At 44.6% G+C, this 144,179-nt stretch overlaps 2 protein-coding genes across 4 annotated transcripts; one reads left to right on the top strand and one right to left on the bottom strand.

Annotated features, from left to right (window-relative positions):
- The first annotated feature begins 14,126 nt into the window (after positions 1-14,126).
- LOC136631994 (uncharacterized) lies at positions 14,127-17,895 on the top strand. 2 transcript variants are annotated; one of them, XR_010793125.1, is made up of 3 exons: positions 14,127-14,202; positions 15,209-15,496; positions 17,829-17,895. XR_010793125.1 is itself a non-coding variant. In XM_066606521.1 (2 exons), the coding sequence occupies exon 1, from the start codon at positions 14,571-14,573 to the stop codon at positions 15,474-15,476; it is 906 nt and encodes a 301-aa protein (XP_066462618.1). In that variant the 5' UTR covers positions 14,210-14,570; the 3' UTR covers positions 15,477-15,496; positions 17,829-17,895. The 2 variants fall into 2 exon arrangements, 1 of the variants encoding a protein (XP_066462618.1); XM_066606521.1 differs by lacking the exon at positions 14,127-14,202 and having other exon boundaries at positions 14,210-15,496.
- Positions 17,896-25,501: 7,606 nt separating this feature from the next.
- On the bottom strand, positions 25,502-92,638 carry MAG (myelin associated glycoprotein). 2 transcript variants are annotated; one of them, XM_066606519.1, is made up of 12 exons: positions 91,476-92,638; positions 87,554-87,608; positions 58,924-59,000; positions 57,141-57,509; positions 56,573-56,869; positions 55,139-55,396; positions 48,852-49,112; positions 46,364-46,651; positions 46,072-46,168; positions 33,746-33,839; positions 32,713-32,753; positions 30,768-30,905 (listed from the first exon to the last, which is right to left on the bottom strand). In XM_066606519.1, exons 3-11 carry the CDS (start codon positions 58,970-58,972, stop codon positions 32,721-32,723), a joined length of 1,746 nt encoding a protein of 581 aa, XP_066462616.1. In that variant the 5' UTR covers positions 58,973-59,000; positions 87,554-87,608; positions 91,476-92,638; the 3' UTR covers positions 30,768-30,905; positions 32,713-32,720. The 2 variants fall into 2 exon arrangements, with proteins under 2 accessions (XP_066462617.1, XP_066462616.1); XM_066606520.1 differs by lacking the exon at positions 32,713-32,753 and having other exon boundaries at positions 25,502-30,905.
- Between the last annotated feature and the right edge of the window lie 51,541 nt (positions 92,639-144,179).

Here is a 144,179-nt window from a genome sequence, read left to right as displayed (position 1 = left end):
CCTCAACCAAAAAAGGTGCAGTGATAGGCAGTCTAATAAGAAACGCACTAAGTACCTTCTCCTGGGAACCCTGAAGGTTCTTACGAACCTGGGCCCGAACTGTGCACAGTTCATCAATAGCGGTATCAGCGGATGGAGTGTTCGAAACAGGAGGAGTAGAGAGTGCAAATCGAGGATGGAAACCATAATTACAGAGAAACGGCGAAACTTGAGAAGACGAATTGACATGATTATTGAATGCAAATTCGGCAGATTCTGCAGGTTCCGGGGTACCAAAACTCCTAGACAAGGCATCTGCTCTAACATTCTTTGACCCGGTTCTGTAAGTCACTACAAAATTGAACCGTGAAAAGAACAGGGCCCAGCAAGCTTGTCGAGCATTCAACCTCTTGGCGGAGTCTAGATACATGAGGCTTTTGTGGTCTGTAAGTACAGTGATTTGATGGAGGGCACCTTGCAGGCAGTGCTTCCACTCCTCAAATGCCCATTTAATAGCTAGTAACTCCCGGTTACCTATGTCGTAATTTCGTTTGGTGGAGGAGAAGAATTTTCTGGAAAAGTAGGCACAAGGCCTAAGTTTTGTGAGTGTGGAGGTACCTTGGGACAGTACCGCTCCAACTCCAAACTCGGAGGCGTCTACCTCCACCACGAATGGACTGGATAGATCAGGTTGGATGAGGATGGACGCTGAAGAGAGAGCATCCTTCAGGGTAGTGAAGGCCGCAAGCGCATCTGGCGACCAATTACTCACATCCGCCCCCTTTCCAGTGAGATCCGTTAAAGGCTTAGCCACCACGGAGAAGTTCTTAATGAACTTACGATAATACTCAGCAAACCCCAGGAAGCGCTGCAGGGCTTTTAGGGTAACTGGCTGAGCCCATTCCATGATTGCCTTCACCTAAACGAGATCCATCTGAATATCACATGGTGTAGTGATATATCCCTTGGTCAAACTGTCCTGAATATAGTCCTTCATGGACTCCCTCTCAGGAACAGTTACATTGTAGATCCGACCCTTTGGGATTTTAACACCTGGGATCAGATCAGTTTTACAATCAAATTCTCTATAAGGAGGCAATCCTTCAGAGAGTTGCTTGGAGAAAACATCATAAAACTCATCAATATAGTCTGGTACCTTGACCCTCTCCAAAACAGAAGTATCCAGATCCACTGGATTCATGTGATTGGTACAGTGGGACCCCCACTTGACCAGCTCCAGCGTGTTCCAATTAATAATGGAATTGTGTTTCCTTAACCAAGGGAGCCCTAAGACTATGTGCACCGACAAGTCTTTCATAACGAGGAAGGTGCAAGTCTCCGTATGCTGGGTTCCTATGGTGAATGTCAACTCTGGGGTAACAAGATTGACGAGGCCGGCATGCAAGGGAGTGGAGTCTACCCCTTTAACCTGAATAGGAGGATCTAAACGTAGCAAGGAACCAAAAATCTGAGCCACAAAATCAAAATTCACAAAATTTGCTGCTGCCCCAGAATCAACAAAAGCTTGTCCTGCACGAGAGAAGGAACGGAACTCCAAAGTGCAGGGCAAGAACATTTTAGACACAACAGGGGGTACCTGAGCCCCTAGACAGTCCTCCTGACAACTGCCTAGGAGTGGAAGTTTCTCCTGCTGAGGTTTTTTCCCACAGGTAGCGTTGCGATGACCAGACTCTCCACAATAGAAACAAAGGTTCTTCTTTAACCAATATTCCCTTCGCTGCTTAGGTGACATCGTCCAAAGTTCCAGGGGTTCAGCGGGGGGAGGTGAGGTTGTCTGTCTTACCGCGGAAGTGGCCGGGGAGGCCGGATGGACCAGACTGGGCCGAGCAGATCGTCTGGCCCTCAGGCGCCGGTCAGCTCGGATGGCTAACGACATTGCTTGTTCCAGGGTACCAGGCTCCATCTGGGCCACCAGCACATCCTTTAGGTCTTCAGATAGACCGGTCAAGAACAAGTCCTTGAGGGCTGAGTCGTTCCACCCCGACTCAGTGCAGTGCTGTCTGAATTGGGAACAATAATCTTCTGCCACCTTCTTACCCTGGCGCAAGGACAACAGTTGGGCAACAGCGTAGGCAGCATGGTCGGGTTCGTCATAGATCTGACCCAGCGCAGAGAAAAAACGTGTCTACAGACTGTCGTGAGGGAGAGTCAGGGGGTAAGGAGAATGCCCAGTTTTGAGGTTCTCCTCTCAGTCGGGAAATCACGATGCCCACCCTCTGGTACTCAGTGCCAGACGAGTGGGGTCGCAAATCAAAAAATAGTTTACAGCCTTCCTGGAACGAGAAGAACTGCTTCCGTTCCCCAGAAAAGAAATCAGGTAGCGTGGCCTGAGGCTCAGAGATAGTCGCCAGCACTGAGGAAGGTTGAACCTGAGCTTTAGCCAACACCTGTTCCTGGTGCTCCAAGTCACGTCCTGTGTCAGGTTAGTCAGGGCCTGGACTTGGTTTGCCCAGGTCGACACGGCCTCCATAGGAGCGGTGAACGTAGCAGGTCGGAGGAAAAAAGTCTGACCCTGTTGGGACAGTGTATCTGTCAGGGTACTGGGGTTCGGGTACTGGAAGTCCCTAAAAGCTACTCGCAACCACTGTCCTTCCTACTTGCCCCCCTGGGCTAGGCCCCAGGGCAACAACTGGGTGACGGTCCCTATACTCACTAGGGAAGCGGGGCAGGGAGTCAGACTTACAAACAAATACAGAGACAAGTTAGGAAGTCCGGGTTGGCAACAGGAGAATACGTGGTACCAGGGATCAGGCAAGGTCAAAGTCAGGTCCAAAAGCAGAGGGTCACAACTGGAAATCAGATGAGAATAATGCGGGTGTAGCATGGAGACAAACATACACTGGCAATGCTGGAGAGAAACAGGCACGTTTAAATGCTGTCAGAACTCCTGCCCCAGCAGATGATTGGGGCGGGGAGCCTGCCAGCAGCCAGAACCAGACATAAGGCAGCGAGTGCAGATCCCAGACATCCAGCAGCAAGTGCAGATGCTGCTAGTCAGGATGTCATGGCAACATGGACTGCATCGTCGCATCTCCAGCAACTGACCACCCAGGCGCCGCTCCCTGAGCCAAGGAGCACGCGTCCAGAGCCAGTGTCCGGGACCCCGATGGCCCGGGGAGGTCACCAAGACCGGAGCTCCCTAGCGCCGCACCCGATCAGCTCGGGTGATAGGACCGGTGGTGCGGACGCGGAGACCCCGAGAGCTGCCGGTCCTAACAGGTGTCTTCCATACAGATATATGAATTGCCTAAATTTATTGCAGAGTTCTCTGATGTCTTTGCTCAGGAGGGGGCAGACAAATTATCGTCTCACAGAGGAGATTGTTCTATTAAATTTATCCCAGACTGCAAGCTGCCAAAAAGCCATATGTACAATTTGACTACTCTTGAGAGACTGTGTCTTAAAGATGTATATCCAGAACAGTTTGAAAAAGGGGCACACACGTCACTCAAAATCTCTACTTGCCGCCGTTTTGTTTTGTTTTTTGGCAGAAAAAGAATGGGGGTTTGCAGCCCTGTCTCGATTTCAGAGAGCTAAATAAAATCACCAAGCGTAATCCTTATCCATTGCCACTCATCCTGGACCTGTTGTGTCAGTTAAATGGTGCCAACTGGTTCGCCAAGTGGGATTTACGAGGGGCATGTAATTTGACTCAGATTAAGGAGGAGGCTAAATGGAAAACTGCCTTTAACATGCTCGAAGGGTATTATGAGAACCTGGTGATGCCTTTTGGCCTAACAAATGTTCCTGCAGTTTTCCAGTCCTTTATTAATGAAGTTCTCTATAAATCTATTGGCCACTTTGTACTGGTATATCTTGACGATATATCTCTGGGCCAGATTTTGATTCACACATTTCTTATGTTCGTCAGGTTTTTCAAGCATTACACAATAATAATGTTTTTACTATAAAGGAAAAATGTGTTTTTTTCTGTGCAAGAAATCCCATTTCTGGGACACATTATTACCCCAATGGGTTTCAAGATGGATCCGGAGAAGGTCTGTGCTGTGCGACACTGGGTGCTACCAGAAAATGTAAAAAAAAAGCTCTTTAAAGATTTCTGGGTTCGCTAATTACTACTGAGTTTGTTCGAGGATTTTCCATGGTGGTTAAGCCCCTGACTGATATGACAAAGAAAAGGTGTTTCGCTTCTAGATGGTCCCCTTCGGCATTACAATCTTTTCATTTCTTGAAGAGATGTTTTGCGACGGTTCCTGTTTTAGTGCAGCTGGTCACTTCCAAACTTTTCATGGTAAAGGTTGACACCTCGGAGATACTGACCACAAAAACCTGATCTTCTTAGAGTGAGCTAAAAGACTTAATCCGAGACAGGTACAGTGGTCACAATTTTTCTTTCGCTTCAACTTTGGAGCTACATGTCGTCCTGGCAGTAGGAATGTAAAAGTCGATGCTCTCTTTAGGAGTTTTGTCCCAGTTGCTTCAGGTGAAATTTCAGCACTATTCTTTCTGAAGGGGTTGTGATGTGAGCAGTTTGATTGAATTTGAAGGAACCGGTCCGTAAAGTGCATGTTGCTACGGTTCTGGGATCGCTGCCTAGCTGATAGTCTGGTGCAGGCTTTGTGGTTGTTTTTCCACCTTCTAGCTCTGGTGGATGTGGTATTAGGTGACACGTGCATAGTCTCACCTGTGGGTATTTGTCAGAGTTATTTAGCCTGGCCTGATGCTGATCTGATTTGCTGTTTATCTTCAGTCTCTCTCTGACTGTGTATCTGGATCTCCCATTTACCTGTTGCATCTCAAAGCTAAGTACTGCGCTGGTTTTCATTTCTGTATTGTTTCCTATATTATTCCCCTGTCACTCGTAGGGTCAACTAGTGGCCGAGGTACAGGGTCAGGTTCGTCCTGGTCAGGATGGGTTGGCTTCATTTAGGCAGGCCCCTGCGTTAGTTTATATATAGACAGTGTTTCCTGTGTTTTGGGTTATCTCTATTGTTTTGACACTGTTTGTGTGAGATCTACTGATGACGGATCCAGCGCGCTCTTGTAGGATGTGACAGCGAAGGATTTAGCTTCATCGAGTCATACTGAGGGAAAGCTTTTTGCTTCTGTGCATTTTTTTAAAATAATCTCTTTTTATTGAAAAAACAACTGAGACAGTAGGGAGGGTAACCCCCATCCTGGGAGGCCATCTACATAAGTGTTGTCAGATATGGGGTTACCATTGGGGGCGTCAGTGTCTGGTTGGTGTGGGCTGCTCATCCTGGCACTGCAGGGGCCCTGACTGAAAGCTGTGTCCGGGGTTCTCCCACTCTGGTGGTTGGTCGCGGTGGCCGGTGACACCCTCTGCATCGTGCACGGGCGCCCAAGTCCGCTGGTCGGCCGCGCAGTACTCGACTCGGACCGATGCGCGCTGCCAGGGGAAGGCAGCTTTATGATTTTTCCCCTGACCGCCATGTGACTTTTCCTCGCCCCTCTGGGCAGGGAGTTCTGAATTTATATCTGGCTGGTCCAGAATCTAATTGCCAGTGTTTGGTTGAAGACTTGTCTGCCTACACCCGCAATACTTGACCTGACTGTTTTGTGTTTGACTTCGGCCTTTAGTTTGACTCTGCCTCTGGTTTGCGCTCCGGTACTCCACACGTGACTTTCGGTTTGACCCTGCTTGTTTACGATTAGTCTCTTATCTGCTGCCTTTTTGGCTTCCTGTCAGTTACACGGTGCTCACCTGCCGGTCTCCCTGTCCCTCCTTCCTCGGGGTCCCTGTCACTTGTGCAGCAGAGGGACCATCACCCAGTTGTCGCCCTGGAGCCTAGCCCAGGGGGGCAAGTAGGTAGGGACATGGGAGAGTGTTGGCATAGGGATCCCCTGTCCATCTGCCCTGGCCAGCCCTTACAGAAAAACTGGCCAATATTGCTGCTGGCACCCATTGCGACCTGCCTGCTTAACCCCTGACATGGAGGCTGTTGCGGTGCTCGCCAATCAGGTGCAAGTCTTGACAGGTATGGTGCAAGACCTGTCCACTCGGCTCCAGCAACAGGAACAGACCGCTACTAGTACTCCAGTCACCACTGCTGCTGTGCCGGGGTCGGGTGTCGAGCCTAAGATCGCTCTACCTGACTTTTTTTCTGGTGACCATAGGACGTTTTTCTCTTTCCGGGAGGCATGCAGGTTGTATTTCGATTTACGTCCCCAGTCGTCGGGTTCTGAATAACAAAGTGGGAGCGTTGGCATTTCACGTTTGAGGGGCGACCCTTAAAACTGGGCATTCTCGCTACCTCCCGACTCACGGTCCCACCAATCGGTAGATGTCTTTTTTACGGCCCTTGGGCAGATTTATGGGACGAAGAAGGGGGACGAAGGGTTGATTCCTGGTCGCAGGAGGCTGTTAAGGCCTTTACACTTCTCAAGAGGGCTTTCTCCACAGCACCGGTTTTGGCTCAGCTGGATCTGGATCGCCCGTTTGTAAGTAGATGCCTCGGAGCACGGCATCGGGGCAGTTCTCTCACAGAAATCTCACGGCTGACCTGGTTTCCAACCCTGTGCATTCTTTTCTAGAAAGTTTAATCAGGCAGAACGCAACGATGATATTGGCAACAGGGAATTACTGGCCATAAAATGGGCATTTGATGAATGGAGATATTTCTTAGAGGGCGCTCATCATACTATTACAGTCCTCATGGACCATAAGATTTTGGTTTATCTAGAGTCTGCCAAGTGCTTGAACGCTCATCAGGCAAAATGGGCATTGTGTTTTTTGCGCTTCAATTTTGTAGTCACATATGTGCCTGGGTCAAAGAATGTCAAAGCTGAGGCTTTGTCACGCTGCTTTGGGGTCCCTGAGGTAGAGGAGTCTCAGCCAGAGGTGGTGGTAGCTGCGCTTACATCCGACACCTCTGCTTTACTCCTGGCAGCTCAGCAGTCCATTCCCGAAGGTCTCCCTGAGGGGAGGTTGGTTGTTCCCAAGGCTTCTCATACTAAAGGCAGTTTATTCGTCGGTCTTAGTAGGTCATCCATAAGTCCGAAGCACCCTGGAGCTGTGTAGCCATTTGTATTGGTGGCCACAAATGTCTCAGGACTTCAAAGCATTTGTCAAGTCCTGCCCTATTTGTGTCCGAGGGAAGAGTATACGGAGACAGCCTGAAGGTCCACTTCTTCCTCTTCCCGTTCCTGAGAGACCATGGACCCATCTGTTGATGGATTTTATTGCCGAATTGCCCGAGTTCCAGGGGTACTCGGTCATCTTGGTGGTCGTCGACAGATTTTCCAAGATGGCACATTTCTCTGCTCTTAGGAAGCTTCTGTCTGGCCTTGAGTTAGCCACCATATTTATCAAGGAGATTGTGCATCTGCATGGGGTCCCCAAGGATATTGTTTGTGACCGGGGAGTCCAATTTGTTTCCCAGTTTTGGAGGGCCTTTTCTAAGAGTATCGGTATTGGGTTGTCGTTTTCCTCTGCCTTCCATCCAGAGTCTAATGGGCAGACAGAACGTATGAACTTGGAACTGGTTCAGTACCTCAGAATGTACTTTAGTGATTGTCAGAGTCTTTGGGTTAATTATTTAGCGTTGGCCGAATTTGCTATCAATAACCATACACATTCCGTGTCTGGCATTTCTCCCTTCTTCTGTAACTTTGGTTTCAATCCCAATTTTGCGGTGTCTTTCCTCTCTTCCTCTAACAATCCTTCTGCAAACACTCGGCTTCAAAATCTGCAGGAGGTATGGGAGAAGGTGCGTGGCAACTTAGAGCAGTCCAGAGGAGCAGAGGTACACGTACCATTTCTGAACCTTTTTCTGTGGGCCACCTGGTATACTTGTCTTCCAGGAATCTGAAGTTAAAAGTGCCTTTTTTGACGCTGGCCCCTTGATTTGTGGGCCCTTTTCCAGTCACCAGAGTTATTAATCCTATGTTGTACGAGCTGGCACTGCTAGATACGTGGAGAAACCATAGGGTTTTCCACAAGTCACTCCTCAAGAGGTACATCCCTCCATCTACCCTGGCCAGCTCTAACAAGTGTACACGCAGGTCCTTGCAACTTAATTGCAGCACATGAATAACAAAAGGAAAAGATACCCTTGTGTTCAGTTAGAGAAATTATTGCATAAACTGTTTGCCATACCTAAGATAAAATTAAAATTTTGGCTGCATACCTACTGCAACCTAGCACCCTTGAAATAGAAAGCAACTCAAAGAGATGGGAGGAAGTATGGATGTAAGGTATTGGTTTATTGGGGATGAGGAAGGGAGTGAGTATTTTTAGCCAAACTGAAGTGTACATTACTAAAAGAGACAAGAATTGTACGTATACATATTAGATATTATGATCCGCATTTGGGTTTGTTTTGTCTTCAATATAACCAACCCATGGCATCCAAATTGACTGGAATTTGTCCCTTGAGACTGTTTCCCGAACTGCTGTGATTTATTCAAAGCGGAAAATCTGAGAGACATTTTCTCTCCACTGTGCTACTATAGGGGTCTCTTTCATTTTCCAGTAAAGGGGGATGAGTAGTTTTGCGGCTGATAAGAGAGTGGTAGCCAAGGACTTATTTGATGGTCTAAATTGTTTAGAAGGTTTCCATAGTAGGACCTGCTCGAGTGGTACGGTCTTAGGTGTTCCACATATTTTATTAATCTTTTCAAGAATTAGCTGCCAAAATATTTTGGTCATCGGGCAATGCCACCATATGTGAAGGAGTGTTCCCTTATATCCAACTTCCCACGGTCTACTTTTGCCATGGAAACTGCTATTCTATGCCATCTAGTGATGACTGTGCATGAAATTTCCCTAATGTGCATACATTTAGAGAAACCATGGGAATTTCTTGGCAGTTTCTTCTTTGTTAAAGGTAGTTCCCAAGTCCCTTTCCCATTCCTTGAGAAACCAAGGCCTATCCGAGGAGGATTGTAAAAGCAAGCTTCTGTATAAATGTGTTACTAGTCTTTATGACTGTGTGGGGAGAGCTAGATATGTTTCGGACCACAGGGGATCTCTGAGTTTATTGTGGTAGGTCTTCCGAAATCTACGCAAGGAGCTACAGAGAAGGTCTTGCTTTAGGGCCTACTATACTCAATGGCCTATTGGCCAGAATGGAAGGAATCAATGGTGCAGGGGTGATTGGTGGCAATGACGATTGGGTTGATGACTCTTGGCATAGCGTCCTCAACATTTTAATAGGGCCTTTTGTAACGGGGCTCAATGTCATAGACTTTCTTGGGTAGAACTCATTTGACACAAGAAGTATTTGTTTGTCCTGCCCAAGTAGGGCTTTTTCTAGGTTGATATCTGGCGAATCCAGTTTAGGATCCACCAAAGAGATCCATCTTGCCATATGAATCGCCTTATAATATAAGAGTAGATTTGATAAGCCCCTCCCTCCTTGTTGTTTTCTTTGTGTTAGGTATGGGAATACCAGACGTGGTTTGTACCTGTCCCAGATAAACTTCCTGAAGAGTTGATGCATCTGGGAGAAGAAAATACCAGGCACATCTATTGGGACTCTTTGTTCCTGTGCATTTGAGACTACAGACGCTATGTAGCAGTTTCAGGCACTAGGGTGGAGCCTCAGGTGTACTAGCCGCAGGTTTGGAGTGTCGTAAGTGAAGAGCCAAAAGTCAGCAATGGCAGATTTCATTTCGCAGTACAGATGGAGGAGGTGGGTAGCCACTGTCTGGAGTGCAAGAGGTCCTGCGTTCGAGTCCTGACACCAGTCCCTTGCTTCCAAGATGGTCACTGGACATCCCAGGAGCCAGCTTGCCCAGGTATCTAAGATGAAATTCCCTCATCAGCTGAAGGGCATGAATATTGGAGGCCAGCTCCCAGGAATTCTCTGGGTCATATCCCTTCCACTTGACCAGGTACTGCAGCATCCTTCTATGTTTTCAGAAGTCCAGGATCTGGTCCACCAGGAACTCCTCTTCACCCTGGACCATCACTGGTGGAGGAGATGGTTGGTTTCTTCCAGGGAAAGTGTTCTCCTTGAATGGCTTGATTAGTGACACATAGAACACTGGATGTATCCTAAGTCTGCCAGGGAGTTTTAGGTGGAAGGCGACTTGGCCCATCTTTGCGGAAACCTGTAAAGGCCCGATACATTTTTACCCCAATTCATGTTCTTGATTGACAATCATACCTTATCACCAACCTGAAAGATAGGGGCCGCTTGGCAGTATCTGTCCGCTACTCTTCTGTAGGCATCGTGGGCTTCTTGCAAAGTCTACTTCAATTATCTCTGGGTTCCAGATAACGCCGTCAGTCTGTGATCGATCCTTGGGACAGGAGTGCTGATAGGAAGGCTCAGAATAAAGACAGGATGTATCCTGTAGTTAGCATAGAATGGGTGGTTGAGCTGTGTTAGGCATTGTTGTAGGTGAACTCCGTTGTCAATAAATAATCCACCCAATCGTCCTGTAGATGGGAGATTAAGGAGAAGAGATACTGCTCCAGAATCTGGTTTGTTCTCTCTGTCTGGCTGTTAGACTGAGGATGAAAGGCAGAGGAGAGATTCACGGTAGTTCCCAGGCCCATGTAGAAGTGTTTCCAGAACATTGAAATAAATTCAACTCCTCTGTCCGGGACCACATTATCAGGTATTCCGTGTAGTCAGAAAACTTCCTGGATCATCAACTCTGCAGTGTGCATGGGGGTTGGAATCGTTTTTAAGGGGATAAAGTGAGCCATCTCCATGAGTCGAGCCATGATAACAAGAATGGTAGTCATTCCTTTCGAGGGGAGCAGGTCACTAAAAAGTCTATAGATATAGATCTTCATGGCCTGAATGGGATTGGAAGAGGTTGTAGGCAACCCAGAGGACGGGTTTGTGGCATCTTGTTCCAAGCACATATTTCGCAAGAGGTGACATACCTCTTTACGTCCCTCCTGCAGTCGGGCCACCGAGGTGACTGGCAAGCTTGGAATCATGGTCTAGTTTAAGGACTTTGAGTCGACCAGCCTTGGGAACATATAGTTCGTGTTCTCGCCTCCAAAGTCCATCTGTGAAAGAAAGCTTCACCTCCTGAGAAAGATGATTCACAAACGGATATTTTTTGTGTCCTCCTTTAAACTTTGTTAGAAGGTCTTCAGAGTATAGGATAATCCCAAAATTTTGGGGGGACAGAATTGTGTAGTCTTTGTTTGACCCCTTTTCACACTCTGAAAATATCCTGGACAATGTACCCGCCTTGCCGTTTCTGGAATCGGGGGGGGGGGGGGGTAGGGGACACGTTAAAATTTAAAATTGAACTGGAAGAAAAACAGCGCCCATGGTGCTTGCCTCACCAATAACCTCTTGGCAGTATGGAAAAATTGTAAGTTCTTATGGTCAGTAAAAAACGTTACTGGATGGTGGGCTCCTTCCAAAAGGTACCTCCATTCGGTGAAAGTCACCTTGATTGCCAGAAGCTCCTAGTTCCCGATGTCACAGTTTTTCTTTCTGCGGGTGATAAATTGTTGGATAAAAAATGCACAAGGGTGCAGTTGCATCTTATCACTGACTCGTTGTGACAGGATAGCTCCCACTGTGAAGTCGGAGGTGACCAACTCAAAAACAAAAGGCAATTCCAGTTTTGGGTGGATCAGTACAGAGTCTTTAGTTTTTCAAAAGTGATTAGTGCCTCCGAGGACCAGGAAAATATGTTTTTCCTGTGAGGAAGATGATGGGAGAGATGACCTTTGAGAAGTCCTAAATAAATCTTTTGTATAAGTACGCAAAACCAATCAGGCACTATACTTCAGATTTTTTGGAATGGGACACTCCAAGATGGCTTTAATTTTGCTGTGGTCCATACTTAGGCCATCTGCGGAGATAATGTATCCCAGGAATTGCATTTGGGTCTGTTCAAACTCACACTTCTCTAGTTTGATGTAGAGATTCTTCTTTTGGAGTCATTCCAAAACCACCCGAACATGCTTGCGATATTCCATTAAATTATCATAGAAGTTAAGGATATCGTCGAGATACACGACTACGAATTGGTCCAACAGGTTTCAAAATATGTCATTGATAAAGTGCTGGAAGGTGGCGGGAGCATTGCAAAGGCCGAACGGCATCACTAGGTTTTCGAAATGATCATATCTTGTTCAAAAAGCAGTCTTCCATTCGTACCCTGGGTGAATCCATATAAAGATAGAGCTCCCTCTTAGATCTATCTTAGTGAAGATCTTGGCAGAGCAAAATCTCTCTAAAAATTCTGGTATCAGGGAAAGAGTGTAGCGATTCTTGTCTGCAATTTTTTTTAACTCCCTATAATAGATACATGGTTGCAGGATTGAGTTACTCTTTTCCACAAAAAATATGTGCGCCCCCACTGGTTCTAAAAGGTTATAGATCCACCTGAATGGAATATAAGCACCTGGGAGCAACTCCACTGTGCAATCATAAGGTCAATGAGGTAGCAGCTTTTCAACTTTCTTCTTGCTGCAGAAATCACTGAACATCTGATATTGAACTAGTAACTTCTCAAGGTCCTGCTAACCATTCTCGGGGTCTTGCACTGGTTATGGGGTGGATGCTGCTATTTTGCAGTGCTCTTTACAGTACTGTGAAGGGAAGGCAATGGTCCTTGATTCCCAGTTGATAGAGGGATTATGGGTAGAGAACCAGGGGATCCCGAGAATCACCGGAAATTTAGGGGACGAGATGAGCTGGACACTCTAGTTCAATTGTCTCCTGTGTGACTGTTCCCGAGGATAAGGGTGACCCATCCATGGTTTCCATATCAATCAGTATGGGCTTATGTCTGGTTGCAATGTTTTTGTTGAGAGCGAATCTAAGTCCACGAAGTTTCCTCCCACTCCTGAATCCAACATTACTGAGCACTGCATCCTCTGATTTCCTGTTAAGATCTCTATTGGTAGGACAAAATGGTGGAGCAGGTAAGGGTTTTCACACCATCTTGAACTACAGGTACAAAGGTGTGTTTGGTGACATCCGCTTGTTTCGTGACCCCTGGATTGGTCATGGTCTTGATGTTGGCTAGGGCGAGAGTCCTTTGGAATTTATTTGGGCAGTTTAAGGCATAATGTCCTGAGTTTCCATAATAAAGGCACAGATTTTCAGCATGGTACCTTTCCTTTTCAGTGGAGGAAAGGGGTTTGTGGATGACCTCGACCTGCATTAGTTCTGGCATAACTGGGGACTCAACATGGATTGACTGGAGAAGTAAGGGGTGTTGGTTCCCAAACCCAGCAGTTTCTCTTTTTGCTACTCAGAAAGTCTCTGGTCAATTTGGATACACAACTGAATGAACTCCAACAGGCTACCAGGGGTCTCTACTCAAGCAAATTCATCCTTTACCCACTCAGATAATCCCCAGCAGTCGTGAAGGCATCGAGGCTATAAAGAAGATTACTGTTGTTCTCTACATATGGTGAGGCCCAGGCAAGCGCCTCATCAGTGAAGAGATTGATGATAAAGAATATATTTTTCTAGTGGTAAATAAGGTTGTCTGCATCTGAAAATAGATTCAGCATTGATTTAGGAAACCTCGGTATTGGCGACGATCTTCTGAAAATTTAGCTGGCAGTGGTGCGCGGACATCCGAGCCTGTATGATGCAAATCTAATGCTTGTTTCTGTATAGTAACTATCTCCTTCTGTTGATCCAGCACCACAGTTTGTAATTCAGACAACTTCTTTTAGTAGGAGGCAAAGAATTCTTGGAGCTCTGTCACTTGATTCCGCAGGGTGCTCACAATGGACTTCATTTTTGGTGTAATTATTTTGCAGTGGTTTCAGGCACTAAGGTAGAGCTTCAGTTGCAGTACCCACAGTTCTAGAGAGTAGTCAGGGAAGAGCCAGGACTCAGTAATTGGAGGCCTCAGTTCGCAGTACAGAGAGAGGAGGTGGGTAGTGTAGTCACAAGGAAAGCCAGGGGTCAGCAACACCTCCTCCCATGACATCACAGCAGCATTCTTCCAGAATACCACCAACTGTCTGTCTGCTGTCTATAACACTATATACTCTCACTTCCTAAAATTGAACTTCTCAAAAACTGACCTACTGGTGCTTCCGCCCTCTACTAACTGACCTCATCCTGACATCTCCATCTCAGTGTGTGGCACCACCATAACTCCCAGACAGCACGTCCGCTGTCTTCTGGTTATATTCGACCCTGATCTCTCATTTACCCCCTATGTCCAATCTCTCACTCAAAAATGTCAGCTGTACACATGACTGCAATGGCGTGCGCCAGCTATGTATTCTATGGGCTGTGAAGTTCACCATGGGAATCCAGCTCTGAGGTAAGAAACACACCTGTTCCACTTTATCTTTTTAATGATTATTATGTGATTGGTGAAGGGGCGTATAAGAGCATAGGTTGTGTTAACGTGTAACTAGCTTGACAAAGACTCATGCTTTAGAGTCGAAACGTCGCCATCTTGTGTGTTGAGGAGGCATTACTATCTGTGTATTCTCATGAATGCATAAAATACAACCGCACCAAACCTGCTGCCTGACGTCTTTCTTATTATATGTATATCTTTGGGAATTTGGACTCTTTCCCGGTCTGGGCGTGCAGACAAGGCTGAAGGATACAGCTTAGGATTTTTTCCCCCCCGAACTGGTAGTGGTGAGTGCTGCTGCTCAACTTTGTTTACTGCAAATTGCTATGGATCCATCACAGCGTGCACCCCCAGGGGGACAAGCCTCATTATTTGCGGGCCTGGCTGATGGTGCACCAGGAGCCTCCTCTCCATTTATGTTTTCAGAAGCAGATGCAACAAAAATTCTGTCTGAAGTGTCTGTTGATACCTCATTCCTGTGTACTCCTTCTGCGGCTGTCTTACAGAAACAGTTTGAATCAGAACGAAAGCACATGATATCTTACAATCTCCACCTGGCCACCTTACACGAGTATTACCAGGCAAGGAGGATCCCACGAGGTTTGCGCTCGAGTATGAGACCCACATTACTTGCGGACAACTCGAGCTTCTGTGCTAAGTTTGAGGGTATTTTAAATAAATGCTCATTCGATCTGATGTTACTTAACATTGAATATTTATGTTCAGAAGTTAAAAGGAGTCGAGAGATTATTGGAGATATCGAATCCCAATTAAAACAACAGATGGGTGAAACCGACTGGCTACCCTACTCAACAAAGATGGATGCTCTACTGAGAAAATATCAGGAGGACATAGAGTCAACTAAAAGGATGAAGTGGTACCGCGACGCGGAGGATTACAAAAATAACAAGGTTTATAAATGGCAATATTCACGTGGGCATTTTTCTTCCAATCCCAATCCTAGGAGAAACCAACGTCGTGGACGGATGGGTGGACAAAAACGTAAAGGCGAATTCGGGTTCACATCTGTTGGATCCGACTCAACTGACGATTCATCAAGACCTGTTACGGAGAGAAATCCGAATACCGCACGTTTTTTAGGTCATCGCCCGCCGTCGAAATCACGAATAAATCTACACAACAGGGTGGAATCCGGAGAGGAGGGCGCAAGCACAACAGAGCGAGGAAAAGAGACTATGCAGACCCGAGCAACCACCAGGAGACTCCCGTAACTGGTGAACAATCGTTAGTGGTAAATATTTCTTCTATTACACTAACTGAATTGGAGATTTCAGTACTCTCCAAGGGCCTGGCGTTCTGCCCGAAACCAACGGTAGATTGGTTCCAATTAGATGTAGACTTGGACGCCTTTATGAGGCGATTAAAACTTAAGACATTTTTTTCCACTGTACCATCCAATAGTGAGGTTGGCAGCACTCAGACTAATCCCCGTGAGGTGTTTTCCTCGAGGGAAATTGGTCTTCGTCCTGCAAGTCGTTTCGTACCGCTTTCCAATGACCATGTAGTTGAAACTTTTTCTAAATTTGTAAAGCAGGATGTTCATCACTTGAGATCTCATAGATTATGTAAACCTTGCCGCACGAATATGCGCAAGGATGAATGGCTGGCGGTCAAAAATTTAAGTAAGAATCAATCAGTAATTATTAAACCAGCGGATAAGGGTGGGGCCGTAGTAGTGATGGATAGGTTCAAATATCTGAATGAAATTCGCCGCCAATTGAATGATGTCTCGACTTATGAGAAACTAAGACAAGATCCAACATTACGCTTTCAGATGCAATTACGGGTTCTGATTAACGAGGCGATCAATCAAGCTATCATTGATCGACAACTTGCGGATTATTTACTCATTGCATACCCTATTACACCCACTATCTACGTCCTACCAAAGATCCACAAGGATCTTGCAAACCCACCGGGTAGACCGATCATATCCGGTAGGGAGTCTCTATTCAGTAACATCTCCCGTTTTTTAGATAGAGTTTTAAGACCCTTTGCCATAAGAGGCCTATCTTATATACGTGATACCAGCGACTTCTTAAACAAAATCAAGGAAGTTAGAGTGAGTGAACACTCCTTACTAGTTTCATTAGATGTGGTCTCACTCTATACTATAATAGCACATGACAAGGGTCTAGATGCAGTACGTGATTCCCTATTAAGCTCTGATTGGAATAATGGCACTATTCAATTTATTTTGACCCTACTTGAATTTATTTTGACCAACAACTATTTCATCTTTGAGAATGCCTTTTATCGGCAATGCTGTGGGACCGCAATGGGGTCGAATGTGGCCCCGACGTATGCGGTTATTTTTATGAATTATGTTGAGACAACATGGATCTATACCTCCCCATCCTGGCAATATGTACGTGGATGGTGGAGGTATATTGATGATGTCTTCCTGATTTGGGAAGGCACTGAAATAAAATTGACATCTTTCTTTGACGAATTAAATAATATACTCCCAGAACTCAGGTTTACCATGTCGACATCTACTACTGAACTCCAGTTCTTGGATGTACTTGTCATTAAAAAAGAAGGCCATTTGGAGACTGACCTCTTTACCAAGGTCACTGATAGGAACAACCTATTAGTCTTTGATAGTTTCCACCCAAGAAAGACAATAGAGTCCTTACCTTGGAGTCAGCTCCTTCGGGTGAGGCGGATCGTAAGCAATGAGAAAGTGAATGATCGTCTTGAGCAAATGTACTCCAAATTTAGAACGCGGGGTTATCCAGCGAATATGTTAGGCCCTTTAATGGAAAAAGCTCGACAATTTCCACGAGATCAGCTTCTCTCCCCGAAACATCGAGATACTGAATTGTCTCGTATTCCTTTTGTATCCACCTATAGCCCGGCCAGTGATCAAATTATGAGAATTATCAGACGACACTGGTTATTACTCTCCAAGGGCTGTGGTAATGTCCCCGAATTTCGGTCCTTTCCGATTATGGCTTATCGACGAGGACGTAACTTGAAAGATCGATTAGTACGTTCCTATCTGTCAGATATTGGCCCCCCAAAACAAAGGGTCTTATACCCAGTGAAGACTGGGAATTTTCCATGTCTGAGCTGCACATGCTGCAGCAATATGAGTCGTGGCAACACGTTCAATCATCCAAGGACTGGGAAAAAGTTTTATATCCGACAGAGATATACTTGCAAGTCATCATATGTTGTTTACCTTATATCATGTCCCTGCGGCCTCCTGTACGTGGGCGAAACTATTCAAGAGATTCGCTCACGTATCACCAAACATAAGAGCACGATCAGGAATGAAAACATTGAACTGCCCATCCCCAAACATTTTGCTAGTGCTAGACACAGCATCAGTCAACTCAAATTTAGAGTTATAGATGATGTCCCTGAAAACATCCGAGGGGGGGATCGGGTAAAATTACTTAAAAGGAAAGAGGCCAGTTGGATCTTCAATCTGGACACCCTGACCCCATTGGGACTTAACCTTGATTACAATACCTTTGCATTTCAGTGATGTATTTGTTTGTTGTCTGCTTTCTTTATCCTAGACCTGTTTTTAATATTTCTTTTTTTGATTACAGATTTTCATATCTGGGTGGATCCTCCTCGGACGCTGGAACTATTTCCCATGACACTGAGCCCCTGGGTTTTTTTTTTTTTTTTTTTTTTTTTTGATATTTATTGAAATTTCTTGTGTTTTTTTTTGCACTAATACAGTGTACATGTAATATTTAGTAGCATATTAATAGATTTCTGGGCATCAATAAAAAAGCTATACTCCTTGGCAGCCATTTCAGTGTATGTGTGATACCCCGTTTTTCTACCTCTCATTATCATCGTATATGCTTGGGTATACCTATCAGGATCTACCTCGGCCGCATGCTTAATCATGCCTTCGGGTATTAGTATTGGCATGATACTTTGAATGAATAGGACACGTAGTATGATCACCCTTTAGGATTTCTGTTCTTGGAATAATTAGGTTCCTTCTCTGGTGTTATAATTGTTCCTCTCAGTGCTTGCTTTCATGCTAATTAATACATAGTACTGACATTGCTCCATGGTAAAAAATCCCTTTGTGTATTAATTAAATCTACTTATTTAACTAGACATCTGGTTCTTGTAACCCTATGAATGTGGGTTAAATCCTCTTGCCAGTCCGGAAAGTATACAATACTATGTGACCTTTCTCCGTTTTATAAGTGAACTATGAACGTGGTGATATAACTACTTATGGGGAATATCTCACACGCCCTTATTATATGATTTATATTCCTCCATCGTGTTTGGATTGTTTATGGAAGTAATGTGCACATTAGTAATAAGAAGGATAGATATGTCGGCACTAGGACCCTGTGATGACCAGATCTGGTGCTTTGAGAACACGTCATACCATTCAAGCAGATCTAACACTCCATAGGAAGGCAGAGGCTTCGGTTACCATAGTGATGGACTTTGCTTATGTGCAGAGTGGAGCGTGACTCATAGCAAGCACGGAGCTGGGACACAGCTATCGCGAGAACTCGCAGCTGTGCTCTGCTCTATCCTCAGGGGGAATGATTAATGATTACTGGTTATTGTGGCAACGGAGGATGACCTGTCATGGGCTCTCCCAGCAATCTGAGGTTAGGCACTTCCGGGTTACACACATGACTGCAATGGCGTGCGCCAGCTATGTATTCTATGGGCTGTGAAGTTCACCATGGGAATCCAGCTCTGAGGTAAGAAACACACCTGTTCCACTTTATCTTTTTAATGATTATTATGTGATTGGTGAAGGGGCGTATAAGAGCATAGGTTGTGTTAACGTGTAACTAGCTTGACAAAGACTCATGCTTTAGAGTCGAAACGTCGCCATCTTGTGTGTTGAGGAGGCATTACTATCTGTGTATTCTCATGAATGCATAAAATACAACCGCACCAAACCTGCTGCCTGACGTCTTTCTTATTAGCTGTACCCCAAGAACATCGCAAGAATCCGCCCCTTTCTCACTGTGGACACGCTAAAAATGCTCACTGTTGCCCTCGCCCACTCTCAGCTCAATTTTTGCAACTCATTGCTGATCGGCCTACCCTGCTCCAGACTCTCCCCCCTCTAATCCATCCTGAATGCAGCAGCCCGGCTCATCTTCCTGTCCAGCCACTACTCAGACACCTCTGCCTTGTGCCAGTCACGGCACTGTCTGTCCATCAAATATAGAATTCCATTCAAACTCACTACCTTAATCCATAAAGCTTTCTATTGCACCGCGCTGCCCTACATTGCCTCCCCCATCTCAATCCACCACCTAGCCCGTGCCCTCCGCTAATGAAATCAGATTACATTCCCCTTTTAATTTGAACCTCTCTCTCCCGCCTACAAGACTTCTCCAGAGCAGCACCAGTCCTCTAGAATGCGCTACCCAAAACTATCCAAGCAATCCCCGATACACAAAACTTCAGGCGTGCTCTAAAAACTCACCTCTTCGGGAAGGCATACCACATCCCTTAAACCCCTCTTTACTCCGCCTGATAACATGCTCCCTGTGCTACAGACTGCAATTCCCTGCTAGCCGCAATCAACCACCCCCTGTAGTCATACTGATTCAGCCACTACATGGCTTAAGTCTGACATTCTCTATAAGTATAGCATCCCTCACTCTCCACCTCGCCATACCGTGCAGATCTCTAGCCCCTTTACCTTCTGTATTACCCCATTATTTGTAGTATGTAAGCTTGTTGGAGCAGGCTCCTTACTTCTACTGTTTCCTCAATGGATTACTACATGTAACAGTGGTTTTTGTATCTTTGTTTTTTGTATCTGTTCTCCCCTGTTTTGTAGGCGCTGTGGAATATGTTGGCGCTATATAAATAAAGATTATTATTATTACTGCTCCTATATACAAGAATATAACTACTATAATACTTATCCTATATACTGGACTATAACTACTAAAATACAGCCCGCTATATACAAGAGTATAACTACTATAATACTGTCCCCTATATACAAGGTAATAACTACTATAATATTGCCCCTATGTAAAAGAATTTAACTACTATAATAATGCTCCCCTATGTCCAACAATATAAATACTATTATATTGCCTCCCATGTACAAGAATATAACTGTTTTGGGCTGAAAGTGTGGACCCACTGTGCTAACCAACCAGACTGGCTTTTGGACCAGACCTGGTGTGGTTGGCAGCTGAACCCAGTAGTGATAGATATTGTACAAGGTAATATCAGGTGGAAAGTCTACATTTTAGCTGATCAGGAAGATGGGAAGACCCCTGCCTCCAAGCAGGGCTATCGTCCTGATAAGAACGGCCCCGCATTGGAACGTTGGTACTGACTATCCCTGACAGGACACAGGGACGATGTACTGAACACAAAGGACATCTAATATAGGACCGGACTAACTTCCAAAGAGACAGGAATGAGACAAAGACAGAAAGGCTAATGGACAAACACACACAGGCAAAAGCGCAAGGCAAAGAACCTACAGAATAAACAGATACAGGATCAAACAGACAACACAGACCTGAGACACAATGACCTAGAAATGCTGAGTGTCAAGACAAACACACTTCAATTCTCAGGCAAGGAGGAACTGCATCAGCCCAGCTTAAATAGGAAAGTAATGCCTATTAACCCCACAGCTGGGATAAGAGCCAGAGAACTGGTTAACTACTTCAGTACTGGAAGAAAACAGACATATAGAATCCTTATACACAGGAGGAGCAGAGCAATGCTCACGTCTACCCAAAACCGCCAGGGGGCAGCAGACATAGGTAGCAGACATAACAGTACTTTCCCCCTTATGCCCCCTCCTTCTCCTGAATCTGTCAGCTCTGGATTAATCCCCTACAGTTATGATTTTACTAGAATCATCAGAGATAGTGTATTATGGGTATGAAGTATGATCTTGAAGAAACACAATGCTACCACTCTCCATAGTAGGACTATCCTGGAGAGAGTCCACGGCTTGTTGCTGAGGAGTCAAGTAGCTTGTTTCACTATGTTCACCTGAAAACAGGGAACCCAATTCAGAGCTGAACCATGCATGGCTCCGTTCTCATCGTCTCTTACAGACAGGAGGACAGAAGCAATTATTTGGTTGCTGGTACGGGGTGACATGGTCACGAAGTAGCTTCCTTTTAGGTGAGTGGAGAATAGACAGAGTAGTATCGTGATTGGCCTCTGGCAGGTCATGAAGCTTCTGGGATACCAAGAGGAGATGAACAGGCTGAACTGAGTGCAGACACTTACAGTAACAGGATAACCCCCAACCTGACACTCTCCCAGACTTCCAATCCAGGATGGGATTATGCAGATGAAGCCAAAACAGGCCTAGCAAAAGGGAACTGGTGGACCTTGGGAGAACCAGAAGGAAAGTTTCTCTGAGTGGAGAGCGCCTTCCCGCAGATCCAGTGGTTCAGTGACAAACCGAATGGTCTTGGGAAGAGTACTTCCATCCACAGTAGTCACTCTCAGAGGTCTCTCCAGGCGCTGAGTAGGAATCTCGTAGCAGTCCACAAAGGCCCAATGCAAGAAATTCCCTGCTGAACCAGAATCCAAACAGGCTGACACAGGGAATTGCTTACCGGAGACCGAAAAAGTCACCAGTAAATTCAGTCTTGACGAAGACTGATTTATACCTAGGATAGTCAATCCTACTGACCGTAGGCTCAAGAGTGTTTCCGATTTACGAGGACCGCTATGGATATTATACCCCTGGGCCCCACAGTATATACACAGGTTATTGGCGCATTTGTGTATGCACTCCTCCTCTGCTAATTTAGGCCTATCAATCTGCATGGGCTCTGGGTCACTAGCTGAAGGGGTAGTCGGGGAAGGAGAAAGTGGTATTTCAAATCTGGGTGCCAGTCGGTATGATCTCTTTTCCTGGGCCACCTCTTGGCTCCTTTCCTGAAAATGTAGATCTATTCTTGTATTCAGAGAGATCATGGCATCCAGGGAAAACAGAATTTCATGCCCTGCCAACTTGTCCTTAATGCAACTTTACATTCCCAAAACACCACTACCAGAGCCTCATCGTTCCAGCCCAACTCGGAGGCCAAGGTTCGGAATTGAATGGCATACTGTCCCACAGTGAGACTACCCTGGCATAGACATAACATGGAAGAGGTATCCAAAGTGGTACGACCAGGTTCATCGAATGCCCTCCAGAATGTCTCCAGAAAAATACTAAGATCTCTTCTTCTAGGCCACTTCTTGGCTCCTTTCCTGAAAACGTAGATCTATTCTTGTATTCAGAGAGATGATGGCATCCAGGGAAAATGGAATTTCGCGCTCTACCAACTCGTCCACAATGCGACTTGCCAGACACTCCTAAAACACCGTTACCAGAGCCTCAATGTTTCCAGTCCAATTCCAAGGCTGAGGTTCGGAATTCAATGGCGTACTTCCCCATGGTGAGGTTACCCTGGTGATGACATAACAGGGAGGAGGCAGCCGAAGTGGTACAACCAAACTCATCAAATACCCTCTGGAACGTCTTCACAAATATATTTAGGTCATTGACCACAGGATCATCTCAATTTCAGAGAGAGTTTAACCAGGCCAATGCCTGTCCAAGTAGGTGAAACATAATAAAAGCCATTTTGGCGCGGTCAGTAGGGATCTGATGAGACAACAGCTCAAAGTGTAGCAAGAACTGATTAATAAACCCACAGCATAGTCCAGGATATCTGTCGTAACATGGAGGGGCAGATAATTGTGGTTCTCTAAAACATTTCCCATATTCTGAGCATGAAAATGGCCTCTCCACTTGTGAGCTGCACCAGATCCACCCACAGAGACTGACTGTGAGGACGAAGCTGGGGTTGTGTCTGCTAAGGAAGACTGCGATACCACTACGTCAGTAGGTACAGAGCTCAGGAAAGCATTCAGATTGTATAAATACAGCAAGATCTGCTTTTGGTAAAAACACTGTTGAACCAATTCTGGATGCAGCTTTGAAACTCCCCAATCAGAGGGATCAACGGGATCCATAGCCTGAGAATACTGTTACCGACTGAGAGTGTGGACCCACTGTGCTAACCAACCAGACCTGGTGTAGTTGGCAGTTGAACGCAGTAGTGAAAGGCAATATCGGATGGAAAGTCAAGCCCTTAACTGATCAGTAGATGGGAAGACCCCTGCCTGCAAGCAGGCCTATTGTCTTCACATGGATGGCCCAGCGCTGGAACCTCAGGGCTAACTATCCCTAGCAGGACACAGGGACAATGTACTGAACACAAGGGACATCTAGTATAGGACAGGACTAACTTCCACAGAGACAGGAATGAGACAAAGACTGAAATTAAAATGAACAAATGCATACAGTCAAAAGCACAAGGCAAAGAACCTGCAAAACAAACAGATACAGGATCAAACAGACAACACAGACCTAAGACAGGGGACCTAGAGATGCTGAGTGTCAGAAACAAACACACATCAATTCTCAGGCAAGGAGGAAATGCCTCAATCCAACTTAAATAGGAAAGTAATGCTTATTAACCCCATAGCTAGGCTGAGAGCAAGAGAACTGGTTAACTCCTTCAGTACACGAAGAAAACAGACACATAGAGTCCATTCTCACAGGAAGAGCAGAGCAATGCTCACATCTGCCCAAAACCGCAAGAGGGCGTCAGACACAAGTAGCAGACCTAGCAATAACTATTATAATGCTGCCCCTTATGCACAAGAATATAAACTATAATTGTGCTCCTAAGTGCAAGAATATAATTACTATAATACTGCCCCCTATGTACAAGATTATAACTGCTATAATACTGCTTCTGTGTACAAGAATATAACTACTATAATACTGCCTCATATGTACAAGAATATAACTACTATAATACTGCCCATATGTACAAGAATATAACTACTATAATACTGCCCCCTATGTACAAGAATATAACTACTATAATACTGCCCCTATGTACAAGAATATAACTACTATAATACTGCTCTCTATGTATAGAATATAACTACTACAATACTGCCTCCTATGTACAAGAATATAACTACTATAATACTGCCCCCTATGTACAAGAATATAATTACTATAATACTGCTCCTATATACAAGAATATAACTACTATAATACTGCCCCCATGTACAAGAATATAACTACTGTAATACTGCCCCCTATGTACAAGACTATAACTACTATAATACTGCCTCCTATGTACAAGAATATAACTACTATAATGCTGCCCATTTATGTACAAGAATATACCTACTATAGTATTGTCCCATATGTACAAGAATATAACTACTATAATGCTGCCCATTTATGTACAAGAATATAACTACTATAATACTGCCCCCTATGTACAAGAATATAACTACTATAATACTGCCCCCTATGTACAAGAATATAACTACTATAATACTGCCCATTTATGTACAAGAATATAACTACTATAATACTGCCCCTATGTACAAGAATATAACTACTATAATACTGCCCCTTAGGTACAAGAATATACCTACTATAGTATTGTCCCATATGTACAAGAATATAACTACTATAATGCTGCCCATTTATGTACAAGAATATAGCTACTATAATACTGCCCCCTATGTACAAGAATATAACTACTATAATGCTGCCCATTTATGTACAAGAATATAACTACTATAATACTGCCCCCTATGTACAAGAATATAACTACTATAATACTGCCCCCTATGTACAAGAATATAACTACTATAATGCTACCCATTTATGTACAAGAATATAACTACTATAATACTGCCCCCTATGTACAAGAGTATAACTACTATAATACTGCCCCCTATGTACAAGAATATAACTACTATAATACTGCCCCCTATGTACAAGAATATAACTACTATAATACTGCCCCCTATGTACAAGAATATAACTACTATAATACTGCCCCTATGTACAAGAATATAACTACTACACTACTGCATCCTATGTACAAGAATAGAACTACTATAATACTGCCTCCTATGTACAAGAATATGACTACTATAATACTGCCTCCTATGTACAAGAATATAACTACTATAATACTGCCCCCTATGTACAAGAATATAACTACTACAATACTGCCTCCTATGTACAAGAATATAACTACTATAATACTGCCTCCTATGTACAAGAATATGACTACTATAATACTGCATCCTATGTACAAGAATAGAACTTGTATAATGGTTGTTTCTTATGAATGAAATGAACATCATCACACAATTCACCAGTTTCTGTAACTTTATTTATTTGCACCGGGGTCACCTACATGAAGAGTTGCTTTGATATTATATACATTGTATTATCCTGTATGCACATTTGGATTCTATATAACCTGATGACACAATATGATAGTTATGTTACGTAATATACAGGACTATACATCAGACAATAGGTTACGGACTCTGTAGGGTTGGGGAGGGGAGCAGAGTGTAGAACTGATTACTGTGCACAGACACAAACCGTATACTTTACACAATTGGTTAATATGGCATTGTGTCCGATCGGTAAGACTTCGATGTTCACTGTGACACACACAGGAGATTGCCAGCAGATACATCACGTCTTCTACTAAAGTCACAGCCAGAGCTGCATTCCGAATTTAGCGGTTTACTCCCAGACAGCAAATCCTCTCATTTCACTGCCAGTATAGTGTGTGAACACAACCTGCTCTGCTGTGCTGCATTGTAGGATATGTAGTGTTAACATCAGTGACTTTAACATGCTGCACGATTTCATGTAGGATTATATCAGACACGATAATGGAAACTTAACGGACCCCATTATAATAAAAGTGGTCCATTCGGTGCCATTCGATCCCATTATAAGACAGATGTGTTCGACCAGGGAAGTCTCCCAAGAGCAGGTAGAGCGGATACCAGAATGCTGATGTGAATAAGCCATAATAGAGCTGCTACTAGAAGTCCTGCACATGTATAGATGATATAAACGTTGGATGTAGGTGTCTACAAACTGGTGGAGTCTACCGAACAAATTAAAAGTGAAGATCTCTAGTAATGTTGACTTTTCCCTAAACGCTTCATCCAGTCACCGATGATAACACAGAATGGTCTGCGGCCAGTAGAGCCTTAACTTTTCACCCTTGAATACGATTTTGTGCTTTTCTTTCCTCTTTATATTGCTCTGAGCTTTGCTTTCCTAATACAGAGCTCCAAAATCCCCTTCGTAGACAAAGAGATATGTGGTAAGATTTTGTCTGCCTGCAGCCACCACTAGGGGGAACTCAGGAGATGACTGCATACAGTGTTATTATTGAGTTGTAAATATAAGTTGTATACAGTCAGCTCCCCCTAGGGGTGACTGCAGGCAGACAGAATTGTATCACTTAGCTTTATGCCTTTACAGATGAGCTATAGCTCTGAATCATAAAAGCCAGAAAAACGAAGCTCAGACTCCTGTAGAAAAAGTTTTGGAGAACTGCTTTAATTTCTCAGCATATAATTATTGATTACCTATCCTCAGGTCAGATCTTCAACTGCTGATTGGCAGGGGTCTGCCGCTCAGGATCTATGCCTAACAGCTGATCCCCTGACTTCCTATCAATGTGAACACTGCTGGAAGCAGATAGCACTGTCAACATTGAAGCGACCCAGTTTGGTACTGCAGGCACAGCTCCCTCTGAATTCAATGGGAGCTGTGCCTGCAATACCAAACTGGGCCACAGTAATATGGACAGGACTAGTTGCTTACTGTACTGACAGTGGTGTTGAGAATCAGCTGATTGGCAGTGATCCAAAGCGGTGAACCCCCGACGATCAACTATTGATGACCTAGCCTGAGGATAGTTAAAGTTCTGGAGAACCCTTTTAATCAGAGCAGAATATAGGTCTCAAAAACAAGAAGAAGTGAAGCTTCACTGTAAAGCATGTATCAGATAGTATTTTCCAGAAGGGAAATGTTCCCTACAACATTTAACTATCAGCATCTCGCTATGTCGGAAAAGCCAATCCTCCTGATCTTTTTGTTGTCGTCTGTAAATCTTCTCAAATCACTCTTTTAGCTTCTGATGTTTCCCTACTTCCTGAGCGTTCTCCTTAGATCAATTCTCCAGCTTTGGAGCTAAATTCTTTACCCGGTACGGAAGGGGGTATATTACCTGCAGTTGTTATTCTCTGCCGTTCCTCTGATTTGCCAGGTCCCATTTTTGTCTGTCCAGAATTGCTGCTGAAATTTTCTAATTTACTGATGTGCAATGTGCACTGCTCTCTGATTGGCAAGCGCTGATCATGTGAGCATCCCTGGCCAATCAGAGAGAAGGAATAGTGCATTGGTAATCCAAAACTACCAATGCACTGTGAGGATTAGGTAGTCTGAAGATTGCATCAGCCATCTTGATCTGCTGAAAATGGGACTCAGAACTCGAAGGGCTGGCAGAGAAGAACTGCAGATAATGTACACCCTCTTTTCGGGTACCAGGAGAGGATTTTGTCCCAAAACCCAAGGGTAGCTATAGTATACAGCACCTACATTGGTTACTTGAACTCCCAGCCACCAACACTATAACTGTATCAGGACCTCATCTACCACATGCCAATTATTTTACTGGGTCTTCTTATGTGGCAAAGGGGCATTTGGCCACCTTCAATCAACAGGGCCATGGTGTGTCTGCTACATCTATGCCCCCTATAGCTACATACCTGGTGGCACATGTGGAATCTCATAGGTTGCCTGTGAGAAACAAGGAAATGTCGTAAAAGGATTGATGCAGGCTGTAGGTGGAAGACCAGGAGGATCTACCAGCGCCATCTCAATAACACGGTTTAAGAAGTTAATGGGGTTACTACTCATCACAAATTCTGCCGACATGCTCTTTCATGAAAAAGGGGCCCTGATCAGAACCCCTCTATTATTGTGGCGTGCCACTTGCAGTTGGTGAAATGCCATTGATGGTCCCAAAGCTGGTGAGGTTACATCTGCCACAGACCACATCCCCAGTAAGTGGTCTACAGGTAAGTTGATATTTTCAGACCCAATCTCCTAAATGTGTGTTATGTCTTTACCAGTAAGGAGTTAAAGGAATACCCCAGGCAAATGTGATCCTATCAAAAGGCCTAAGGGGTGGGGCATGACACATGGAGTCTTTTGGGGGCATTATTAGAATCCCTGAGTCACTTCCCACTAGACATAATTCAGGGTTTCAGTTTGCCGGGATCATTTCCTTGGCTTAGTGCGGTAGTAAGATAATAAAGATCCCATAAAAGTCAATAACGAGGTATAATCGGGGTATCTGCAACACATCCCTGTAATGATACATGTGAGCCATGTAAGTACAGAGTCAGCACAGAAATGTTGTATGGTGTCAGGGTATAATTAAAACAATGCCTGACAGTAAATGGCATTAAATTGCATTTGAAGGAGTGTTGACATCTATGTCCTAAAAGGAAGTATTTTGTGCAGCTCTCATTGCTGACTAAGTTATGGGGTATGACTATTTTGTGATATGATTCAGATCAGAGTTATTGTATGTCAAAGATGTATGTTGTACAAGCCTGCTGAGTGGCGCTGTTGCATTGATGTCTATGGAAAACAGCTGTCTTCGTCACAGTGGTAGAAAAGGGTACTGCAACAAATATAATGTAAATTTCCCCCAAAAATGTGGCCATGATAAAATTCTAATTTTTGTCTGCAAGAACAGCACTAGGGCAATAGACATTGCAAAGGTTTCGAATGGACACTTTTATTGAAGGTTTATGACCCTGTGTTACATACTGAGGTGCTTTTATAAAAAGTGACGCTGTCAAGGGTGAAGGTACAAGGAATGAAGATCATTTTGACAAGTTCCTGTTACTGTATATTTTACAATTATTAGAATACTTAACTCAACCACTGAAACGCAGCAATGTTTAAAGATTTAGTAACTGGAAAGATTGGAAAATCAAGTTTCTCTTCACTTATATTTCTGCAACGACACGCAGAGAACGGCGTTTACAGCAAATTAATCGGAGATCCAGGGAACGGCCATCTCTGAACTATTAGAAGGTAAAGCTTAATATAGAACAGGCAAGAGAACGTCGCACCCTAAATTGTTAGACTGAATAATATGGGTGGGAGTGGGGGGGGGGGGTATGGAGAATGTTCTAGATCTAGTAGAAAACCTCTGGCATAGATTGCACGGTACACATGTAGCGAGTCCGCCTACGTACACAGGCTTCTGATGCTTGATGGAACATAGCCATGCGTAATAATTCCCCAGAGTTTGGACTCATCAGGTTTATCTGATCCAGCAACTAAATTTGACAAAGACGCACACGGGAACACGTCAGCTTCTGCTTTTCTGACTAACAGCACAAAGGATTGTGGGTAGGAAGATGAAATCATAAAACTTAAGTCAACAGCTTGATGCTCGCCCACTCCCTCTGACACAACTGGCGCCATTGCCTGGAGCCGTTCCATCCAAGAGCCAAATAATCAAAGAATATGGGAAGGGGATGTAATATCTCTAGAGTTATTGCTACAGTCGCCACCATGGCCAGTGCATGGACGGCCCTTTGGAGGTCACTTAAGCATGATATTCAATGTAAGAAGTCTAAATTAGGAATTTAATGCTGCCCCTCTTTGTCTAATTGCCAAAATCTTACGGTAATGGTTCCTCCCAATGCTAGAGATGTGATAGGGGAAAGGGAAGTCTAAAGAGGTGGGGATAAGGTTGCCCCTCTATTCCTTATGCTATGGTATCCCCTCCTTTTCATCTTCTAGCAGTAGCTCATGTGGTGGAACAGGAGATTTGAGGTTTGGGTTGTTCCTTTTCTCTCTACAGAGACCAGACAAGCCCGCCAATTTTAGGTAAGCTCCACCCTCAACTGAAACTATCCTTAGAGCTGACCACAGCAACCAATAAACTACTTACGTCTGTTTGAGCAGGGCATGTTAGAACTTAGGCTAACGCATGGCTGGTGGTGTTCATAAATTATGTAAATTAAAGTGTACCTATTGTTACAAAAAGCCCATCCTGCAGACTTTGGGACTTGTTTTTTTCTCTCTGCTGGTTATTAAGTCCATATGCACTCTTTCTGCCTCCCAAATGGGTGGGCACTTCCTGCTGTCATTTCACTTCAGTTTGCTGTGTTCTCTGAGCCAATTAAGTGTCTCCCTTGACCAATTTCTTCTGACACTGTTTGACTATAGCACAGAGTGAGGACCTGCAGCTGCATCCCCCTCCTCTCCTTCCTCCTTGTCTACTATTTATTATTTTACACTAGATTGATTTTTCTGATGACTGAGAAGGTTTCTGGACACTTACAGAGATCCTGCAGGCAAGAAGATGAGGACAACTGGTGGAAGATCTTATTCTCCCATCCCCCTCCCTTCCCTTCCTCCCAATAAGATATATAATGCTAACAATAAGTACACTTTAAGTCATTTTGCAGCAGGAAAATTTGAGTATTTTTTTTAATCCAATGAAACATGGTCTTGAGGTTTTCCATGATGGTGGCCAGGCATTGGGTCAGTTGTGTTTGTGCTGTTAGATAAGTGGCCGTCATTTTGCCCGGATTTCTGCATATTCAGTAAGCTCCTCGGGGTTGGTGTAGATGTCCTTTACACTCTTCTTTGTAAAGTCAATATTTGCATACTCGGAGTCCACAGTTGGGGTTTGCTTCCTCTTACTCAATAGGAGTCTTTCCGAAATACTGAGAAATTGGCTCTAGAAAGAAAATAAAGAGATCAGATTGAACATGTATCAGTGAGAGTAATGAGAAGTGAATATGCTACAAGAAGACAAGACAAGCCTCGGCAAATGGAGTCACGCTCTATGAATAGTGGCTGAGTCCACCATAAATTAAACATAGTGGCCATCTTCATTGAGAAGAACGCTCCACCTAGAAGACCATCCTCCTGAAAGACTACTTCAAATCATTTCTCAAGCTATTAGATTAATTGATAGGGAGCAGGCCCCCTTCTCTTAAGTCTATGGGAGTTACAGAAAGAATCGTGAGATGACTGTTCAACTCTTTCTATAATTCCCTTGGTCTTTAATTGGATGAGCACCCATACTACCGGTATGTATAGGCTGCAAATGTTTGTGATGGGAATACCCTACACAGAGCACATATTATAAATATCTTATAGAACATGATTCTTGATTGATTTAGTTTTTACAGAAAAACACTTAAGACGGCAGTAGAATAGCAGATTATGAAATAACTTTAACAATTATCACAGAAATTAAACATCAGGCGACTATAAGACATTATCAGACCCACAGTGTTTAGAAACCAAAACCCGCAAGACAATTTATTTCAGTGGCTGTGGACAAACACTAAGAATGCCAGAAGCAATCAGAAGCAGAATTAGAAAATTCTCTACTGTAATCAACTGTAGAAAGAAGTTTTTGGTCCACAATACCAGCTAATTGTTGGGTTTACACTGAAACTGCAGCCAAGAGTGTGTGGGGACTTGAAGCAGCAAAAATAACATTTAAGTAGTCCAAATTGTTTTAGAATCTGACAATTTAGTGCTTTTAAATGGGTCTGACCAAAATGATTTATCACCTGTCTATCGCATAGGTAAATGTTAGACTAGTGAGGGTCCAACTGCTGGAGCCCCTACACACACACTAGTATAGAGGACCCTGGTCTTCTGCCCTTAGGCTGCCTGGTATTGTGCTGAACAGTTTACATCAGACACATAGATTTTGGATGGAGTGTAGACTTCTCTTTAATAAATTCTTGTGGTCAAGTGGGGGGGGGGCTTCTGAACTCTCCATTAAAAACTTGAAAATAGTATGATTTATAGAAGCAGTCATACCATCTATGTGGGAATAGAAGGGCAAACATGCCATAGCAGTAGTCCATGTACTGTATATTGGCCTGTAAAGAGGGGCAGCCCAACTCAGGTTGTCCCCATATATCCTCCATAAAGGGAGTGAGAACCTGACTAGGGCTTAGAATACTTTTAGACACAGTAATTTGCTCCGGTAGGCAAGCACCGATCAACAAGATTGATGTGCGTCTATCCGACCTATACATGGGTCAGTTCAGACTCTCTTTGGAACAAGCGACCATTCTTACAATTGTTTGTCCCCAAGGAGCTGTCGTTGGTCAGCTGCACATCCCTGGTTTACACGAAGAAATGTGCAGCTGAGCTGTAAGAATTTTTATGCTTACATAAGAGAAAAAATTAAGAGACAACTGGGTTTTTGCTCATTCATTGGCCAATTATTTGTCCTTTCACATGGCTCAATGGTGAGGGAAACAAATGTTCTTGCCCAATACTCAGGATGCGTGAAAGGCCTTTTATTCTGTGAATACTATAAACAAAGAATCAGGAGCTGCCTATTCTTCTACAAGGAATGACTTGGTGGAGCCAACAATGGATAGATGGTGGGGAGCTTTAGCTGCTACCATGCTTCATCTCCTCTATATACATCCCCGATTGTTCATTCACTTGTCTATTTCCATTTCGGATTTCTTCATCGTTAACACATAAAACATGTACAATAAAGTACGTACCTTTAGGATCATTTTACCTCCACCGCACAGATCTCTCCTGACTGTTGGAGAAGGTAGATTAGTGAATGTTACATGGAGATTCATATCATGATATTAGTGCATTATACATGGTGGCTCGGAATATTAGTCAATGGTTTATGATTTATCAGAACTTCAACAGTACAGGATAGAGCCAAAAATATTCAAAAAGTTGTGCCAATGTCAAGTGACTATTAGAGTATAGATATACTATTAGATATTCATCGGACCTGGCATATTCTTGTGGGTTACACAGAAATAGGTATTGAAAAAGTTCAAAAAGTTAGAAATAGAGCAGAAATATATATAAATAGAAAATGGCGAGGAAACAGCTTGTATTCATCAGGGATAAATAAAGGAATATGTCCCTCTGTATTAACATCTATTGGTGCTTTTACAACAGTATTGTCTATTATATTTCTATTTTCCTTGCTTGCTGATTTGTTGTTTAGATACAGTCGATGAGGATCTGAGCACTGTGATTCTAATGTCCCAATGAAGACTCTTCAGCTCAGATGGGTGCGTGTATTCCGCATTTCTATTAGTCTTTCCCTTACCTAAATTTTAAAAAAGGAGCAAATCAGAGCCTATATGTGTCCAGCCATGACACCAGCACAGGGATCCTGTCATCCAGGTCATCAGTGAGGGTCGAGAGTTTCTGGACTTGTTAAAAATTAGCATTGACTAGAGCTGAATGCCTTCACCCAGAAAGTATCCAAGTTTTGCCTTCCCCTTTAACTGGCCCTGCAGGTATGTATGCCATTGAGGGTCCCAGGTCATGGAATTGGTGAGGGTCTCAGCTCTAAAATCTCATATCGATGTTATTTCTATCTCTACTTAAGGGGAACCACTGGAGAATACGTTATTCAAAATGGCAACCAGCTTAGAAAGCAATAGAGAAGAGTCATGGGTATTGTTGTGCCCCCAATGTCTACTAAATGGTAATTAGCAAAAATCTGTTTCATTGTATAATAAAAAAATAGGAAACGAGAAGCAAATATTCCATTTTTATTACCTCTATTTTTCCTAAATTTTTTTTGGCGGTGTCTCCGCTATACGACGGTGAGGTCTCCGTCTGGATAAAGCTGGAACTTTCTGTTACGTTCTTCCTATGACACAACGCCAAATACGGAAAATCAATATTAAATATTTAGTTGAAGATCAGCAAATTCAGAACAGAATGTCATGGAGCCAGAGGAGCACGGTGTTCCGGGGAGTGCGGTATTCAGGAAAGAATGGTGTACAGGGTAGCGTAGTGTGTAGAGAAATGCTGTGTTCATAGAACTGTGATGTTCAGAGGAGCACGGTGTTCAGGTGAACGCAGTGTTCAGTGGAGCGCAATGTTCAGGGGAGCGAGGTGTTAAGGGGAGGGAGGTGTTAAGGGGAGGGCAGTGTTCAGAGGAGGGCAGTGTTCACTGGAGTGGAGTATTCAGAGGAGCATGGTGTTCAAAAGACTGTGGTGTTAAGAGGAGGGCAGTGTTCACAGGAGCTTCGTATTCAGAGGAGCGCTGTATTCATAAGACTGTAGTGTCCAGAGGAGCGCAGTGTTCAGAGGAGCGCAGTGTTCAGAGGAGCACAGTGTTCAGAGGAGAGCGGTGTTCAGAGGAGCGTGGTGTTCAGAGGAGCGTGGTGTTCAGGGGAAGTGCGGTGTTCAGGGGAGCACAGTAATCAAGGGAGAGCAGTGTTCAGAGGAGCGCGGTGTTCAGAGCAGTGCAGTGTTCAGGGGAGCGTGGTGGTCAGAACAGCGCAGTGTTCAAGGGAGCACCGTGTTCAAAGCAGCACAGTGTGCAGGGGAGCGCGGTGTTCAGAGCAGCACAGTGTTTAGGGGAGCGTGGTGTTCAGGGGAGTGCTGTGTTTTAATGGAGCGCTGTGTTCAGAAGAGCACAGTGTTTAGGGAAGCACGGTGCTCAGGGGAGCGCAGTATTCAAGGGAGTGATGTGTTCAGAGCACTGTGGTATTTGCATTATTGCAGTGTTCAGAGGAGTGCAGTATTAGGGGGAGCATGCTGTTCAGAACTGTGGTGTTCAGAGGAGGGCAGTGTTTACAGGAGCACAGTGTTCAGAGGAGCGCAGTGTTCAGAGGAGTGCGGTGTTGAGTAGAGCTCGGTATTCAAAAGACTGTGGTGTTCAGAGTGGGGCAGTGTTCACAGGAGAGTAGTATTCAAAGGAGCACGGTGTACAGAGGAGTGCGGTGTTCAGAGGAGCGCAGTGTTCAGGGGAGCGCGGTGATCAGGGGAGCGCGGTGATCAGGGGAGCGCGGTGTTCAGGGGAGCGCGGTGTTCAAGGGAGCACGGTGTTCAAGGGAGCACGGTGTTAGGGGGGAGCGGTGTTCAGGGCAGCACAGTGTTAGGGGGGAGCGGTGTTCAGGGGAGCGCAGTGTTTAGAGAAGCGTGGTGTTCAGGGGAGTGCACTGTTCAGAGGAGCACAGTTATTAAGGGAGAGCGGTGTTCAGAGGACTGTGGTATTCACAGAAGTGCGATGTTCAGATGAGCTCAGGGGGAGCCTGGTGTTCAGAGCAGCACAGTGTTCAGGGGAGCACGGTGCTCAGTGGAGAGCTTTGTTTGAGTGGAGTGCTGTGTTCAGAGGAGCACGGTGTTAAGAGCAGTGCAGTGTTCAGGGGAGCGCAGTGTTCAGAGCACGCAGTGTTCAGGAGAGCGCGGTGTTCAGGGGAGCACAGTGTTAGAGGAGCATGGTGTTCAGAGGAGCGCATTGTTCAGGGGAGCGTGGTGGTCAGAGCAGTGCAGTGTTCAGGGGAGCATGGTGGTCAGAACAGCGCAGTGTTCAGGGGAGCACGGTGTTCATAGCAGCACAGTGTGCAGGGGAGCGCGGTGTTCAGAGCAGCACAGTGTTTAGGGGAGTGTGGTGTTCAGGGGAGTGCTGTGTTTTAATGGAGCGCTGTGTTCAGAAGAGCACAGTGTTTAGAGAAGCATGGTGCTCAGGGAAGCGCAGTATTCAAGGGAGTGATGTGTTCAGAGCACTGTCGTATTTGCATTATCGCAGTGTTCAGAGAAGTGCAGTATTAGGGGGAGCATGCTGTTCAGAACAGCGCAGTGTTCAGGGGAGCGTGGTGTTCAGAGCAGCAGGGTGTGCAGGGGAGTGCAGTTATCAGGGAAGAGCGGTGTTCAGAGGAGTGTAGTATTCATAGGAGTACTGTGTTCAGAAGAGCGGGGCATTAAGAGCAGCGCAGTGTTCAGGGCAGTGCAGTGTTCAGGGAAGCATGGTGTTCAGAGGAGGGTGGTGCTTAGAGGAGCACAGTATTAAGAAGAGTGTGGTGTTCAAAGCAGCGCAGTGTTTAGGGGAGTGGAGTGTTTTGGGGAGCATGATGTTCAGAACAGCACAGTGTCCAGGGAGCGCAGTGTTCAGAACAATACAGTGTTCAGGGGAGCACGGTGTTCAGAGCAGTACAGTGTTCAGAGGAGTACCGTGTTCAGAACAGCACAGTGTTCAGGAGAACGTGATGTTAAGAGGAGCAGAGTATTCGGGGGAGCATGATATTCAGAACAACATGGTGTTCAGAGGAGCGCAGTTTTCAGACAAGAGCTGTGCTCAGAGGAGTTCAGTGTCCAGTGGAGCACGGCATTCAGAAGAGCACCATAACCACTCCATTCTTGAGATTGCAGGAGGTCTCCATTTATAGAGCCCCACCAATAAGAATGTAAAATATATGACAGATTTTAAAAAAACGTTACAAAAGCAGCAGAAGGAGTTGATGTCAATTGTCTTCTAGCACTCAGCATCTTCCTTCTATGCTGAGATATTATCATTTGAGATTACAGACCCAAAGTCTTAGGCTGCCCTACTGAGAGCTTCTAGAGACAACGTTACATTTGTTCACACATATTTGCTGTTATTAAAGCCAGTTAAAGTGTAGACATTGATGTAGATGGTGACAGAGCTGTAACTTGAACCTTTCTGGTGCCAACACAAAATCTGTAATGGGGCCTATACATAATATGTGCCATTTATGATATTGGTGTCTTCTTATGTGACCCATACCTCCTCGATCACCATGGTCAACTGCTAACACTACACTCTCTATACTTATGACCTGGCTGCTAGCTCTACACCCTCTATAGTTTCACACTTGACTGCTAGTTTTGAACCTACTAGAGCTACACCTCTGACTGCTAACTCTGCAGTCCTTTTTGTCTACGCCACTGACTGATACTTCTGCACCCCCTATAGCTACACCCCTAACTACTACCTCGGTACCCATATAGTTACACCCCTGACTGCTCCATCTGCCCCTCCTATAGCCTAATCATTGAATGAGTTCTCTACACCCCTGTAGCTACACCACTTACTACTACATCTGTACCTGCTATAGCTAAACCCTAAGTGCTAGCTCTGCACCCACTGTCTTTACATCCCTGGCTAATGCCTCTACACCTGCTAGAACTCCCCCCCTGGCCACTATCTCTGCATCCTCTATAGCTACACACCTGACTGCTACCTCTGCACCTGGAATAGCTACACCCTGCACTGATTACTAAGGGCTCATGTCCACGGGCAAAATGAGATTTAAAATCCGCAGCGGATCTCCCGCGCGCGGATCCGCACCCCATAGGGATGCATTGACCACCCGCGGGTAGATAAATACCCGCGGATCGTCAATAAAAGTGATTTTAAAAAAAATGGAGCATGAAAAAATCTGGACCATGCTCCATTTTCATGCGGGTCTCCCGCGGGGACGGCTCCCGCGGGCTTCTATTAAAGCCTATGGAAGCCGTCCGGATCCGCGGGAGACCTAAAATAGGAATTTAAAGCATTTACTCACCCGCAGCGGGCCGCGAAGCGCTGCTCTTCCTCACGGCCGCATCTCCCTTGCTTCGGCTCGGCGGATGTGCCCGGCGCATGCGCGCGGCACATCGACGACGTGCCGGCGACGTGCCGCCGGCGTCAGGAATTCATCCGCCGGCCGAAAATGAAGATCCGGCCGTGAGGAAGAGCAGAGCTTCGCCGCCCGCTACGGATAGGTAAATGCTTTTAAATTGCTATTTTCAGCGCCCATGTCCGCGGGGCAGGAGGGACCCGCTGCAGATTCTACATGTAGAATCTGCAGCGGATCTGATTTTCCCCGTGGACATGAGGCCTTAAAAATATGTCTGATTGTATCTAAGTTACAATTATACACAAACACTATGTAACTAATAACACAGTTGTACAGTTCATCATTCACAGTGCATCAAGAAAAAGTAAGTGAACACCTGTGTTAATGACTTCTTCAAGAGCCAATTCACAAAAATGTTTGTGAATGAAATAAATGAGATTGGTGGTGCTTTTCCTAATAAATAAAGACACAGAAAGCCTGGTTACTGACAGATCTGTTCTTCTCCATGACTGGTTAGTGTGACCAACACTTCAATGAAAGTAACTGTCGGAAGACGTCATAAAATGGGTCATAGAGATGCTGGAAAAAGGACGCGAATATGAAAATCTGAGTGTACATCAATTGATGGTCATTATCTTCAGATGGAGAACATTCAGGACTGTTCTGCTGTTCTTAGGAGTGGGCCTACTGTTATAGCTCTCCAAGAGCATAATGGGTAATCCTGATAGAGGTGAGAAAAAACCCAAGAGGAACAGCAAAAGACCTCTGTAGACTCTACAAGCTGCATATACCTCAATTCATGTGTCTACTATTAGAAAATCGTTGACCAAGAATGGTGTTGATGGAAGGACACGACAAAGAAAGCTGCTGCTATAAAAAAAAATTGTGGCCCATCTCAAGCTTACTGAGACTGCTTGGATGAAACAAATGTGGAATTTTTAAAAACAAATGCAAAGCTCTATAGTTAGAGGAGGAACACTGCAAACCAACAACAAATCCTCATCCAACTATGAAGATGGTGGAGGGGACAACATGGTTTGGGGGCTATGGTGGAGTAGAGCATCATAATTTTGGACTGCTTAGCTCTTCATAGTCTGGATGCCTTGCAATCATTGAAGGAAAAATGAATTCTAAGATCGATCAGAACATCTAACAGGGGACTGTAAGGCTGCCCGCAGACGGGCGGGTCGGATCCGGCGGCGAGAATTTTCGCCGCGGGACCCGACCCCAGCGCCTGCAGGGAGGAGCGTGTACTCAGCCGTGCCTGGTGGCCCCGGCTCTTTCATGTGCCGGCTGCCGGGCAGCCAAGGCATGCGCAGACCGGAGCCGGCGGCCCGGTGAGTGACGTTTCTGTGCGAGGCTCTGCGAGCCCCGCACAGAAACAGGACATGCCGTGGTTTGTTTGCCGCGCGACATTTCGCGCGGCCAAACTGCGGCCGTCTGCATAGGAGTGCGTATTGTAATGCACTCCTATGCAGGCTTTTAGTGGCGGAAATCCCGCGGATAATCCCGCCGCGGGATTTCCGCCCGTGTGCAGGCGGCCTAAGGCAGCCACCAATGACCTTGAGCTGAAGAGACATTGGTTGATGTAACAAGGCAGTGACCCAAAGTAATCAACTGAAGGCTGGTAGAATAAGAATATTAGTGTTGTGTAATGGCCAAGTCAGAGTACTGAGCTTCAATTTATGAGATGCTGTTATGATCAGCACTAGTTATTCTGTATTGTCATCTCCTGCATTATAGTTTGTTGTTGGGGCAGTTGCTATGTACCTATTCCACATCTGATCAATTAAGGTGTACCCCAGTGTTATAGTAATAATATATGTATTCTATGGCGTATATATGTTTCTTACATCAGTCTAGGCAAACACGTGTGTGTGTACGTATGTATATATATATATATATATATTACATATTCGTATATCTACCTTCTTAGTGAATAACTAATATCTAAATGGTTAATTCGTTCATGTTGTACACTGGTATGTAGATGCAGGCTGATGCTCCCCCATATCTTTTCCTGGCTTAGTAATGTCCTGAGATAGCGGGTTCTGACCCCCTCCCTTCGCCGAGGACCTGTTAGTACAAATACAGAATGAGCTTATTCTCCTTCTTAAGTTTCTGTTTCCTAGGAATTATGTATTTAGTAGTAACACACCTCAAGGCGTTAACATATGTTAAACCATTAGCACTTAGAGCCAATCATGAGTCCTTATGATTACAAGGGGGCTTGTATGTCTGATGATACATAATTTTGGGTATATTTGTACTGTGAGGATGTTAATAAAGACAGAAGAGGATCATTGTCAGATGATAATGGCTGTGTCATGTGTCAGTGATTTGTGTACACAACTTCTCATATAATGCGGACCAGACAATGAAACATGCTAAGAAATCTCTGATGATTTCCCTAACACCAGCCTTGTTTGGAGAGGAGTTCCTGGTTGGTTAGCTATTTTTAAAAAATATCTCCAGCTTCTGCAGTGTGTTACTAGTTATAGCATACACTATGTACATTCTAATCAGAAATCCTTGTATGCTTCTAGTATCTTGTTCCTTGTGTAGCTTGCTTTTTGTCAGTGTAGTCTTGTTACTGTGGTTATTTTCAGTCCAGTCTTAGCTTCTTAACCTTGTAGTGTTTTGTTTACACTTTGCCTGTTTGTTTCTGTCTTCTCTTGTTTCTTAGTTTTGCTCAGTTGGTTTGCTTGTCAGCAAGTTTCAGTGTCCTCTCATTGTTTGTCAAGGACAGGGTTTCAGATATGGTTTCCATTTAGGATATATTTAGGGAAACTCTGGGACAGTGGTGTTTGGTGTTAGGGTCAGCATCAGAGATAGATTCGGAAATGACTTAGAGAAAGCTAGAGTTAGGGTCAGTTATTTTTAGGTTGTTATTATCTGTTCACTATCAGCCATCTAGACCTGTTAGAGACCGCTAGTGTAGACCTACAAGTTTTGGCGTAGAACCGATCCAGGTGAGGTTAGCAGCTGATCCATGGCAATTAGAGGTTTCGGAACCAGGCGATGAGAAACAGACCAGTGAGGTGCAATAGACAGAAAACCTTGCCCTTTGCTAGTAAGGATGATGAGAGCAACCCTGCCTAGAAGCGGGGTAGGCGCCCTGATAAGAACGGCCCAGTGTCCTTCCTCTCAGCCCTGACTAACCCTGATGGGACACTGAACACACCATAAGCCACAGAACAGGACTGGGAATAGTTCAGAGATGGAAAGGCAAAAGGAGATGCGTACACGGACAAGGCAGAGGAACAGGCCACTGGATACAAGACAGGAGGCGTACAGAGACTGGAGAGCAGTAAACAAACAAACACTGATAAAGTATAGGATAAGCACAGACTAGAAGACAGAGACAAGACCTATGCTGGGTGTCAGATGCATACATACAACAACACTGAGGCCAAGAGAAAGGGTTCCCAGCTAAGCTAAATAGGAAGGCAATTACCAATGTCCTACAACTGAGCTAGGAGCACTGGAGCAGGTAAGCACTGAAGCGCCGGAGAAAAGTATGCAGCAGTTCAAGTTACAGGGAAAGCAGGACGATGCTCATGTCTGCCAGAACACAGCAGGAGACAGACAAGTCTGAGCTGCAGATCTAATAGTACCTCCCCCATTACGACCTTTCCTCCTCCTGCCAGTGATCTGCAAAAATCTCTGAAATAGAAGAAGGGCATTGATGTTCTCTGAGGGTTCCCACAACCTCTCCTCCGGAATGTTACCCCTCCAGTCCACTAAGAAGAAAGTCTTGTTCCTACCTCTTTTCATATCCAGCATATTTTTTACCTCGTAGATGTTCACTGAGTTGATCTGAGTAGTATCAGGTCTGGAATCTATTGAAACCTATTCAGAACAAGCAGTTTAAGCACTGAAACAAGAAAAGTGTTCGGGATATGCAGGGAGGTTGGAAGGCGTAGCTTGTAACACACGAAATTCACTCTCTTAGAAACCTTGAATGAACCCTAGAATCGTGGGGCAAGCTTGTAAGACGGCACCTTTACCTGATATGCTTGGAGGAGAGCCATACTTTGTCCCCTGGAGAAAATTGTGGAGGAGGTTGATACCTGTGATTGGTGAACCTCTTCATTAAGGTGCTAGCTCTCTACAAAGTTGCCCTAGTCTCCCACCAGATCCTGGAAGAATTCTCCACTGAAGAAACTGTTGCCAGAACCTCAGAAGTGGTGAAAATAGGCAGGGGAAATCTGGGTTGCTGACCATATACAATGGTAAAAAGAGAACACTTTGTGGAGTCACTGGCATGTTGATTATGCGAGAATATCACCCAGGACAGCAGACTGACCCAATCGTCCTGATGGGTGTTAGTAAAATGGCAGAGATAGTTTGTCAGGAACTGGTTCGTATGCTTCACCTGTTCAGTAACCTCCGGTTGGTGCAGCATGATCGCTGATGGGAAGGCTAGTTTCATGGCTTGGAAAGCGTATTCAGCCTCTGAAGTCAACTGCTTGACATCCGCTCCCTTATCGGTAAGGGCAGAGATAGGCGACATTAAAGTTGAAAAGTGGGGCATGAATTGCCGGTAGTTAACGAGGCCCTAAAAATCGCTGAATAGCACGAAGCCCTGATGGACAGGGCCAATTCCGCACAGCAGAGACTTTATCAGGATCCATTTGCAAACTTTGCTTTGACACACTATATCCTAAAAAAAGAAGAGATTAACACTCGAAAATGCATTTTTCAAACTTGGCAAAAAAGCAGTGCCCACCTAACCGCTGGAGTATAGTATGGACATGCCTGCAGTGTGAATGAATATCAGGTGAGAAGATAAGGATTTCATCAAGATACACAACAATACATTTGTGGAGAAGATCCTTGAAGATGTCATTCACGAATTCTTGGAAGATGGCTGGGGCATTGACTAGACCGAAAGGCATTACTAAGTATTCATAGTGCCCATCTAGCATTTCGTCTCCTTCAGAGGTGCGGATTAGGTTATCAGCTCCTTGCAGATCAAGCTTGGTGAATTTCTGAGCGCAGTGCAGATAGTCAAACAGCTCTGGGATCAAGGGCAATGGGTATTTTTTCATAATCGTCATCATGTTCTAACCCCAATAGTCGATGCAGGGATGAAGCAACCCATCCTTTTTAACAAAGAAGAATCCGGCTCTAGCAGGAAAGGATGATCTGCGGATGAACTCTTTGGCTAGGTTGCCTTTGACATATTCAGCCGTGGCTTAAGCCTCAGGAATCGACAGGGGGTATACCCTGCCTTGAGGAGGTACGGAATCTGGTACAAGCTCAATAGGTCAGTCATAGGGACAATGTGGTGGCAAACACTCTGCCTCCTTCTTGTAAAAGAACATCAGTAAAGCTGTAGCAGGCCTCCAGCAGACCCTGGAGGTTCTGGGGAGCAGTAGAAGGTAGAAGAGACTGAACGGGAGCAGACACTTGGTATAGCAGGATGTTCCTCAACTTAACACCTCCATAGTACTCCAATCCAGGGTAGGGTTATATAATCGGAGCCATAGCAGACCCAGTAATAAGGGACTGGTCGCCCTAGGAAGCACCAACAGAGAAATTTTCTCAGAGTGAAGGACACCTATTTTCAACTCCAACTGCTCCATGACAAATTGAATGGTTTTGAGAAGGATGCTTCCATTGACTGTGGACACCACCAGAGGTCTCTCAAAGCAAAGGACAGGAATTTGGTAGCGGTAGAGCATGTCTAGCTGTAAGAAGTTTCCGTCCAACCTGAATCTAGAAATGCCGCTACCGTGATCTTGCCACCAGTGAGGGACAACGTCAAGGGTAGATTCAATCTTGGAGAGGAGCAATCCTCACCTAGGGTAGCCTCTCCAACTGACCCTAGGCTGAAGATTTTCCCAGTTTGAGAGGACTGGTGAGGACAAAATGGCCCGGCGCTCGACAATACATGCACAGATTTTTTGAGCATCTGAGTATGCGCTCCTCCTCTGTTAGTCTGAGCTGATCAACCTGCATGGGATCAGGGTCACTAGACAAGATGGTAGTAGTCAGAGCAGAAATCAGTCTCTGGAACCTCCTTAGACCTCTCCTGGAACTGACCCATTCTTGTGGCCAGAGAGATCAGGGCATCCAGTAGTGTCGGTACCTCGCGACCAGCCAACTTGTCCTTGATGCGCCCCACCAAACCCTCCCAGAATGTTGCTACCAGGGCCTCATTGTTCCAACCCAGCCCCAAAACCGGGGTTCAAAACTGAATAGCGAATTGACCCACAGTGAGATTATTCTGACGAAGGTGTAGTAGGGCAGAGGCAGCTGAAGTAGTGTGACCGGGCTCATCAAAGACCCTCTGAAAGGTCTCTACAAATGCACCTAGGTCATTAAGCAAGGGATCATTTCTCTCCCAGAGAGGATTGATCCAGGCCAATGCCTGTTTGAAGAGATGAGGCATCACAAATGCAACTTTGCCGTGGTCCGTGGGAAACAGGTGCGACAGAAGCTCAAAGTGAAGGGTACATTGATTAATGAAACCATGGCATTGTTTGGGATCGGCCTCATAGCATGGCAGAGCAGACAGATGGGGTCCAGATCCAGAAGCAGAAACTGCTTGTGGGTGCAGTGCCGCAGTTGCAACTGCTACGGAAGGCTGTGGTACCGCTGCAGTGGAAGAAATATTGCTTAAACGAGTACTCACATTATGTAGGTATGCCAGGACTTTCTCCTGACATTCCTGGTATTGCGCCATCTCCTGGAACAACTCCATAAGTCCCCTGTGGGAAGGATCAGCAGGATCTATGGTCTCAGTGTACTGTTATGGACCGACTGGGCCAACCTACAAGATTTGGCGTAGAACCAATCCACGCTGGGTATCAGATGCATACACAACAACACTAAGGCAAAGAGGGATTGTTCCCAGTTCAGCTAAATAGGAAGACAATTACAAATGCCCTATAGCTGATCTAGGAGCATTGGAGCAGGTAACCACTGAAGCACTGGAGAAAAGTATGCAGCAGTTCAAGTTACAGGAAAAGCAGGATGACGCCCTTGTCTGCCAGAAATAGCAGGAGACAGACAAGTCTGAGCTGCAGACCTAATAGCACCATTATCTTATACCATTATCAACCGATTACCGTCACCATTCTGTTCCTATCATCTATAAGTGAATTTTTTTATTCTTGCCTCTTTGTTATTTACTAGTGTTGCCACATGGTTCATATATTTATTCATTTGACTTGCCAGTTGTTACACAATTCAACTCTACCATGAATCCTCAGAGTATTTGAGTACAGGAAAACCCCATTAGTACCTGGGAAAGGCAGCTGCTATAGATGAAGTCAAGTTCTGTAATGTATTGTCCAGCTAGCGTTGTTACAGATACTGTGGCAGGCCTGAAGAAGATAGCGTACACAAGGCATTCCAGAAATACTGATGAACTGAAACACATTTCCATGGAGGAAGGGTCCAAAATTGTGAAAATCTTATTTACAGCTACTGGAAATGTTTGGTGAAGGGAACTGCTGCTAAAGGGGATCTGAAGGTTATTATATTCGAGGGTTCACTTAGTTTTTCTCCCTGTACTGTGGATGATTACAATAAGAGACATGATCGGTACAGCTGTTTTGTATTGTAAGTTACATTGTGTTTTTCTATAGTCGTGATAGAGATACAAGCAGAATACATTATATTAAGACATACTTACATGGGCAAGTGCTATATCGGTCCGAGAAACTCAGATCGATGTCGCACTCCTGTAATTTTACCGCGCATGAAAATCGCATGTTGTTTCAATAGAAAAAATTGAAAAATCGCATCGCACTTGCGTGCACATCGCATGGCGTGGAAGTGCGATGTGATTTTTATTACACTCTCATTGAAAATAATGGGTGATATCGCCAAAAAATAGGACATACTCTGATTTTTCAAACTTAGAGGGAAAATAATGGGCTGTGTTTACGTGTGAGTTCTGTTTATATTGCAATTGGACAGAACTTGCACGAGGAAATCTCCCATATAAATACGGACTAAGTAATAAGTGTGAAAATACAGGGAATTCAAAAGGGTTCACTTAATTTTTCTCTCTGCATTGTGGATGATGAACAGTATAACGATCTGTGTGTTATTAGTTACACTTTGTTTGTGTATAATTGTGACTTAAAATGGTTGTCTAGGGTTAGAAAAACATGGCTGCTTTCTTCCAAACACAGCGCCCCCCTTGTCCATAGGGTTGTGTGTGGTATTGCGGCTCAGCTCCATTGAAGTGAATGGGAATTGAGCTGCAATACCAGACACAACCCACTGACAAAAGTGGTGCTTGTGTTTGGAAGAAAGCAGCCATGTTTTTCTAATCCTAGACAACCCCTTTATATACAATCAATGCAGAAATGCAGGGTTCACTTACTTTTTTCTTGCTATTGTAGATTCTATATTATAGTATGGATCCTATATTCGCTATTATGATATTAGGAAACCTAAATTCATCCTACAAGCCCTGAGCTATTGAGTAAGTACAAGGAGTGCTATATTTTTGGAACATCTGGTTTCCGGATTAGAAATATTCCTTACTTTTCTCTGGTTTTAATCATGTAGCCACCGACCGCTACAAGAATGACGAAAACCACCACCGCTCCCACGGGTCCAATCTTGGCCCAAATTAAGTTGTCTATGAGGAAAGATGAAAAAGACATAGATGAGTCGTCTATGAAAAACACAAAGTATGTGGCTGCTCTCCTCGATCCTACAGACCAGGGAAAGGGTGAAGAGCATTTCCCTCTTGCAGCTGAAAAGACCCAATTACAAAAACATTCATAAAAAATGTTCCAGCGATTTAAGTGTTACATCTACGTCTGGGACTTACTTGTGTCCTGGAAGTGAAGCTCATGAATCTTCTTGCCGTACAGGTTGCTCACAGAGCACAGGACGACTTCGGGAAGCTTGGTCTCTTTCTGCAGTGTCAGGATGCTGCTGACCATGTAGCCGTTCCTCTGAGAGTGCACATACTCCGCATTAAGCTCACTGACCGTAAAGTTCTTCTCCGGGATCTCAAACATGATGTACGGATCTGGATTGGACTTTACCGTGCACATACACTGGACGTTGTCCTTCGTCACCGTGCACTTGGACTCAGGCAGAACTAATGGTGCAACTGGAAAGATGAAAACGTGATGGGGTTACTAGAGCAAATATCTGCAAGTCCGCCATGGACTGAGTCTTATGGTGGTCCGCCAGTCTAAACATCCAGAGCGGCGGTGGAAAACACCAAGGTAGGAATGAGAAGCTGAATAAAGGAGTTGTGTTATCAGACGCAAACTCTTTCAGATTGTGGTTACTGGGTTGACTGCCCCGGGTCCCGCTCCCAATGTTTTTGTAGGGGGCAAGTCGAACCCAGAGATGTACATATTTTCCTTGCAGGGGCCACTTTAAATGAAATGTAGTATTACATAACAGTCATTCAGATGAATAAGGGCAGATCCACTAGAACAGGAGCCACTCTTATGTACAGGGGGGTCAATATAAGGCATATGAATTGGGGTTGTAAGGCTACAAAAGCCGCTATCATGATAAGTCCAATCACAGACAGATAAGTGCAATCACAGTTGTTAACCCTTTAAATACCATTATCAATTCTGACAGTGCATCTAAATGTGCCGATTGGGACTGAGATGTTCCAAACAGCCCTCTTCACAGACCCCACTGGATATCTGGACCCTAAGGTATATCATTGTTCAAGAGAAGTTCGCAAGCTCTTGCACTTTATGGCGGTGGCGGTACTAAAGGCTATCCTACAGATGTGAATACAGCCAACAGGCCCGCCATTTAAACTGTTCCTGGACAACTTAGCGTTGTTCCAATTGGACTAGGCTGAGAGATCGCTTTTCAGGGAAAAAATGGTGCAGTCGTTTTATGAGACCTGGGGGAGTTTTGTCCGACTGCTGCCGCAGAGAGGAAGAGGAAAGCTGAGACATTGTTTTCGCCATACTTGCTGGTTCCAGGAACAAGTGGCATTGGGGGACTTCCCTGTCTAGGGTGTTTTACTGGTCGTGCCGTTGCCGTGGTGGCCTCTATATTCTTTGGCAAGTCTCCATTACCTAGGCTAAGAGTCTGTTTTAGACAAATAGACGCAATGATAATAGTTTTTGCAAACAGTCTCGTTTTGCTAGTAAAACAAGGAAAAGAGACGATGTATAAATCTGGGATGCTGGCAGCATAGGGAGTATATCACGGAATTCTGCCACAGCTGTGGGGACTGCGGGGATGAAGGAATCCTCTGCTACAGCTGTCATAGCTGTGGCAGAAGTCCAGAATGCCATACCATTGCTTTCAATGGGGTCAGTACTACTGCTGCCGGCCCCATTGAAAGCAGTGGGTTGTAGGCAACCCCCGCAGCATGATTTTCGGGCTTGAAATATAAGCCCTTCCCTGAAAACCATCCCTAGCTGGTGAAAAAAAAAATATTTACTCACCTCTCCGCCGCTCAGGTGCATCCTCCAGCTGGCTTCCCTGTAGTCAAGCTCTTTCAGCAGGTGGGGATCTAAAAATCCCCGCCTCCTGAAATGGCTGTGCTGATTGGTTGAATAGCTAAGCACTGCCTGTAATTGACTGAGCTCTCAGCCAATCAGCACAGCCCTTTCATGAGGCGGGGATTTTGAAATCCCCGCTTGCTGAAAGAGCTTGACAGCAGTGCAGGGAAGCCAGCTAGAGATGATTTTCAGGGAAGGGCTTATATTTCAAGCCCTTTCTCAAAAATCATGATGCGGGGGTTGCCTACTACCCCCGCAGCGCTGACCTCATTGAAAGCAAAGGGATAACATTCTGGACTTCTGCCACAGCTGTGGCAGATGATTCCTTAATCCCCGCGGTCCCCACGGGGATGAAGGAAACTACTGCCACATCAGTCACAGCTGTCATAGCTGTTGCAGAGGTCCGGATATACTCCCTATGTCTTCAATTTGGCTGGCGGGTAGGAAAAATGAAAATGAAAAAAATTAAAAAGGCTGCAGCTGAAAGGGGTTAAGCCTTTGAGAAGACAGGAGGTGTATTTCAGACTACCACATTCCCCAATAGAGAATGCAGGCAGGTTGGAGTCACTGCTATACACTAATGGAGCAAAAATAAAGTGGTAATAACTTAGATAGAAGACCATAACTTATATAGGAAGCCAAAGCTTATATAGGAGATGATGACAAGTAAGCCCTGGTCTTCTATATAAGTTATGGGCTCCTACAAAAGCCATGGTCTCATCTAGAAAACCATCACTTATATAGAATCCTATGTCTTATATGGAAGACCACAACTTATATAAAAGACATTAACATCCTTATACGTAACACGGTAGTGACACTTACATACAACCGTGAGGTTGAAGGAGCTGTTGCTGTGTCCATACTGGTTTTCGGCCAGACACCAGTACTCCCCATCGTGTTCATGAGTCACAGATGGAATTTCTAGCACCAGTTCATTCTGGAAAATGACCGAGTTAAGAACCTGTTTGTCTTTCACGATGGTCAGGATGGGATCTGGGTTTCCCTGCGTGTTACACCAAAGAGTAACCGGTTCTCCTTCTATCGCCACCAGGGAGGCGTTCACTGAGGGTTTCCATGGAGGATCTGGAAGAGGTCGGAAATGTCTTGTTATTTAAGTCTCAGACAACCTTTGGAAATATTTAGCTTTTAGCATCTCAAGATATCACTCAAGCAATGCTAACATCACTTTACATTTAGTGCTGAGTACCTAGAAGTACTTCACTGTACTTGTCTTCTACTGATCTTTAGCTACTTGAGCAACATCCAGAACTGCACTCAATCATCACCATTATCAGTATTATACGGTAATTTCACAGTTACAGTTAGAAGTGACTTTTTTTTGCACAACGCTCTGTGATCCACTACTGCCACCTAATGGTCTTTACAGTAATAGCACTCCTCATAAGTACGAGTTAGGCCTCCTTCCCACGAGCGTGACGGGCTCCGCAGCGTAATATTACGCAGTGAAGCCCGTCACGGCGCCCCCCAGAGCCCCTATACTTACCTGCGGGACATAGCGTGAAATCGCTTCCCCGCCCACCGCCGCCGCGTCACCGCTCGTCACCGCCCACCGCCGCGCGTCACCAGCCGTGTCACGTGCACGGCCGGCCGTGTCACGTGACGCGGCCGGACGGCGTCATTTGGCGTCATATGACGCTCGGCGGTGGGCGGGAAAGCGTTTTTTCACGCTATCTCCCGCTGGTTACAGCGGGAGATAGCGTGAATGGACGGCTTCCATTGACTGCAATGGAAGCCGTCAGTGCGTACAGCCCGTCCTCACCCGCAGAAAATAGAGCATGCTGCGGGTGAGGACGGGAGAAATCGCGGTGCGTAATTCCGCGGTGGAATTACGCATCGTGAGCATTGAGCTATTAGGTTCAATAGAACCTAATAGCTGCGTGCAACGCAGCGGATTTTCGCCGCGAATTACGCGGCGGAAATCCGTTCGTGGGAAGGAGGCCTTAATTACACTCTGTTAAAAAAATCTAGTACCTAGAAGAAGTTGTTTTGCTGCAAAACTCGGCATGCAGTTCTAGGCAGATATACAAATGATGAGAGTTGTGGTGTGGTTAGATGAATAGTCTTGTCACCTGAAGACCTAAACGTGGTTCCCCCCTTGGCCTAAATAAAGGCTCCCGGAGGCTCCTTGTGTGTAGTGACCTCTTCTTTCGCTTGTGTAGCGCTTGTTGGTCACTAGACGCTTGTATGATGCAGAGAAGAGATTTCACCCCGTTACCAGAGGGGGCGCATTATTGGGATGTGAGAAGCTGGATGGTCGTATCAAAGAATAGCCCACCATAATTGCTGTTCTGACCAGGCTGTTAGGAGGTGTTGGGACCAGTGGATGTGTGAGGGCACACAAGGTGACCGGGCTCAGGACGCCCCCTACAGACCACCAGTAAGGGGGAGCGTCTGACCAGACTGTTAGGAGGTGGTGGGACCAGTGGATGTGTGAGGGCACACAAGGTGACCGGGCTTAGGATGCCCCCGAAAGACCACCAGTAGAGAGGAGCATCTGACCAGACTGTTAGGAGGTGTTGGCACCAGTGGATGTGTGAGGGCACACAAGGTGACTGGGCTCAGGCCCCCCCGACAGACCACCAGTTGGGAGGAGCGTCTGACCAGATTGTTAGGACGTGGTGGTACCAGTGGATGCGTGAGGGCACACAGGTTGACCAGGCTCAGGACGCCCGACAGACCACCAGTAGAGAGGAGCGTCTGACCAGACTGTTAGGAGGTGTTGTGACCAGTGGATGTGTGAGGGCACACAAGGTGACCGGGCTCAGGACACCCCCAACAGACCACCAGTAGAAAGGAGCGTCTGACCAGACTGTTAGGGGGTGTTGTGACCAGTGGATGCATCCAGAGACAGGTGGCGCCATCGTTACGCTGTGTCTGTCAGAAACATTTCCAGGCGCTTGGCTGAAGGACATTTGTTCTCACAGCTCCCATTATGTGTACGGCCTTTGACAACCACCCAACATCGCCTCTGTTTGCAGTGATGTCATGAACGATAAAACTGGACGCTGCGGAGGGAAACCGGGTTGTCTTCAGCAACAAATCCAGGTTTAGTTTGGGCACAGACGATAGCTATGTTTGTGTCTAGAGACCTCAGGTTTAGCGACTCAATCCTGCCTTTGCTGTGGAGTGGCACACTGCCCCCTGCTGGAGAGATGGTCTGGGAGGTCATCGCATACAACGGTCGGTCACCCCTAGTAGTGGTACGAGGGACAATAACAGCTTAGCGATATGTTCAGGACATCCTGCAGCCACTTGTGTTCCTCTCCTGGCGGCTTCCAAGAGGCAGCAGGATAATGCTCGTCCGCACACACAATGGGGTCACAGGAGCCCCCATAACATTGTCACACTTTTGTGGCTGCACGGTTGCTAGATTTATTGTCTAGAGCCTGCCTAAACGTGTTCTGCAACAAATGATCCTTTTGCTCTGATATTGTAGTCACTTCCTTATATCAACGTTACAGTCACACGTAGAAAGTTTCATTCCATTCCGACAACTTCTAGGGGAGGGATTGGTTTTTCACATTGAGGGTATAAAGTAGAAGTTTGTGAAAATTGGTCAATTTATTTAGACTGTGGACAACATCTTCAAACCTTCTAAAATACTCCTAAAGTTGTCTGTCATTCTGCTTCTCACTGGTGACCCGAATTTCTTGCCCCAAGGAAACCCAACTGATTACAGAACAAAGGGGCTAACGGGGCTACGGCTAAAAGTACAGACAAGCCTATGCGCCGGGAGACATATAAAGGGGGCTGAGGTCTATTCTGGACTGCCGCAGGTCCCAACTGATCAGTTATTGATGGCATGTTCTGAGAAGAGGATATTGATGTTTTCATCCCAGGAAACCACTGTAGGCCATGTCTACACAGGGCAGATTTGCTGTGGATTTTCCATGCAGAAAGAGCTTACAATAGCAGCGAAGTGCATGAGGTTATCAAAATCTCATCCATACACTATGGGAAAAATCCACATGAAATCCACATGTGTATTAATGTGCGGTGCAGATTCTGAATTCTCAGCATACCAATTTACCAAATGATGGAGTGAAATCCACATCAAAGCCTACATGTTACATGCGGGTTTTGATGCAAATCTGCATCAAAATCTGTACTGGGTTTTCAAAATCCACTATATGTGAACATAGCCTTACAGCATACTTATCATTTTAGGTGAATTTTCAGAATACACTACCTTGTGTACATGAAGAATAATACTATATCTGACCATTATATGACTTGTATCTTCTATTTATGACCAGTTCTTCCCTCTGCAGGCTCCATCTCTAATGCTGAGTTCACACAGTACTGGTGGGAGGAGTATATATGTTATGATCAGGGGCGTACCTAAAGGCTAAGGGGCCCGGGTGCAAAAGTTCAGCTGGGCCCCCCCCCCCCCCTCCATCTGTACCCGTACCTATACCTAAACCGTGCTCATTTACAACCATGATGTAGCCCCTTGGAGTAAGCCTTCTCATTATGACTGCTTTCCTTGACTACGTAAAAACCTGTTGGTAATGTCTTAGGCTGCTTTCACACGGCCGCAAAAATTACGCGAGATTTGTGCGTTGCAAGACATACAAATCGCACATGAATATGAACCCCATTGTTTTGAATGCGATCATACACAGGAGCGATTTTTTTTTCTTTTCTCTGCATCGCACGAGAATATGATGATGTGATGGGAGATGGTTTTAACACAACAACCGCTCACATCCGTGGGCACAGCACACGTTGGCGAGTGTGATATGGGGCATAGCTTCACATCCCAATATCAGACTCACTCGTGTGAAATTAGACCGGCTGCACACGGCTGGATTTGCATTGCGGAATATGGAGGTTTCTGATGTGTTTTTCAGTTGTGTGTAAAGTATTCACATATACAGTATATACGCAGGTTATACCAGCTATACATATATAATTATATACAGGAGGGGTATAACGTATACTAGCTGTACATGTATAATTATATACAGTATATACCCAGGTTATACCAGCTGTACATCTATAGCTATATACAGGAGAGGTATAACTTATACGAGCTGTACATATATAATTATATACAGGAGATACCGAGGTTATACCAGCTGTACATATAACTATATACAGGAGAGGTATAACTTATACCAGCTGTACATGTATAATTATATACAGGAGATACCGAGGTTATACCAGCTGTACATATATAATTATATACAGGAGTGGTATAACCTATACCAGCTGTACATATATAATTATATATAGTATATACCCAGGTTATACCAGCTATACATATATAATTACATACAGGAGAGGTATAACCTATACCAGCTATACATATATAATTATATACAGTATATATCCAGGCAATAGCAGCATGGTCCATAGCACTATATACATGCTCCATATCACTATATACAGGAGATGTATAACTTATACCAGCTGTACATATAATTATATACAGTATATATCCAGGCTATACCAGCTGTACATGTATAATTATATACAGGAGAGGTATAACCTATACCAGTTGTACATATACAAATATATACAGTATATTGCCAGGTTATACCAGCTGTACATATATAATTATATACAGTATATACCCAGGTTATACCAGCTGTACATATATAATTATATACAGTATATACCCAGGTTATACCAGCTGTACATATATAATTACATAGTGTATATACCCAGGTTATACCAGCTGTACATATATAATTATATATAGTATATACCCAGGCTATACCAGCTGTACATATATAATTATATACAGAATATAGCCAGGTTATACCAGCTGTACATATATAAATACATACAGGAGAGGTATAACCTATACCAGCTGTACATATATAATTATACACAGGATAGGTATAACCTATACCAGCTGTACATATATAATTATATACAGGAGATCTCCAGGTTACACCAGCATGGTACATATCACTATATACAGGATGTATATCCCCCTATATCCCTGTATATAGTGGTATGTCCCATGCTGGTGTAACCTGTGTATCTCTTGTATATAATTATATATATATATGTATATATATATATATATATATATATATATATATATATATATATATACAGCTGGTATAACTTATACCAGCTGCACATATATAATTATATACAGGAGATACACAGGTTACACCAGCATGGTATATATCACTATATACAGGATGTATATTCCCCTGTATATAGTGGTATGTCCCATGCTGGTGTAACCTGTGTATCTCCTGTATATAATTATATATATACAGCTGGTATAACTTATGCCAGCTATACATATATAATAGCAATTCCTCCTCTACTCACCTCTGCAGCAGTCTCTGGGCAGCCTGTAATGGAAAGTCCCCCGTCCTTTGATCACATGACCAGAGCCTGGTCATGTGATCTGCAGCCACAGGTCCTCCTGCAGGTCCTGTGCATCCAGCGCTTCGGAGGTGAGTAGAGCCGCACTAGCCCCTCCCCCTGGTAATCGCTGGTCGGCAGAGACTGATAGACTGCAGATGTGAACAATCACACAATCACAGCTGCAGCCTATCAGTGGGAGGGCCACGCCGTGGGAGTCTGCAGCCTGTAATTGGCTGCTGACTCCAGTTGTAACAGCCCTCCCCTCTGCTCTTGCCGACCTGCGGCGCTGCCTCCCGTCTCTCTCCTCTCCCTCCTCCCCTCTCCCTTCTCAGCCATCATGCGGCCGACATCGCCGTTCCCCCTCAGCTCAAGGGCCGGGTTGCCATTGCGACCCCTGCTTCCCCTCACCGTACGCCAGTGGTTATGATGTCTTCTGTACATTGCACACATAGAAGAGGAGATCCTGCTTCCGTATGTCTATGTCTCCCATACACAACAAATGTAGAGGAGAGGAGATTCTGCTCCCCTATCACTATCTATCCCATAAGAATGACCCCGATTTGGGGTTCACAGAAGTTAATGTTTCAGGCCTTTTATGAATAGAGCTTCTCAGCCTGTGACTCCATGATAGCGCTTCTTGCCTCAGTGCTCCTGTAGACTAATGTGGTAATCAGGCCACTACTAATAGAGGAATATTTTACAACAAGAAATATGTTTTCAATAATAAAAAATAGACTGAAGGGGAAACTTACACATGACGGCCAATCCAATGGATTTATTGATGCGTCCGTACTCGTTCTCCGCTGCACACACATATATGCCATCATGGTTGTAAGTGACATACTCGAGCTCCAGTGTAAGGTTCCCAGTGTAATCTTCTTTTAAAAGTGAGTCATCTTTAAACCACATGACGCGTGAGATGGGGTTACTATCAATCGCACACAAAAACACTATCTGAGTGCCCTCTGTTGTCTCTGTGGAGGAGTTAATATCTACAATTCGAGGAGCATCTGGAATAGACAGAAATGGTCAATTGTTATATATTTGCCTGCAAGCTTAATAGAATTATAATTAAAAACAACTTAAAAGCTTAACCATTTATAACATAAAAAAATATAAGTAATACACAGTCTAAACCATGGACCATCCCCCAAAAATGGAGTAACAAAGTTGTGAGGTGAAAGAGGCCAACCACTCAAAACGGCCTGTTCTTGGTGGTGGGAGTATGAACATGTAACAAGAAATATTATCAAACCAGTTGTCACTTCCCCACCCCACTCCTCTTGGTGTTTCTGACAAATTCCATCACTCATGGCAACTGTCACGTATGATTAAATTAGATGGAGCAAGTGAAGTTGAATTATTCTGGAACTAAGCACAGTGTAAAATTGTAAGATTAATGTGATTTCTTGCGTCAAAAGTAGGTCACTGGAATAAACAAGTACTAGGAATGGTGATATTTGTGACAGAGTATCGCCTGAACCACCCAAACTGGATGGGCCACTAAAGTGGAGCATCCGCACTGCAAAGGGCAACCCCACTGTGGGAGAGAAACCAAGACCTTCTTCTAGATGAACAAGCTGAACCACCCATGAACACCAAACCACAGAGTATTGGATGCTAAATTTCTACAAACTGAAATGAAGACCACAGAACCTTTGAGTAGAGTTCCACTGGACTTAGAACCAGTAAGCACAATACACTGGCCAGAACACAAAGATTATAACCAGCATCCTTCACACAAAGAAGCCAGTTTTAATACCCTCACAGACAAACTGATAGGCTGACTGGGCTGAAAGACAGCATATACAGCCTATCAGCTCTGGAACCGAAGTGAGATGTTTATCCCACGGTGTGCAGCACTAAATCAGACTGTACATGCGCTACCTGACACATCATATAATCCAAAACTGATGTTGTGATGTCACCCTTGACCAGCGCCAGGAAGTTACAGCGCAACAGCAACAATGAGTAGAAGCGACAGCTTCTGCTAGTATGAAGAATATATCAAAACATTGCTGCATCCTGAGTTGAATGGGAGAGACTTACGGAATATGGAAATTCTTTTTGTAAATTTTTGAAAGTTTTCTATAAAAATTATATATATATATATTGCCTTATATATGTGCCTTTATCAATACAGCTGTCTGGAATTGCTCATTAGTAACCATTCATGGGTAACTTACATCTCACATCCATTGTGGCAAAACCTTTATATTCCAGTTCTGAGTCTGGAAATGTGACTTTACAGCCCAACCGTTGGCCATGGTTTTTATGAGTCGGAAGAAACCTCAGGGTAGATATCTGCTTCCAAGCACCATTGTTTTCTTCAAGCCGGGCATATACATTATGATGTTCAAGTCCTTCTATGTCCATCCAGGTCACACTAGGCTTCATGTCGGGACAATTATCATCTACTAAGCAGGTGATTTCAGCTTCGGTGCCTGATACAATTTCTTGTGGCTGAACCACAAACGGTTCATCTATGAGGAAAACAATACCAACATGTTACCAACGTAATGTATATTTTAACAATGTTCTTCCGAGGCATCTAATGGTTAAAACAGAATGAGCTGAAATAACGAAGAGGAATAATAGGCCACCCAAGAACATTTCGCTAATCTAAATTCCACTAGGGCTCCCTTTTCTCAAGTTCTCCAGAGAATCTATAACTGGCTGAGGAACATTTAGCCAAAAATTACACCCCCTCCCCCCACTGAAACTTTGATGACCCCAAAAACAAACAAAAATTACCTAATATATAGAGATTGGCATGTTCTGAGTAGGTATATTGATTGTAGCCTCCCAAATCGGCCCGGAAGTAGTATTTTCCCTGAAGTTCACTTGTGACTTTGTCAATTTGTATTGAGCAGTTTGACATTTGTAGGTCTCCAGTGATCTTTGTACGACCCAGATAGATTTCATGCGCTGAGTTGGTTTTTGAATTTAGAACCACAGGAGGAAAGTTCCTAGGATACGGACTATTATAGTACCAGATACCATGTATAGCTGACGGTCGAATGTCTTCAGGGTAGTCAAAGCGGCATGGGATGGCCACGCAAGTCTCCTTAAAAGCCGAGATGGATGGGGGCATCCAAGCTGACCAGTGTCTACTCAACACACCTTGAATGGAGTGAATCATACAGAGGAATCAATCATATTGAAAGGAATCACCAAATTAATCTGTGTCTCTAAAGATGAATGAAATACCCCAAACTGCCCTTATTTGATAAACATGACCAATACAATCAGTAGGTTCAGAAGGTCTCCTCTTTATAGGCCACATGGACAGGTTATTTTTTAACTTGTTTTCTTATAATTATGCTATTTATGTAATTATTTGAAATTAAATGGATTTGGCTCCTTTTTTCACAATGCCCGCCAAAACACCGGGACCTAGCCAATTTGAATCACAGCCATTGTCCTTGGTGTTGATCCAGAATGCGTGGGTTCACATTACCACCTCAATCTGCCTGGGATTTGGTGTCTTATCAATCATTTACTTCTAAGAAAGTGGATGGGGAAAAAAAGCACAGAGAATGAGGAAACTGAACAAGAATGGATGTGGGTACATAAACTGCTCCCTCCCCCTTTCCAAAAAAATCTCTAAATGCAAGCATAATGTAGAGAAAAGATGTTTTGAAGACCATTCTGAAGAACTCTTTTAGTATTGGACTTTAGTATTTTTGGGGTCAGCTGTATGTAACTTATGTGGTCCTAAAGATCGGTCTCTATATTTGACTATTATATGGTTCTGAAAAGGGGTTGTGGCATCTGCCCATTGCAGGGGACATGTAATACACATAGGGGGAAATTTACAAAGCCCAGCATTTCTGATGCTGGGAATAGAAAGATTTTCTCCAGAACTCGGTGTATTGAATACATAAAGAGGCGCAGATCCAATAACGGTCAATGAAGACCATAGATGACCATGGGATCTCCAATGAAGCCATTCTGTAAAGCAACCCAATATGTTACTCAGCTGTCTATAAGTGATAAGATAAAGATCCCCTTTATGTCTTTTTGAGTTTTCAAAGTTACATACATGAGGGGACAATACAAGGATCTCTCCCATGATCTGTTTACACCCAGGACTACGACGGTAACAAGAGGGCATCCGTTATGTTTGGAGGAAAGCAAGTTTCATCACCAACATAGAAAGGGGTTCTTTACTGTTAGAGCAGTTAGACTGTGGAACTCTCTGCCTGAGGATGTGGTGATGGCAAAATCCATAGAGGAATTTAAAAGGGGACTTGATGTCTTTCTGGAGCAGAAGGATATTATAGGTTATAAATCTTAGGTTAATTGTTAATCCAGGTTTACAGGCAGGTAGGAACTATTAGGGGTTGATCGAGGGATTAGTCTGATTGCCATTAGGGAGTCGGGAAGGAATTTTTTCCCCAAAAGGGCTAATTGGCTTCTGCTTTTGGGGTTTTTTGCCTTCCTCTGGATCAACACAGGAGGATAGACAGGCTGGACTAGATGGACATTCTCTTCATTCGGCCTTACATACTATGTTACTATGTAACACTCTTACCTTCCACAAGAAGTAATATTAAAGGAAGAGATTTCCACCGCTGTTCCATCTTTTTCTAAACCCAGTAGGTAGTTTTACTGCAAAAAAAAAACAGATTTAATGACATAGACAAAAAGGCAAAGTTACTCAAGTATATCCTAGGATCTGTGTGGGCCCAGAGAAATGTGTCAGCATAAATAAACACTAATAGGACTGGTTGGTTCTCACATGTATTTGTTGTTTGGTTTGCATCATTACCAGTATGGTGTAATATGGTGATTATTTATTGCATGTGACCCTTTGGTTGACTACCGTAGGTATTTGCATGGATTTTCCCCAAACTGATCGGTAAACAATTGCATATTTTATTCCATTTATAGTTATCCTGTTAGGGCATAATAGGTACAAAACGTGAGTTTCCTGATGGGATCGCCCTTATCAGGGCGGCTATTCCAATGCTTTCTAGGTAGGACTGTCAGTTGTAGGGATTTATTAGTATGAGGTCATCAGTCCCATTTTTATAGAGCATTATATCATTTTGTTCATACATTTATCATTTATTATTAGTGTGGTTGTTATTTTAGCTATAGATGATGGATAAAGGTTACATTTTATTGGTTGTCCTCGTGTGAATTCCTTGAAGCAATTGTGACTTCCATATATGATTCGGAAATTGCAAATTGGTCACTCTGTGGAATAAATGTCCAAGTCCAAGTGCAAACACAAGCCATAAGAGTCATTATCATAGGTAAGCCCTTGGAAGTCACAACTGCCCTTCCACAGAAGAGGAGATCATCACTACAGTGGTCCAGTGGTGGGACCATGTATAGTTTCTCCCATGGTAAAAAAAAAGCTTCACACACCACACGTCCAATTCTGGGCCAACAAATATCAAGTGGGTTCAAAACCAGGGTTAGAGGAATCCGTTTCTGCTCCACCTACAGGTTGGCGGTTAACATGCTAATTACTTGGGCACTGATGTCACTAGACCCATCACATGAGCTGCGGACAATCTCATGTCACTCTTGGATCTAGGAGGACTCTAAATCCATCATAAGGCAAACAATCTTGTACGGCAGTAACAATTGTCACTAATAATACATCTAAAATAGATATGTGTCATTGTTTGAGATCCCGCATGTGTGATGACGTCTCGGAGCTCTACGATATGTGTGGGAGGAAAGTGAAATCTATTATGAATTAAAAAACATAAAGCTCAAGTTGTAGCAGACTCATTCTATGAGTAGGAAGACTGCACAGCATCCTTCACACATATGACATGATGGAAATGACAGCTTTCTGGCTGGGATAAATGCACACATTGCATATGTACAATTGTAATAAAAATGATTCAGCCCCCATTGCAAATTAGGTTTATTTGCCAATTTTACAAACTTTCAGCTGTTTGCAAAAACAATCAACCAAGAACAATTTCAATAGCTCAACACAACTAACAAGCAGTTTCTCCGAATTCAAAGCAAAATGCCAATTTTAAAGTTTACTGCAGTCCCAGGCCTCAGTCACACGGGCGTTTTTTCCCGCGATTTGCGGATCGCATGACGGATGCGCATCCGCAAATCGCGTGACTGGGGCCGAAAAATCGCCCGAAAAAACTGCTCCTAGAAACGGGCCGGAGCTGTCCAGCTCATTGAATTCAATGGAGCCGGCAATACAGCCGGCTCCATTGAAAGCAGTGGGCTGCGGGCGATCTCACGATGAATTTTCGGGAAGGGCTTAAATATATAAGCCCTTCCCTGAAATTCATCCAGAAATGTGTAAAAACAAAAAAAAATTATATACTCAACTGGTCCCGGCAGACAGAGTTCAGCGCGGCCGGCCGGCAGTTCTCCTGAACTGCTCTGAGTAGTATTCAGCAGCCAGGGATTTAAAATCCCCGCCTGCTGAATGAGCTGCCTCTGATTGGTCACAGCCTCACCAATCAGAGGCAGCTCTCACTTACCCATTCAGCTGTATTGCCGGCTCCATTGAATTCAATGGGCAAACATCATTCTTCTCAGTCACAGCTGTTACAGCTGTGCAGAGAAGAATGATTTGTCTTCTATATGTTCTCAATGGGGTCGGCGCTGCTGCCGCCGGCCCCATTGAGCGCATATAGAGAAGAGAACAGGAATCGCAGATCGCAGATAGGTGCGATCTGCGATTTCTGTTCTATAATTTATCGGACGAGCACATAAAAAGGGCTCATGTGTCCGATACCATTGCAAAGCAATGGTTTTATAAAATCGCCGAACGCATGGGCAAATCGCGCGAGAAAACGCCCGTCTGACCGAGGCCTCAGAATGATCCCCTCCTTTATGACAAGTGTCTTTAGTACTAAGTAGAGCTCCTTTTAATGTTATGACCTGCTGCAAACATGATGCCCAGCCAGACAGCAGCTTCTGACAGCGTTCCTGAGAAATATTAACCTATTCCTCATGGGCAATGACCTCCAGTTCACCAATATTCTTGGGTCTATGTGCTCCAACCTCCTTCTTGACTTCCCAACAAAGATTTTCTATGGGGTTCAAATCAAGCGACTGTGACAGCCACTCCAGAATCTTCCAGGACTTCTTCTGAAACCAAGCCTTGGTAGACTTTGAGGTATGCTTGGGATCATTGTCCTGTTGGAAGGTCCAATGATTCCTATGCTTCAGCTTCCTCACAGAAGACATGAGGTTTTCTCCTAGGATTTCCTGATGCTTAATTGAATTCATCTTGTCCTCCACCCGCTGCAGGTTTTCAGTGCCAGAGAAAGCAAAGCAGCCCCAAAACATCACCGAGCCACCGCCATACTTCCTGCCGGAAGTGCTTTTCATCATCTGCTTCATTCTTCCTTCTTCAGACATAACACTGATCCATATACATGAAAAGTTCCAGTTTTGTTTCATCACTCCAGAGAACTGAATCCCAAAACTTCTGTGACTTACTTATATGTTTTAAGCATCATACTAGCATGGACTTTTCTTGTGCTTTTGGGTGAGTAGAGGTATTTGTCTTGGAGCCTTGGTATAAAAACCTTCAGCGTTTAGTATATGTGCCTTATTGTACAAACAGATACCTCAGTGCCTCCTGACACCAAATCTTACTGCTGGTCTTTTGTAGTCAACTCAAGGGTTTTTGACCACCCGCCTCCTGGCATAACTATAGTGGGTACAGGAAATGTGGTCATACCCGGGCCCTTCTCCATTGCATTGAATGGCTGTGATTGGTTCATCAAGCTCTGTATTAATTGGCTGAGCTACGGCGCTCGAGAACCAATCAGAGCAATTGCTTGCTGGAGGTGGGGTTTACAAACCCCCTTACCAGCAAGCGATCTTGTTTCGGCATTTGAGAACTGCAAGCAAGCCTGCCGGACTTCTGGAGATCAGCAGGAAGGACCCGGACAGCGCCTGCTAAGTATGATAAGACATCCCCTGAAAATGAAACCCTGTGCTTCTTTTGGGGCAAAAATTAATATAAGACAGGGTCTTATTTTCGGGGAAACACGGTATAAATGGAGCATTTTAGTTGAGAGTCCCTGTTATAGACTTTGCATCGGGGCCCATCAACTTCATATTATGTCTCCAACAAGAAGTCAACTGTCTCTGTGTCACCCAACCCAAGGGCCCAAAAAAACTCAAACTGTCCTAGACATAACCTAGCTCACAACTACATTCATTATGACCCACAACTACATCCATTATGATACAGGGCCGTACTGGACCGATATACATTAGAAAATGACTCAATTGAACAATGGGTTCTTGATCTGTAATTATACTAGTGGGTAATGACAATAATGTTCACTTATGAGCCAAGACGGCCCTCCGAGTATAGGGGCCCAGCTAGAAATGTGACTTTTGTAACCTTGCTGGTATTCAATTCATTCTAGGCCATTTTTGATTCTGTGTTGTACAGAAAGAACTTGTATTGCAGCCTGTTAACCCTTTTGTGTTCCTAACTTATATATTTAATGAGATTTACCTATATATTTCGTTACATGGAGGTTGGACGAACACACTACATATCCGTACATTGTACCACCCTCAACTGGGAATGCAAGAAGGTCCGATTTGGTGTATTTATTAATATTTCAATAAAAATATTTATTAAAAAAAAAAGAAGCAGAGAAAGGGCTCGCCCCGGCCCTCCACCTCCTGGACGTGGGCCACCAGTGCACAATGATTCCTGTATTGTGGGTCCGCAAGTCGCCATTGAATTTTCAGCATCGATACAAGAACTGTTTTGATCGCACAATTTAGCGCAGGGCTGTGGGTCGAGCCAATAATTGACTCACTTCCACATGCAAAGGGATCTGTGTGGGGGTGTACGAGGCTCGTCATCTGCTCACTGTGGAGGGCTAGGATTTGTTTTCCTACAGATTAACACTCTCATTTCTGGACTTTCCTAATTACACATGGACCAGGCTCGAAAAAGAACACACATGGAACTCGTTAGACTAAATGGCCTTGAAAATCACGGTGGCGTGTGTCTCGCGTGAAATGGTCCTGCGAGCACAAAAAGTACAATAATATGTGCCGAAACATGCGCAAAATCGCAACGTTCATGGCACATATGCGTTGAACTTCCGCAAGGAGTTTCGCACATACACTTGTGTTAAGGGGCCCTCATAGATATATTCACCTAGGTATGATACAAACTTAGGGCTTAAACAGACGAACGTGAAACACCGTGCGCATAATGCAGAGAGTAGAATCCATAGCTTGAAATGGTTCATTCATTTTCTTTTTTTGTGCCTGACCTATTTTTCTGCATTTTGCACACCAAAGACTTCCTTAGAGGTCTATGGGAGGTACATAAACACATACATCTACCTGTGCAGGTGTACGTTAAGCGCAGCACATACCCCTGACCACCAGCACCTCGTTAGGCAAATTAGCCTTTAAAATAAGGTTTGGGTGATTCCCCCGCCCGTGTGAATTATCGGTGCCTGCGGAAATACACTCTATATTTGCCCAGGAACAAGCACAAAATACACTAATTGCACAGGAGCAAGCGTTTTACGTTACTAAACCTTAACTCCTGAGTGACCACCCATATGCCTTTTTACGTCCTGGCTAAGTGGGCTTTAATGCTCAGGGCCATAAAAACATGCTCACTCTGAGGATTAAAGCCCTAGGGGCTGTGGACGTGACAGCTCCATGCTGTCGGCTGCCGGGGGTAGTCGACAACCTGGACCTGTCACGAGAGGCCGCAGTGAACGACCCTGGGTCACGTGATCGCCGTTGTCCATTGTTATCCAATGGATAACGGCAATCACATTAAAGTAAACAGAAAGTAAAAAAGAGGTAAAGTTTCAGCTAAATGTACTCACCCCCATCCTCCGCGATTTCCCACAGTGTTCTGGTCCTTCCAGGACCTGACGTCACGTGCATACACAGAAGGCCGGGAGGTGCAGGAAATGTAAAAACTCCCTGCTCACAAATAGTATGAGTAGCCAAGAACAGGGAGATGTCACCGGGAACCGCTGCGTGTGGTTCCCAGTGTTAAGAAAATTGTAAATGAATATATCAGTAATTGTTTTTGCTATTAGATTGTAGAAAGCTATAGCATCCTGCTAGTATAAGTCGTGAAGGGGTTAAATACCCCATTTTTATATACCAGTGAGTGTACAGCACAGAGATAAGCTAGTCCTCCAGACCCCCTCCCTTGCATCCCTTCCTAATGAGAAAATAACAGTTTCTTTGTATCTGAGAAGTCGGTTATAGTTACACCTTAACCCCTTGAGTGGCGGGTTTCCTACCACCCTGTCGTGCCCACCTGGGCAGGTTTTTTAAAATGGTCTAAGCATTGAATTTCAACTAATTTTGCAGTTGCGTCTCAAGAGCCATAACCTTTTCATTTTTCCATTGACATGGCCATATGAGGGTTTGTTTTTACGGGACAAGTTGTGATTTTTTTAAACAGGGGGGAGGAAAAAAAGAAATGGGGAAAAAAGAAAAAAAGGGGCCATGTCATTAAGAGGTTAAATAATGCATTAACTTCCTTCTCTGGGTCATTACGACGCACACGGATACCACATGTGTGATTGTATTTTTGATTTTTTACAAAGTAAAGGGAGACAAGTGTTTTTATAATTTTTCTTGTAATTTTTTAACTTTTTTTTTTTTATTATTTATTTGTTTTTTTGTCCCTTTAGGGGGCTTTCACAGGGACCCATCAGGACCCCTGATCACATTCCGGGGGTCCGATGGTGACAGCCCTTTACATGCTGCAGTGACAGCCCTTTATATGCTGCAGTCACATAGACTGCAGCATGTAAAGGGTTAACACAGCAGAGATCGGAGGTTTTCTCTGATCTCTGCTGTAAGAGCTAGTACCTAGTTGTCCTCTGACAGCTAACAACCAGCTTTCCCTGTCACAGAAACCATCAGCTTGCTTCTGACAAGCCGATGGTCTCTATGGCAACCTGTAAACAAAGCAGGAGATTGCCGACATATCGGCAATATCTTCTGCTGTTTTTTCAAAGCCCTTGCTTTGTTCTCTGTGGGACAGTGCAGGCAGAGCATGATGTCACAGCTTGTGGTATTGTGCTCTGCAGCTCCCATAGTGATACATAGCCCGGAAATCTTCTGGGCTATGTCGCTATGAGCAGTGGAGCTCGTCCCGGAAAATTTCCGGGCGTGCCACTCAAGGGGTTAAGGGCTTATTCACATGGAACCTACAGAGAGAAAGTATAATTTAAAGATTTACCTTTCTTCCATATTTTAAACCCATTCCTGGCTTTGGCTTACAAGATACTGATGTAAAATACTGACATGTGAATAAGCCCTAAGGGCGCATTCAGACGACCGTATATCGGCCTGGTATTCACGCCGGCCGATATACGGCATCCCTCTCTGCAGGGGGAGGAGGCTGGAAGAGCCAGGAGCAGTTCTCTGAGCTCCTGCCCCCTCTCGGCCTCCTCTCCACCCCCTCTCCACCCCTTTGCACTATTTGCAATGAGAGGGGGCAGGGCTAAGCTTTGGGAATTAGCTCCGCTCCCGTCCCACCTCCCCTCTTTGCAGATAGTGCAGAGGGGCGGAGAGTGGGTGGAGAGTTAGCGGAGAGGGGGCGGGAGGTCAGTGCACTGCTCCCAGCTCTTCCAGCCTCCTTCCCCTGCAGAGAGGGATGCCGTATATTAGCCAGCGTGAATACACGGACGATATACGGTTGTCTGAATAAGCCCTAAAGGTGTGAACTTATGTTAAACATTTCAGTTATAGCCTATCATATATTCCGATTAGTTTGGCAGGTGTATCCTTTTCCTGTGATGTCACTTATAATATATAAACAACATGCAAATTTGAATACATTAGAAATCATGTGATACCACATCAGGCTGCTGTGATTTGTATTTCTCCTAGGGGCCCATGCTTCTACACGAGGTCTGGGATTGTCTTCTCCTTCGCAAACAAAATAAATTACCAACATTTAGTCACATGATTGCCATTACTCTATGGATAACGGCGATCATGTAAAGCAAAAAAAAAAAAAGGGTAAAAAAAAAAATTAAGTTTTATCTACCCTCACAGATCATATCAAACATAGCCAAGAGTCTGGAGATTTCACGGGGGGCTGTGGTACGTGGTCCTTGGTCACATGATTGCTGTTATCCAATGGATAACGGCGATCACGTAAGAGTAAAAAAAAGTTAAAGTTTCACCTCCCATCACGGATCGGATCCATAAGGGGATGTGAAATCACTTACCTAAAGCCTAATGTTCCCAAACACGATCTTTACCCGCGGACTTTTCTACAGCCTTGGGGCATGCATCAGTTGCAAAAATTGTGCACGCAAGCGCAGAATCTGTGAAGGGTCTAGGATATTTGAAATCTCCGTGCTCCTGGCTACTAAAGATAGCTATGAGCCTGAAGCAGTGACCAAGGGCTGCAGTGAGCGGTCCCAGGTCATGTGATCACCATTATCCAATGGATCCAAAATAGTTGAAGTTTAATGCTTCTTTTAGTTTGGACCCCGTTGTGCATACAGACAGAAGATTAAGGCCACAATAGGTATGTTTCTGAAAACAGCACAAACAGGGGTATCCATTTTGGGATGAAACTCTTCATTCATATATCTGCTGTACAAAAAAATATGTTTTTTTAAAATGACACAATTGCCAAAAAAAATGAAAATCATATTTTTATTCCTTCTGCTTTGCTTAGATTAATTCAAAAACTGTGCGGTCAAAATATGCAGTAAACCCCTGGATGAATTCATTAAGGGGTCTAGTTTTCAAAATGGGGTCATTTGTGGGGGTTCATCATCGTTTTGGCCGCTCAAGAGCTCTACAAGTGGGCAGTGGGGCCTAAAACACCTTCATGTAAAATGTCTGTTCTGAAAGCCACCGGCTGCTTCTTTTGGTTTGGGCCCCGTTGTGCATCCAGGCATAAGATTAGGGCCACAACGAGTATGTTTTTGAACACAGGACAAACAGGGGAATCAATTTTGGGGTGCAAATCCTTATTTTCATGTGTACTATAGAAAAAAAATATGTCTTGAAAACGATATATTTGCAAAAATATGAAATTTTATTTTTTCTCCTTTAACTTGCATTAACTCCTGAAAAAAACTGTCAGGTCAAAATACTCATGACCCCCCTCAGTGAATACATTAAGGGGTGTATTTATTAAAATGGCGTCATTTGTGGGGGTATTGATCAGTCTGACACCTATGAGACTTTGCAATCTTGGCTTGGTGCAGGAAAACAAAGTGTTCCTCAAAATGTTAATAATCAATGTTAAATTTGTACGTATCCTAAATGGTTAAAAAAACCAAAGTTTTTCAAATGTGCGTCCAGAATAAAGTCAACAAATGGAAATATATATCTTATCAAAAAATTGTACAGTATATTTGCACACATTTGAGATATTGCAGTTGGAAATGTAAAAAAATTACATTTTTTTCCAAATTTTCCCAAATTTGGCAATTTTAATAAATATACACAAATTCTATCGGTCAATTTATACCGCCTAAATGAAGTACAATATGTGGCGAAAAAACAATGTCAGATTTCCAAAATTTAGCCTTGTCATAAAGGGGTTAAAAAATGTGTGAGCAACAATTTCATGAATTGATGAACCTATCCATAAAACCCTCCATCGTGCATGCACACACATGTGAATAGCACATATATATATATATATATATATGAAGTCAATGTGTCTGCCATATGGCTCTCCTATGCTTAATAAAGTATAAAGGGCAGCTGATGTCAGATTTTATCAGGGTCCTGATATTGGGCCCCGGCTGCAGTGAAGGGACAACAGGGGATATTTTTGTAGCCAAAGCTTAATGGCGCTATGAAGCCGACAAGAGCCAAAAAAAGCACATAAAAAAACATAATTGTGGTAAAAATGCTGCAGGTTTCCCGTAAATATTCGGATACCTTCTCAGTCACCAGCAAAATCCACTTGGAATCCAGTGGAAAACAATAGGTAGAAAATAGAGGAACAGGGAGAGGGGAATGAAGCTGCAGTCCGTCACTTTGAGAAGGGCAGCAGATATCAGATGTCACAGCAGACGTTGTCTTCTAACTTCAGGCCACTATTCTCATCAGCACTATCTTTTAATCTCCCTCTTCAATAGTATTGCTTACAGTAATGATGCAAAGTAAAGCCATCTGTTGATCGATAACCGTTGCATCTAAACGCGCGACCGTCGTCCACTTTTTGTGCACTATTTGTTTTGTAGCAAACTAAAGCTCCATTTACACAGGACAAATGTGGGGCAAACAATGCCGGACAGTCGTCCCTGTGTTTTCTCGCTCTCGTGCTCCTGCACTGGAGCTAGCAGAGCTGGCTGGTTCATGGAGCGGCCAGCAGGGGGCGGGGCAACGCAGGAGATTTCTCTCCTCTGGCTCCCCCTACCCTCTCCATTGAGATAACACTACGAACAGCGGCTGTTTAAACTGAACGATGAGCTCATCGCCGATCTTTCATGCTGCATAAACGATGAGCTCATCGCTCATTGTTCAGTTTAAACAGCCGCCGTTCAGTAGTGAACGGCCGCTGTGTTGTCTCAATGGAGGGCGGCGGGAGAGGGAGAGGAGAGAAATTTCCTGTGAGGAAACACAGGGACAAGTGTCGGGCATCGCTTGCTCGACATTCATATCATGTAAAAGGACCTTAAAAATCAGCGATGAGCCTTATGAGCACCACACGCTGAGTTCTCAGCGGGACACCGCTGACAGTATTCTTTCGGTGACTTGGAGTTCTCAGCGGGACACTACCTGAAAGCTCTGAGAACAAAGTAGCTGTTTGCATATACAAAGCAGATGCTGTTCTCTGAGCTGTCAGCGGTGTCCGGCTCCACCTTCATTTAACTCTTAAGTAGCTAATTAGCTACTTAAAAGTTTATGCAGAGGTGATCGCTCAAAACTGTCACTCAAACTGTCATTTGGGCGATTTTTGAGCAATCATCTTTCCGTGTAAGTGGGCCTAAACAGAAAAGTAGAAAGTATTAGAAAAAGATAAACTAATTATTTAAGTATTATGTAATATAAAAGTATAAAGTAACAGAAAATTATGAAATAAAACTAAAACAGAGTTCATCTAAAGTAATCTAAAAGAACTGTAAAAAAAATCCTCTATGCTCAAAGGGGGTTATATTTCCGAATTGAAATATGGCTGCTGTGCTTCAGAAACAGCGCCACAGACTGCATGTGGTACTGCTGCTCAGCCCTATTGACAGTACCACACATTGCCCATAGATGGTGCTGCTCCTGGAAGAATGCAGTCATGTTTTCCTTAATTGCTTCAATCCCTCTAATTAACAGTAATGACATGGACATGATTGCAGTGCTGCCCCTAGTGGTGAGTTTCCTTCCATGTGCAGTGTGGTTGTGAACTTCGCTGTGTCAGTCCTGTCAGATAACATCTTCCAGGATCTGTCAGCGCCTCCTGTCCCCGCAGTCTGGTCTGGAGATCATTACTCTCGCAGCGCAGTCTGGTGTTGTTATATTCCGCGGTATTATGTAGATGAAGTCATTGAAAAGCAAAATAAACAGATGAGAAACATATGACAGAAATACTGCAAGTCAAGCCGATCCGCGAATACGTATAAACAGGCGATGAGGACGACCCGCGCAAAATGTGATTGCATGATCTGAAGAGAAGAACATGAACAATCACATCATCATACAGAGAACACAGTATGCAAGAGTGTACAGAGGGAAGGATCACTGCCTCCCTCAGTGACAGCACACGCTCTCCTGAAATGCTCTGTGCTGCTGTGGAGCCAGCTTCTTCCGCTATGTGACCAACCTCATGATCAGCACACTTCTGTTCTGGCATCCTCTGTGCTGCTGGGGACTCTGCTCCTTCCATCATCTAGCTCTAACTCTGTGACCTCCCATAAGATCATCACACCCTTTCCTGAAATTCTCTGTGCTGTCGAGACTCTTCATTATCCAACTATCAGTCTGAGACCTCTCATAAGATCAGCATACCCCTACTGAAATACTCTGTGCTGCCGGAGCTCTTCATTATTTTACTCTATGACCTCCCATAATGTTAGCATACGTCCATCCTGAAATACACTGTGCTGCTGGAACTCTTCATTATCTTACTCTCACTCTATGATCTCCCATAATATCAGCATACCGCTCCTGAAATACTCTGTGCTTCTGGAACTCTTCATTATCTTACTCTATGACCTCCCATAATATCAGCATACCTCCACCTGAAATACTCTGTGCTGCTGGGACAATTCATCATCTAACTCTCAGTCTGTGACCTCTCATAAGATCAAAAAGGGAAAATGGAACAATACCTCTGCAGCGCCACCTATTGGATGCAAATCAATGTCCAACCCTCTATACAGATCTTTGCAACATTGATTAGGAAAACCCAATATTACAATAGTATAGAGGGTCAGACATTGATGTGCAGGAATGCGGCCATCCAATAGGTGGCGCTGCAGAGGTATTGTTCCATCTTCCCTATGTGCATTTTTCCCAGAGGAGCATGAATGGCCTTATAAATTTCCTCACTCACTTTCTAGGTGTTCTACTTAAGGAGTAATGATGCCTCTTCCAAATTCCATAAGATCAGCACACCCCTCTCCTGAAATACTCTGTGCTGCTGGAATCATTCATTATCCAATTCTCACTCTGTGATCTCCCAAAACATCAGCACGCTCCTATCCTGAAATACTCTGTGCTGCTATGTAACCTATTTCTTCTACTATGTAACTCTCACTCTCTGACCTGTCAAGATCAGCAAACTTTTTCCAGACATCATCTGTGCCGCTGTGGACTCTGCTCATTCCATCGTCTAACTCTCAGTCTGTGACCTCCCAATACATCAGCATACCCCACTCCTGAAATGCTCAGTGCTACTGGAGACTCTGCTTCTTTCCCTGTAACACCAACCTCAAGATCAGCACACTCCTCTCCTGAAATACTCTGTGCTGCTTTGTACCCTATTTCTCCAGCTATGTAGCTCTCAGTCTCTGACCTGTCACAGGATCGGCACACTTCTTTCCTGGCATCCTCTGTGCTGCTGGGGACCCTGTTCTTTCCATCATCTAACTCTCACTCTGTGACCTCCCAATAGATCAGCACTCCCCTCTCCTGAAATATTCTGTGCTGCTGTGGAGCCTGTTCCTTCAAGTATGTAACTCTCAGTCTCTGACCTGTCACATGATCAGCACACTTCTTTCCTGGCATCCTCTGTGCTGCTGGGGACCCTGTTCTTTCCATCATCTAACTCTCACTCTGTGACCTCCCAATAGATCAGCACTCCCCTCTCCTGAAATATTCTGTGCTGCTGTGGAGCCTGTTCCTTCAAGTATGTAACTCTCAGTCTCTGACCTGTCACATGATCAGCACACTTCTTTCCTGGCATCCTCTGAGCTGCTGGGGACCCTGTTCTTTCCATCATCTAACTCTCACTCTGTGACCTCCCAATAGATCAGCACTCCCCTCTCCTGAAATATTCTGTGCTGCTGTGGAGCCTGTTCCTTCAAGTATGTAACTCTCAGTCTCTGACCTGTCACAAGATTGGCACACTTCTTTCCTTGCATCCTCTGTGCTGCTGGGGACCCTGTTCTTTATATCATCTAACTCTCACTCCCAATAGATCAGTACTCCCCTCTCCTAAAATGTTTAGTGCTACTGTAGACCAACCTCAAGATCAGCACACTCCTCTCCTAATACTCTGCGCTGCTCTGTAACCTAATTTTTCAACTATGTAACTCTCAGTCTCTGACCTGTCACATGATCAGCACACTTCTTTCCTGGCATCCTCTGTGCTGCTTGGGACTTTGTTTTTTCCATCCTCCAACTCTCAGTCTGCGACCTCCCAGTAGATCAGCACTCCCCTCTCCTGAAATACTCTGTGCTACTGTGGAGCCTGCTTCTTCCACTAAGTGACGAACCTCAGGATCAGAACACTCCTCTACTGGCATCCTCTGTGCTGCTTGGGACTCTGCTCCTTCCATCATCCCTTACTCTGTAACCTCCCACAAGATCAGCATACACTCTCCTGAAATACTCTGTGCTGTTGTGAAGCCTGCTTCTTCCACTAAGTGACCAGCCTCCAGATCACACCCCTCTCCTGAAATATTCTGTGCTGCTGTGAAACCTGTTTCTTAACTATGTAACTCTAAGTCTCTGCCCTGTCACAAGATCGCACTTTTTACTGAAATGCTCTGTGCTGCTGGAGACCCTGCTTCTTTCACTGTAGACCAACCTCCAGATCGGCACGCTCCTCTCCAGACATCCTTAGATCAATGGCAAAAGAAGACATGGCTGCCAAAGAACATGATGGCTGATACTGTCAAAGCGGATACTAGCACGGATATCACACAACTGAAAGAAGCAGTGCCAAACCAAAAAACATAGAGGGAGCTCGCCTTTAGGGATACCGAGGGTCGTGAATAACGGTTGACAACAACATATAGGAACAGCGTTATACTCGTTATGTTCTTGTACATAGGGGGCAGTATTATACTAGTTATATTCTTGTACATAGGGGAGCAGTATTATAGTGGTTATATTCTTGTACATAGGGGGCAGTATTATAGTAGTTATATTCTTGTACATAGGGGGCAGTATTATAGTAGTTATATTCTTGTACATAGGAGCAGTATTATAGCAGTTATATTCTTGTACATAGGAGCAGTATTATAGTAGTTATATTCTTGTACATAGGAGCAGTATTATAGTAGTTATATTCTTGTATATAGGGGGCAGTATTATAGTAGTTATATTCTTGTACATAGGAGGCAGTATTATAGTAGTTATATTCTTGTACATAGGGGGCAGTATTATAGTAGTTATATTCTTGTACATAGGGGACAGCATTATAGTAGTTATATTCTTGTACATAGGGGGTAGTATTATAGTAGTTATATTCTTGTACATAGGGAGCAGTATTATAGTAGTTATATTCTTGTGCATAGGGGACAGCATTATAGTAGTTATATTCTTGTACATAGGGGGCAGTACTATAGTAGTTATATTCTTGTACATAGGAGGCAGTATTATAGTAGTTATATTCTTGTACATAGGAGGCAGTATTATAGTAGTTATATTCTTGTACATAGGAGGCAGTATTATAGTAGTTATATTGTTGTACATAGGGGGCAGTATTATAGTAGTTATATTCTTGTACATAGGGGGCAGTATTATAGTAGTTATATTCTTGTACATAGGAGGCAGTATTATAGTAGTTATATTCTTGTACATAGGGGGTAGTATTATAGTAGTTATATTCTTGTACATAGGGGACAGCATTATAGTAGTTATATTCTTGTACATAGGGGGTAGTATTATAGTAGTTATATTCTTGTACATAGGGAGCAGTATTATAGTAGTTATATTCTTGTACATAGGAGGCAGTATTATAGTAGTTATATTCTTGTACATAGGGGGCAGTATTATAGTAGTTATATTCTTGTACATAGGGGACAGCATTATAGTAGTTATATTCTTGTACATAGGGGGTAGTATTATAGTAGTTATATTCTTGTACATAGGGAGCAGTATTATAGTAGTTATATTCTTGTGCATAGGGGACAGCATTATAGTAGTTATATTCTTGTACATAGGGGGCAGTACTATAGTAGTTATATTCTTGTACATAGGAGGCAGTATTATAGTAGTTATATTCTTGTACATAGGAGGCAGTATTATAGTAGTTATATTCTTGTACATAGGAGGCAGTATTATAGTAGTTATATTGTTGTACATAGGGGGCAGTATTATAGTAGTTATATTCTTGTACATAGGGGGCAGTATTATAGTAGTTATATTCTTGTACATAGGAGGCAGTATTATAGTAGTTATATTCTTGTACATAGGGGACAGCATTATAGTAGTTATATTCTTGTACATAGGGGGTAGTATTATAGTAGTTATATTCTTGTACATAGGGAGCAGTATTATAGTAGTTATATTCTTGTGCATAGGGGACAGCATTATAGTAGTTATATTCTTGTACATAGGGGGCAGTACTATAGTAGTTATATTCTTGTACATAGGAGGCAGTATTATAGTAGTTATATTCTTGTACATAGGAGGCAGTATTATAGTAGTTATATTCTTGTACATAGGAGGCAGTATTATAGTAGTTATATTGTTGTACATAGGGGGCAGTATTATAGTAGTTATATTCTTGTACATAGGGGGCAGTATTATAGTAGTTATATTCTTGTACATAGGAGGCAGTATTGTAGTAATTATATTCTTGTACATAGTGGGCAGGATTATAGTAGTTATATTCTTGTACATAGGAGGCAGTATTATAGTAGTTATATTCTTGTACATAAGGGCAGTATTATAGTAGTTATATTCTTGTACATAGGGGGCAGTATTATAGTAGTTATATTCTTGTACATAGGAGACAGTATTATAGTAGTTATATTCTTGTACATAGGGGGCAGTATTATAGTAGTTATATTCTTGTACATAGGAGCAGTATTATACCAGTTATATTCTTGTACATAGGAGCAGTATTATAGTAGTTATATTCTTGTACATAGGAGCAGTATTATAGTAGTTATATTCTTGTACATAGGAGGCAGTATTATAGTAGTTATATTCTTGTACATAAGGGGACAGCATTATAGTAGTTATATTCTTGTACATAGGGGGTAGTATTATAGTAGTTATATTCTTGTACATAGGGGGCAGTATTATAGTAGTTATATTCTTGTACATAGGGGACAGCATTATAGTAGTTATATTCTTGTACATAGGGGGCAGTACTATAGTAGTTATATTCTTGTACATAGGAGGCAGTATTATAGTAGTTATATTCTTGTACATAGGAGGCAGTATTATAGTAGTTATATTCTTGTACATAGGAGGCAGTATTATAGTAGTTATATTGTTGTACATAGGGGGCAGTATTATAGTAGTTATATTCTTGTACATAGGGGGCAGTATTATAGTAGTTATATTCTTGTACATAGGAGGCAGTATTATAGTAGTTATATTCTTGTACATAAGGGCAGTATTATAGTAGTTATATTCTTGTACATAGGGGGCAGTATTATAGTAGTTATATTCTTGTACATAGGGGACAGTATTATAGTAGTTATATTCTTGTACATAGGAGGCAGTATTATAGTAGTTCATAGAATCATAGAATGGTACAGTTGGAAGGGACCTCCAGGGTCATCGGGTCCAACCCCCTGCTCAGTGCAGGATTTACTAATTCATCCTAGACATATATTTGCCCAGCCTAGTTATAATCTTGTACATAGGGGAGCAATATTATAGTAGTCATATTCTTGTACATAAGGAGAAGTATTATACTAGTATATTCTTGTACATAGAGGGCATCATTATAGTAGCTATATTGTATATAGGGGGCAGTATTATAGTAGTTTTATTCTTGTATATAGGAGAGTAGTATTACAGTAGTTTTAGGCCGCCTGTCCATGGCCATGACAGAATATCGCTAGCAATATTCCGCCACGAGGAAGGAGGGGGGAGCACTAATAGGCCTCTACGATGAGCCTATGTTAATGATAGTCTCACTGCAGAGAATTGCTGCAAATCGCAGTAAGCAGGAATTTTAATCACGCAAGTGGAAAATCGCTATGATTTTCCGCTTGTATGCAGTGGGCCGCCCTTTCAATAGTTATCCTATGGAAAGCGCGTCAAGTGAGCTCCCTGTGCAATTTATCGCAGCGGATCTCGCAATGACATCTCGCCCGTGGACACCCAGCCTTATTCTTGTGCATAGGGAGCAGTATTATAGTTGTTATATTCCTATACATAGGAGGCAGTATTATAGCAGTTATATTCTTGTACATAGGGGGCAGTATTATAGTAGTTATATTCTTGTACATAGGAGGCAGTATTATAATACTGATAGCTTTGTACCTAGGGTGCAGAATTATAGTAATTATATTCTTGTACATAGGGGGCAGTATTATAATAGTTATATTCTTGTAAATAGGGGGCAGTATTATAGTAGTTATATTCTTGTACATAGGGGGCAGTATTATAGTAGATATATTCTTGTACATAGGGGACAGTATTATAGTAGTTATATTTTTCTACGTAGTGCAGTATTATAGTAGTTATATTATTGTACATAGGAGGCAGTATTATAGTAGTTATATTATTCTACATATGGGGCAGTATTATAGAAGTTATATTCTTGTACATAGGGGGCAGTATTATAGTAGTTATATTCTTGTACATAGGGGGCAGTATTATAGTAGTTATATTCTTGTACATAAAGAGCAGTATTATAGTAGTTATATTCTTGTACATAGGAGCAGTGTTATAGTAGTTATATTCTTGTACATAGGGGGCAGTATTATAGTAGTTATATGCTTGTACATAGGGGCCAGTATTATAGTAGTTATATTCCTGTACATGGGGGGCAGTATTATAATAGTTATATGCTTGTACATATGGGCAGTATTATAGTAGTTATATTCTTGTACATATGGGGCAATAATATTATAGTTATATTCTTTTACATAGGAGGCAATATCATGGAAGATATATTCATGTACATAGGGGGTAGTATTATAGTAGTTATATTCTTGTACATAGGGGGCAGAATTATAGTAGTTATATTCTTGTACTTAGGGGGCAGTATTATAATAGTTATATTCTTGTACTTAGGGCGCAGTATTATAGTAGTTATATTCTTGTACATTGGGGCAGTATTATAGTAGTTATATTATTGAACATAGGAGACAGTATTATAGTAGTTATATTCTTGTACATTGGAGCAGTATTATAGTAGTTATAATCTTGTATATAGGAGACAGTATTATAGTAGTTATATTCTTGTACATAGGGAGCACTATTATAGTAGTTATATTCTTGTACATAGGAGGCAGTATTATAGTAGTTATATTCTTGTACATTGGAGCAGTATTATAGTAGTTATAATCTTGTATATAGGAGACAGTATTATAGTAGTTATATTCTTGTACATAGGGGGACAGTATTATAGTAGTTATATTCTTGTACATAGGGGGCAGTATTATAGTAGTTATATTCTTCTACATAGGGAGCAGTATTATAGTAGTTATAGTCTTGTACATAGGAGGCAGTATTACAGTAGTTATATTTTTGTACATAGGGGGCAGTATTATAGTAGTTATATTCTTGTACATAGGAGGCAGTATTACAGTAGTTATATTTTTGTACATAGGAGGCAGTATTATAGTAGTTATATTATTGTACTTAGGGCGCAGTATTATAGTAGTTATATTCTTGTACATTGGGGCAGTATTATAGTAGTTATATTCTTGAACATAGGAGACAGTATTATAGTGGTTATATTCTTGTACATTGGAGCAGTATTATAGTAGTTATAATCTTGTATATAGGAGACAGTATTATAGTAGTTATATTCTTGTACATAGGAGGCAGTATAATAGTAGTTATATTCTTGTACATAGGAGGCAGTGTTATAGTAGTTATATTCTTGTACATAGGGGGACAGTATTATAGTAGTTATATTCTTGTACATAGGGGGCAGTATTATAGTAGTTATATTCTTCTACATAGGGAGCAGTATTATAGTAGTTATATTCTTGTACATAGGAGGCAGTATTACAGTAGTTATATTTTTGTACATAGGGGGCAGTATTATAGTAGTTATATTCTTGTACATAGGAGGCAGTATTACAGTAGTTATATTTTTGTACATAGGAGGCAGTATTATAGTAGTTATATTATTGTACATAGGGGGCAGTATTATAGTAGTTACATTCTTGTACATATGAGCAGTATTATAGTAGATATATTTTTGTACAAAAGGAGCAGTATTATAGTAGTTATATTCTTGTACATAGGAGGCAGTATTGTAGTAATTATATTCTTGTACATAGTGGGCAGGATTATAGTAGTTATATTTTTGCACACAGGAGGCAGTATTATAGTAGTTATATTCTTGTACATAAGGGCAGTATTATAGTAGTTATATTCTTGTACATAGGGGGCAGTATTATAGTAGTTATATTCTTGTACATAGGAGGCAGTATTATAGTAGTTATATTCTTGTACATAGGAGGCAGTATTATAGTAGTTATATTCTTGTACACAGGAGGCAGTATTATAGTAGTTATATTCTTGTACATAGGAGGCAGTATTATAGTAGTTCATAGAATCATAGAATGGTACAGTTGGAAGGGACCTCCAGGGTCATCGGGTCCAACCCCCTGCTCAGTGCAGGATTTACTAATTCATCCTAGACATATATTTGCCCAACCTAGTTATAATCTTGTACATAGGGGAGCAATATTATAGTAGTCATATTCTTGTACATAAGGAGAAGTATTATACTAGTATATTCTTGTACATAGAGGGCATCATTATAGTAGCTATATTGTATATAGGGGGCAGTATTATAGTAGTTTTATTCTGGTATATAGGAGAGTAGTATTACAGTAGTTTTAGGCCGCCTGTCCATGGCCATGACAGAATATCGCTAGCAATATTCCGCCACGAGGAAGGAGGGGGGAGCACTAATAGGCCTCTACGATGAGCCTATGTTAATGATAGTTTCACTGCAGAGAATTGCTGCAAATCGCAGTATGCAGGAATTTTAATCACGCAAGTGGAAAATCGCTATGATTTTCCGCTTGTATGCAGTGGGCCGCCCTTTCAATAGTTATCCTATGGAAAGCGCGTCATGCGAGCTCCCTGTGCAATTTATCGCAGCGGATCTCGCAATGACATCTCGCCCGTGGACACCCAGCCTTATTCTTGTGCATAGGGAGCAGTATTATAGTTGTTATATTCCTATACATAGGAGGCAGTATTATAGCAGTTATATTCTTGTACATAGGGGGCAGTATTATAGTAGTTATATTCTTGTACATAGGGGGCAGTATTATAGTAGTTATATTCTTGTACATAAAGAGCAGTATTATAGTAGTTATATTCTTGTACATAGGAGCAGTGTTATAGTAGTTATATTCTTGTACATAGGGGGCAGTATTATAGTAGTTATATGCTTGTACATAGGGGCCAGTATTATAGTAGTTATATTCCTGTACATGGGGGGCAGTATTATAATAGTTATATGCTTGTACATAGGAGCAGTATTATAGTAGTTATATTCTTGTACATATGGGGCAATAATATTATAGTTATATTCTTTTACATAGGAGGCAATATCATGGAAGATATATTCATGTACATAGGGGGTAGTATTATAGTAGTTATATTCTTGTACATAGGGGGCAGAATTATAGTAGTTATATTCTTGTACTTAGGGGGCAGTATTATAATAGTTATATTCTTGTACTTAGGGCGCAGTATTATAGTAGTTATATTCTTGTACATTGGGGCAGTATTATAGTAGTTATATTATTGAACATAGGAGACAGTATTATAGTAGTTATATTCTTGTACATTGGAGCAGTATTATAGTAGTTATAATCTTGTATATAGGAGACAGTATTATAGTAGTTATATTCTTGTACATAGGGAGCACTATTATAGTAGTTATATTCTTGTACATAGGAGGCAGTATTATAGTAGTTATATTCTTGTACATAGGAGGCAGTGTTATAGTAGTTATATTCTTGTACATAGGGGGACAGTATTATAGTAGTTATATTCTTGTACATAGGGGGCAGTATTATAGTAGTTATATTCTTCTACATAGGGAGCAGTATTATAGTAGTTATATTCTTGTACATAGGAGGCAGTATTACAGTAGTTATATTTTTGTACATAGGGGGCAGTATTATAGTAGTTATATTCTTGTACATAGGAGGCAGTATTACAGTAGTTATATTTTTGTACATAGGAGGCAGTATTATAGTAGTTATATTATTGTACTTAGGGCGCAGTATTATAGTAGTTATATTCTTGTACATTGGGGCAGTATTATAGTAGTTATATTCTTGAACATAGGAGACAGTATTATAGTGGTTATATTCTTGTACATTGGAGCAGTATTATAGTAGTTATAATCTTGTATATAGGAGACAGTATTATAGTAGTTATATTCTTGTACATAGGAGGCAGTATAATAGTAGTTATATTCTTGTACATAGGAGGCAGTGTTATAGTAGTTATATTCTTGTACATAGGGGGACAGTATTATAGTAGTTATATTCTTGTACATAGGGGGCAGTATTATAGTAGTTATATTCTTCTACATAGGGAGCAGTATTATAGTAGTTATATTCTTGTACATAGGAGGCAGTATTACAGTAGTTATATTTTTGTACATAGGGGGCAGTATTATAGTAGTTATATTCTTGTACATAGGAGGCAGTATTACAGTAGTTATATTTTTGTACATAGGAGGCAGTATTATAGTAGTTATATTATTGTACATAGGGGGCAGTATTATAGTAGTTACATTCTTGTACATATGAGCAGTATTATAGTAGATATATTTTTGTACAAAAGGAGCAGTATTATAGTAGTTATATTCTTGTACATAGGAGGCAGTATTGTAGTAATTATATTCTTGTACATAGTGGGCAGGATTATAGTAGTTATATTTTTGCACACAGGAGGCAGTATTATAGTAGTTATATTCTTGTACATAAGGGCAGTATTATAGTAGTTATATTCTTGTACATAGGGGGCAGTATTATAGTAGTTATATTCTTGTACATAGGAGGCAGTATTATAGTAGTTATATTCTTGTACATAGGAGGCAGTATTATAGTAGTTATATTCTTGTACACAGGAGGCAGTATTATAGTAGTTATATTCTTGTACATAGGAGGCAGTATTATAGTAGTTCATAGAATCATAGAATGGTACAGTTGGAAGGGACCTCCAGGGTCATCGGGTCCAACCCCCTGCTCAGTGCAGGATTTACTAATTCATCCTAGACATATATTTGCCCAACCTAGTTATAATCTTGTACATAGGGGAGCAATATTATAGTAGTCATATTCTTGTACATAAGGAGAAGTATTATACTAGTATATTCTTGTACATAGAGGGCATCATTATAGTAGCTATATTGTATATAGGGGGCAGTATTATAGTAGTTTTATTCTGGTATATAGGAGAGTAGTATTACAGTAGTTTTAGGCCGCCTGTCCATGGCCATGACAGAATATCGCTAGCAATATTCCGCCACGAGGAAGGAGGGGGGAGCACTAATAGGCCTCTACGATGAGCCTATGTTAATGATAGTTTCACTGCAGAGAATTGCTGCAAATCGCAGTATGCAGGAATTTTAATCACGCAAGTGGAAAATCGCTATGATTTTCCGCTTGTATGCAGTGGGCCGCCCTTTCAATAGTTATCCTATGGAAAGCGCGTCATGCGAGCTCCCTGTGCAATTTATCGCAGCGGATCTCGCAATGACATCTCGCCCGTGGACACCCAGCCTTATTCTTGTGCATAGGGAGCAGTATTATAGTTGTTATATTCCTATACATAGGAGGCAGTATTATAGCAGTTATATTCTTGTACATAGGGGGCAGTATTATAGTAGTTATATTCTTGTACATAGGAGGCAGTATTATAATACTGTTAGCTTTGTACATAGGGTGCAGAATTATAGTAATTATATTCTTGTACATAGGGGGCAGTATTATAATAGTTATATTCTTGTAAATAGGGGGCAGTATTATGGTAGTTATATTCTTGTACATAGCGGGCAGTATTATAGTAGATATATTCTTGTACATAGGGGGCAGTATTATAGTAGTTATATTCTTGTACATAGGGGGCAGTATTATAGTAGTTATATTCTTGTACATAGGAGCAGTATTATAGTAGTTATATTCTTGTACATAGGGGACAGTATTATAGTAGTTATATTTTTCTACGTAGTGCAGTATTATAGTAGTTATATTATTGTACATAGGAGGCAGTATTATAGTAGTTATATTATTCTACATATGGGGCAGTATTATAGTAGTTATATTCTTGTACATAGGGGCCAGTATTATAGTAGTTACATTCTTGTACATAGGGGGCAGTATTATAGTAGTTATATTCTTGTACATAAAGAGCAGTATTATAGTAGTTATATTCTTGTACATAGGAGCAGTGTTATAGTAGTTATATTCTTGTACATAGGGGGCAGTATTATAGTAGTTATATTCTTGTACATAGGGGCCAGTATTATAGTAGTTATATTCCTGTACATGGGGGGCAGTAGTATAATAGTTATATGCTTGTACATAGGAGCAGTATTATAGTAGTTATATTCTTGTACATATGGGGCAATAATATTGTAGTTATATTCTTTTACATAGGAGGCAATATCATGGAAGATATATTCATGTACATAGGGGGTAGTATTATAGTAGTTATATTCTTGTACATAGGGGGCAGAATTATAGTAGTTATATACTTGTACATAGGGCGCAGTATTATAGTAGTTATATTCTTGTACATTGGGGCAGTATTATAGTAGTTATATTCTTGAACATAGGAGACAGTATTATAGTAGTTATATTCTTGTACATTGGAGCAGTATTATAGTAGTTATAATCTTGTATATAGGAGACAGTATTATAGTAGTTATATTCTTGTACATAGGGAGCAGTATTATAGTAGTTATATTCTTGTACATAGGAGGCAGTATTATAGTAGTTATATTCTTGTACATAGGGGGACAGTATTATAGTAGTTATATTCTTGTACATAGGGGGCAGTATTATAGTAGTTATATTCTTCTACATAGGGAGCAGTATTATAGTAGTTATATTCTTGTACATAGGAGGCAGTATTACAGTAGTTATATTTTTGTACATAGGGGGCAGTATTATAGTAGTTATATTCTTGTACATAGGATGCAGTATTACAGTAGTTATATTTTTGTACATAGGAGGCAGTATTATAGTAGTTATATTATTGTACATAGGGGGCAGTATTATAGTAGTTACATTCTTGTACATAGGAGCAGTATTATAGTAGATATATTTTTGTACATAAGGAGCAGTATTATAGTAGTTATATTCTTATACATAGGGGGCAGTATTATAGTAGTTATATTCTTGTACATAGGGGGCAGTATTATAGTAGTTATATTCTTATACATAGGGGGCAGTATTATAGTGGTTATATTCTTGCACATAGGGAGCAGTATTATTGTAGTTATATTCTTGTACATAGGGGGCAGTATTATAGTAGTTATATTCTTGTACATAGGAGCAGTATTATAGTAGTTATATTCTTGTACATAGGGAGCAGTATTATTGTAGTTATATTCTTGTACATAGGGAGCAGTATTATTGTAGTTATATTCTTATACATAGGGGGCAGTATTATAGTAGCTATATTCTTGTACATAGGGGGCAGTATTATAGTAGTTATATTCTTGTACATAGGGGGCAGTACTATACTAGTTTTATTCTTGTACATATGGGGCACTATTATAGTAGCTGTACTCCTGTACATATGAGGCATTAGTATACTCGTTTTATTCTTGTACGAAGAAGGCAGCATTGTAGTAATTATATTGTTTTTGTCACTTCTACATGTTTTCTAAACCATTTAAAGTCAGGATACTTTCTGTGTCAGCTGTGACTGGAATTACTCTATTAATTTCCCACCAGATCATTTTTAGTGCTTCATAATAAGTCAGACATGTCTTTGATGCCTTTAGGCTCTGGCCCACTGTGGCTGCCGATTTATCTGTTCGGATCCCCAGAGGAAGATTCAGCCCACGCGAGACCATTATAGATGAAGCGACATTTTGATGTAGCTTCTTTTAGAGAACATATTAAAGCCTTTCGCTGGGATGTTTTGCCTTATCTTTTTAACTGTCCGATAACAAAAGCTCAACAGGAAGCAGCCGGATCACCTAACAATAGAAATGATAATTAGAGTCAATTACTACCATTCCAAAATGTATGTGCTTTGGTTGTGAGCTGTACTTTATTTCTGGAAACCATAATAAGCATTGTCTGTGTACCCGACCTCGCTGCGCTGCCGCACATCACAGATACAGCTTTACATTTAGAACTTTAAAGGGCGCTCACGCTTTATAAATGTTCATGAGAGCATGCTGACACGAAAGAGATTTTCATGAGCACCTAGCGATTCATCTACAGATTTCCTTATGCTAATGAGTGGGAGGCGCCATAGGCCATTCTTAGAAAGTAATGGCAGTATAGATTTGTCGCACTAATTGGTCCGTAGATGTCTTCTCTCGGAGTGGAGATTAGTAGAGGCTCCTGCATTTGCTATGGGGCTGATGGTAACGAGGGGTGTAAATCTGACCAGTTGGTCCTAACAGCCTTCAGCTCCTGAATGTGCAGAGACGTGAATTTGTAGCATGGGGACCCATTTGTGTTTTATCCTATGGGGTTCTTTCTACTGTAGAACTTAACCCTTTGCAATCCAATTTTGGATTCAGGGTTTCCTAGGGAGTTTTCTCTATCTATCATTATATAATAACGCCATCTGCTGACTACAGCCAGTACTGCGGTATTGGACATGCTGGAGAGGTCCCCAACAACAGAGCCGACAGTAAGATACAGTAAGAATACCCTGCCGGACATTTTCCGACATCGGAAGCTGTACAGCCTTCAATCAGAATGTCTTTAGACATCAGACAGTGGATTGGAAAGGGTTAATACTTATTGGGGCAAGCTACCATTCTTGGTGAGGAAAGGCTTAAAGGGTTTGTCCAGGATTAGAAAAACATGGCTGCTTTCTTCCAAAAACAACCCCCACCAGTCTACAGGTTGTATGTGGTACTACAGCTCAGCCTCATTCACTTGGATGGAACCAAGCTGCAATACCTGAAACAATCAATGGACAGGTGTGGCACTGTTTCTCGAAGAAAACCCCCATGTTTTTCCAATTTTTTGACATACACTAAACGCAATAGAGCACACTGAGTAAGCACATCGTTGTCATAGAATAAAGAAGTTATGTTTTGTGCCAAAGAACTGCTTTGCAACCACAGTGGTAGCTATAATGTTCACGGCTGCGGGTGGAAGAAGGCAGGAGCTGCCATCTCCTTGAACTGGGAGCGACCAGGAAGCAGTCCTGTGACTGGGAGTGACACTAGCCGCATGTGCAACCGGATTCCTCTGCTGAGGAAATGGTTGGAACCGCCGCAGGATTAAGCCAGCCATGCAGGCATCTGGGGCAAGGGACTGGTGATCAGGGGCAAATTATGAGCAGCAAAAGGATTCTAATGGACAGGGACTGAAGGGCAGTCTGGGATTCAATGATCTGTGAAAGTAAGAGTTTGGACCAGCGCTGCAAAAGTGTTGGATCAGGCCACCAGAGGACTATGGACATTGCTGCAACGTCAGGGTGTAAGTGAGGCTCGGCCTCGATTTGGTGTGCACACCTTCGGACTTTGAGTTATACACAGGGCTACATTAGGGGAAACAGTTTTACTGGTGGAATGATTTGCACTATGTCCAGATGTATTCTATTGTCTCCATATTGCGCACACAATTTTTATGTGTGCAAATACGCCCATGGGAATGAGCTCTTAAATAGGAAAAAGTGTAATCTTCCCATCTTACCTGTAACGCTTTCAGGTGGTGCAGCTAGTCATGTCCTAATTAATACGGCGCCATGGTGTTATGAGCTCAGATGCCATATTGAGCTATGTGGGAGCACAAAGGCGTAACCACACCACGTGCACTTACATGAGCATTGGTGTGCTATAAAAGGGAGTGGCTTCCCACCAAAAAAGAAGTCAGGTGACAGTGAGTGTGACGCAACTGAAAGCAAGCGCAGGGGTAAGCTAGGCAAGTGACTCAGTGTACCCAGGAGAGGAACAGTGATTTACGGAGTCTTCATCAGCATATACCCGTTCTGTATGCATCAACCCCCCAGAAGCGCCGGATCGGACTGATACTATGACCGTCAGAGGATCTAACACAACTGAAGAATGCCAGGACCGTGACAATAGGGAAAAAGTAATCAACTGACTGACACCAGAGTCATGTAAGGAGGAGGTAAGCCGAGTTATAAGCCTTCACCCTGAGGACCGCTGTACATGCGCCTGTAATAAGTCAACTTCCGCTTCGCCAGTGGAAGAACTTGTTTTGTAACTGAACTGCATTAGTGAATTTGTTTGTGCCCGGAGGTCGAAACTTGCAAAGACCTGAGAAAGATGAACTGCTTATGGATACATTAAGTTCCAGTAGTTATTAAAGGGATAGCCTGGATAGAAAAAAGTCCTTCCCACCTCATCCATTCCCCACAGCTCCTATTCCAACTGTGGCCAGTCCTCCGCTGCACTCTCCTTCTAACGTTATGTCCCATCAGAGAGTCATGTGATGGCAGCAGCCAATTACTGGCTGATCCTGATTACAAACAGCTTGTAATTGGCTGCTGCAGGTTAGTGACAGGATGTTGCAGCCAGAAAAAGGGTGCAGCGGGGGATCGGGCACTGCAGAAACGGTGAGGTGAGTATGGCTTTGTATGTTATTATATAGTGCTGAATAGATTTCACTTAATTTACTTCCCCCCCGGACTGCCCCTTTAAGATCTTTGTCATCCTGTATCTCAGTGTGTCTGTCTTCTTATGACTACCCAAGGAGGTTATCCAACCCTACTGGAACTTTCACCCCCATTTAATGCCTATTTGACCAATTTCCTACCCCTTGTGTGAAGTTCTTCTGAAAAAAAAACATAGTTCTGCACAGGTTCTCCCATCCAAAAAGCAAAGGGAAAGGTATCAACCAGAATGGGGACCTCTCTATTTCTAAGGGCACTATAGCAACTCTATGGCTTGCATCTATGTCCAAGTATACCATGCAGCATTTGTAGGACTCATGAGAAGAGAGGACCCGGGTCAGACTCCACCACAAGGGTTTCTGCTAAGCTTTACCAGATTTCTGAATGGCCAATCCACCGCAGATATCCAGAAATATCAAATTATGAACCATATTTGCCATTGAGGACTCTGAAAAAGTTGAGTGAGGTCATATGAGGCAGATTAGTTGTCAAACAGCTCTTCCAAAAGATTCTATAACTAAGAAACTGCAGGAAAGATGTGATAGAACCGGAGCGGAGAGGACAAGGACTCGGTCACTGGGGATGTGTTTCATCAGGATTCAGGAATCAGACAGCGGCGGCGAAATCATCAAAGGAGAAGAGAGTAAAACGAATCTCATTTACGGGAAGCATTGTTAGCGCAGAGCTGGGAGCAGAAGGTCTGTTCCCGTGTCATTGTATGACATGACAGGTGACATGCAGTGGTAATGAACACAGCTACTCGACCATGTGGAGACATTCAATGACAATAAGGGAAAATAGAGCAACTGTGTGCTTACCGGCTCTGTGCAAGTGTCTCCAAATATCCGGCATAAACTTGTGATGAGGTGCGATCTGCAAAAAAAATGAACATTTTGTGTAAATATCGCAAATAGTAATCCGAGAAACCCAAGTAATGCAAGTATGCGCCAAACCGGAGTGTAAGAGAATGGGGAGCAGGGTGATTCTCACCACCATCCACTTCATAGAGGAGACTCAAGACACGTGAAAGTCACCCTAATCCTAAAGGAGACTCCATAGTTCACATTCACCCAGACCCCACCGACCGGACTAGTATGACATTACTGGACCTGTTCACTTCCATTCATTCCTTTACAACTTTGTAGCCACTGCTGATACTTTTAGTAAAACCAAAAGCTAGATTGGGTCAGCTCCCCCATCAAATGGTCTATGTGTGGCCTTCAAGGCCCATAGACAAGTGCAAGGACCACTTGTACGACCTCAAGTCACAGACTGCAGTCACAAAAAGGATCTGGCAACAAGCAATTCAGACCCAAAGCTTTTAATGATTCAATTTAATAACTAATTGGCGTCAAGGAAGCTTACGCGTTTCAAGCCCGTTTGGCTTTCATAAGCTTCTTTGATGCCAATAAGCTTCTAAACTGAATCATTAAAGGCTTTAGATATGAATCAGAGGCGTAACTTGAAGCTCCCGGGCCCCAATGCAAAACCTGTAACAGGGCCCCCAACTATAATGCTTTATTCATAGTACTGGGCTCGCTATATGGAGAAGAGAGGCCTTATGGGCCCCCTAAGGCTCCTGGCCCCGGGTGCAACCGCATCCCCTGCATCCTCTATAGTTACGCCCCTGAATTGCACATAGCTGGACCTTCGATCTACTTTGTGAATACAGCTGATACTTTATGGCAGGTCATTAGATTAAGGCCAGATTCACATGAGCGTATGCGTATTTGCGGCAAACCTTTGCATATTTTACTGTATTTTTTGCTCATGCAAGTTGTGCGCGATTGCATGCGTAAAAAAACACAAACTGATACTCCCAGCCATAGAAATGGCCAATTAGTTTCACGAGTTCAAAATGTTCTCTTTCCCCGTGCAAATCCGCAGGAAAATAGGGGATGCTGCATATTTTTTTTGCGCAACTGAAATGTGCCTGCCAAATACGCATATGGAAAAGAACGCATTGAAAAAATGGGTTCTATATTCTGCGTATTCCGTGCGCACATTTTTCATGCGCAAATGCGTGCACAAATACAGTTGTGTGAATTCCACCCTAAGGGCTCATGCACATTGGCGAAAGCGATATCCGGACGTGAATCAAGACCCGATATCGCCCTCGCAATTCTGAAAAACCCTGGATGCGGGGCGTTTTCACATGGAAACAGTCTCACATCCCTGCAGGGATTCTCTTCATCCCCGCTCCGGCTGTCACAGCCGCGGCAGGAGATCGCAATGTTCTCCTGCTGTTTTCAATGGGGCCAGCGCTGCTGCCACCAGCCCCATTGAAATAATGTGGAAACCCCTGGATGCAACAGCTTTGCTTTCCTGCAGGGCTTAAGGAATCCCCTGCCGCAGCTGTCACAGCCGCAGCAGGGGATTGCAATATTCTCCCATTGATTTCAATGCTGCTGCTGCCAGCCCCATTGAAAGCAATGGACGATATCACAAAAAGGAAGGAGATGCTGCGATTTTTTTTTTACGCAGCATCGCGGGAGTGAAGACATCGCAAATGAGAATGAAACCATTGAAAATCATTGGTTTCATAATCATGCGTTTTCACTTACTCTTGCATCATGAGAAAATCGCACAATTTTCTAGCCAGTGTGAAGCCAGCCTAAGGATGATTTGACACAACGCGCTTTTACGAAAAACTCTATTTTTTGCAGCAAAAGGCACTGTAGCCAGATGTTAGCTGTAATTTGACAGGGAGTAGTAAAACACACTGTAAACATTTTTTTTATGTTGTGTTCTCTTATTTTTGTGTTATTTGGGCTCATTATGTATTTTTCAATACACAGCATATCGTAGATAGGGGTTTTATTTTTCAGGCGATTTCCGATAAATAGACATATGTACATTAGGAAAAGAAAAAGCCAAAAGAAAAAAACATAAAAGCAAAAAAGACTTTAGAAAAATAAACTGAATTCATTGTGTTTTTTACAAGCCAGAAAAAAATCACCACAAAAAAATGTGCGTGGGAAGGAAGCATAAGTGTTGTACAGAAAGCATTGCCGTTCAGCCGCAGATCTGGGGTGATAATGACAAAAATATCTACTGTGGAAGGACATAGTTATGGGGATGATATGAACCAGGGTCACAGACCGAGGGGCCCGTCCTGACCACACATCCTCCCTCTGTACTGGACAGCCCACTGCTTGTTTGCAAATCCCCCCCCCATTCTTAAAAAGATGGTGGTCAGTGGCATTTGGGCTGGTTGCCTCCTACTTGTTTGAATGGCTTGTAGGACGGGGAACCCTGCATAGATTCACACCTCCCATAGCGAATGGTGATAGGGCAGCCTAAGCTGGAGCCCCTCCCTTCACCTTTACATGTTCCCCCAGCATTCTGTGGACCCCATTAACACACATATCCAGAGTTTATCAGTGATTACAGCCCAGTCTGATAATAAGATTCTATCTGCATAACATCTCCACGTCCTCTACATGTAAGAAGGGAACCATGGATGTTATAGTTATGTAATTTTGATGGTATAAGGGCGATCTCTACTGTGAGTCATAATTACTACAGTTTGTGTATTTCTCTATACATTATTGTATGTGACTTGGCTGCAGAGGTCAGATGGGAGATCTGGAGGACTTGAGATCATAGAGAGCTGCAACTGGAGAGCAATTCCAGTAGTACCAGTAGTGAGCCTTAAGAGAGACTGCATTGCCGGGAGAGAAAGCTGCCAAAGGAGTGAAGAGTTGGCTTAGAGAGGGGCAGTTGCATAAGAAAGGAGGCAGCCAGTGTTTGAGAATTGCAGCTCCATAATGCGCCAGAACCGCCATCACTGAGAGAACAAAGCTGAGAGTCTACAGCTAGAGAGAATGCTACAAAGGATTCACATCGTCCTACAGCTCTGCAAGTTGGAGTAACCCCAACAGATGTCCAAAGATGCATCACCTACATTACAGTACTGAACATGCTGGAGATATGTAAGTGAGGTGGGTCCTCAGGAAAAGGCCTGCCGTGGCCCATGGGTAGTGACCTAAAAACAGGCCTGCCAGTTAAAATACCCGAGCTCAAGCCGACACCAGAGGGACACATAGCTATTCCCCAGTTGTGGACAAGTTATTGGACAGCACTTGGGTTACTTTCAGACTGTGTGCAGGCTACCACTATTTCTAGGTTGAAACGTTGGGTGGTACTACCACGTGTTCTACAGCTGAAATGTGTTGTGATTTTGGGGATTTATAACAGATTGTTACTGTACCACACTTAAGTATATTCTTAGTTAGAGTCAGTTGGGTTGTCTAGCATTTCCGAATAACCACATATAACTTATCTATTAACAGAAGCTTCTACTGCCAACTTCATCACCAAGTTTGTTAAAATAGAGTATATATTTTTGTAAGCCTGGTGTCCGCATCGTACCCTGATTCCTGTGTCACCTGTCCCTACCATGACATACACGTTTGTGACCCCCATCAATGAATAAAGCCCCCAAATAATATTTGAAACGCTGGAGATAGTAACCCATTGCTGATATGAAGGGTTACATGGCAACATTTCCAACCCACGAAAGAATATGATTTATGCAGATATTTTAAGGCAAAAACAGACAAAAAAGATATTTTTGCATCATAGCAAGTGACCAATAATTACCAACAACCAGGACGAACTCCGAAGACCTTCTGGTCAATATTCCAATCAGACCAGGACCGATCATTTCGATCAGCTATTATAAGTATTGGAGCAGGAACACAACTACACTATGATAAGAAACAATACATCACTCACCAAGCTAAAGTGCCCCTCAGATGCCAAGCCCCATGATTTGCCGTCCTGGTCTTTTCTATATTAATGCCACTCAGCTGGGCACAGTCTTATCCAGTAGAATGCCAATGACTGTCTTGTCCAAAATAATGCCAGTGACCTGCGTATATTCTTCGCTGGGATAATATAAGCTGAGCACTGTCTTTTCCCGAATAATGCCAATAACCTAGACTTGGTCTTCTTCAGCAGGAGGACAATGACCCAGTCCAAGTCCTCTCTGGGATCCTGACTATGAGCCGAGCACAGTCCTCTTTGAGATACTGACAGTGATCCGGGCACAGACTTTTCTGGGATGGAGATAAACTGGGCACAGTCTTCTAGGTGGATGATAATGACCTGGACACAATCTTCTCTGGGACAACAGGGACCAGGGCACAGTCTTCTTCAGAAAGATGACAATGAGCTAGGCATAGTCCTCTCTGAGATGCTGACAATGACCAGGGCACAGCCTTCTCTGGGATGGCGATGAGCTGGGCACAGTCTTCTCTGGGAGAATGACAACAAGCTGGGTACAGTCTTCTTCAGCAGGATGACGATGAGCCGGGCACAGTATTCTCTGAGATGGTGATAAGCCGGGCACAGTCCTCTCTGGGAGGATGACAATAGGCTGGGCACAATCCTCTCAAGGATGCTGATTAGCCGGTGTCAGTCCTCTTTGAGATGATGATGATCCGGGCACAGTCCTCTCTAGGATGTGATGAGCCGGGCACAGTCCTCTCTGGGATGGTGATGCGCTGGGCACAGTCCTCTCTGGGATGGTGATGCGCTGGGCACAGTCCTCTCTGGGATGGTGATGCGCTGGGCACAGTCCTCTTTCAGATAGTGATAAGCCGGGCACAGTCCTCTTTGGGATAGTGATGAGCTGGGCACAGTCTTCTTTGAGATGGTGATGAGCTGGGCACAGTCCTCTAGAATGTGATGATCCAGGCACAGTCCTCTAGGGTGTGATGAGCTGGGCACAGTCGTCTTTGAGATGGTGATGAGCCGGGCACAGTCCTCTAGGATGTGATGTGCTAGGCAGAGTCCTCTAGGATGTGATGAGCTGGGCACAGTCGTCTTTGAGATGGTGATGAGCCGGGCACAGTCCTCTAGAATGTGATGAGCCGGGCACGGTCCTCTAGGGTGTGATGAGCCGGGCACAGTCGTCTTTGAGATGGTGATGAGCCGGGCACAGTCCTCTAGGGTGTGATGAGCTGGGCACAGTCCTCTAGGATGTGATGAGCTGGGCACAGTCCCCTAGGATGTGATGAGCTGGGCACAGTCCTCTAGGATGTGATGAGCCGGGCACGGTTTTCCAGTAGGAGTTTTGAAATGCACTTTCTCTACATTTTCCTCTGAGCTTGAACCCACACGAATTCCTGTGAGCCGGCAGCGTGGACCTCCCTCCCTATGAGCTGTATGGAGATGGCACGTTACATGTTGTATTGGGCTGGTGTCTGTCTGCCTTGTGTAGGTGTGTAGGTGGGAGGACAATCTGTGCATGTCCTGGCAGCATCCCTCATATTCTATAGGACGGGCGCAGCGCTCGGACCAGATTAACACGTTGATACGAGTGGATGCACGGTGACAATAAGAGCCTCCTGCAGCTCCGTACGTCCTGCCCCGTCCTCTTCTGTTCAGTCACTAAGGATTCTATTCAGCCATTAATAACTACATACGCTTGTAGGAAAGCTGGGTGACAATCCGTATGCCTGCTTTACAACAGTCACCACCCAGCTTTTCCATAGTCCTGAATGGCAAATCATCCCAGCCATATTATAGTGATACAGGGCTGCGGATTATCATGACACGACTAGGCAGATTTGCCATTCAGGATGCTGGGAAAGCTGGGTGATAACCCATGAAGCCATGAGAATGGTCACTGATCTGTCTGCGGAGGAAATAGACATGTTCATATAGAAGACTTGATCTCCAGATAAAAGGCTACATGTCGACTTTGACCACAACACCCAACTTTGCTGGTTGTCTTTTTTGCTATCTGTGGGTCGTAACTACTTGCGAGGCGTGATGCGACCCCCATTGACTTCTATTAGATTAGGAGATCACAGCGCTGCACTGTGTTTTTCGGTTTCGTGATCCGTGTCATGGCTAAAGTCGCCATAAAGCCTTAACCTAGTGCAGTTTCTTCACTCTTGTCTGCTGGGTCAGTGCAGCAGAGCTATGATCAGTGACTCCAGCTACATCACCCAGTGCTTAAGTTACATTCTCCTTCCTCCATGCTTTATACTGCAGCTTTTGAAAAAGCTCAGCATGAGGCCTCTACATGGAGAGCTTGTAAGAAGAGGAACCACCTTCCCTGGTTAATTTGGGGTTAAACAGGGTAAAGCAAACGCTGTCACTTTAAAGAAGAATATGCAGGAACATGTTAAGGACTTAATGTCACATGACCTTGCTGAAAGGTCCTTAAGATAGCAGAAGATAGGAGATAGGAGAAGAGTGCTTGGTAATGGAGAAGCCTGTGTGGTGGGGTCTAGACCCTGATATAAAGTGGAGTTCCTGCCAGTGAAGTGCAGAAGTCAACAGGGGGAGTATGGGAAACAATTCCAAAACATTCATTCATATGAAGTTAAAAATATATATATATATTACAGCATCCTTAAAAACATCCTCATAGAAGCAGATGGGGAAAAAGGAATGTTTTTTTACATGTTTCAAGCCTCACAAATGGGGTGTGGTAAGCCATCCAGAAGAAGAGTATGGAGAGTACTGGGAGTTGCCAAGTGCCATTGGAGGTGAGGTTAGCCGTTTCCCGGTATAAGTGCTATAGTGGGCCGGTATTATTTCCCCCCCTCTTGCTGTGTTTCGCATTGTGGTGCCAGTGGACTCCCGAAGTGAAGCAAAGTCATCAGGAGCAGCAACTCCTCACCGGACAGGAATAGGCACAGAAGGGGTTGGACTTACTCAGCTTACCGGTGGATCAGGTTCATGGTCTTCAGGCTTCCTGCTATAAGCTAAGCAGTTGGCTTATCTCCTACCCTCCCGGACTCTAATGTAGACTTGGTCTTCAGCGGTGTTGCAGTCAAGTTCCAGTAGTGTCGGACCACTGTACCTCCTTGTACCACATAGCTTTAAAAGAACTCCCAGTTACAGGGATGGCACTGCGCTAGGCAAGACAACGGCAAAGACTCTCTGCGGCGCCCTACACAACTCCATTAACAGAAGGTACGGTCTGCCACTGGTGGCAGGAACAGGCGGGCCAGCAGTCAGTGATCCCCAATTGCAAGTCAGGACCAGATTTGCCCCAAATTTAGCCCCTCTCTCATTTGAGCCCACCCCTTCCCAGACAACCCACCTCCCCTCCAGTTGCAAAGCACAGAACATTTTTCCGTGACTCACGCTGAGCAACAACTGCGACACACAAAATGGCACTGGGCCACTTTCAGTTCCAGCTCCGACATACTCAGCTACCGCCGCTTCACAACAAACAACATAGGAACATTCGCCCACAGCATAACGCCACCAGCTTTACACCTTAGACAGGAGGAAAAGCCTGGCACAGAAGGGACAGTGAAGCGGACAGAGTGGCAGCATGAAGACGGTCTAAACCGCCTTACTGGAGTGACTCAGCGGTGAAGTGGCGCCGTTCCACACAGCTGTCCAGTATATCCAACAGAGAGTGAGTGGATGGACTGTTAGGGCTCATTCACACTAAACGTATTGCACGCGCAAAATCTGCACACGTAATAACAGTGATTTCAATGGCTTTGTTCACCTCAGCGTATTTTGCGCGCGGTTTATTTGTGGAAAAAAATATGCAGCATGCTCGGATTTCGTGCATATTAACCCCTTAAAGCCAAAGGACGTAAGTTTACACCCTGGGTGCGGGATACTTAATGCAACAGGACGTAAACTCACATCATGTGGATGGCAGGGGATCAGAAGCTGAGCCAGTGTCATCCTGCAGTGGGAGCCCTGCAAAAGCAGTGAAACATAAGGACAGATCGTTGTAGTTTGCGGCATGTAAAGGGTTCAAGTAATTATTAGGAAATTATATAGTAGCAGTGTTTCTGGTGGCACAATGCGCCACACAGCTCTGCTGCATGCACGTCACACACACAGCTCTGCTACATGCACGTCACACACACAGCTCTGCTACATGCATGTCACACACACAGCTCTGCTACATGCAGATCACACACACAGCTCTGCTACATGTACATCGCATACAGCTCTGCTACATACATTCTTCATACAACAGGGATGAAAAGCAGCACAGCAGAGTCCTGTACACAGTCATGTGACCCTGGCCTACTCCCACACAGGTGCCTGATCACATGATGGTGACATCATGACAGATCCTGTAAGCACACGGCTGCTGTAGGTGGTCGTTAGTATTCAATCCCCTACAAACCCCCGCTGTCTCAGTTGCTATGGAATACCAACCAACACCTAGCCGGGCAGCAGCCGTGTGCTTACATAACCTTTGATGACGTCACTGTCATGTGATCGGGGGTGAAGCATGTAATTCACTCTCTTGGGATGAAGAACCTTTGATGATGTCACCATGTAACTCACTCCTCCCCTAATCACATGATGGGGATGTCATCACAGGTCCTTCATCTGGAGGTCATCCCGGATGAGTGAGTTATGCCCTACAAACCCCCATGGCCTCAGTTGCTGTGGAATAGGACCTGTGATGCTGTCACCGGCATGTGATCATGGGCGGAGCATGTAACTTACTGATTCAAGATGAAGGACCTTTGATTACGTCATCATCATGTGATCAGGGGCGGAGGATATAACTCACTCACGGATGGACAAGTGGTCGTTAGTAGTTTGATTGATGTGTTTTCACTCTCTACGTTTTACAATACATTACACGCACCCAAAATGGTGCCAATAAAAACTACAGTTTGCCATGCAATGTCGACGGAAAAATAGGAAAATTATGGTTTTTGGAAAGAGAAGATGAAAATCCCCCAAAAAATTGCATCCTCGTGGCCAAAACAGGCCGTGATCTTAAGGGGTTAAACTGATTTAGCCTGATTGCTTATTGAATCAGTGGGAGCATGCTTGCATGCTTTACACGTGACATGCACGTCCAAAAAATACAGTAACACACTCAGGCATGCGCCAAATTGCAACGCCCATTGCAAAAATGCGCACGTAAATGGGCATGTGAATCCAGCCTTATAGCTCCTTCATACAAGCATATGCACAGATACGCAGACTTCAGCGCAACATATTCACGCTGTGAATGAGATTGGTCTGTGCCCGTGTGCGCAATGTACTGTACTTTTTGCGCAAGCAGGGCATGTTTTTTTGTACATGGGACACAACCCTGCCCTGATTAAAATGGCTGTTAAGTCTAATGAGGTCCAGATGTGTTCTTTATCTCATGGAATTGCGCGGTGTATGGGGACTTTTGGTGCGCAAATACACACGAAATAAAGCAGGTTCTATTTTTTAGCATGTGCGAGAAAAGCACACGGAGAATATGTACGAACCCATTAGTATCAATGGGTTCTATTGTCTGCGTATTGCGCACACACAAATGCGCCTGCGCGATGGAGCCCTAATCAATTCCATTACCCGGTGAGAACAGAACCACCAAATTGCATTGTCAACCACCAGTACCTGTGAATGCAGTGAAACAACCATCAAGTGTGTACAGGTTTGCAACCATCAAGCATGATGCCTTCAGTTCAGAAGTGAGGTAACTGAACTTTCTGGCTCTGTGCCTTCACTCCTGCATCATCTTTGTGAGAAATGTCAGCCTGCACCCCCCCAGGCCGGCGGACCTCATGGTTCTGCTACAAGCTGATTTCCATTAGAGGAAGGATTATAATCTCCAGACAGCAAGAAATGGATGATCATAAACTGAGCGCAGAGTCCTGGGGTCCTGCTCTAGAGGGGTGCAGATCTTTCTTTCCAGAATATCCCAATTAGTGTCTTATGGGGAACAGGTTTTCTGCCGCTGTGACTCCTCAGCGCCCGCAGCTTACCCTCGCTAATAATGGCTGCTCTCTGCAAGACACTGCAATATCCGTGGGCATTTCTGGATCAGAGAGCTGCTAAGGGCGCTTTCACATGGGATGGACTATCCTGCTGGATGGAAAAATCTTCATCAAAATCCGTATGTCTAACGTGCAAATTTTGGTGCAGACCTGAAAATAGAAGAATTCTGTGAGCCGTTCTGCATCAAAATCCCAATTTAGATTTGTGGATTTTGACAGCTGAATGTTCTACAGCAGACGTGTCAAATAGAAATCCCACAGCCGAACCCGGCCCACCATCTCATTTTATGTGGTCCGCCGGCCGTGCAACAGCCGTTCAGGCACTCCACTCACCCAGCCTACAGCTTTGGTTCAGCGGCGGCAGTGTGATCTGACCTCTTCCCTCCGTGTGCCGTCCTCTACGCAGCGCGGATGCCAAGGGAAGGGGTCAGCGCCCACAGGCTCAGCAGTGGCAGGTGAGTGGAATGTCTGTAGGAATGCTGGCCGGCCAGAGGCCAATAGGAGGTACTATTACTACTTGGACTACTGTGGGGGGCACTATTACTGCTAGGAGCCACTATGAGGAATCACTATCACCACTGGGACCACTGTGGGGGTCCTATCCCTACTGGGGCCCCAATGGGGGTCACTCTTATTACTGGGGCCACTCCTATTGCTGAGGTCACTATGGGGGTCACTATAACTACTACAGTCCCTATGAGGGTCACAATTATTACTGAGGTCACTATGGGGCTCAGTATTACTACTGTGGCCACTAAAGGGGTCACTATTACTATACAGGCGTTCATTTACAATCGGTCCTTTCAAGGCATCCATAAGACTGATTTGGCATCCATAAGACTGAATAAGAGTTTGACACCCCGGTTCTACAGAATCCTTCCTGTGTGAAAGCACCTTGAAAATTATGCCCGCAAAACGGGAAGAAACAAACCCATTGATTTCTTGCGCAATTAAAGAATAGGCCTTGCCTTATACATGTGAGATAAGTAGGTCCTGCCTTATACATGTGAGATAAGTAGGTCCTGCCTTATACATGTGAGATAAGTAGGTCCTGCCTTATACATGTGAGATAAGTAGGTCCTGCCTTATACATGTGAGATAAGTAGGTCCTGCCTTATACATGTGAGATAAGTAGGTCCTGCCCTGAAACATTGCTCATGAGTGAATGGTGTTCGCAGCTGTGTGAACATGGCCTAAGTATGGCAAGCGAGATAGGGCAAGTCCAATCTTTTCTCGGACGCAGTAATAACAATAGTGGAAACAGAACTATAGAAATCAATGGTTTCGTTTCAGCCCGTTGTAATAACAACATCACGCCCATCTGTTTAAGCCCTCAAACATTTTTAATGAGAGAATATGAAAACTTGTTGACAGATGGACAAAGTGCGGTAAAAAGCAGGAAGATTATGTAAAAAAATAATGTATTTGTCTTTTCTGAAAGTTGAATAAAAAAAAAAATTTACAGCAGGAGTGCGGATAATTTTTGACTCACCCTCATATAAATATATAATCCCCTTGCTACATTACACAGAGCATGCCCACAACTCCCTCCCATACAAGTGTCCATGCGGCTGCTGTAAAGCAAATCTGTGGAACTGCCCTTCATAACAGCAGTTCACGCAATATAATCATATACAGAAGATAATGAGTTCAATTATAGATGGTTAATTAAGCTATACAATCCCTTAAAGGGGTCACCCCAAGTGTTAAAGGGCTTTTCCCAGCAAATCCTATTAATGACCTATCCTCAAGATAGATCATCCGTGTTTGATTGCCCGCGTTCAGAGGTGAAATCAATGGGAGCTGAAGCCTCCTACCACTCCTCCGACACTGAGGTCAGACGCAGAAGTGCAGTAGGAGGCAGCGCTCCCATTGATTTCAATGGGAGTGAAGCCCTCTACGACACGTCTGTCTCCGACCCCGTTAACAACGACTGGGCCCATTGCACTGATAGCAGACTGAACAATCAACTGATCACAGGGAATCCTGATCAGTGGGTCTTCGTTAATTAAAGGGGTTTTCCAAGTTATTAATTTTATACAGTTTTGGGCTCCTCGTGCCTATATAAAACCAATATACTCACCATGGTGCCGGACCGCTAATTCGGGCCATCAGGTCTAGTCACATCCCATAAACCTGTCAAGTGAGCATCTAATGTAGAGGCGGGTTACCTATTTCCAATCCACTGTCTGACATTTCCTACATTCTGATTGAAGCTTGTACAGCTCCAATGTCAGAAGACATCCAACAGGGTATTCTTACCATCTATTGCCAGCCACTCCACTGTCACAGCCTCTCTGGCGCGCACACACTGGCTTTAGTCAGCAGATGGCACCGTTGTATAACAGCAAAAAAAGAAAGCCTTTTAGGAAACCCGGAATCCAAAATTGGATTGGAAAGGGTTAAAGACTGTAGCGGTTACGTGAGTAATATCAGTGGTTCTCAGGAAACCCCTTTAACTACTGATGACCTATCCTGAGGTTAGGATTTGCCTGGAAAATCCCAATCAACTTATTCCCTACATCCAGGATAGGTGATAGTATCCCATCGATGGGGGTCCCACTGCTGGAACCCCCACGATCATGAGGATGGGAGACCCATATGATTGCATTGGCAGCGGCCTATGCTTCCTGCTGTATTAGCCCGGGCGTACATGGGTCACCTTGATGTGACAAAACTTCGAATATTTTCACAATGGTGTCGCCTGCGTGCGAAGGGTTCAGATTATTCCTATTTTCGGCACATTTTGTTTATTTTCCAATGTCAGCATCTAATTATTTTTGACCATTATGTCTTCTTCACCGGTCGTTTGGACTTAATTCGCCAAAAGTGGAAAGTAGTGGGACGGACAATATGTCAAGGAAAAAGACATGATAAATATGGCAAGCTGTCGCCATGGTGATATGACCGATAGCAACAAGGCCTTATGGCACAGTCCACCGAGTCGCAGACAGGCCGCAGTGTGAAGAGCTTCCTAATTAGCTATTTGCTGTGAGGCCTCGTCCAGGCAGTCTGGGGATGAAGCCGCCGGGTTCTCACTTTTTCGGAGGGCTTTACATGTATATGCTGTTTTTTTATCCACCTCTCGTGTAATGTCAGCCATTCTCCCGTTCCGCGTGCCAGGTCTGACATTAGGGTGGTATTTAACTGTAGTGGAGCTGTCGGCTCGTGGGTGAGAGTGCCTTTAATTAGTAATGTTACATCCCACGGGCTTATTTTGCAGTATTTTTGGACGGCAAATCTGTAAAAGCAGAGAAAACCGGATCAAAACGGCAACAAAACAACGGCGCAAGAATGGAAGCGGTTAAAAAGTCCTCAGAATGGCGAACCGAGAAGATGGTAACCAAGATCAGCTCTAGAACACGAAATCTGAACAATGATGGGACAATGTTAAAGTGGCGCTTCGCATTTAACCCCTTGAGGACACAACTATATTTCATCGGTACTTTTTCATCAAAACTTTTTGTCTTTTTCCCGACTTCGCCGTATGAGCGCTTGTTTTTTTGTAAGATGAGATGCGTTTTTTAAATGGTGCCACTGAATGTGCTGAAAAACTTATAAGAGTTTTTAAGTGGCGTGAAATGGGGGGGGGGGAAATCACAAATGGGGGGTTATTTTCATGGTGTTGACTGTGTAGTTAAGGGTGGTTTCAGGTCTGTGTCGAAAACTGCGTCCGGAGGTTCCGTCACAAATGTGGATGGAAATGCTGGCCAGCTGGGCGGAAAGCGGGCAGACTCTATTATAGTCAGCCTATTAGACACTGCCAGAGGTAGGGCTTAATAGGCTGACTTACATGGCAGACATGGAGGCCTTTATCAGGCTTTCGGCTGCCATGAGAAAACATTGGTACCTTGCAATCGTACTGTGTAGTGCTGGAGGGTGGCAGAAGGAGCCCCCTCCCCCTGTCATCTGCTTACTTGCTGCAGTTGCTATTGATTGTGGCATGTAAGGGGTTAAACTGCCAGGATCTGAGGTTTCTGTGCTGCTACTGGTGGTTACAGCAGGAGCCTGGCTGTCAGTAGTCAGCTAAGCCACCGCCTAAAGGTTGCCTTTCCACGGGCGATGATCCGCTTGCGATAAATCACCCGCAGGTCACGCTCTGTAAAGCTTTCCATAGGCTAACTATGGAAAACGCAGCGCCGGCGTCCACAAACGGAGAATCGCTATGATTTAAATCACGGCATGAGCCTATCAATTAGATAGGCTAATTAGATAGGCTATCTATTAGATAGGCGTTAGTGCTGCCTCCTCATCACCCGCGGTGGAATATCTCTAGCGATATTTCACCTCGGCTGTGGACAGGGGGCCTAAAGCAGTGTAGGATACAAACCTTTCTGATGTGATGATCATGTGACCAGTGGGAGGAGTCAGTTTGGGGCAGCAGGAGGAAAAAAGGTTCTGTAGGTCATTAATGCAGCTATTACTCATCATTAAAGTGGTTTTTCAGGACTGGCTAAAAAAAAAAGCTTTTATGGCTGTGATATGTAACCACAGAAAGAAAAACAAGACTCACCTCCTCCGGCTGTGGTCATAGGTGGTTCATCGTGCACATGACTGCTCAGCCAATCACAAGCTAAGTGATGGCCAGCGATTGGCTGCAGCAGTTACATGTGTATATGAAACATCAACCCTGCAGAATTTAAACCAAGCCTAGTGTAGTGACCCAGCGTTGGGGTTCCTACAGTACTTGTGGTCTGTTTGTCTTTATGTGTAGGTTCATATGTGTTGGTATCATCTACCTTGTTGGAGTCTGTTTGTTTGTCCTCCTAACCTGCTGTGTGTGATGTGAGGGGTTAGGGAGGAGTTTAGAAAAAGGAGAGAGAGAAGAGCGTAGGATGTAGTCGGTGGAGGAGGTGGTGCGCGCTGAGGTCAGCGGCGCTGACGCTACTGCCGGGCCTCAGCCTCGCTACGGTCTCACATGCCAGGAGACTTATCCCCTCCGGGGACTGGAGTTCAGGGGATGCAACATGGGGGAGAAGTTGGAGCATGGTTGTCACACATTCCCCTGGTTTTGAAAGACATTGTGGTTGTGGACTCATTTACAACAAGTGACTCGTCACTCATCCAGGGGCACTGGCGTCACAAAGACAATCTAGAACTAATCCACGGTAGTAAGGACTGTTATATCTTATCCCCATGCAGGCGTCTGAGCTGGGCTTTGGCTCACAGGAGAGGAGGCGGTAGTGCCACCGTGAAACACCACCATCTTGTACCGTCTCCCTGGCTGAAGGCCTGGCTCATGGCCACTGCACTAGCAAAGAGATACAACAATGGAGCCTGTGATTATAGGGCTATGCATATAGTCCTGACCATAAACCTATGAAGATGCTGGGGCATGACCTGAAGAGGACTGTGCACACAAGGCATCCCAGAAATATTGATGACATTTGCAGGGAAGGAAGATCCAAAATTCCTCCTCAATGTTGTACAGATCTTATCTTTAGCTACAGGAAATGTTTGATGGAGGTGATTGCTGCTAGCGTTCTCGCCCGTAGGAAATTATCCTATCGGTCTATGAAACTCATCCCGATATCACGCTCGTGTCCCCGTGGCTGCGAGGTCTTTCTGTTTTAAAACTGCCTGGCATCACTTCCGGGAAGTAAAAGCTGTGGCAGAGGATCGCAGAGTGTTTTCTATTGGTTTCAATGGGTAAACCTCGCATCGCACTGGCATGCACCTCGCACGCCATGCGTTACTGTGCCAGCCCCATTGAAAACAATGGGCGATGCTAGGCATTCCTAAGATAGGATATGCTGCAATTTTATTCTCGCGGGGAAAAAAAATGCTCACGCGTATGACCCCAATCAAGAGAATGGTGTTCATATTCGCCTGTGGACAAGCAGCTTTACTTTTTCTCTCTTCACTGGGGATGATGAACGTCTACTTGTTATTAAGTTTCATTGTGTTTGTCTAAAATTGTGACTTGGATACAACAGACAACATTAGAAAACTACTGTGAAAACCCCTATAGGAGCGGAGGCTGCAACACTGCGTGAGACATGCTACAGTAACCCATATAGGAGCATAGGCTGCAACGCTGCGTGGTATGCACTGCAGTAACCCCTATAGAAGCATAGGCTGCAACGCTGCGTGGTATGCACTGCAGTAACCCCTATAGAAGCATAGGCTGCAACGCTGCGTGGTATGCACTGCAGTAACCCCTATAGAAGCATAGGCTGCAACGCTGCGTGAGACGTGCTGCAGTAACCCCTACGGGAGCCAGAGTGGTGGTCCTGAAATCCCTATAGGAGCAAAGGCTGCAACGCTGTGTGAGACATGTTGCAGTAACCCCTATAGGAGCATAGACTGCAATGCAGCTCGATACTTGCTGCAGTAACCAATATGGGAGCATAAACTGCAACGCTGCGTGAGATGTGCTGCAGTAACCCCTATAGGAGCAAAGACTGCAACGCTGCATGATATGCGCTGCAGTAACCCCTATGGGAGCATAGGCTGCAAAACTGCGTGAGACATGCTGCAGTAACTCCTATAGAAGCATAGGCTGCAACGCTGTGTGAGACGTGCTGCAGTCACCCCTATAGGAGCATAGACGGCAACGCTACGTGAGACGTGCTGCAGTAACCCCTATAGGAGCATAGGCTGCGTGGTATGCGCTGCAGTAATCCCTATGAGAGCATAGGCTGCAACGCTACGTGAGACGTGCTGCAGTAACCCCTATAGGAGCATAGGCTGCAACGCTGTGTGAGACGTGCTGCAGCAGCCCCTATAGGAGCATTGGCTGCCACGCTGCGTGGTATGCGCTGCAGTAACCCCTATGAAAGTATAGGCTGCAACGCTGTGTGAGACGTGCTGCAGTAACCCCTATAGGAGCATAGACTGCAACGCTGCGTTAGACATGCTGCAGTAACCCCTATACGAGCATAGGCTGCAACACTGTGTGAGACGTGCTGCAGTAACCCCTATACGAGCATAGGCTGTAACACTGTGTGAGACGTGCTGCAGTAACCCCTATACGAGCATAGGCTGCAACGCTGCGTGGTATGCGCTGCAGTAGGAGCATAGGCTGCAACGCTACATGAGACGTGCTTCAGTAACCCCTATAGGAGCATAGGCTGCAATGTTGCGTGGTATGCGCTGCAGTAACCCATATGGGAGCATAGGCTGCAACGCTGTGTGAGACGTGCTGCAGTAACCCCTATAGAAGCATAGACTGCAATGCAACGTGAGACTTCTGCAGTAACCCCTATAGGAGCATAGGCTGCAACACTGTGTGAGACGTGCTGCAGTAACCCCTATGGGAGCATAGGCTGCAACGCTGTGTGAGACATGCTGCAGTAACCCCTATAGGAGCATAGGCTGCAACGCTGCATGGTATGCGCTGCAATAACCCCTATGGGAGAATAGGCTGCAAGGCTGCGCAAGACATGCTGCAGTAACCCCTATAGGAGCATAGACTGCAACGCTACATGAGACGTGCTGTGGGAGCCAGAGCGGTGGTCCTGGAATATATCACTGAGTAACGCCCATTAATGGAGACTGTGGAAACCCCTATAGGAGCAAAGGCTGCAACGCTGTGTGAGACATGTTGCAGTAACCCCACTAGGAGCATAGACTGCAATGCAGCTCGATACTTGCTGCAGTAACCCGTATGGGAGCATAGACTGCAACGCTGCGTGAGATGTGCTGCAGTAACCCCTATGGGAGCCAGAGTGGTGGTCCTGGAATATATCACTGAGTAATGCCCATTAATGGAGACTGTGGAAACTGCGATACAACAACTCCTTGTGTCAATTCTCCACGGCTTCCAACTCACATTCATGTCTTTGTGTGCCCAACAGGTTAGGGTCATTGACAAAATTCCACCCCCAGGCAACACCACAAATAATGAATCCCCAGGACAATGGCAGACAAAGCGAAGGGGCAAATCTGTGTGTTTTATGGAACAGCGGCGTTTAAGTCTTGCCGCGTCCGGCCGCCGCTGCAGAATAGCGCCTTACACTGGGCCACATTCCCGGCATACCAGATAAGCATTCCCAGCACACGTCACACCTACACTCATGGAAAACAACCGTGACACGGGCCGCACGCACAAAAGATCACTGTGCCATTATTCTGCGCTGTTCGCCGCGCTCCTGGGGAGCCGGGAGGACACAAAGGGCAGATTAACACTTAAAGCACCACTTCCAACATCCCAAAACCTACACAGAAGTGGGAGAAACTTTGTCAATGCTCTTATTTACTCGTCTTGCATTCATTTTGAGTTTCTTGAGGTTTTCTTCTCCGATCGCATTTAAAGCTGCATCCAGAATTTTGCACGTTTCCTGTTACTAGAGGGTTCTGTGCCGCCTGCAGGTGACAGTGACAAGTTCAAGGGTCCTTTTACACGGATGACCTGTCGGGCGCAGGTGTTCATCAGGTCGGCCCAGCGATGATCGTTCTTGTGCTTCTACACAAGAGCGATCATCAGAGAGTAAACGGAGGCGGAGTGGGGTGGGGATAGGTGCCACCGCCTCCATTCACAGTGAACAGGTAGTTTTAGGGTTAATGCCCACGGCCGTATTTATGCCACATTCCCCGCAGTGTAAATCCGCGGTGCAATGGTGCAGCTATTAGGTTGTAATGAACCTAAAGGCTCAGTCCTCACATGCGGGATTCTGCCGTGGATTGTCGCGAGAGAAAAAAACGCAGCATTTTCCTATTTTACCACGTTTTTCCGCGACGGGAGGTCTCCATTACTAAAGTATTAATGGAGACCGCAGAAAAATGTGGTAAAAGGCGTTCCGCGATTGCCAGCAGGGATTTTTTTGTCTATCTGCGCAGGATTCCCACGGCATAAAACCGCTGGCGTATCCCGCTCCGTCCGTGGGCATGAGGCCTTAGGGCAGCCTTACACGAGCGCACTTGTGAACGCAATATCTTGCCCACAATGTGCAGCAAATAGAACCCATTCAGTTCACATGTGTTTTTTTCCCCACACTTGAAATGCGTGACATGCTCTATTTTTCAGAGTAATTGCGCACAAAAGGCCCACATCTGCCCGAAATTGCGCAGTGAACTGCATCAATTCGCAGGCTTAAACAAGAATGCCTGGGCCTACCAGGTCAGCTGACCCGCCTACAAATCGGCTGATCCGTTTACTGAGTCAGCTGACCTACCTACTAAGTCGGTTGCCCCGCCTGCTCAAACATGTCAGGATGGCGCTGATGTGAGCGGTCCCAGCAGCGCTATAAAGTGCAGTAAAATGCGTCCATCCATATATGCGCTTACGCCTGTGTGATGCCACTCGTGGGCTGGATTCACACGACCGTATATCGGCTCGGTTTTCACGCCGAGCCGATATACATCGTCCTCATCTGCAGTGGGGGGAGGATGGAAGAGCCAGGAGCAGGAACTGAGCTCCCGCCCCCTGTCTGCCTCCTCTCCGCCCCCCTGCACTATTTGCTATGGGGTGGGGCTAATTCATGGAACTTAGCCACACCCCCCCGTATCGCCTCCCTTCATTGCAAATAGTGCAGAGGGGCGGAGAGGAGGCATAGAGAGGGCGGGAGCTCAGTTCCTGCTCCTGGCTCTTCCATCCTCCCCCCCCCCCTGCAGATGAGGGCGACGTATATCGGCTCGGTGTGAAAACCGAGCCGATATACATTCGTTTGAATCCAGCCTTATGCATATATAAACTGAACGAGAAGCAAACGAATTCTCGTTCGCCGTTCAGTCGGGGCGTTTACACTGAATAATAATCATTTACATTCTAGCTGGATGCAGGAATCTGAACCATTTATCGGTCCGTGTAAAAGGGCCCTAAGGCCTCCTTCACACGCCTGTATGCGTTTTTACGTTTCACACGGGGCACTGCTGCGTGAATGTAAAAAAATACATAAAAGCGATGGAAACCAGCGTTCGCTATAAAATGCTCAGAATGACAATTAATGCCTAATTACGCCGAGCTGTGCTCTTTTCCCAGCGTTGTCCACAGGGTAACTCCCTCCCCCCTTTTTCCAGCTGCTATAGAAGTCTATGGGAGCTTACAGCGTATCACATCAAAAGATAGGGCAAGACCGATATTTTCATGCGCTGTTTAACGGTCGCGTCTGCCCTATTTTTTCTCGTACAATTTTTTACGTGTTTGCCTGAATGAATCAATTGAGATTCAATGCTTTGCATTTTCGCATTTTTTTTTTATGCCTGCGTACATACGGTCGTCTAAATAAGCCTTAAGAGCCCACCCACACTGGCATTGTCATGTACGTTTCAGGCATGCGAAAAATGTGCATAAAAAAATGGGGAGAAACGCATGCATTTTAAGTATACATTTACATTTTCGAATTGCATGGGCGCTGTGTATTTATTGCGCTTTGATCTCTTTTGATCTGTTTTTGACATAAATAACGTATGCTTTTATTGTAATATCAATAACCACACTGACCTCTGCTTCATCCATTTCACTTACGAACATCAGAAGTACGTCCTGGCCTGACGGCGGGTCTCCGTACATCATACGCGCATGTGATGCTCTAAGTTGAGGCCTGGATACCCGTGAGGTCAGGCCTCACTTACGATGGCCGTATGTGAAACGGATGCAGCAAACATCAGTAACATAGTATGTAAGGCTGAATGAAGACAATGTCCATCTAGTCCAGCCTGTCTATCCTCCTTTGTTGATCCAGAGGAAGGCAAAAAACCACAAGGCCCCTAAGCCAATTAGCCCTTTTGGGGAAAAAATTCCTTCCCGACTCCCTAATGGCAATCAGACTGTTCCCTGGATCAACCCCTAATAGTTCCTACCTGCCTGTAAACCCGGATTGACAATTAACCTAATATTTATATCCTATAATACCCTTCCTCTCCAGAAAGACATCAAGTCCCCTTTTAAACTCCTCTATGGATTTTGCCATCACCACATCCTCAGGCAGAGAGTTCCACAGTCTAACTGCTCTTACAGTAAAGAATCCCCTTCTATGTTGGTGATGAAACCTACTTTCCTCTAATCGTAGCGGATGTCCTCTTGTTACCGTCGTAACAAGAGAGATCCTTGTATTGTCCCCTCATGTATTTATACATAGTTATTTGGTCGCCTCTTAACCGTCTTTTTTCTAGAGTAAATAGTCCCAATTTGGATAGCCTCTGTGGGTATTCCAGTCCCGTCATTCCATGTATTAGTTTAGTTGCCCTTCTTTGAACCCCCTCCAATACCGTAACATCTTTCCTGAGCACCGGTGACCAGAACTGTACGCAGTATTCCATGTGAGGCCTGACAAGTGCCTTATATAGTGGAAGGATAATGTTCTCGTCCTTCGCCCCTATACCTCTTTTAATGCACCCCAAGACTTTATTTGCCTTTGCAGCAGCTGACTGGCATTGGTTACTCCAGTTTAGTCTATTATCCACTAATACCCCCAGGTCCTTTTCCATATCACTTTTCCCTAGCGGTACCCCATTAAGTGTATATTGGTGACATCCGTTTCTCCTGCCCATGTGCATAGTCTTACATTTTTCAACATTGAACTTCATTTGCCATTTTTCTGCCCAAGCCCCCATCTTATCCAGGTCCGTTTGTAGCTGTACATTGTCCTCCGTTGCATTAATTATATTGTATAATTTTTCGTCATCTGCAAATATTGATATTTTGCTGTGCAGTGCCTCTATCAGGTCGTTGATAAATATGTTGAACAGAGTGGGGCCTAATACTGAACCCTGTGGCACCCCGCTAGCGACTGTGGTCCAATCATAGTACGAACCATTTATTACCACCCTCTGCTTTCTATCATTGAGCCAATTTTTTACCCACTTACACACGTTTTCGCCCAGTCCGAGCTGCCTCATTTTGTATATTAGCCTATTATGTGGCACGGTGTCAAAGGCTTTAGAGAAATCCAGATATATGAGATCAATAGATTCTCCCTGGTCCAGCTTAGAGCTTACTTCATCGTAGAAACTGATCAGATTTGTCTGACATGAGCGACCCTTCATGAATCCATGCTGGTGAGGAGTTATTCCCTTATTCTCCTTGAGGTACTCATCGATGGCGTCTCTCAGAATCCCCTCGAAAATTTTTCCCATTACTGAAGTGAGACTTACTGGCCTGTAGTTACCAGGCTCACTTTTGCTCCCTTTTTTGTAAATTGGAACCACGATGGCAATGCGCCAATCCAATGGTACTACACCGGTCTTGATAGTGTCTAGAAATATTAGGTATAGCGGCCTAGCTATCTCGTCACTTAGTTCCCTTAGTATCCTTGGGTGTAATCCATCTGGGCCCGGCGATTTATCAATTTTAGTTTTCTTTAGTCGCTTCCGCACCTCCTCCAGCGTTAGGTATGAGATATTTTGTGAGGGGTTCATTTTATTCCCCTGCATCTCGTGTGGCATTTCCTTTTAGTTTGTGAATACACTTGAGAAGAAACTGTTTAGTAGATTTGCCTTCCCTCCATCATCTTCAATGATTTCTCCTGCATTATTTTTTAAAGGGCCAGCGCTCTCCCTGCAAATCCTTTTGCTATTAATATAGTTGAAAAATAGCTTCGGGTTGTTTTTGCTCTCTTTGGCGATCCGTCTTTCTGCTTCCTCCTTGGCAGTTTTGATCTTATCTTTGCATATTTTGTTTTTTTCCCTGTACGATTTTAGCGCTTCTTCACTGCCTTCTTGCTTTAGTAGTTTGAACGCTTTCTTTTTTTCGTTTATTGCCCCTCTTACCGTCTTGTCGAGCCACATTGGTTTCCTTTTAGTTGAGTTCCTTTTATTTTTAAAGGGAATGAACTGCTCACATCAGGCGATTAGGATCCTTTTAAACTTTTCCCATTTGTCCTCCGTACCGTTATTTTTGAGGATGTTGTCCCAATTAATGTTACCGATAGTAGTTCTGAGCTGATCAAATTTTGCTTTACTAAAGTTTAGTTTCTTTGTCGCTCCCTGATAAGGCTTCCTATTGAATGACAGCTGGAAGTTGATTATATTGTGGTCACTGTTCCCCAAGTGCCCCTCAACCTGCACCCCCCTTATACGTTCCGGTTTGTTGGTTAGTACTAGGTCCAGAATGGCCCTCCCTCTTGTTGGTTCCTGCACAAGTTTGTTCAGGTAATTGTCTTTAATTACTCTCAAGAACTTATCACCCCTATGAGATTTGCAGGTTTCGTTTTCCCATATTATATCTGGATAATTAAAGTCCCCCATGATAATTACTTCGCTGCGCTTTGACACCTCTTCTATCTGCCTTAGTAGTAAGTTTTCAGTTTCTTCTGTTGCTTTTGGTGGTCTATAGAAGACCCCTATCAGGATTTTATTATTTTTTCCTCCCTGTATTTCTACCCACAGAGATTCCACCTGTTCTTCTCCTACTCCTATATCTTCCCGTAGCCTCGGCTTCAAGTTCGATTTGACGGACAGACATACCCCTCCCCCTTTCTGGTTCCTTCGGTCCCTTCTGAAGAGATTGTACCCCTGCAAATTCACCGCCCAATCGCACTTATCATCAAGCCATGTTTCCGTAATTCCGACTATATCATAATTTTCATCAGTCATTCTCGCTTCAAGCTCACCCAGTTTACAGACTTCTTGCATTCGTGGTCATACAATTTATATCATTTTTTTTGTTTTTTAAATTTGTTTTGTTGCTATTCGTACTTATGTCTGATCTATCAGTTCTAACTGTACTAACCCCAACCCCTGCTTGACCCCCATTCCCTTTGCTTGGACCCGGATCACTAGTTACTCTGGCTACCCCACTATTTCTCATTTTGCCCTCCCCCCAGTCCCTAGTTTAAACACTCCTCCAGCCTTCTAGCCATCTTATCCCCCAGCACAGCTGCACCCTCCCCATTAAGATGCAGCCCGTCCCTACGGTAGAGCCTGTAGCCGACAGCTAAGTCAGCCCAGTTCTCCAGGAACCCAAATCCCTCCTTCTTACACCAACCCCGGAGCCACTTGTTTACCTCCCTAAGATCCTGCTGCCTTTCTAGTGTGGCTTTAGGTACAGGTAGTATTTCCGAGAAAACTACCCTGGAGGTCCTTGCCCTGAGCTTGGACCCTAAGTCCCTGAAATCATTTTTGAGGGCCCTCCATTGACCTCTAATTTGTTCATTGGTGCCAACGTGCACCATGACTGCTGGATCCTCACCAGCCCCTCCCAGTAATCTGTCAATCCGATCCGCGATGTGTCGAACTCGAGCGCCAGGAAGACAACACACTGTTCGATGATCCCGGTCTTTATGGCAGATTGCCCTCTCTGTCCCCCTAATAATTGAGTCCCCCACCACTAGAACCTGTCTAGCCTGCCCTGCACTCCCCGTCCCCGTCTCACTGGAGCAGTCATCCCCCTGGCGTTCAGAGGGCATGTCGTGCTGCAGCGGTGCTGGCTCTGTAATGGCATCGCCCTCATCTGCCAACGTTGCAGACATGTTGGGTTGTGCCAGTTCAGGACCAGCCTCCCTGGATCTATTCCCTCTACGCCTCCTTCTTTCTGTCACCCAGCTGACTGCCTGCTCCCCCTGCACTTCCGTAGCACCATCCGCCTCCGCCTCTACCCCAGCGAGTGTCTGCTCAGTGAGCAGCAAACTCCTTTCCATGTTGTCAATGGCTCTCAGTGTTGCCAGTTGCTCATTTAGATCCAGAATTTGGGCTTCTAAATGTGCGACGTGCACGCATCTTGCGCAACAGTATGCACCCTCCATCGGCTGATCAAGGACCGCATACATTGCACAAGTAGCACACGGGATGACATTGCCAGACATGGAGCTCATCCTAATGGGGATCTACAATTTACTTGTGGAAGTAGTGAAGATAGACTTGTTCACACTCCGCTCACACGCTGCCGCCTCCGCTCAACCGCTCACCCGCTGCTGCAACGGCTCACCCGCTGCTGCAACTGCTCACACGCTGCTGCAACCGCTCAACCGCTCACACGCTGCTGCAACCGCTTACACGCTGCTGCCTCTGTACAACCACTCACACGCTGCCGCTCTCGCGCAACCGCTCACCCGCTGACACTAATGTGCAACCGGCCACAAAAATAATTTTTTTTTTACCCCCCTCACAAACACTTAGACCCCCAGACACACACACACACAGAAGACACAACTAGGGCACACCAGATACACAGAAGACACACACTTAGCTTACAAACACACACAGAAGATACTTATCGGCTCCTCCACTCCTCCTGGCAGCCGCTCACTCTGCACTCCTGCCTCAGCTGCTCTGTTCTGGTCCCCTCTGCTGCTGCTGGTACTGGACTCGTGGTGGCCTCTTGGCGCCGGCTACTGCGCTCCGGTCTCACCTTACTGCCCCTGCACCTGCTTCGGCGCCGGTATCGGCTGCTGAGCTGCTCCGATGTCCCCTTCAGCCCCCCGCTCGTGCCTCTGTCTCGGCGCGCTGCTCCTGGCGTGTGGTTAGTCCCTAAAGTGTTGGAATTCAATACTGGAAAAGCTGGGAATTTTGCGTGTTTTGTGCCCGGGCGTGTGCTGAGCGCTCAGAAAAACGTATGAAAACGCAAACCCATATTTTTCCATATGTTTCCCATCGACTGCGATGGAAAAAAAAATATGTATCCACTTTTGTGTGGGACAGAGGAGTGCAGCAGCTGTGCTGTTTGATCACACAACCCCCCACCCAAAAAAACCGCACAGAAATGTTTGTTCGGCTAAATGTAGTCAAATTGTTTACCTGGATCGCCATTTTCACACAGGGAATAATTTTCGTGCGAGAGTGAGTGAAAACGCAGAACTATGAAACCAATGATTTTCATAATTTTCATTTCCTTCACATTTGCGGTGTTTCCACTCATGCAATGTTGGGTGAAAAAAAATCACAGCTGGTCCCATCTTTCTGCGTTTTGTTATTTTTTATCGCCCGTGCTTCCCTATGGAGCCTTCGTTTTATCGCATCGCACAAACTTACACCATTCCAGCTGAGTCTCTGCTTCGTACCAAGCTTCACACCGAGGAGTGAGCATCCAGTCCCTGGGTCGTCTGTCAGTCCTGCTGGGTGATTTCCCTGTTTTTTGGGGTAATTGGCGATGCAGGGTTAAAAATCACAGCAGCAGGTTTGTTTCTGCGTTCTGCTTCTTTCTGTCGCCCATGTAGTGAAACGTCCCATAGGGGTACCCCGGACACTTGACAAACGTGGGGAGCTGGGAGGGTTCATTGTTGGCTTGTCACAGCGGCACTTACCAGGCTCTGGTCTTGGAGGGATGACACGTGGTCAAGGCCAGCACAGGGATGACACGTGGTCAAGGCCAGCACAGGGATGACACGTGGTCAAGGCCAGCGCAAGATTGCAGGCCTCCGTCGACACCCCTAGGAATCAAAATGATGGGGGGTAGTAGTTGTCACAGGTGACGCCACCGTTCCTACACACCGATAGATCAGACAGTGGAGAATAACCACAGACACTGGTTTGTAGTAACTCGGGTCCCCAGAAACAGTTAGGGCCCGGTATAAACCTTACTTGAAATAACTTTAGTAAAATTCTTCACAGTGCAGGTAGAACAGAGCTCAGAGGTCAGGGAGGATACACAGGATGAAACCGGTCCTACAGTCCATGTTATCTATAAGGTACCGCTCCTGGACTAGGAGTACTCCGGAGGAGGAAGGGGGTAGGGGTCACTCCACAGACACTCTGGTAGTATTATTTACTGTTAGGATTTGCCCCCTGCACTGGAGACATGTGGGTGTGACGTAGTACCTCTGCACTGGGTCTTGTCAGGAAAAGTGAGTACTTACAAAGGCTCACTCCACTCTCATTCAAAATGCAGTCGCTACGGGAAGTCTCTCTTTCTCCTCCATCTTCACCACAAGGAATCTGAAGGTGCTTCTGTGTTAGATGGCAGACCAGTTGGAACTCTCTGAAGATGGACTCCTTTCCCTCACTCACACCGCATGACACGACAAACTGATACATTTACAGACAGGCAGCCAATGGTTTTATTAAAGTTAACTTCTCAAGCGCCGCAGCTGTCCAACACACACACTGGATATGAGAGGACAAGTTTTGCGCATTGCATCTACGTGAGACATGCATGTATGACATTTATGAATGGTGTTCTGGGATACTACAGTAGTGCAATGAGAATAGAGAGTTCTCGCATCGCAACGCAAAAGCTTGCGTTTTCCCTGTAAAAATTGTGGAGCTATGTAAATGAAGTGGGAGGGCCCGACCCTAATGAAGTGGGAGGGCCCGACCCTTTGGTGGGTGTGACAGAGCAGAGCCATTAGATGTGTGGAGGAAGGGACGGCAGCAACTTTGTGTGAGTTTCTCTTAGGAGTTAGTTGCCAGCCACAATGCCTCTATAGATAAGGACCGTCTGATTACACTAGGGGGGGGACGTCCTAGTGTATGTCCTTTTTAAAACAAGCGTCCAGAAATCCGAGAGGGCGGAGCCACTCTACTAGCAATAAGTAGAAAACCTGTAGAAAGCTTTGCACTAAAAAGAGACGCGAGAGCACTATGTGAAACACGCACACTTTTGCGATGCGTTGCGAGGATTTCACAGGCAAATCACAACGCTGACGCACTGACATCGCATCTGGCAAACTGCGATATCGCTGCGATATTACATTAAGAAGTCTTATTGACTTTTGCGTAAAAAAAAGGCACGATTTTAACGCGGGCGAGAAAACTACGCGAATTTACTATGAAAAAAAGCATCGCTGACGCTCAAAAATTCGCAGGAACAAAGATGCGATTTTACCGCGGCAAAATCGCGATCGCCCGCGTTAAACTAGGGACTTGAATTATAAAAATATGTCCTGCAGTGAAGGAAGTCCAATATGAACCCTATCCTTTTGAATGGAGTCATATAGACGAGTGAAGAAAATCGTGGCGTGCCCTATCTTTCCGCTTTCTTTGGAATGCATTGCCCATTGATTTCAATGGGACCTTTAATACATGGCATGCCGTGTGAGGGATATGCAAGTGTGATGCGAGGCTTCCCATTGAAATCAATGGAAACCACTCCCCTCTGTCGCACGTGTAACTTGACTTTTGAAATGCAAAGCTTGAAACCCGCAGCAAATCCACACTACAATCTGCTTTCGCTCCGACCCCTGCATAATTGCAGCACTGACAGTGGGCGCACAATCAGCTGATCGGTCGCGTCCCGAGCGACTGACCGTAGCATTGTGCAAATGCGCGCATAAATACATTTAGGCTGGGTTCTCACACACTGGATTCCCAGCGGGAAATCTCACGGTTTGGCCTCAGTGAAAAACCGCAAGACTTCTGCCAGGAAAAGCGCTGCTTCAAAACCCGCTGCACCCCGTCCCATATGACATGCTGTCAAATATACGGCAAATATGGCGCGTGGGACTCAGCACGGTTAGCAGAAAATAACTGTTTTCTGCGTCTTGGACTGAGGCGACGCAAATACAATTTTTTTTAAAGTATTTTTGTTGAGCAAAAGTCAAGAAACTTAAAAAAACTATTTAAAAAATTGCTATTACCCTAATTGTATTGACCTGCAGAATAAAGTCACCGTACGGTAAACGGTGTAAGAAAGAAAAAAAAAAGCTACAAAAATGTAGAATTTGTTTTTTTGTTTCATTTCTGCCAAAATAAATTAATAAAACTTCTACAATACATTATATGTACCCCAAAGTGGTTCCATCGAAAAATACAACTCGTCCCGCAGATGAAACAGGCTGTCACCGCTACGTGAGCGCCAACATAAAAAGGTCGTGGTTTTCTTCACGGAGAAGAGAAAAAAATCACCTTGTCATTACAAAGTAAGATAAGCCGGTCACTAAGGGGTTAAAAGAATAATAGCAGCGAATGAGCGATCACTATGTGTCAGCTCTGTACACCTGCACTGTATTTACCACCAGGTGGCGGCAGAGGAGCTGAAGTGCAGCGCTGACACCAATAACCGGCCGTGACTTTCACCTTCAGTCCCTCCGGATTAATTCGTAACTTCATATTTTAGTTCTTTTTTACACTTCCGTTATTTTCCTGTTTTTATTTCCTTCAGATCAAAAAGAAGAGTCAAATATATAAAGAATTGGTACATTGTCCACAAAGCCGGAAACCGCGGTGGACGCGGCGCTCATACACAGCGGTAGCCACTAGTTAATGATTTCTGCCATCTATCTACCCAACCCAAGATAACATTGCGCTTTCTTCTATCACAGGTGTACAAACAGCAGAAGCCGAACCTTCCCAGCGCTCACGGATTGGGGCGGATGTCGCCCATATAGTGCGCCGTGATAAAAGCCCCGGGGTCTCTATTGGCTGTGAATAAAAAACATATTATGTCCTATTTTGGTGTATAATATGGAGCAATATAGGCTATGAAGAGTTAACCCATGTATGTTGTACATGCGTATTTGCTGTGTATTGCGTGCGAATGAGTCTTAATAAAGAGACGTCCAATCTATATCTGATTGAAATGGCTAATTAGTCTTAAAGAGTTCTTTTTCCAGCGGAATTAGGGCTTATTCACATGGAAGTATATCAGTCAGGTTTTCACGCCCGGCCAATATACGCTGCACCGGCCTTAGGGCTAAAACTGACTGGCGCATGCGCAAATACGCTCGCTGCTATGGAGCAGATTAGCGCATGAACCAGGTAAGATTCTTTTTTTTATACCATTCTAATTTCGCATTATTGCTCGCCGGTAAAAAAAAAAAAAAAGCAGGAAAGTAGAAAAACTACATGAGAGAAAGATAGGGCAAGTCCTACATTTTCTCACACGTATTAATAATGCGCAAGAATCCGGCTCGAGAAAACGAAACAATTGAAATCAACGGTTTTGTTTTGTCATATTTTGTGGCCGTGATTTTTACGTCCACAAAACGGGACAAAAAACGGTCATCTGAAGAAGCCCTCAATTGTTATTGTCATGGGGACTCGAACCAGAACAATGGAGGCAATTCAGCGAAGCGTCATCTTCTGGGCCAAATGCCAGGCTGCCTCCCTCGCCCATTACCTGCGGTAGGTAAGTGCCTATTTGGATGCCAGAAAAGACTCCCTTGCCATTTCAAGCACTGCAGCTCAGAAGCTGAGGAGCAAGTTAGGCTGGTTTCACATCAGCATTGGAACATCCGGCCGGAGGGTCCGTCGCAGGTCCAGCTGAACGTGCCAAAAGAAAAAGCGCAGCATGTAGCGCTTTTACTTCCTTGCAAAAGCCGGGCAGCTGGGCAGAAAGCAGGCAGACCCCACTGTAGTCAATGGGGACCACCCAGCGCTGTTTGTTTCCTTCCAGAGATGGAACAGTTTGGCCGCAGGAATTCCCCTTTCTTGCTCCCCCGAGCGGAATCCCCAGCGCAGATGTGAAAACAGCCGATCTCCTTTTCTGTTTTAATGAACGTGAAGCTGCCCTTTATATGTTCTCAAGGAAATTAATGAGATGTGCTAATGATGGGTGCATTAGTCCGACGCTAATACACTGTCATGTGAACATGTAAAGGGATGCTGCCTCACTCGGCGATGACCTCCAGCACAGGAGTGATATAGGGGGCACCAGAATGGCCCACATAACGTTTACCCTATCACCATAGTGTGTATCAAGCTAAGAGCAAACTATTTAGGTGGGTAGAAACCTCAAAAAGCTGTAAGCTGAAAGCTATTCCTCCAAAGTCCCCCCTCCCCATACTAGTGTGTCCTGAATGGGAAGAACAAAATAAGCTGCTGACAGACCCCTCTAGTCTACTGCCTCAAGCATCTCTGTCCCCTCCGAACCCTGCTACTGCCTCCAGCACCTCTGTCCCATCCAGAACCCTCTACTACCTTCAGCACCTCTGTCCCCTCCAGACCCCTTTGTCCCCTCCGGACTCCTCTGCTGTCTCCAGACTCCTCTGTTGTCCTCCAGACCCCTCTATCTCCTTCAGACACCTTCATTCCCTCCAGATTCCTCTACTACCTCCAGCACCTCTCCAGCACCTCAGACCCTCTGTTCCCTCCAGACTCCTCCTTCCTCTCTAGACCACTCTGTCCCCTACAGCACATTTGTTCTCTCTAAACCCCTCTCTTCCCCCCAAACTTCACTGTTTTCTGCAGACTACACTGTTCTTCACTAGACCCCTCTGTCCCCTCCAGACTCCTCTACTATCTCCAGACTTCTCTGTTCTCCTCCAGACCCCTCTATCCCCTTCAGTCACCTTCATCCCCTTAGGACTCCTCTGTCCCCTCCAGACCTCTCTACTGCCTCCAGCACTTCTGTTCTCCTCCTGGCCCTTCTGTGCCCTTCAGACTCATCCGTTCTTCACACCCCTCTATCCATGACCCTCCAAACTCCTCTACTGCCTCCAGCACCTCTGCTCCCACCAGACTCCTTTGTTCCTTCCAGACTCCCCTGTTCCTTGCAGACTACTCTGTTCCCTTCAGACTACGCTGTTCCCTTCAGACTTCTCTGTTCTGTCCGGATTCCTCTGTTCCCTCCAGATTCCTCTGTCCCCTCCAGATTCCTCTGTCCCCTCCAGACTCCTCTGTTCCCTCCAGACTCCTCTGTTCCCTTCAGACTCCTCTGTTCCCTTCAGACTCCTCTACTGCCTCCAGACTCCTCTACTGCCTCCAGACTCCTCTACTGCCTCCAGACTCCTCTGTCCCCTCCAGACTCCTCTACTGCCTCCAGCACCTCTGTTCTTCTCTAGACCCTTCTTTCCCCTCCAGACTCCTTTACTGCCTCTAGCACTTCTCTTCTCCCTAGACTCCTCTTTTCCCTCCACACTCCTATACTGCCTCCAGCACCTCTGTTCTCCTCCAGACCTCTCTGTCCCCTCCAGACTCTTCTATTCTCTCTCCATATTCCTCTCTCCCTTCCAGACTCCTTTACTGCCACCAGCACCTCTGTTCTCCTCCAGACCATTCTCTCACCTCTAGACCACTCTGTTCCCTACAGATTCCTGTCCCCTCCAGACCACTGTCTCCTCCAGACTCCTCTGTTCCCTTCAGATTCCTGTCCCCTCTAGACTCTTCTACTGCCTTGAGCAGCTCTATTCTCCTTTATACCCCTCTATCCCCTCCAGACTCCTCCACTGTCTCCTGACCCCTATATCCCCTTTAGACTCCTCTGTTCTCTTCCAGACCCCTCTATCCCCTTCAGCCACCTTCTTCCCCTCCAGATTACTCTACTGCCTCCGAGTCCAGCACCTCTGTTCTCCTCTAGACCACTCTATCCCCTCCTCGGTCCCCTCTAGACTCCTCTACCGCCTCCAGCACCTCTGTTCTCCTTTACACCACTCTATTTCCTCCAGACACCTTTGTACCCCTCTAGGTATTTCTCTCTTTCTCCAGACTCTTCTGTTGCTTCCAGACACCTTCGTCCCCTGCACACTTTTCTGTGCCCTCCTCTATAGAACTCTGGCCACGGATTATCTCTCAGGAGAACAAAAATTTTGCATGTAGTAAAAGGGGAGAAATGTACCCATTGGGAGAAAATTGGAGGGGCACCCTATACACAGTAGGCTACTTACTCATGTGTGAACATGATATCGGGCCAAGAAACTCGGCCTGATACTGCTCTCCCCAACGTGCGTTTTCACGAGGATGCGTGGGGTTCTTCTGGCAAAACCGCTTCCCATCACTTCTGTGAGGTACAGAGCCTCTGGCTCGGCGGTCAGACTCATTAAAGGATCGACAAGTGTCTCCCATTGTTTTCAATGTGTTTTATTGTCCCATTGAAAAACAATGGGCGATGCGTTCCAAGATAGTAAAAAGATAGGACATGTCCGCCATTGAAATGGCCAAATTCTTTAGTTAGTGCTGGATGTGTTCTTTAGCTGCGCAAATGTGCAGGAAGATAGAGCATGCTGTGTTTTCTTTTTTGCGCAACACAATTGCACACGCGTAATACATGCTTGTAAACTAACCGACTGTGAATGCAGCCTAATATTCACGTAATAGCACCCTTAACAACTGATATATAAAACTCAGTGCTCATTCTTGGTCATTTATCCCCCTTTCACCAAGTCCCACAAATGTAACCTGTGGGCAGCCGTGCTGAGCGCTCTGCCTGGTCCAGACCCCAGATACATTAATAGCAAAGGGCACATATGCCATGAACCGTCATGTCAGCAATTAATGAGCTTCATCTTGTAGCATAACGGGCTGGCACTGGCATGTGTGGCTGGCAGGCGTTCAGGGACCGCAGAGCTGTTTATTCCACCAGCAGGATGAAGCCTTTCTTTATCTCTTCATCTGGAGATATCTCATCTAGAAATGTAAATTGGGGCGAAATTGTGAACTTTCAACACAAGATTGTCAGTCGTCTCTAAATATTTACAGGACTTCTTATATATCACAGATATCTGTCAGAAATAAAGGAAATCATCGGATCTCAGAGAGCTAAAGGAAATCATCGGATCTCAGAGAGCTAAAGGAAATCACCGGATCTCAGAGAGCTAAAGGAAATCACCGGATCTCAGAGAGCTAAAGGAAATCACCGGATCTCAGAGAGATAAAGGAAATCACCGGATCTCAGAGGTAAAGGAAATCACCGGATCTCAGAGAGATAAAGAAAATCACCGGATCTCAGATAAAGGAAATCACTGGATCTCAGAGAGATAAAGAAAATCACCGAATCTCAGAGAGATAATGGAAATCACCGGATCTCAGATAAAGGAAATCACCGGATCTCAGAGAGATAAAGGAAATCACCGGATCTCAGAGAGATAATGGAAATCACCGGATCTCAGATAATGGAAATCACCGGATCTCAGAGAGATAAAGGAAATCACCGGATCTCAGAGAGAAAGGAAATCCCCAGATCTCAGAGAGATAAAGGAAATCACCAGATCTCAGAGAGATAAAGGAAATCACCAGATCTCAGAGAGATAAAGGAAATCACCGGATCTCAGAGAGATAAAGGAAATCACCAGATCTCAGAGAGATGAAGGAAATCACCAGATCTCAGAGAGATGAAGAAAATCACCAGATCTCAGAGAGATAAAGAAAATCACCGGATCTCAGAGAGATAAAGAAAATCACCGAATCTTAGAGAGATAAAGGAAATCACCGGATCTCAGAGAGATAAAGAAAATCACTGGATCTCAAAGAGATAAAGGAAATCACTGAATCTCAGATAAAGGAAATCACTGGATCTCAGAGAGATTAAAGGAAATCACCAGATCTCAGAGAGATAAAGGAAATCACCAGATCTCATGGCGATAAAGGAAATCACTGAATCTCAAAGTGATAAAGGAAATCACCGAATCTTACAGCTATAAAGAAAATTATTAGATCTCATAGCAATAAAGGAATTCACCAGATCCCACAGTGATAAATGGAATCACAGGATCTCACATTGATAAAGGAAACTGTCAGATCTCACAGCGATAAAGGAGAGATCGCATTTCAATGGAGATAAAGGAAATCGCCACATCTCACAGCTATAAATCACAAGATCATACAGTGATAAAGGAAATCACTGGATCTCAAAGTGGGAAAGGAGATCACCAGATAACACAGCAATAAAATAAATGACTGGATCTCATAAACATAAAAAAAATACACTTGGTGCCTCTAACTCTCATGTATCTTGGATGTAGACAGAAGTAAGAGGTGCCAGTCTGAGGCTAGGTTCATGTGGCCGTACTTGTGCAGCGTATTGTGTGCACAATACGCAGTGAATAGAGCCCATTGATTTCAATGGGTTCATTCACATGTCGATATCTTGCGCTCGCCTTTCGGTCACTCGAATACGCAGTATGATCTATTTTCTGTACATTTGCTCAACTGAAGAAGCCATTAATTTCAATGGGCTTGCGCAAATGCAGAGCGAATACGCGGGTTTCCTGTGTATTCTCAGAGCACATTGGCAAAAATCATTGAGATTTTGTGCCTATATATTTGCGTGTGCGAACATGCGGTGTATTTCCACACACAAATTAACCCCCCAACGGCTGAAATACGTGGGTGTCAGTGCATTTCTGGAGAAACGCTATCTTTTCTCCTTAGGCAGGGCACCAAGATGCTGCCTTCCAATAGGTGGCACTGTGGAGGTATTGTTCCATCTCCCTTATTTGCATATTACCCAGAGGAGCAGGATTGGCCTTTTGATTCTCCTCACTCACTGTCTAGGTGCTCTCCCTAAGGAGAAAAGATAGCGTTTCTGACCTCCATCCCAGGTGTCTCACTAGCAAAGCCAGACTCCTACTGTAAACTGATGAACGGCAAATACCCTGAAACAGCTGTCTGTGCATGGAGTCTGCTTTGCTTTCAATTCCCGGTCATTGTTGCAAGGCTTGTATAAAAAGCCTGACTTTGGCTTGAAGGAATGCTGCCTTCCAATAGGTGGCGCTGTGGAGGTTTTGTCCAATCTACCTTATTTTCTGGAGAAAATTTTCCCAACCACGCTAAGGAATAGACTGTTATGCTTAGTTTTTCCTACAGGGGGCGCAGCTGCTCAGGAGATCTAGAACATCACATGTTCCCTTGCAGCTGCCAGAAACACTCTATTTAGTTATTACCCCTCAGTCTCCTCCTTGCGGCGCTTTCACACAGTACGGAGTTAGGGCTTATTCACATGACAGTATTTGTCATCAGTACTTTGTGCGCCAAAACCAGGAGTGGAGAGAAAAGATAATGGAAAGATTTGTATTTCTTTCGTATTTTGGACCCATTTCTGGTTTCGGTTCACAAAATACTAATGACAAATCCGGTCATGTGACTAAGCCCTTATTCTGTAAGCTGCAGCTGGATGTAATCGCACAATTGAATTCGGCAAAAAGAAAAAACGGGAAATTCTGCGCAAATTACGCAAAAAACATTCCACGGTTACAAATGCTACAAAATCTGCAATATTTGATGGAATCCCGCAATTCTGCTGTGTGCTGCAGCCAATTTTGGGGAAAGCACAAAATACAAATTCATGATCAATCAGCATGAATGCCCCCCGGGTAACGGTCCTTGAGACCTCCGGTCACTGAGGGGCACTCTGATACACGCTCAGGGCTGGATCCATCCACAATACTGTCCGAGATTAAATGGCCCCTGGGGCTCCAGAACATTGAGACAGAATTACAGGCCATCTGTCTACTGTTCTCTGTTATCAGCCAGAACCTCCAGAAATGTTGCCCATCTATAGGCTAATGACTATATGATTAGTGGCAGTGTAAATTACAGGTGCTCACACGGCGGTTCAGAGTGATAATATGCGGGTAGAATCTGCTTGGCTGTGAATCCCACATTATACTTATCTCTGGCTTGTTTACCGCCATGACTGCAGAGCATCGGAGCAAGACGTGACATGTGAGAGACGTGGAGTAGTCACCGAAGTGCTGCAGCAGACACGAGACGTCTCCTCAATGTCAGTGCTGCGGAAGGCTAAGCCCTGGGCTGGGATTGATGTCCGTGAGGGCTTATTCAGATGGCCGTATGTTTTTGTCTGTGAGCTCTCCATGTATTTCATGAGCAGCACACAAACCCATTGCAGCCTATGAGGCCATTTACATGATAAGAGGGCGGTCCATGTGCAAAAGAATAGCTGCATGTCCTATTCCGTTCCCGCAAGAAGGACATATCGGAGCTTCAGCGGGTTCAAAGGTGGCCAACTAAGTTCATAAATGGAATAGGGGGACTACAATACCCAGAGAGGTTATCAAAATTGGGGTTAATTAGTCTGAATGAGACCTCAGTGATTCAGGGACAGTCTAGTCGGAACAGCTTGATCAAGGAGGAAGCCCTAGATCAGTGGTGGCGAACCTATGCCACGCAAGCCAGAGGCGGCACACAGAGCCTCTCTGCTGGCATGCGCGCTGTCGGCTGCTTACCACGATAGACCTAGAGCAAAACCTGAGTGCACCCCACTTCCAAATATTGTAAAGTGTGCATAATACTGCAAAATAGCAATGCCAGTTAAATACCACTGACATTGCTATTGACATACAGTGCAATAGTTATACCGTATAGTGCCAATAATAGTACCATACAGTGCCATTAGTACTGTACAGTGCCAATAGTAGTACCATACAGAGCCAGTATTAGTACTGTACAGTGCCAATAGTAGTACTGTAGAGTGCCAATAGTAGTACCATACAGTGCCAATATTAGTACTGTACAGTGCCAATAGTAGGACTGTACAGTGCCAATAATAGTACCATACAGTGCCACTAGTAGGACTGTACAGTGCCAATAGTAGGACTGTACAGTGCCAATAGTAGTACCATACAGTGACAATAGTGGGACTGTACAGTGACAATAGTAGTACTGTACCGTGCCAATAATAGTACCATACAGTGACAATAGTAGTACCATACAGTGCCACTAGTAGGACTGTACAGTGCCAATAGTAGTACCATACAGTGCCACTAGTAGGACTGTACAGTGCCAATAGTAGGACTGTACAGTGACAATAGCACTATTTAGTGCCAGTCATATTATTTCTATACTTCTATTAAGTGCCTAAATAATACTATCACTGAGTAGCTATATAACAGTACCATGCAACACCTACATAATAGTAGTATGCAGTGTCTATATAGTAACCATCCAGTGCCTACATAATAGTACATTATTAACCAGAAGGGCTGTTGATCACAAATGTTGATCCAGGGATTATTCTGACTACCATTGTGGAATCAGGAAGGAATTTTTTCTACCCCAAAATGGGGTAAATTGGCTTCTGCCCACTGGGGCTTTTTGCCTTCCTCTGGATCAACAAAGGGGAGTGGGCTGAACTAGCCCATACTATGTTACTATGTAACTCTATAACAATAACATACTGTGCCTTCATAATGTTACTATACAGTAACCATATAACAGCACCATATTATGACTACATAATGGTGCTATACAGTAGCCATATAATAGTACCATATGGTGCCTACATAATGGTGCTACACAGTAGCCATATAATAGTACCATATGGTGCCTACATAATAGTACTATACAGTAATCATATAACAATATCTTATCATGCGTACATTATAGTACTATACGGTAACTAGATAATAGTATCATACCGCACCTGCATAATGGTATATACAGTAACCATATGACAGTACTATGCAGCACTTTAGTTGCTGCAATGTGTTCCTGTGGAAAGACAATACTGCCTGTGTGCCTGATCATGAATCTGGTGTCTTGGGGCCCGTGGATAGACAGTATTGTGTGTCTGATGATAGATCCAATGTCCCGGGGCCCGTGGATAGACAGTATTGTGTGTCTGATGATAGATCCAATGTCCCGGGGCCCGTGGACAGACAGTATTGTGTGTCTGATGATGGATCCAGTGTCTTGGGGCCCGTGGACAGACAGTATTGTGTGTCTGATGATGGATCCAGAGTCTTGGGGCCCGTGGATAGACAGTATTGTGTGCCTGATGATGGATCCGATGTCTCGGGGCCCGTGGACAGACAGTATTGTGTGCCTGATGATGGATCCGATGTCTCGGGGCCCGTGGATAGACGGTATTGTGTGCCTGATGATGGATCCGATGTCTCGGGGTGAGTGAGTATGGAGTATTGTGTGCCTGATGATGGATCCGATGTCTCGGGGCCCGTGGACAGACAGTATTGTGTGCCTGATGATGGATCCGATGTCTCGGGGTGAGTGAGTATGGAGTATTGTGTGTCTGATGATTGATCCGATGTCTCGGGGTGAGTGAGTATGGAGTATTGTGTGCCTGATGATGGATCCGATGTCTCGGGCCCGTGGACAGACAGTATTGTGTGCCTGATGATAGATCTGGTGTCTCGGGGCCCGTGGATAGACAGTATTGTGTGCCTGATGATGGATCCGATGTCTCGGGGCCCGTGGATAGACAGTATTGTGTGCCTGATGATGGATCCGATGTCTCGGGGCCCGTGGACAGACAGTATTGTGTGCCTGATGATAGATCTGGTGTCTCGGGGCCCGTGGATAGACCGTATTGTGTGCCTGATGATAGATCTGGTGTCTCGGGGCCCGTGGACAGACAGTATTGTGTGCCTGATGATGGATCCGATGTCTCGGGGCCCGTGGATAGACAGTATTGTGTGCCTGATGATGGAGCCGATGTCTCGGGGCCCGTGGACAGACAGTATTGTGTGCCTGATGATAGATCTGGTGTCTCGGGGCCCGTGGAAAGACCGTATTGTGTGCCTGATGATAGATCTGGTGTCTCGGGGCCCGTGGACAGACAGTATTGTGTGCCTGATGATGGATCCGATGTCTCGGGGCCCGTGGATAGACAGTATTGTGTGCCTGATGATGGATCCGATGTCTCGGGGTGAGTGGGTATGGAGTATTGTGTGCCTGATGATGGATCCGATGTCTCGGGGTGAGTGAGTATGGAGTATTGTGTGCTTGATGATGGATCTGATGTCTCGGTGTCCCTGGACAGTCAGTATTGTGTGCCTGATGATAGATCCGATGTCTCGGGGTGAGTGGGTATGGAGTATTGTGTGCCTGATGATGGATCCGATGTCTCGGGGTGAGTGAGTATGGAGTATTGTGTGCCTGATGATGGATCCGATGTCTCGGGGCCCGTGGATAGACAGTATTGTATGCTTGATGATGGATCTGATGTCTCGGTGTCCCTGGACAGACAGTATTGTGTGCCTGATGATGGATCTGATGTCTCGGGGTGAGTGAGTATGGAGTATTGTGTGCCTGATGATGGATCCGATGTCTCGGGGCCCGTGGACAGACAGTATTGTGTGCCTGATGATAGATCTGGTGTCTCGGGGCCCGTGGATAGACAGTATTGTGTGCCTGATGATGGATCCGATGTCTCGGGGCCCGTGGATAGACAGTATTGTGTGCCTGATGATGGATCCGATGTCTCGGGGCCCGTGGACAGACAGTATTGTGTGCCTGATGATAGATCTGGTGTCTCGGGGCCCGTGGATAGACCGTATTGTGTGCCTGATGATAGATCTGGTGTCTCGGGGCCCGTGGACAGACAGTATTGTGTGCCTGATGATGGATCCGATGTCTCGGGGCCCGTGGATAGACAGTATTGTGTGCCTGATGATGGATCCGATGTCTCGGGGTGAGTGGGTATGGAGTATTGTGTGCCTGATGATGGATCCGATGTCTCGGGGTGAGTGAGTATGGAGTATTGTGTGCTTGATGATGGATCTGATGTCTCGGTGTCCCTGGACAGTCAGTATTGTGTGCCTGATGATAGATCCGATGTCTCGGGGTGAGTGGGTATGGAGTATTGTGTGCCTGATGATGGATCCGATGTCTCGGGGTGAGTGAGTATGGAGTATTGTGTGCCTGATGATGGATCCGATGTCTCGGGGCCCGTGGATAGACAGTATTGTATGCTTGATGATGGATCTGATGTCTCGGTGTCCCTGGACAGACAGTATTGTGTGCCTGATGATGGATCTGATGTCTCGGGGTGAGAGGGTATGGAGTATTGTGTGCCTGATGATAGATCCGATGTCTCGGGGCCCCTGAACAGACAGTATTGTGTGCCTGATGATGGATCTGATGTCTCGGGGTGAGTGGGTATGGAGTATTGTGTGCCTGATGATAGATCCGATGTCTCGGGGCCCGTGGATAGACGGTATTGTGTGTCTGCAATATAATGTAGTAGGTCACCAGCAGCATCACTTTTCTCCACATCAGTGGCAGGACTTACAGCTTGCAGAAGCCGCTAGGGATCTGAACATGTTCCCCAAATATAATCCAGAAGGAAAGAAGAAGCGGCAGCATCCGGGTTTGCAGTTTAGAGAACGTCCTTTATTCTCCCATGACAATAAAACTGACAGCAACGTTTCAGCCTGGTGGTCTTTGTCAAGCCGGAGTAAAAAGTGTTGTGTGCCTGATGATGACTCTTGTTAGGGACAGTGAGTGTGGACCCATTGTGCCAACTAACTGCTTTGACTTTGGGATAACTCTAAGAGGGTTATCCTAAGGGTTCCCCGGTATTCACCCTTTAACTCCTGTACAGGGATCTGGCCTTCCCTTTGAAAACTCAGGTAGACCGCTAGCTCCTGTAATAATCCCGGTGTAGTTGGCAGCTGACCCACAGACTCAGAGGCACCGATGCGAAGCACAGAGAAACAGACCAAACTGCAATCAGAGTTAGGTCCAGTGGTGGAGCAGGTAGAGTACAGACGTAATCCAGGTAAAGTCCAAGGATCGGGGCAGATACAGGAGTCAGAAGCTGGAGACCTTGCTAGGCAACTGTGGCAAACTCATACCAATACTCGGTCAAGGGGGAGGATCACCAGCTCAGCCTATCACCCTGCAGCTGTACTCAAACTACTGGGGAGGATTAACTCCTACAGTGCTGATGGAAGTACACAGCTACGAGTCTGTTCATACAGGAGGAGCAGAGTGATGCCCGCGTCTGCCCGGAACAGCAAGAAGGCGACAGACACGGGTAGCCGACCTAACAAATCTGGAGTCTTAGGGCCCGTGGACCGACAGTTTTGTGTGTCTGATGAAAGATCTGGTGTTTTTTCGGGGCCTGTGGATAGACAGTATTGTGTGCCTGATGATGGATCCGATGTCTCGGGGCCTGTGGATAGACAATATTGTGTGCCTGATGATGAATCCAATGTCTCGAGGTGAGTGGATATACAGTATTGTGTGCCTGATGATGGATCCGATGTCTCGGGGCCCGTGGACAGACAATATTGTATGTGTGATGAAGGATCTGGTGTCTCGGGGTGAGTGGATAGACAGTATTGTATGTCTGATGATGGATCTGATGTCTCAGGGCCCGTAGACAGACAGTATTGTATGTGTGATGAAGGATCCGGTGTCTCGGGGGTGAGTGGATATACAGTATTGTATGTCTGATGATGGATCTGATGTCTCGGGGCCCATGGACAGACAGTATTGTATGTGTGATGAAGGATCCGGTGTCTCGGGGGTGAGTGGATATACAGTATTGTATGTGTGATGAAGGATCCGGTGTCTCGGGGGTGAGTGGATATACAGTATTGTATGTGTGATGAAGGATCCGGTGTCTCGGGGGTGAGTGGATATACAGTATTGTATGTGTGATGAAGGATCCGGTGTCTCGGGGTGAGTGGATAGACAGTATTGTATGTCTGATGATGGATCTGATGTCTCAGGGCCCGTAGACAGACAGTATTGTATGTGTGATGAAGGATCCGGTGTCTCGGGGGTGAGTGGATATACAGTATTGTATGTCTGATGATGGATCTGATGTCTCGGGGCCCATGGACAGACAGTATTGTATGTGTGATGAAGGATCCGGTGTCTCGGGGGTGAGTGGATATACAGTATTGTATGTGTGATGAAGGATCCGGTGTCTCGGGGTGAGTGGATAGACAGTATTGTATGTCTGATGATGGATCTGATGTCTCGGGGCCCGTGGACAGACAGTATTGTATGTGTGATGAAGGATCCGGTGTCTCGGGGTGAGTGGATAGACAGTATTGTATGTCTGGTGATGGATCTGATGTCTCGGGGCCCATGGACAGACAGTATTGTATGTGTGATGAAGGATCCGGTGTCTCGGGGGTGAGTGGATATACAGTATTGTATGTGTGATGAAGGATCCGGTGTCTCGGGGTGAGTGGATAGACAGTATTGTATGTCTGATGATGGATCTGATGTCTCGGGGCCCGTGGACAGACAGTATTGTATGTGTGATGAAGGATCCGGTGTCTCGGGGTGAGTGGATAGACAGTATTGTATGTCTGATGATGGATCTGATGTCTCGGGGCCCATGGACAGACAGTATTGTATGTGTGATGAAGGATCCGGTGTCTCGGGGGTGAGTGGATATACAGTATTGTATGTGTGATGAAGGATCCGGTGTCTCGGGGTGAGTGGATAGACAGTATTGTATGTCTGATGATGGATCTGATGTCTCGGGGTGAGTGGATAGACAGTATTGTATGTGTGATGAAGGATCCGGTGTCTCGGGGTGAGTGGATAGACAGTATTGTATGTCTGATGATGGATCTGATGTCTCGGGGCCCGTGGACAGACAGTATTGTATGTGTGATGAAGGATCTGGTGTCTCGGGGGTGAGTGGATAGACAGTATTGTATGTGTGATGAAGGATCTGGTGTCTCGGGGGTGATTGGATAGACAGTATTGTATGTCTGGTGACGTCTCGCTCAGCAGGTGAACTTAGTTTCACTTTCAGCTAAGGAAAGGTTTCGCCGAGACTAGATGTGTGTGTCATTGCATCACTGCTGAGACTAGATGTGTGTGTGTGTGTGTCATTGTATCACTGCTGAGACTAGATGTGTGTGTGTGTGTGTCATTGTATCACTGCTGAGACTAGATGTGTGTGTGTGTGTGTCATTGTATCACTGCTGAGACTAGATGTGTGTGTCATTGTATCACTGCTGAGACTAGATGTGTGTGTCATTGTATCACTGCTGAGACTAGATGTGTGTGTGTGTGTGTCATTGTATCACTGCTGAGACTAGATGTGTGTGTCATTGTATCACTGCTGAGACTAGATGTGTGTGTGTGTGTGTCATTGTATCACTGCTGAGACTAGATGTGTGTGTCATTGTATCACTGACGAATACCTGCCCGGTGATAAAACGAGATACAGCCCTGCTGACAACCCTCTGGGAGGGGAACGTCCTGGACTTCAGACTGATACATTGTCAGGAACTGTCAGCACAAGGCAGAGATTTGTATTGCTGTGCTGACCTCACAGAGGATTGTGTACACTGGATGCAACTGCAACAAACCTTCAGCTGTGAAATGTTTAAGGACTGCTCAGCCTCTAAACACAAATAAGCGCTTGTTCACATCAGCGTTCTTGTTTTCTTTTTTTGCTGTTCCATCAGAGCAAAATGGGAAAAATCGGTTCTGTTTCACTTCCCATTGATTGAGGTGGGATTTTTTCTGATCACTTCCTCTCTGGTTGGTTTCGTTCGGTCTGTCTTCTTTTTTTTTTTTAATGGAAAAAAAAACTTTTTTTCCGCAAAAAAAAAATCATAAAAGGAATAGAAAGCAGCCTTCATTTTTAATATATTATAGTCAGTGGGTGACGGGGCTGAACGGAGGGGTTCAGCGGAAGGGAATAAAGAGAAAGGAAGACAAAACGGATCCCTTCAAAATGCATGGAAATGGAAGGAAACGGAAACAAAATGATAGAAATTTTCCATTTTCTTGGCAGATGTATCCATTGGATTCATTAACCCCTTAAGGACCAGGGCGTTTCAGTCCAAAAGGACCAGATAGGTTTTAGGGATTTTGCCCATGTGCCGTTTTACTGCCTTATTTATATATTTTTTGCAGCTCCCAAAATCATTTTTGCTGCGAAATTCTAAAAAAAATGTCCTTTAATTTATAGTTGTTTATTTTTAAAACTTAGTATATTTACGCTAAAATCAAGTACAGGGACGGGTTCCTCATTTTGTTTTGGATGTTTTGATATATCATTTGTATAGTCTCGGATTACAGGGATCATACGGTTACAGTTTTGTTGGCGTCGGTGGGGGGGGGGTGTTTTCTCTTCTACATATATATTTTTTTATTTTATTCTGTAATTTATTTTACTTTTTTGTACTTTTTACCATTTACGTTCCCTATGACATCATATAAGACCTCTGGGGTCATTTACATTGTCTTTTGTTTTCCCCTGTAGCTCCATAGGAGCCCCAGTTACGGCGGAAAGATTCCCCTATAGTGACAATAAACACTAATAGAGCTGATCTGGATCTGCTTCGGTAAAACCCTGCAGCTCTACCTTGGCTGGGGCACATGGCGGTCATGTGATCACCAGGTTGAATAGCGGAAGTGGCACTTTCACTTTCTCGATTCACTACATAGTGCTCATTAAGCACTATGAAGCCTGCAAAAGAGAAGGCAAATGCAGTTTTCAACTGCGTCTTACTTCTTCTCCGGGTCTGTAATTTACAGCCAAGGACCCGACCTGCTACATAGCAGGAGCTTTAATTCCATGCCAGATTTTTCCATCGGCCGGTGCAGTGTCTAAGGAGCAGGCCCACAGCCGAGGAGATGGTGGGGTAGATAAGGATAACTGTGTCACGGTGGCTCTACCATCTCCTCCCCTGGGGGGAGGTCATAGGGAAGAAGTAACTAGCAGTTACCTTAAAGTTCGTTGTCACTCGTGACGCCACCGTTCCGTCCTCTGCGATGAATCCTGAAGTTATAATAAATAATCCACACACAGGGATAACTTTCTGGACAAACCGTGAACGGTCGGTAATGTTTGTTTACTGTAACTTCAACACAGTTCCAACAAATAACAGCAGTTCGGCACCAATTACACTACTAGAAGTTGATGTGACAGGGAGGACTCTCAGGGTAATCCGGACAATCCACAGTCCGAGTTATCTGCGTGATCCCACTCCTGGCGACTCTCTTTCCTTCCTACTCTCTACCGGTCAACACTCACACTTCAGGTGCTTTCCTCTCCCTCTCCCTCAGTGCTTCAGTGGTAAGCCCATCACATCCTGGGTAGAGTAGGCCCAGGCTTCTTCCATTCTCCACTCACAGACTGACCAGTGCCTGTGGGGTTCACTCACTTGCAGACTTGGAAGCAGACTCCAACAACTGACTTTGACAAGCACTAACACTGACTTGCATCCCCCTTGCAAACACATATATAAAAGATAGTCACATGACATACAACATGATACATTTCTCAGACATAACCTAGACATTAACCCATTCAGTGCTAGAGGTAGTAAATGCCCGCTACATGTAAGACACTGACAAGACAATTACATGAGACAAACATGTAACATTATGGAGGGGCCTCGCTAACTCTGGACCACTACACTGGGATTAAGGTCGCTTCCACACGGACGATTTTCTTGCGCGATTTTGTTGCGATGCAACAGTGCTACAAATCGCATGTATGTGCAGCCCATGCTTTCCTATGGGTTCTTTCACACAAGCAATGGTTTGCAGCCTGCTACATTGCGAGACTACAAAATCGCGGCATGCTCCATACAGCCGCGATTTGCGATTTTGTGTAGCCCGTATTTCCCTATGGAGGCTCCTTGTTTATCGCATTGCATATCATGAACTTGTGATTTTTTTAACATTAGAAAGTCCTATTGACTTTCTCGCTACAAAATCGTGCGATTTTATCACGCAAGAAAATCGTGGGCAGCAGCGACGTAATGCTACATTTTTCCCAAGAAAAAAGCCATCACTGCCGCTACAAAATCGTGTGTACAAGGCAGCAATGTTGCAGCTATGCTGTAGCAGCGATATCGCTGTCGCCCGTGTGGAAGCGGCCTAAAGCCCAGGACCAAATGCCGTAAATTTACAGCGCTTGGACCATATCGGATTAAACTATGGTTTACATTTGGTTTCGTTAATTCTATACTTGTATTTCATTACACATTTCTTTTTTTTTTAAAGGATCTGTTAAAACCGCTGATCTGAAGAGTCCTATAAGAGCTTCCATTCACCGACAACAAACAGAGATATTGAAAATTAGAACATTAAACTTCCAATCCTAGATATGCAGCTACATTTGCAGAATTTAAACAGAACGATGAAGCGAGCGAGCCAACAATGATTGTACACCTGTATGTTTATTGTTCGCTGTTGGCTGCGTTTACACTGAAGGTTATCATTCGTTTTCGCTCGATTAAATGATTTTATGAACGATATCGTTCCCTGTAAAAGAACCTTAAAAAGGAGGAGGAAACAACCTAATAAAGTGCAGAAATGGAGCCAAGGTCAAGTATACATTCCCAGTAATGAAGCTCTAAACGTAGGGGCGCTATCCTTGCTACTGTGTGTGTGCTACCTCAGCTCCATGGCAGTCTTTTTGTTGGTATGACTCGGGGGCGCCCCCAGACTTTTTGCTGCCTGAGACGAAGTATGATTTGAGCTGCCCCCCCCCCCTCCCGCCCCCAACAGGCTTTGAAAGTGCCAATACAAAAGAAACCCAACACATATTTGAAATATTGAGACTTGTTTGAAGTGTCACTTCAAACAAGTGATACTGCCCCCGTAGTAAGGGTACTCCTTAACCCCTTAATGACGCGGCCCTTTTTCTTTTTCCATTTTCGTTTTTTCCTCCCCCTTTAAAAAAATCGTAACTCCTTTATTTATCCATCGACGTCGCTGTATGAGGGCTTGTTTTTTGCGGGACGAGTTGTATTTTTCAATGGTGCTATTTAAGGTACCATATAATGTACAGAAAAACTTTTAAAAAATTCTAAGTGGAGTAAAATGAAAAAAAAAAGACATTTCGCCATTTTTCAGCGGGTCTTGTTTCTACGGTTCACAAACGGCAACAAAAGCGTCATGATAACTTTATTCTATGGGCCAGTACGATTACTACGATGCCAAACTTGTATAGTTTTTTTTTACTATACCCCTCTTTTTTTTTTTTCAAAGACACTTAATTTTTTTCAATTATTTTCTGCGGTCATTTTGTGCGCGCGATAACTTTTTTTATTTTTCCGTCAACGTAGTTCAGCAAGGGCTCAATTTTTGCGGGATTTTTTTTACATTACTTTGAAGTCTCCCTGGGGGACTTTAACATGCGATGCTTTGATCGCTCCTGCAGTATGACGTAATGCTATAGTTATAGCATTACGTCATACTGCTTTTTGACAGGCAGTCTTTCAAGCCACCCCATGGGGATGGCTTGATAGGCAGTCTATTAAGGCAGCCCTGGGGCCTTTCATTAGGTCCCCGGCTGCCATGACACCTGCACGGCTCCCCCGATCTCACCGCGGGGGGGGCCGTGCGGGACCCCGAACATCGTTCGAGGGATTTAAATGCCGCGATCGGCCGCGCGCGGCTATTGCACGTGGGTGTCAGCTGTTATAAACAGCTGACGCCCGCACTGTATAAAGAGAGGTTGCCACGCAACCTCTCTTCATACATACCCCGACGCTCCATGACGTACCGGTACGTCATTGGCCGTGAAGGAGTTAATGGCCCCAGTAGTCATAGTAACCCCTTAGTGGTCCTAATAGTAATAGTGACCCATTTAATGGCCCCAGTAGTAATAATCGTCATATTAGAAGCTCCAGTAGTAATAGTGACACTATTAGGAGCCCAAGTAGTAATAGTACCTCTGTTAGGGGCCCCAGTAGTAATAGTACCCCTCTTAGGGGCCCCAGTAGTAATAGTACCCCTGTTAGGGGCCCAGTAGTAATAGTACCCCTGTTAGGGGCCCCAGTAGTAATAGTACACCTGTTAGGGGCCCAAGTAGTAATAGTACACCTGTTAGGGGCCCCAGTAGTAATAGTACACCTGTTAGGGGTCCAAGTAGTAATAGTACACCTGTTAGGGGCCCAAGTAGTAATAGTACCCCTGTTAGGGGCCCCAGTAGTAATAGTACCCCTGTTAGGGGCCCCAGTAGTAATAGTACCCCTGTTAGGGGCCCCAGTAGTAATAGTACCCCTGTTAGGGGCCCATGTAGTATTAGTGGACCTCCAGCCGGGCAGAGATCCGACATGCCTTTCAATCACTCGGTCCATATAACTGAGTGTATCTACTCTTCTACATACGTTATGTATCATGCGAATGTCAGATTATTTAGCAGCGCTGTGGTCGGTCGGCTCCGGTACCTCTCCCCTCCTTGTGTGATCTTTGTGCGGTTTTAGTGTTTTTATCCTCTTTGTGGTTGCCGTGGAGATTGCCAATTGAATATTTTGGTAACGCTCTCGTCACTTTCCTTTTGTGGTTTACTTGTTTATGTTTGTCGCAGCGCCTCGTACTTATATGTAGTTTGTTTATTGCCTGCGGTGCCCACAGACAGCACTCTCCGGGCGCACTCACACGGGCATAGCGCATTGTCTTGTGCATTACACGCATGTTTTTTACGTAATACGCAATGTTAAATGCCCGCTGGTTTATATTGGGGCATTCAGACCTGCGTTTTCATGCGTGTTTCAAAACAACATACAATGTCCTATTTTGCGGCATATTACACGCATAATACGCGCCATTATAGTCTACGGGCTTATTCACAGGAACGTATGCGTAAATACCTTCGTCGGTACGGAGGGTATTTTAGCATGAATTAATTTTTACCAAGCTTGACTCTCATTCGTAAGTGGCGTATTTAATGCCATTCGCTGCAGCGCGAAGGTAAAACGATCGCACCAGAAGAAATGTTAGATTTGCTACATATTGTGTATTACGCAGGTAAAAAAATATGCACATAATAGGCAGCCAAAATACGCTCATGTGGGCCATCAGCCTCGCCTCAGCTTGAAATGGCTGATAACAGAGAACAATTCCAGAATTGTACTGAACCACACAAGGGTGCATTCACACGGGCGACAGCGAGTCACACGCGACATTCTCTGCATCGCACAGTACATGGGTTAATCCATTTGTGGACGCCTGTGGTTCCCTGTGGGTGGCTTCATTTGCGGATCTCCTGTGCGGATTAGGAAAATGAAATTCGCCTATGGACATTGGGCATAAGAGATAGAGACAGGACTGCGGGGGCACAACAATAGTGGGGCTGATAGAAGGAATTATACATGGTGGCCACGGAGAAGCAGCCGGCAGCACACTCATATGAAAGCTGTCTAACAGAAAATCTGCCCTTGCTGCCCATAGAAACCAATCACAGCGCAGCTTTCATGTTACCTCAGCAGTATAATATATAACCACCAATCACAGCGCAGCTTTCATGTTACCTCAGCAGTATAAGAAATAGCAACCAATCACAGCACAGCTTTCATGTTACCTCAGCAGTATAATATATAATAACCAATCACAGCACAGCTTTCATGTTACCTCAGAAGTGTAAGAAATAGCAACCAATCACAGTGCAGCTTTCATGTTACCTCAGAAGTGTAAGAAATAGCAACCAATCACAGTGCAGCTTTCATGTTACCTCAGAAGTGTAAGAAATAGCAACCAATCACAGTGCAGCTTTAATGTTACCTCAGCAGTATAATATATAACAACCAATCACAGCACAGCTTTCATGTTACCTCAGCAGTATAATATATAACAACCAATCATAGCACAGCTTTCATGTTACCTCAGAAGTGTTGGGCCACCTGCAGAATTTCCGCCCGTACACGCCTGCATAGGATTGCATTACAATACGCAATCCTATGCAGACGGCCGCGGTTTATCTGCGCGAAATCCCGCGCAGCAAACAAACCGCGGCATGCTCTAATTCCAGAAACGTCACTCACCGGCCGCCGTCTCCGCTCTGCACAAGCGCCGGCTGCCCAGCAGCCGGCGCATGAAAGAGCCGGAGCTGCGGGAGCAGGTGAGTTCCACGCTGCTCTCTGCAGGCGCTCGGGTCGGGTCTGGCTGCGAGAATTTCACAGCCGGATCCGACCCGGTCGTCTGCAGGCGGCCTAAGAAATAGCAACCAATCACAGCGCAGCTTTCATTTTAACTCAGCGGTATAATATATAGCAACCAATCACAGCGCAGCTTTCATTTTACCTCAGCAGTATAAGGAATAGCAACCTATCACAGTGCAGCTTTTATTTTACCTCAGCAGTATAAGGAATAGCAACCAATCACAGCGTAGCTTTCATTTTACCTCAGCAGTCTAAAAAAAGAAAGCTGCGCTGTGATTGGTTGCTATTTCTTATACTGCTGAGGTAAAATGAAAGCTGCGCTGTGATTGGTTGCTATGGGCAGCAAGGTCAGATTTTCTTTCAGACAGCTTTTATAAATATGGGGTGCCAGCCTACTTTTCCGTGGTCCATTCTGTAGTTTATATTTAAAGCGACCCCCTGATCCTGGACAAACAAAGATGACCACGCGGCTTCTCTGACTACCCGATGCACACTGTGCATAGTACGCACTGATAGCCAAAGACACCTGGCCTGCTCTCATTGGCCAGCGCTGCCTACGTGAGCAGCACTGTTTAGGGCCCCTTTTGCACGGGACGACCTGTGGGGTTCAGATGACCGACAGGTCTTCCCAGCGATAATCATCACACATACGAATGACCATCGCTCAGTGAATGGAGGTGAAGCCGGCCGGGATCGTTCCTGCCCCGCTCCATCCACAGTGAACAGGCAGTGGTTCATGAGTGAGAACTGCCTGTTCACACAGGATGATTTATGCGGGCAGAAACTGAACAAAGAAGAACCAAACAAATTCTCATTCGCCGTTCAGTCGGGGCGTGCCTTTACCCCGAACGATAATTGTTCAGATTCGTGTAAAAGGGCCCTTAAAAAATTAAGGACACTGATTATTTTTGGCGATAAGGAGGCAACGATTTTTGGGGGATTTTTATCTCCACTTTTTATAAACCATAACTTTTTTATTCTTGCGTTGGCGCGGCCGTGAGAGGGCTTGTTTTTCGCGCGGCGAACTGGAGCTCTTAGTGGTGCCATTTTTGGGTGCGTATAATGTATTATAGAACTTTTATTCATTTTTTTGGAGGGCCTGGAGAGAAATCACATTAAGGCTGCCTGCACACGGGCGGATTTGAATTGCGGAATCCGGACCGGCCGTCCGCCTCCGGATTCCGCAGCAGATACCGCCCATAGCAGGCAATACAAAAATGATTCTTCACGAACACGAGCGGAAACCAATTGCAGATTCCGTTTGTGAATGAAAAATCTCAGCATGCCCCATTTTCCTGTGGATTTTGCCTGGACGGCTTTCATTGAAGTCAGTGGAAGCTGTCCGACCTGCGGCACGACAATTGCGGACGGGCCGTGGATTCTGCGGGAAAAGGAGGAGTTTTTTAAAAATTCTATTTTGCGCATGTCCGACGGCAAGCCGTGCAGACCATCCGCAGCAGAGAAAAGAGGATAATCCAGGTACCCGCGGATGCCGGCCGGGCACAGGATCGGATTCTGACATGTGGGCTCCTGCATGCAGAATGAGACCCGCCCGTGTGCATGCGGCCTAAATCTACCATTTTTTTTACAGTGTTCATCATGCTGCAGCTACTGCCATCCACAGGAAGTAAGTTTACGTCCTGTTGCGTTAACTACCACCCTGCTAGGACGTAAACTCACATTCTGCGCATTAAGGGGTTAATCATAGTAGCGTGAAATGTCTTAGACTAAGGATGCATACTAATGTACAGTGTAACCAATCTTTGTTTCTCCAGGATCGGAGGGTCGCTTTAATACTCTGTTTTTCACATGAAGTCGCTCTACCAACACAAACTGCGCCCATGAAAAACCGTTCATCTTGCGGCATTCAGCAAAAACACAAGATGTGTAATAAGATGGATATTGCCAGATCTTTTCCAGCACGTTACAGGATAATTAATGAGTCGATACTCGGCCATAATGTGTGCCAGGATCCTCAGCATCTGTTAATTACACGCAGCTCGTCAACAGTCATACAGATCCGAACATTGGAGAACTATTATGTTACACACTGTGCATTGTATCTGTTAATTACTGGCCACAACAAGTGGCCACGGCGCCCCCTATAGTAACGCTTGGTATAAACTTACCCCCAGGTTATGGGAGGAAAGGCCAAGCACACGGCCTTACATACCGCAGTAACCAGCACTGCACGTTATTAAAGCGACTTCGCTATTTGATTGCTGTATAGTGAGACACTCTGCAACCTTCTAATACAGGGCGGCCACAGAAAAGTAGCCCGTCTCCAACACTTTTACAAGAGCTGTCTAAAAGGAGACGGGCTACTTTTCCGTGGCCACCCCGTATATGAGTTTCCTTCCTCACATTTATTAAAGGTGTTTTTAAAGGTGGCACTAAATTATTGATTATCTATTCTGAGGATAGGTCATCATAAAATGGTAGAGTTGGAAGGGACCTCCAGGGTCATCGGGTCCAACCCCCTGCTCAATGCAGGATTCACTAAATCATCCCAAGCAGATATTTGTCCAGCTTTTGTTTGAACACTTCCATTGAATGAGAACTCCCCACCTCCCATGGTAGCCTGTTCCACTCATTGATCACCCTCACTGTCTAATATCTAATCTGTGTTTCCCCCCTTTGTTTCATCACATTGCTTCTAGTCTTTCCTTGTCTGACATTGTGTGATAATTTTAACAGATAAATTGACATCTTGAACAACTTCTTCTGTCTCAGTGGATATCGTGGAGCGACATTTATAGAATCCTAGAATGGTACAGTTGGAAGGGACCTCCAGGGTCATCGGGTCCAACCCCCTGCTCAGTGCAGGATCACTAAATCATCCCAGACAGATATTTGTTCAGCCTTTGTTTGAACACTTCCATTGAAGGAGAACTCACCACCTCCCATGGTAACCTGTTCCACTCATTGATCCCCTTACTGTCTTATACCTAATCTGTGTCTCCTCCCTTTCAGTTTCATCCCATTGATTCTAGTCTTTCCTTGTACAAATGAGAATAGGGCTGATCCCTCTGCACTGTGACAGCCTTCAGATATTTGTAGACAGCTATTAAGTCTCCTCTTTTTTGAAAGCTAAACATTCCCAGATCCTTTAACTGTTCCTCATAGGAAATGGTTTGCTGACTGCTCACCATCTTGGTAACTCTTCTCCAAACTTGCTTCAGTTTGTCAATGTCTTTTTTTAAATTGGGGTGTCCAGAACTGGACACAGTATTCCAGATGAGGTCTGACTAAGGCCGCCTGCAGATGGCTGGGTTGGATCCCACTGCGAGAATTCTCGCAGCGTGATGCGGACCCGAGCCGCTGCAGAGGCCTGCGGCTTACCTGCTCCTGGCGTCTTCATTCCCTGCTATGCGCCGGCTGCCGGCCAGCTGGCGCATGCGCAGAGAGGAGCCGGCCCGCCAGCACTGACATTTCTGTGCAGGCCGCAATTTGTTTTCCGCATGTGATTTCAAGCGGACAAATCGCGGCCATCTGCCTAGGATTGAGTTTTCCAATGCAATCCTATGGCAGCGGCCACGGGCAGAAATTCCTCCCGTGTGCAGGGGGCCTAAGGAAGAGTAGAGGAGGATAATTGTCTCATGTGATCTAGACTCTATGCTTCTTCTAATACATCCGATAATTGTGTTTGCCTTTTTGGCTGCTGCATCACACTGTTAACTCATGTTCAGTCTGTGATCTATTAGTATACCCAAGTCTTTTTCACATGTGCTGCTGCTTAGCCCAATTCCTCCCATTCTGTATATGCTTTTTTCATTTTTCTTGCCCAGATGTAGGACTATGCATTTCTCATTGTTAAATACCATCCTGTTAGTTGCCACCCAATGTTCAGTCTTTTCTAGATCTTTTTGAATCCTCTTTCTTAACTCTTCTTTATTGTTAGCTATTCTTCCTAGCTCTGTGGTCAGCAAATTTGATCAGCTTTCCCTCAATTACACACTCTAGATCATTTATTTAATAGCTGTTTGGGGGTCCACTGTTCAGGGGAGCGTTACAGTCACTTCAGTCCATACCACTTAGGCTGCTAAACCCGCTCCCACCTCCCTCCTCCAGCAGCTAGCATAGGCTTTGATAGGAGTCTATGCAGCTGCCGCAATTAACGTAGAAGCGCTGGTCGGATGCTTTTATGCCGCGGAAATACGCCCCTGTGCACTGATGCATTGCAAGCCAATGCATCAGAGGGGCAGCGTATACCGGGCGGGCATGAAAACCCAGCCGATATATGCCTGTGTGAATAAGCCCTAAAGCTTCATTCACACAGGCGCAACGATTTTAGGCCGGCCATGACATGACAAATATCGTGTGAACGAGAGGCAGCCGTGACCATGACCGCAACTCCCATTTTAACGCCTGTTCAGACGGCCAAGGCTGTGGCGCATATACGTCGGCCTTGAGTTGGGAGTTTAGCTCTGCCAAACTTCTGCCCCTTGCCATCTTATGACAAGGGGAGAGGGCCGGAGCTTAGTAGAGCTAGTTCCTCCACCTCTCCACTCCAGCCTATGGGAGCTGCCGGCAAGGAGGAATGGACAGGACTTTAGCACACTAGCTCCCGCCCCATCCTGCCCCCTCCCATTGCAGACAGTCAGCAAGGGGCGGAGAGAGGGAGAGAGTTTAGGAGTCACGCTGCTAAACTCCCTCCCACCTCCTCTCTGGCAGCTGTCATAGGCTCCCATAGGAGTCTATGGCAGCGGACGCCGTATTTCAGCCGAAGATAGTTCCAGAAAAAACATAAAAACGTCCGTCCGGAATGAGCACCCTCGGCGCGATCTCTGCTGGCCAGATGTTTTTACAGATCGGGAGTACGCCCATCTAAACTGATTCATTTGAAACCAATGCCTCAGATGGGTAGCGTATATCGGCCGGCCGTGAAAACATGGCCGATATACGCTCGCGTGAAAGAGCCCTAAGGCCAATCTCACACGGGCGGATTTCTATTGCGGAAACCGCAGTCTGCATCCACACAGAAGATCCACGGCAAATGGCGTGCATTGAAAGCTATGTAAAAATCGCTTTTTTCTTCACATTCCTGAAAATAAATTGCGTATTCCGCAAGCAGACGAAAAATCACAGCATGCTCTATTTTACTGATGACTCCGCGTGGACGGCCTCTATTGAAGTCAACCCGCAGTCATTGCCTAGCGACGACTCGCGAAATACAAATATTTAGAAAAAAAACTCTGTAGTGCACCTGACCAACGTACAGAACTAGCAGGCATGCGGGGTCGCTGGCCGGGGTCACAGAGGAATTCCGCTGTAAGAACCTGCGTGCAGAATCCATATCGTTCATTTGAGCCCGGCCTGAGGGCTTATTCAGCTGATCGCATATCGTTCGGGTTTTCACACCCGAGCGATATACGCTGCCCCTCTCTGCAAGGACAGGACAAGAGCTAGTGCATTGAGCTCCCGCCCCTCGCCACTGTTTGCAATGGGAGGGGCGGGACAGGGCGGAGCTACTTTAATTAAACATATCGCAATGGAATCAATCCGTTTTTCGAATCCCGCCCACAGACTTGAATTGGCGATTTTAATTTGAAAATCGTAACAAAATAGGACATCCTGCAATTTTTTCTCTTTTTTGCTCAGACGGTTTTGTCTGATTTAAAAACAATAATCACGCATGTGAATAAAACCACTCAAAATAACATGCTTCATATCCGTCCAACGTTAGACAGTGATAGGACGCATTCATTTGTATGGATATTTACCTGTGGGGGGGGAATGAATATTTCAAGTAGATGAAAAAAAAAATCGTATCATATTCCATAGTTCGATCCCTATTAAACACATGTAACCATGCCGACCATAAACAAGAAAAAAAAAAATCTGGAAGCGTTTTTTTTAAAAGGCACTTAAAAATCGTGTGTAAAATGAATGAAAAATCGCTTGAAAATAATCGCACAAACACATAAAAAACGCAAGAAAAATTCTTCAGAATTTTCAAGACTGGAAAAAATAGATCCATGGGCATTTGCGCTAAGGTTCTAACAACTGTGTCCAGGTTAGACAATCCTCTACGAGCTGAATAGCCTCCAGTCTAATACATTGTAACTACAGAACAGGAGGGAGATTTGTTCTACTGATGTGCTTACCTCACTAAGGAATGTTCAGACTGGATACATTGTAACAAACCCTCAGCTCTATTAGGTCAGGATGGATTTAAACAATGCATTCCCATTCCCTGACAATGTTCATGAATTGACTACAGAGAACATGAGAAGTGATACAATGACTCATTTACAGAATGCTGGAAAATCCCTTTAAGACTAAGCTTCCTGATATGACTGTATCCAGGCCCGGTACATTATAACTATGACACACGTATTACCGGAAGTCAGCATGGCAGGAAAGTGGCTGCAAGGGGGAAAGAAGTGAAAATACAGGCAGTAAAACTGCTGCCAGATGACAGGCACTCCCTTTTGGCTGCAGGGGAGATCAGCATGGGAGCAGTCAGGAGACCTCAGAACACTGTCCAGATGCATCAGTCAGTATAGGGTTAAAACCAACCTCATCTCCACCGGCAGGGAGCAGAATCACGTGGGCGGCACTTGCTGATCCCATAATTCTACAAATAAGTAACCACCAGGTCACATTCCTCCAAGATCGCTCATTTCTTATCAAGAAAAGGTCATTTTGGGGTATTCAGC

The sequence above is a fragment of the Eleutherodactylus coqui genome, chromosome 6 (genome assembly GCF_035609145.1).
Source record: "Eleutherodactylus coqui strain aEleCoq1 chromosome 6, aEleCoq1.hap1, whole genome shotgun sequence".
Lineage (NCBI taxonomy): Eukaryota > Metazoa > Chordata > Amphibia > Anura > Eleutherodactylidae > Eleutherodactylus > Eleutherodactylus coqui.
Note: the sequence above shows the minus strand (reverse complement) of the source record. Positions and strands in the feature narration are given on the sequence as shown.

Excerpts from the sequence above, each read along its gene's own strand:
- LOC136631994 (XM_066606521.1), top strand. The coding sequence starts at position 14,571 with ATGGATCCATCACAGCGTGCACCCCCAGGGGGACAAGCCTCATTATTT.
- MAG (XM_066606520.1), bottom strand. The coding sequence starts at position 58,972 with ATGGAACAGCGGTGGAAATCTCTTCCTTTAATATTACTTCTTGTGGAA. Across the intron at positions 56,870-57,140 it reads TGCCAATCTCTATATATTAG|ATGAACCGTTTGTGGTTCAG; the intron begins GTAATTTTTGTT and ends TTTTCCTCATAG. Across the intron at positions 30,906-33,745 it reads AAAATTTAGGAAAAATAGAG|AGCCAATTTCTCAGTATTTC; the intron begins GTAATAAAAATG and ends TTTTCTTTCTAG.